This window comes from Triturus cristatus, chromosome 2_2, assembly GCF_964204655.1.
Source record: "Triturus cristatus chromosome 2_2, aTriCri1.1, whole genome shotgun sequence".
In the NCBI taxonomy this organism is placed as follows: Eukaryota; Metazoa; Chordata; class Amphibia; order Caudata; family Salamandridae; genus Triturus; species Triturus cristatus.
The window spans coordinates 567,086,265-567,230,443 of record NC_140582.1 but is presented as its reverse complement, the minus strand read 5'-3'; positions in this window follow the sequence as shown (position 1 = coordinate 567,230,443).

Genomic DNA, 144,179 nt, shown 5'->3' with positions numbered 1-144,179 from the left:
ATGATCAGCTTCTTTCAAACATTGACTTTGTCAATTACATGCTGGCCAACACCAAAGCAGTATTTCTCTTTCACCAGATGCTAGCTGTTGGATGTATCCTTCTACCACCAATCGAGTGCTTGCATTACCATGCCTGAGGGGCTATGTTAAATTAAATGCCTCCTGCCTCATCTCTTCCTCTCCATTGCTTCCACAGTTTGTCCACTCTTGCTTGCTTCCTCTCATGTGTAATGCTCCTTCACCATCTCTTCTGTGATGTATATTTACTTTTGCTTGCTCCCACACCCCTTCTCTGTCTATTGCTCCTCATTCTTCCTCCCACCTCCTCATTCCTGCTTGTCTTGTTCCTTGCTGCCCACTCCTTTCATGCATTGTTTCCCCTGCCATTGCATCTGCAATGTATCAATCCTTCTTGCCCCCACACTTTGTGTCATTTCACTTCCACTGATTCCACAATGTGTCTGCTTTCGCATGTACCGCCCACCCACCCTTTCCTGTTCTTCTTACTGTCTGTTCTGGCTTAACATGGACATTTGTGACTTGAAAGTGGACCCATTACAATCAATAAAAAAAATCAGTATTTCTATAGCGCGGCTTAACTCCACTGGGGGAATCCAGGCACTGGGTCCCAAGGTCAATTAGTCAAATAGCCAAGTCTAGAGCCCTTTCCTGAAGTTGGAGTGAGGTAGCAGTGCAGAAGTGTAGGGGAGGTCGTTCCAGGACTTGGCGGCAAGGTAGGAGAAGGTACAACCTCCGCTGCAGCAAATGCAGGGCACATGCGTGAGGGAAGTGGAGCGGAGATGTCTGTCTGGATGGTGGAAGGTCAGGCGGTGGTTGATGTAGGTGGGTCTGATGTTGTTTCATAGTGAATTGGCTGTCTAGGATGATGCCCAGATTGTGGGCATGGTCAGGAGAGATGGGCTCTGGTTTCCAGATCCACCTGTTGTTGGCTCCCTTGCCAGCCTTACTTAAGTCATTGCTGAAGCTGCTATGAATGCAAAATCCCCTATAGGGCAACCTCTCTACAACATGTGTATGTAATTAGTGCTGATCAGTGTTTACGTGGAGGAGCTCTACCATGATCAAAATATTGTGCTGCCTGAGGGCTTGTATATCGAGAAAAACAATATTTACAATCAAAAATGTTGCCATAAAACACCCAAAAAATGTAATATTATGACCCTATACTTAAACATCATAGAAACAAACAGTGATAACAAAAAAAAATTGAAAACAAATCTAAAATACAACAAAATCTTAATGAATAATAAAGAAATAACAAATATAATCTACATACTATAAAGGTAACAATTCGAAATAAAAAAAATGTCATTAAATATATATAAACATTTAAAAAGGTCAAAATAATTTAAATATCCATTCGATAGATACTGAAAGTACTAATTAGCATTTAGCACATAGGAAACAAAATAAAATTCAAACTTGTCTCTAACCAACCTATCGAACAACAAACAATACTTAGAAATATATTCCCAATTAAAAAAATATACAAGACAACATAAATGTAAAACAAAAAGCTTCCTGAAGAGCAACTACAGTAGGACAGTGGCACTCTGCCGGATTGCAAATCTACAAATAAGACTTCAATGGACCACTAAATGCTACAAGGGTGGTTTGACAAAAAATGAAAGCTGATAGTAATAAATAACTAGAACTATGTTAAATTAAACATAATTTAAGCTATAGTACACATTTATTTATCCAAAATATGGGTTGATTCTCCAGAAGAAGGAAAAACACTAAAAGTAATAGAAAATAAAGGCACGGACTCTGATTGCTCAAATACCAAAAAGGCCACCTCAAACATAGGTATTAATACTAAAGTATGAAAATAAAATGAAACTAAAAATAACTCTTTAGCAGATTACAGAAATAAATTAAAACAAACTACTAACTAAATTTTAACATGAAAAATGAAACCACACAGCTAATAAATCTCTTCATCTCAGCAGGTTACAATAGGAGAAAACTTTGCCGAAGCAGCACCAAACAGGCCTGTCGAGCAAAAATGAAAACTAAAACGAAGTGAAGACAACAACTAGAAGATAAGTTACAATGTTTGCCTGCAATTTAAATATGTTAAAATAAATATAATGTAAAGTTTTTTTTTTTTTTTAATAAATATTTTCTATACTCTTAAAAATGTTGGAAACAGCAAAATATGTCAGATCCTAAAAAGAGAAGGAATTATTACATTTTAGAGGATACTTATAGCAAGTAGAATAACACCTGTGAGAAAATACACTGAAAGTGCACCGAATATTATTCAAGCTCATTATATGGCAGGTCTGACACTAAAAATGAAATCATGACGGAACATACCCATTCCCCTAATAACTGAAAAAGAAGTTAGCTATATTTTACAGGACCAGAAAGAGGCCAGTAAGAACTCATGAGAGCTATCAGAAACAACTCTGAACAATATACCAGGAGCGAGGCAAATTCCCTTGCATACAAACCTTTCAAAGGTTAATTACCAGAACACACAGAACGGCCAGGCACACACCAGTGGCTCAAAAAATATATTATGATAGACAAACCTCACCAATCAATAATCACAAAAAGACATCTTCCTACTATATGAAAATCTCAATAATGATAAAAGAATGATCATTTATGCTACCAATAACAATGTCGTAACCATAGTGCAATGAAATACATGGGTGGCACTTACAAGTCATGCTCTTCACCATTCAGTAAAATATACACAATACATGGTCAATATCAAAATACAAACATCGCATTAATGTAGGCACTGTTAACTCACAAAGGTCAACCTACAATGTAATACTAACACATATAAAACTTCAAACTGGGCAACAAAACCCACAAAAAACCATTACAGGTTTTGAACAGACAGTGATCTCAACCATACTTAAAATCTACGCACACTGCAATTCAAAGGTATTACTACTGGGTGGCAGGCATAGTCTGTATGCTTTGCCGCTGAGCGCATTTGTGGATTCTGCCTGCCCCCTTCACTGAAGGCTTCCAGTTCCACTACAGGGGTCAGCTGTGTGCTTGCATTCATCCCGGCAGCCAGCGCTACACGCCACGTGCTGCATGTAAGAGTGGCGTCTTCATGTCGCAGCAGAAGGCGCAACCACTTGGAGATGCCACAAGCCTGAGTCTGCTCTGCCTGAGTCTGCCTAAGTCCATTTTGCCGTAGATGCCGCTCGGCGCGGTTGGCGCTGAAGAGGGGAAAACATGATTTAAGGAGAAGGCACACAGACTGCGAGGTTTGGAGTCCAGGTGACACCTCCCAGAAGTGGCTAAATGGATAAACTGCAGCATCAAGGGAAACTCGGCCCCCACATGCAGAGTTGTATGCAGCCAGATGCAAGGAGTCGGGCGGGTGGGCACTCACTGTAACTTTCAGAACTGGGACAGGGAGAGGAATGGGGAAAACATTTCAGAAACCCCCAGCTAAGCCCAGCGTAAGAGAGGACAGAGATAAACAAAAAGCTAAGAGTAAGGAAAGAAATAAAAACTAGTTCAACCCCTCCCACCCAGAGAGCTCAAAGGCGAGCCATACAGTACTGCTTGTGAAAAATTGAGCCAACAGTCTAGAATCGACTCTTAAATAGTGCCACAGTTGAATGTCAGCTGGGCAAGTAACCAGAGTTGGAGTGAAAGGGAGACTGTATCTGAAAGGCTCAATGTGTCTACAGAATTCGATGCAAAGGCTTTCAGGCAATCCTCCATAGGGATGGTATTGACACATACTAATAAGGATGAGCAAGTAGCGCCTACGATCGGAGCTGCAACAAATTTAATAATTGAAGAAAGGTCCAAAGAATATCCCTTGTTTGCGAAGCAGGCATAAACCTGTTTGGTGATGGTGATTGCACAGTCGGTGTCCAAAACTAAAGAATCAGCACAAATGTCAGAGTCAGGAGTACATCAAATATCCGCAGGAGTATTTCAGACTCCTATCTCTTCCCAACAGACTCTTGCACTGCCTGATGCCGATCAGTCTCAGGTCCAATCTCAAGGGCGTGTAACTACTTGCCCAATTTCACTAAATCAGGGGCTGAACAAGGGGGATGGCTTCATGAAGGACAGCTACTCAGACCCAGTCAAAATCATTCTCGATACTATCTTGCTCGAGCTCAGAGAGTTTAAGTTTTCACCGGCACAAGTGGTCGTAGCTCTTCATGATAGGTTAACTAAAATAGAGGAAGATTTGTCTCAACTGCCAGCCACATTGAGAGAGGCAGAATCCAGGATATCAGACCTTGAGGATAAGATGGAGTCTGTGCAGCAAGGGAAGCTTAATCTGGGAAAGAAAACGGGCTATTTAGAGAAAAAGAGCGAAGAACTGGAGAACAATACAAGATGCTCTAATTGACGTCTGGTCGGCATTCCAGAGAGAACTGAAAGCCAAAATGTGCCTTAGTGGATGAGAGTCTTTGATCTAAGCCCATGTGCTGCCAGGTTGTACGGAGATCTGTCTATCAAGAGGGCCCATGGTGTACCATCCCAAGCTTCACCTATCTTGAAGCACCAATGTACCATTCTGGTGACCTTTGCTGATTACTTCATCAAATAACAGATTTTGAACAAATCAATCAAGAGGAATGGGTCTCCACCTCAGAAAATATCCAGTTCCACATCTTTTAAGATATCTCAGCTTCTGCAGCCTGTCACCGCAAAGAGTTGCAAGACTTGCAGTCTTGATTAGAACTCAGGGTACCCAGGCGTCTACGATACAAGTCGAATCTGCAGGTGCTAGCCAAAGGACAGTTTCATCTCTTCACAAGTGTAAAAGAGGCTCAGTATTTTTTTAAATTTCTGTCTAAGTGTTGATAACATTTGTTTAGTATACCCCCTTTTTCCCTCCCTCCTCTTCCTTTATTTCCAGATGGTCAAGGAATTGTATAATTGAATGTAGTAGTGGTTTTGGGTTAGGGGCAGGGTCCCTTTTGAGAAGGCCACGAATGAAGCAGGGCGCGATAACATGCCACTCTAGGTACTGGTTCAGGGGGAAGGGGTAATATGGGCAATTCCCCTCCCATTAAGTTTTGGGACTCAGAGGGTCACTGGGACATTTGAAGGTGGGCTTCAGAGTGGAGAGGGAGCACATTCAGTAAAAATGAACAGGTTTAAAGTAGCTTGTAAAGTCATTTCCTGGAGTGGGAGTTCGAGGAGGGAAAGGAGTGCATGTGTAAATAATAGCAGCATTATTGAATGATGTATAGGTTAAGGTATGATTTTGCAATGCCAATGGTGTTTTAAATAGACATAAATATGGGTGAGATGGCTTTCCTCATTCAGTCCAGAAGTCATTTTTCTTCAAGAGACTAATCTCAAAAGTAATAATCCAAAGCTTTACATCCCTGAGAAGTATTCCCATGCACATTTTGCCTCTGCTAGGGTAGTGAATTATTTGGGTAGTGATATCAATTGTAAGGTGAAATAAATAATCAGGGATGTCAGAGGGAGATGGCTTTAGTTAAAAGATTAAGTTCAGGGTGCTCCCTTGAATTTGGTCAATTACTTTGGTCCTGTTTGCGATAAGATAGACCATTGACACCGTTACACAATCTCGCTATGGGGGCAGGAGGTCCCACGATTTTCAGGGGTGATTTCAATAATATCCAGGATTTGACTGTTGACATGTCTATTTGGGCCAAAAAACTGTTTAAGCCAAAAACTAAAAAAGTTCTCACCACTATAGTGCAAGATTTTCATTTAGTAGATACCTGGTGGGAAGGCAATTCTCAAATTGTCTTAAGATGGCGTCACGTTTAGATTTTTTTCTAATATCCCAGGCAATTAGATATTGGGGGCTCATATATCTGGGAAATTTCATTTTCTGACAATTTGGTTGTTTTCATTCAGGTAGATTTGGAAACTTCCATTAGAGAAAGGCTTAGATGGCAGTTTGAGAGGTCTTTTTTGACAAATCAGAAATGGCTAGCAAAGATGACTTTTTTCATAACAGAGTTTTTTTTGGTCAAATCGTAATACTTACTTACTTACTTACTTTACAGTCTGAGAGGCCTTTTATAGTGTATATGGTAAGCCAAAATAGGTAGCGGTTTCTCCAAAAAGAGGAACTACAAGTAGCAGTAATCTCTGCCCTAGTGGCCTATATCGAAACAGGAGATAGGGCAGGTTCTAAAAAACAGCTGAGATGACTAAGCAGAATCTCAGGGATATTTTTATTCTTGAGAAAATAAATAACTGTAGATCAATTCAGCAACAGATTAACGAAGAGAATCAATAGACAGGGACATTCTGGTCTACTAGAATCAAATAGGATAAATAAGTGGTTAGTCAAATTGAGAACCCCAATACCCTCTTGCAAGTACCTGAAAATTAGGAAGTTACTCAGGTTTTATTGGAATACAATAGAAGTCTATATGGGGACAACTATTCTGTCCTCCTTACCAGTATGGAACAGTATTACAGCTCAATACGATTATCCCAACTAGGATGCAATTTTGGAGAAAATAACAGTCTTAGCGGTGGCAGGAGTGCTCCAGAAGATACTGAATGACAAAGCATGCAGACATTATGAAATACCAATAAAATCTTATAGAGGTTCTGCAAAAGTATTGATTCCGTTTTTAGTAGACCTTTTTAATTTTATAAAGGAAGGGGAGAGATCCCTACAACTTTTAAAGATTCCACCATAGTTAGTTTAAAAAAAAAGATAAATCCCCAACAAATGTGCATTTATATCACCTGATAAATTTGCTTAACGCAGATTATAAACTTTGAACTAAAGTTTGAGCATCTAGCATCATCCCTGCAATGACACATTTTAATTCATAATGGTGAGAGCAGATTCGTATTTAATAGATTTATGGCAGCAAACACCAACTTTTTAATCCAGGCCAGAGATTATTTTACGAACAATCAAATTAGTGCAGCTATGGTAATGATAGACACTGAGAAGGCATTCGATTTGATCAATTGGGATGTCCTGTTTTATAGTTTGCAAAAATGTGAGTTTCCTGTTCAATTCATAACTATGCTCTGAAATATAAATCAGGGTGCACAGGCCAAAATCATGATTAATTCAAAGGTTGGGAGTTCTGTGAAAACTAATGGAGGCACTTGACAGGGGTGCCCCATGTTCAAAATTGTATTCACTTTCTTATTGAGCTTCTAACAGTGAAGATTTGCAGTACAGGGGTTTACTCACCAATAGACGGAATGGACAAAATAAAGTTATTTGCAGATGAAAATATTTTGTATTTTAAAGGTGAAGGGGGAAATTTACAGGGAGTACTCAACCTAATCCAAGAGCTTATCAAAATAGGTGGATACAAGGTCAATCATTTAAAACTGAGTTGCTTTTATTTAATGCATCTTCTGATTATCTTCCACTGGCTCTGCAGCAACAGGGTTGCTCTCAGAGTCCAATTCCGTACTTAGTGATCTATGTCACTAATAGATATTCCCAGTTATTTAAATTTAACTACATGACAATGTTGTGGAAAGTTCAATGTCAATTAAAAAGATGGTCCCTTCTTCCACTGACACTGATAGGGAGAGCTGCACTCATCAAAATGTTAATTTTACCACTATTTCTATTTGTTTTTACTAATCTACCCATAAAAACTCAACAGTTCATATTTTAAGAAATTGGATTCTCTCATTAGAAGTTTCATTGGGAACAGGAAATCCCCCAGGGTGAAATATTCAGTCCTCTAACTGCATAAGACTCATGGTGGTTTTGCGCTCCCCCAATTCCAAACATATTATCAGGCAGCATTACTTGACATTATGATTACACAAATTAATGGGCCTGAAGTGCTAGATGATTAGTTATTGAGGTACATAGTGCAAGAATCAACAATTGATCTGCTGGCTTTCATAAAATCTGCAAACCTACCGAAGTAGATTAGATATAAGGTATTGCAGGAGGTGTGAAATTGAATTGGTGCACTGTTTAAATTACATTAGATCCCAGCTTGTCAAGGTATATGAAGCTACAGGAATGAACATTTCGTTGTTTCTATTTACCTATGGCAACATTGGGATTTTGGAATTCCAGAGGTTATATGGAGATCGGGGATGCTTTTATAGGACATCATCTGATCAAATGGGAAGAGCATATTTTGCATCATGGGACACAATGTAATCAGTTATTTTTAAGCTATATACAGATAATCTGTTCAGGAAATGAGTGAGGAAGCCCAGTCAGTTGTCTGTTCCCTAGTAAAAAGTATGCTTAATTTTATTGGAACTAGTTTAGGATTATTCGGCTCAGGAGTTAATCACAGACTTTCTGGAACAAATCTATGAGAAAACACATTGATCTTGCTGCACTACAGTGCCCATAGTGCACAGGGCCCCAGGAGGCGGACTTGATGAGTGGGCTCACCTGTGTTTCATCTGCTGCAGTGCTACAAAGGGCATATCCCGGTCCCATAGCTCGGGTTGCCTAGACTCCTGATCTTGCCGCACTAGAGAGCCCGCTGTGCACACGATCCCAGAAGGTGGTCCTGCTGAGTGGGCTCACCTATATCTCATCTGCTGCAGCGTTGTAAAGTGCATCTTTTGGTACCGCAGCATGAGACGAAGACCAGGTCAAGAGCGTGCCCATCTGCGCCTGTTCGCAGCTGTTCGAGGCTGGGCGGGGCCTGCTCCCTTTCACCTTTGAGTCACCATTGATTGTCTTTTTTGGTAAGTGCTACTTGTTACCATTATGGATAAATGTAAAGCAATCTGGGCACGAGCAGGTGTGGCAGACATTCCTCATTCCACTTTAAACATTGATATTATGATGGAAACGGCCTTGGAGATATTTTAGAATGAGAACCCACTGACAGAGCGCAGACTATCATTAGATTGTGGATCTGATGGTAGGATGTGTTTCGGCAATCATTTTTCGTACAATGCTGCAACGAGTCTTGGTATCACAGGGACCCCAGACCACTTACAGACCTCTCCCGTTCATCATGACTTAGCTAATAATGGAACAGTAGGGCTACCAGTCTCCCAAAGTCCCTCCAGGATCCTATCAGAAACTGAGCCTGTTGTTGCAAAGAAAAAGATTGCAGCAAAGTAAATCATTAAGCCCAGAAGACCCAATGCCGCATGCCAGGGCTAACTTTCCTCATGGCGTCATAACCAGTCACATACCCATACCCAGTTGACACGGACCTCAAACGACACTAATATGGCTATGTTTAACTATGACACCCTGTATGAAAGGCTAAGTGCCCTTTTAAAGGATAAACTGAAACCAATTAAGGCCCAACTAAGCCATATTGAAAGTAGCATGACATTATCCACAAATTAACCATCCGCGAGAATAACCGGCCTACATTAACACCTTTGAAAAATCCTGTGGTGAATAACAAGGTGGTCTTCTCAACTTAATCCACTGCAAGCAGTGGTACCATAGTCACTGAAGGCACCAAGAAGAAATCAAAAGATACGAACCGACCGAGCCTACTCGGGCTACTGTCCAATTCTTTATGTGTGGGTCATGTGGACATGTGTAAATCTGACTCATAAGGGAATAGAACTACTGCTCATGCCCAGATTGGAACCCGTTCCATTTCTGACAAAGTTCAACTGGATTTGCCACCTCCATCCTGCCACTATGTTTTGGTATTGGCAGGAGTTCCTCCCTTTTGTTACAGGACTGGTACATTGAAATATATGTTATGCTTTCCTTTGGGTTTTAATAGCAACCTTGACTCCTTGCCATTCCCCTGTGATGGGAAGTATGGTTACAATTTTTTGCATTTTACATTTTACTGTGGTTATTTAGCTATGTATTCAAGGCTTTTTCTGTTTCCCCTTATGAAAAAGCGCCACAATAGTAATCTCAAAGAAGCCCTAAATGTGCTCTTTCAATTTATGGATGATTAAGTGATAATTCATCTAGGTGCATTTCTGAGAGCAAGCTCATTTTCTGTGAATACTGAAAAGATCTGCTATAATGCCTGTTGTATCGATTGTCTGTTATTTGAAGGGAGGATGAACTTCAGTCGATTGTTTTTCTGAACTGTTTTATCATGTATGTATTTTATTGTGTGTGGTTTATTCACCTTTATGGATGCATTTGGTATTTGACTACATTTTGAACTTTAAGAACTTTACACATTGTAGGTTATCAGAAGGAGACTGGCAGCTTATTTCAGATATAGGACATAAATCCTTGAGGGTACAAATTATAAAAGAATGTCTTTTCTGTCCCAAAGTATGTCCTATTACACTCCTCAAGCTCTTCATAAAAAATATTTCTGTTAGTGCCAGATCAATTTTTTTGTTGTCAACGGAGCCCGCGATTGGCCTCAGATATTTCATGCATGTCCAAAATCTCTCAATTTTGGGAGGAAAAAGGCCTTCAATCCAGGATTTCAGCACAGGCGGGCTTGGTTTCATTTGGTGTCTCCAATGGGATAAATAAGTATACTCAGTACTTTATTTGTATTGCCTTAACGGTAGCTTACTCACTTGTACTGCAATATTGGAGAACACAGCGGGTTCAACTTTACAGGGCTGGCACACAAAAATATCTTGTCAAATAAATAAAATAAATAAATAAATAAATATCAAGGACCAAAAGTGTCATGTAGGTTCCACTTTCCAGTAGAAACTGTACATTTGTTGGGCAACATAAATGTTGGGATGGTGCCAGACTGGTTCCGAGCACCCCCACAGGATATGTTGTCATATAGATCAGTTAGCATTATACAGGGAATACACAGTGGGGCGTCTTCAATATTTATTCACTATCATGATCCTTGTATGGAATATATGTGCTGCAATGATCAATAGACAGAAGCAGATAAAAGTGATAAGCAGTATAGGGACAGTGAAAAAAATAAATAGTTCCACCATCTTGCTAAAAAAATGTATAAATGCAAGCATATAAAACAGTATATAGCGTACTCCTGCTATCCATTTCCTAACCTAGATGCCTAGGGTGTGTGTATGTGTTCTGCCAAGAATCCCCTATTGGATGATCCAATTCCTATTACCTAAAGGTAAAGTATGTAGGTCACTGTCTTGGTCACAGGTTAGACATCCCTCCTTGCAGAGGTATCAGCAAGCAGCTCAGAAATGCTTCTTTATTTATAACCAGAAGCATCCTTGCCCCCGAGCAGAGACATTAGTCAGACTGTCATCGTTTGTGATCAATTGATAGCTGCGTTGCCTCGTGGAAGAATAACAATCAATCACATTAGCTCAATGTATGTTCAGACCTTGCAAGATGTTCAATATGTTGTTATAGTGTTCTTATGAAGTGGAATTTGTAAGCAAATGTCGTTTCATGGAAACTGATCCTACACTGTCATGCAAATCTGTGTCAAAAGTAATCATGTGAGAGAGAAGGCAAACTAGGAAAATGTGTGCATGTTGAAAAAGCAGTATTTCTCCTCCGGCCTAACTGAGCCACGCGACACCCACTTCTCGGGCATAAGTCAGCTAATAAGCTATCTAGTAATTAGAAAGCTATGTCAATGTATGTTACAGCATATGCATAAAACATATTTGAAATTATATCTCAAAACCAATTAAAAACGCAATCATACAATTATATAGCCAAAGCACAAAGAAAGCCACTATCAACAAGTGTGAAAGCTGATAATAACCAAATTTAAAAACAGTTTACGATGTTAAAAGTGAGCCACCAAATGGAATAGCCAAATGTTTATGTGTTCTAAGTGATGGACTAAACATTTCTGTTCCCAGCAACTGCAGATGATGATCCCAGAGGTACACTTTAAAGCTGGTTTATGGAACAAATGGGTTCCCATCCAGCCCCCCACAGCAGCTACTGAGGGAGTGACCACCGCCAGTGGTAGATCCGCCAAACAAGAGTTATGATCCAACTCACCAGGAGCAAAAGCATCACAGGAAGGCTTGTGAAATGCAATCAGAAGCAGTGCAATACCAGTGGACAGTGATACAGATAGGCCTTTAAGGGGTCAACCTTTACATTTATGTCTGAAGGCTCAACCAATTGAGTTCCTAGGCACAAGTCTAGAGCACACTCAAAAGTGCACAGCATGCAACAAAATACGGGCAGCAAGTAGTGAAGCAAAATAGGCCAAAATGATAAGAACCATGCTCATTCAGTTCCTGGAGCAACGGTGGGCCAAAGCAATATACCATGCGTTCACTGCATGGTATATTGGTACATGTGGTAGTGCCAGCTCCATTGGTTCTTGAAACGGGACCTCCATTACGGAGAAGAAAAATTCAAACCACAGTCCTGACAACCAGGAGCAGGGCCAGTGGAAGACCTCCAAAAACACTTCCAAGCACGGAGTGTATGAAGGATGGAATTACTCTAAAAACTGTCTGGAAGGTGCCAATCAACCAAGGGCCTATACATTTAAAAATGTGCTATTCCTGCCATATCAGACATGTTAAAAATGCAGTGCACCAGCTCTCTAAATTGTAGTGGGAAGCTAGTGCAGAACAGAGAATGTATCAATGAAGATGACCTTGCAACTTGAAGATCAAATGACTCCTTTGCAGATGTTAAGGTGACATCTTTCTGAAACAGCAAGGCTTTCAGTTTGCTCAAGGAATCAAAGAGCACATTTGAAAGATTTATTGAAGGCCAAAGCGCTGCCTTCCTAACTGTACAGGAAGGTGGAATTAATACTTGTATACAACAAGTTACAAAGGAAGAAACCATCACCAGATAGGCGACCCCTGGTTTCATTCCACACTCAGCAACCTTGATCGTTCAGCATTAAGAAATTCCCATTAGAGAATAATCTGAAAGTTGGACGCATCACAGGCCACTATGGAACCTTTCAAGTTCAAGATAAGTTTGCCACAGAAGCATTACAGGCCCCAGGAAATGAAACGTACTTGAACACTAAGCAGAGTTGTCACAGCCTGAACTGTTGAGAAACACTTCAGTTTCCTTATTTCAAAAGCGAGATTTGAGGGTGTTTCCAATAATCGTGTACGAACCCTCCCTCCAAACCTTTGTATCTGCCCACTTGGTGGTATTGCAGACAGTAATGAAAATGAAATGTCGACGTTGGTAGAGTGATGTACCCGTGGATTACCCAATCCACAGATGGTTTTTCAGCAATGGTGAAAGGTAATCTCTCTAATTTCTCTATTTGTAACATAGTTTATGTTGCATCTTTCATTGCTATGAGTATTTATTGTTTCCTAAGGTGGTATGGGAAAAACAAATTTGTGAGGAGAACAATGGGAGAGCTAGGGAGGCAAGGGTGCGTCCGTATCCCCTGTAGTATATATGAGATCAATCAAAAGTGGACAGACCCATTGGTGTTGGTACGAACACTGGCAAGCAGTGCTTGGGAACCCACTAGGTGAGTAAAAGGCCCCTCACACACCAACCTAGTTGGTGTCATGCTTCATCATAGGGGCCCCAACCGGGTGGCCGAGCGCCTCCCGGTTGTGCTGCAACGCCTGACTACAGCGGAGCTGGTGTGGTGTGATAGTGTGATATTGTGAAAAATTAAAAATATCTCTGAGAATCCTTGCCGGGGGAACTTTAATGGTGGCGGCTCAGGATATATTAAAATTACAAATTATGTGTAGTAACTAAGAAAAGGAATTAGATTTCGTAGTTAACTATGTGTGTGGTCTACATGTTTCAGCCCGCTTAAAAAGTGTGTGGGGCTTTCTTCAGGACCAGGAAGTGCAGTGAATGGCAAAATAGTGCCACGTGAGTAGTGAAAAGAGAAAAAGAGGGTAATTTACCTACACACTCGCTAAGGTGTGTGGAAGCGATATCAGCTCATTGGCAGACACCGCAGCGAAAAACCTGTGGGAAAGAAAACAATACACAGACATAGATGCAAAAGAGATGCTGTAATACGTAACAATTATAAAATGCAATCTTTGACTGACTGTGAAGAGCAATCTTACAGGGCAGGTGGTCGTACAGATGGTAACACACACGTGGTGACATGCGGCTATTGGCTAGTGCTTCATATGATCAGATGTTAGGGTGGGCGGAGTGCGCCCTTGGTGAGCTAATGGTGAGGCCAGCAAGGAGCGTGTGGGTCGCTCTCGTGAGGAGTGGCAGGCAACTGTAAGCCCGTGATGGCGTGTGGCCACAGGCTAGGGTAGTCGGGCTCGAATGAGCGAGGGCGAGACTAGAATATTCAGATAAACTGTGCGTGTGCCAAGTAAACTATAGGGCACACTGTATAGAAAAGGGGCGATTACCCTTGAGTGGCGCTCTGCAATTGTGTGCTCAAAGTCAAAGCAAGAAGACAAAGGGAAAATATATTACACTATGGCTGAGTATTGTTCGCCGATCAGGAAGGGGAGGAGTGCGCTCCTCCTGACACAGAATCTGTGAAGGAACGGTACAGGGTCAAAACAGGGTGGGTATAGTAGTTAGAAGTCCGGCAATGCCAGGATTTGTTAGCGCGCGTCACCTTACTTGGTCTGAGAGCAGCACCCGCTTGGCACCTACTGAGGTCTCCCGGCTCCTGGATGGTGTGGAGTCGAGGACTGTCGGGGATTTTAAGGAGGCGGGGGCCATGGCGTACGTGCTGTCTGTCTGGTGATCGCGCTAGGGGCCAGGCAGGCTGCGCAAGCGTGTGTGCGAGGCATTGATTCGCTAGAGAGAAAGCGAATACAGGTGATCGCGTGAGGGACAAGGCTAGCTGCGCATGCGTGCGTACCAGAAACTGAATCACTACGCTAATGCGTGTGTCAGGGATGCTGTTACCGTGCGTGTGCGCACAGGCAAACGAACTGAGTGTGCTGTACAGCGTGTTTGCCAGAAGTGTCAAATGATTAAGGCTTCCAAAATGAGTGGGGCGTCAGTGCCCCTACTGGAAATATTTTAGATATCTGCCCAGTGTGTACTAGGGAATGAATAAGACTGCCATGTAGTGTGTGGCGTCAGTGCCCCTACTGGGATAGTGTTTAGGTATGTGCCAAGTATATTCAGGGGCACAGGGGATTGATGTGAAAAGGCGGACTTATAGTGGCATAGTGGCTACGATGTTAATGGGTGCAACAGCTACGGTAGAAGCGGCGTCTGAGCCCCTGATGGGGATGATGGGAGTGACAGTCACACGGTTAAGGTCTCCTTAGGCTGTTCCAAGGGATATTGTCGTTCAGCCCATTGAGGTGGCTGGAAAGGCGATAGATCCATCTTTGCTCTTGTTCAAATAGGCGGTTCTGGATATTGGGTAAATTGTTGTCCAGGGCTTCCACAACGACCCATCTCATATCGTTGGTGGTATGGCCCTTCTCCATGAAATGATTTGTCATTTTGGTGATGTTCTTTTTACAACGTATCGTGCTGCGATGCTCGCAAATCCTGGTTTTTACCTTCCGAGTGGTCATGCCAATGTAGACAAGATTGCATGGGCACGTTATGCGGTACACCACATTTTCTGTATTGCAATTCGTGTGTTTACGAAGCTCCCATACTTTGCCAGGTTCTAGGTGTAGGCTTTTAGTTGTTTCTGTGATGTGGCAAACGCTACAGTTGCCACAGGGGAAATGTCCTTTGATGTTGGGCAGACCCCAGGCGTTCAAGACCGTGTTGGTAGGTCTCGGAAGGGGAAGAGGTCTTGTGGACACTACAGTGTCTTTGATGGTGCGTGCTCTCTTGTTCGATAGGAGTGGGGGTTCCCAGTTGAGTTTGCCTGTATTGAGTATTTTCCAATTCCTTTTGATGATCTGGGCGACTTTAGGTGTCACTGTATTGTAGGTGGTGACACATGTCAGTGGGGGATTGGTGGGTTCCTTAATGAGGTTATCCAAGAGGCCATCACGATTTTGATTCCTGGCCCTTTTGTTCGCAGTCTTGGTTATCTTTTTGGGGTAGCCACGTTGGTGTAGTTTCTCACAGAGGTCACTGGCTTGTATTTTATAGTCTTTGATCTCACTGCAATTCCTCCGAAGGCGGAGGAACTGGCCGTATGGGAGATTCTCACAGAGAACCCGTGGATGGAAACTGGTGAAGTGCAGTAGGGAGTTCCGGGCTGTAGGTTTAAAGTGTGTCTTGCTCGTGAGGCCTCCCGAGGTTGCCTGTATGTCCAAATCAAGAAAGGTGGTCTTGTGCCTGTCTGCGTTATGTGTGAATCTGAGATTAGGGTCACATGTGTTAATCCATTCGCAGAACAAGGCCAGGGACTCATGTGATCCCTCCCAAATTAGGAGGATGTCATCAATGTATCGCCTATAAAACTTGATTTGCGGAATGCGTGGTGTGCTGTTGTTGAGAAGGTGTTTGGTCTCAAAATTGAATACGTACAGGCCTGCTATGCTGGGGGCGAAAACGCTCCCCATAGAAGTGCCGTACTTCTGTAAGTACAATTTGCCCTGGTACTCAAAGTAGTTTTCCTTGAGTGCTAAGGTGGCGCATGTCAGTATGAACGAGCGTGGGGTTTTGTGTTGCCAATTGGAGTCTCTTAGAGCCTCTTCTAGTACTCTCAGTGTGTCGTCTTGGGGAAGGCTAGTGTAAAGGCTTTCCACGTCAAGTGATACAAGAAAGGAGGTGTTGGGGTCGTAGTTCACGTCTGCTAGTAGTCCTAGTAGGTCCTTGGTGTCTTTGAGATACGTACTGGTGGATTGGACCAGTGGTTGCAGGAAGTAGTCACAAAAGCGTGACAGGGGTTCAAGTAGTGACCCAATGCCTGAAACAATCGGGCGTCCAGGAGGGGGGTTTTTGTTTTTATGGATTTTAGGGACTATGTAGAAATACGGAATTTTGTCTTGTGTAGTGGTAAGGAATTTTGCCTCATTCTGAGATATGTGACCAGAGGTTTCTGCATCATCCACTGTGGTTTTGATGCGGGTTTTCAAGGTGGGCGTTGGGTCACGAGTGAGTAACTCGTAGTTTTTGGTGTCGTTTAGTAGGCGTTCACATTCCTGATGGTAATCTTCTTTGTTAAGTATAACCGTACCACCCCCTTTGTCTGCCGGTTTGATTATGATATCTGTATTGTTTTTCAAAGACATGAGAGCCATACGTTCTGCTTTGCTGGTGTTCTGGAACGTGTGAGGTTCTTTGAGTGCTTCTATTTCTTTATACACTGTCTGTTCGTATACCATGATCTCTGGTGGTATGGAGCAAGGTGGAGGCATGAATGTGGATTTAACCCTGAGGGTGGTGTCCCCCTGGTCTTCCGGATCGGTGGTAATCGGTGTGTTTTCAAAGAAGGCCTTAAGTTTGATTTTGCGGAAAAATTCGGCAAGCTCAGTAGTGTCCACAAGACCTCTTCCCCTTCCGAGACCTACCAACACGGTCTTGAACGCCTGGGGTCTGCCCAACATCAAAGGACATTTCCCCTGTGGCAACTGTAGCGTTTGCCACATCACAGAAACAACTAAAAGCCTACACCTAGAACCTGGCAAAGTATGGGAGCTTCGTAAACACACGAATTGCAATACAGAAAATGTGGTGTACCGCATAACGTGCCCATGCAATCTTGTCTACATTGGCATGACCACTCGGAAGGTAAAAACCAGGATTTGCGAGCATCGCAGCACGATACGTTGTAAAAAGAACATCACCAAAATGACAAATCATTTCATGGAGAAGGGCCATACCACCAACGATATGAGATGGGTCGTTGTGGAAGCCCTGGACAACAATTTACCCAATATCCAGAACCGCCTATTTGAACAAGAGCAAAGATGGATCTATCGCCTTTCCAGCCACCTCAATGGGCTGAACGACAATATCCCTTGGAACAGCCTAAGGAGACCTTAACCGTGTGACTGTCACTCCCATCATCCCCATCAGGGGCTCAGACGCCGCTTCTACCGTAGCTGTTGCACCCATTAACATCGTAGCCACTATGCCACTATAAGTCCGCCTTTTCACATCAATCCCCTGTGCCCCTGAATATACTTGGCACATACCTAAACACTATCCCAGTAGGGGCACTGACGCCACACACTACATGGCAGTCTTATTCATTCCCTAGTACACACTGGGCAGATATCTAAAATATTTCCAGTAGGGGCACTGACGCCCCACTCATTTTGGAAGCCTTAATCATTTGACACTTCTGGCAAACACGCTGTACAGCACACTCAGTTCGTTTGCCTGTGCGCACACGCACGGTAACAGCATCCCTGACACACGCATTAGCGTAGTGATTCAGTTTCTGGCACGCACGCATGCGCAGCTAGCCTTGTCCCTCACGCGATCACCTGTATTCGCTTTCTCTCTAGCGAATCAATGCCTCGCACACACGCTTGCGCAGCCTGCCTGGCCCCTAGCGCGATCACCGGACAGACAGCACGTACGCCATGGCCCCCGCCTCCTTAAAATCCCCGACAGTCCTCGACTCCACACCATCCAGGAGCCGGGAGACCTCAGTAGGTGCCAAGCGGGTGCTGCTCTCAGACCAAGTAAGGTGACGCGCGCTAACAAATCCTGGCATTGCCGGACTTCTAACTACTATACCCACCCTGTTTTGACCCTGTACCGTTCCTTCACAGATTCTGTGTCAGGAGGAGCGCACTCCTCCCCTTCCTGATCGGCGAACAATACTCAGCCATAGTGTAATATATTTTCCCTTTGTCTTCTTGCTTTGACTTTGAGCACACAATTGCAGAGCGCCACTCAAGGGTAATCGCCCCTTTTCTATACAGTGTGCCCTATAGTTTACTTGGCACTCGCACAGTTTATCTGAATATTCTAGTCTCGCCCTCGCTCATTCGAGCCCGACTACCCTAGCCTGTGGCCACACGCCATCACGGGCTTACAGTTGCCTGCCACTCCTCACGAGAGCGACCCACACGCTCCTTGCTGGCCTCACAATTAGCTCACCAAGGGCGCACTCCGCCCACCCTAACATCTGATCATATGAAGCACTAGCCAATAGCCGCATGTCACCACGTGTGTGTTACCATCTGTACGACCACCTGCCCTGTAAGATTGCTCTTCACAGTCAGTCAAAGATTGCATTTTATAATTGTTACGTATTACAGCATCTCTTTTGCATCTATGTCTGTGTATTGTTTTCTTTCCCACAGGTTTTTCGCTGCGGTGTCTGCCAATGAGCTGATATCGCTTCCACACACCTTAGCGAGTGTGTAGGTAAATTACCCTCTTTTTCTCTTTTCACTACTCACGTGGCACTATTTTGCCATTCACTGCACTTCCTGGTCCTGAAGAAAGCCCCACACACTTTTTTAAGCGGGCTGAAACATGTAGACCACACACATAGTTAACTACGAAATCTAATTCCTTTTCTTAGTTACTACACATAATTTGTAATTTTAATATATCCTGAGCTGCCACCATTAAAGTTCCCCCGGCAAGGATTCTCAGAGATATTTTTAATTTTTCACAATATCACACTATCACACCACACCAGCTCCGCTGTAGTCAGGCGTTGCAGCACAACCGGGAGGCGCTCGGCCACCCGGTTGGGGCCCCTATGATGAAGCATGACACCAACTAGGTTGGTGTGTGAGGGGCCTTTTACTCACCTAGTGGGTTCCCAAGCACTGCTTGCCAGTGTTCGTACCAACACCAATGGGTCTGTCCACTTTTGATTGATCTCACAAAAACAAATTTGTAACATTAATATATCACCATGGCACACAACCAGAACGTAGTGTTTGCAGTGGCAAGCTCAATAGCAGAACAGACCTAAGCTGTGATTGCCCATGTTGTAATGCGGACATATCTTGTTGAATAATGTCTATTGCTGATGATACTATATTTCACAAGGAATACATTCTAGAGGAAAAGGTGCTCATACCATTGTCAACCACTGCTGGAGCCTTTTCTAAATTGGCCCTATCAATTTTGCACAGTCTTTCAGCAGTCTCCTGGTGAGAAACTTTACATATTTCATTGTATATTGCATATAAGAAGCATTTTATATGTGGTTTTAGAGGGCCTTATAAAAAGTCCCTGTGTTCCAAGTCATCAGACAGAAGGGACAAGTATTGTTTCACCTGAGACAGTGTCGAGGTTATTAGTCAATCAAAGCACAACTTCCCAATCTGTAGGCTGTCACCGCCCTTGAGTGTTCTGACTGCAAATAACGCATGAATTGAAACGTTGCACAGACAGCTGGGAAACAAAAGAGGCAGAATATATCAGCTTGGTGCTGCTCAGCATATTTATCTTTGCAGGTAATGGTGCAATCCTATAACTATAAGTGGCAGGGTCAGATGCATCATAACCAGAAAAATAAGCCAAATTATGTGCAAACGTTTTTGAACTACCCTGTTGTGGTGTAGAGTAATGTTCCCATTGTGCATTTAGAGTACTTGCTTTATGCAGGAAATGACAACCATAATGTTGAAACCGAAACATTTCATCATAATTAGATGTACCTTCATACAATTCATTAGTCGAAAACACAGAAGAATGCTCTGGATCTTCAAGCGTTTCATGCACTGTATCAATGTCCCAATCGTCAGAAACAGTATTAGAGGTAATGACATCATTCAATGATACTTTAAACAGGTATGGAACTTGTATAAATTCAGGGAGGCCATACACATCATAACATACCCTATCCCAAGCACTCCCATCAGGAACCGGAACAGCTGAAATGCTATTCCAAAGGACCAGGAAAAGTAAAAAAATTGTAATCCAAAGCAATAAAATATGTCCTATTCAGCCAAAGATAGAAGACTCACACTTTCAGACTAAACAATATAGGTGGCAGTGGTGGGGGATCAGATTAATCTGAAGAGAAATCATCAAAGTTGATGAAGTAGCCAGAGGCCGTCTGATCTATTTTTGGCAACTTATTGGGTTTAGTAGAACTGGGAGATGACTCGATCTGTAGTAAGATGACATATACAGTATTCTTGTCAGGATTCCAAATTGAAATCTGTGTTTCTGTATTAGTTGACTTTACAGTGGTTGTTGTTATAGCAACAGGTAAAAGGCATACTTCATTGTTGTTTATTGTTGTCTCTCGTTGGAGAGTGGATGCTTCATTAATTATTAAAGCTTCCACCTGAACTTCCTGTATGGTAGCGGGAGGAGCCAGGGAGCTACTCAGGAGCCCAAGTGGCTAAGGTTTGAGAAATGGCCTGATATTATTGTTTGATCAGAACAATGGAGACTAATTTTGGGTCTTTGTGACCAGCAAGAGGTGGAAGAAGTATATTTCTGGTACCTTCAATAGCCAGGACAGGTATAGGCTCTCTGTAAGATGGCCCAAATTAGCTGCTGCTTTGTTCATTCCGGAAGCTGTTAAGTTCCTGTAAAACAGCCAAACGTTCATGGATGTCAAATTGTGTTTCCTTCGTCACTGTGCTGGGATTGTCGAGGTCTGGGACCCATATCTTTACCCCAAACAGAATTTCATAAGGAGTCTGACCACACAGGGATTTTCTAGGCAGGTTATTGAGTGCCTTCTGGACCCAATAGATGTGATGGACCCAGCTGCGACCTGAGATTAGTACCCTAGCCATTAAAGACTTCTTTAAGTCACAGTTTTTCCTCTCCACTACTGAATTTCCCTCAGGATTGTAGGGGGAAGAGAAATGCAGGGTCACACTCAAACTTCCCATGGCCTCATTGTTAGCCCTAGAGCTAAACGCCAGACCCTGGTCGGACTGGAATATGCCTACTCCATATGTCCAGATAAAAACTTGCAGATCCTTTATAACAGTTCAGCCCTAGACCGACCACTGTGGTCATACCCACAGGATTAGAGAGCAGGAATCCACTGCTACCAATATGTACTTGTAAGCCCCATCAGATGACAAAGGGCCGCAATGGTCCAAATAATCACAAGCCCGAGTCTTGTTCAGTAGAAGTGTTGGTGGTGGACGTACCGTGGTGGAACCCTTCATCTGCTGGCAGATGTTGCATTTAAAAATGAAGTCCTTGGTCTGTTTGTAAAGACCTGGCCACCAGTAGTGTTGCTGCAAGAATGAAATTAAAGCGTCCACCCCTGAATTTGCATGAGCAAGACCCTTGTGTGCAGCTAGAATTAGACCCATCAGTGTTTGGTATTACTCTATCTCCCACTCCAGGAATGTGAGCATATAGAATAAATAGTAATTGAGTACTTGAGGGGAAAGTCTTTCGGCAGGTGAGTGTCGTTACAAGCAGCGTTGGCAGCCACCATGATGTGTCTGTCTATCCTCGTATATGAACGAGTAATTGCAGCAACTGCAGCAGAATGAACTGTTTCTTTCGCCGCTTCATCAGGCATAAAATTCCCTGCAACATGTACTTGAGCACGCTGATGACTCAATGTGTATATTACATGAGTCAATGGCAAGAAATCTTTCAGGTTTGCCACCTGTTCCCAAAGCATTTTGTGCTTGATTGTGCAACCCTTTGAATCTCTGAATCCATTCTGGCTCCAAAAGTGTAGATATTCTTATAAGACTGGACACAATATTATGAATCACACACGATGTGTGGGGAATCCTAAGATCCATATTCTTCAGTGCCAGGGACAAGGGTAAGATTTAAATCGGACCCCAAAGGAGAGCAGGTTGGATGCAAATGCCCTGTTTGTGGTTTATCCCAGTCACAAAGCTATCAGACAGTGCCCCACTCCACCAAAATCCATGATGCCAGGAACTTTCTTCCCTTAGTCAGAGCCCCCGGGCACTTCCAGAGGTGTGGCTATGACAATGGGCAAACACACCCTTGTTATCACTCTCCCCCTTCCACTGGGTTTGGAGCCAAGCTGACTAGAGAGAGCCAAGCTGACTAGAGGGACAGTTTAAGTCTCTTTGAAGAGTAAACAGTCTTTGGGCACATCCCAGGCCATCATGTAAAGGGAATGTCAACATATCCTCTCAGTCAAGCCTTATGTCCTCTTGCTGGGAATAATCCACATCTCACCACAGGAGAGCCATCAACAATCAGCTAACAATTGAATAGTGCAGAAAGGCCACCTGATGTTTAGGCAGGGAAGGAAGCTTTTCTAAAAGTACTCTTTGCAACATAGTTAGTCAAAAAAGGGGAGCTCATTTGTATTGTTTTCAGTACCTGCCAGAGAGTCCGGGAGTGCCTGGAGATGTTTCATAGTCGCCCAATCCAGGATTTGCATTTCACCACTGGGGGCTGCAAGGACTACACCTCCTAGCAGCGTTAGTGGCGCGCTCGCCGCATCTGTCATCGATCGCACCAGGAGGTGCATTTAAGGAGGTCAGGGCTCCCGCAGCGCCGGAGCTAATTTGTATTGTTTCCAGTACCTGCCAGAGAGCCCGGGAGTGCTTGGAGATGTGTTTCATAGCTGCCCAAGCCGGGATTTGCATTTCACCACCGAGGGCCGCGAGGACTACACCTCCTGGCAGCATTAGCGGCCCGCTCGCCGCACCTGTCATCAATTGCACCAGGAGGTGCATTTAAGGAGGTCAGGGCTCCCGCAGCATGGGACACACGGGGGCAAAGCCCGGGTTAAGGGTGGACCTGTCTGCGCCCGTCAGAGGCCGAAGGAGGCCGGGCTGGGCCAGGTTATCAACATCCCTAAATTGCATCAGACTCAGACTCAATCAGTGTGGTCTTCAGAAGGTATTGTGACATTACCTTTGTTAGGATTGAATCTATACTAAGGAGGGGGGCTAAAATTAACAGGTTAAAATCGGGAAACAGCCAAGGGGTAGTGTGGACCCTGGACGCTTTCTTATTGTGGGCTGAATCTGCACTCAGCCACAAAATTGAACTCACCGAGCGCAGATTGTCCCTGGAGCTACAAAACCCTCATAATCAACCTGCTCTTAATGTCCCTCTGTATGTCCCTGCCCCACAAACGGGTTTGGAAGTTGCTCCATCACAAAGCAGTATGTCACAATCATCAGGTCTTGAAATTGAAATTATTAACGCTTCAAATATAAATGAAAATCTGATATCTCAGTAACGCCAAAAGTTGTCTTCTCGGGGTCAAAAAGCTAAGATCAACCATGGGAGTAGTCTTGCTCCACCGACAAAGAAAAGGAAGGGGCAGGCAGCAAATAAACAAAATAAGCAAAGTTACACTCTGCCTAAACCCTGCGGACCTAGGAGTAAACTTGTTGACACAGAGCATAATCAGGGGATAACTAAAGCACTAGCATCAGCTGCAGTGGAAGGGGTATCACTGGCAGTATCACCTAGTCGGGAGAGGAAAGCCTTCTTGGAAAAATTAGAATTTGTGATTTCAGCTCATCTGGATCCGATATTGCTAAAGCTCACTGAAATTGAGGCAAGGTTAGCGAATCTAGAAAAAACAGCATCCAGTGCCTCCTTAATTCCTGCAGCTCACGGGGAGAATCGGGCTGAGGATGCCACTGTGAAGGGGGCTGTGATGCACCCCGAACTACCAATAAGACCTGCTGGTCTGCCCCTACCAAAGGTAGCATGCTCTCCTTTGAATGGCACCGAGACTCTGCAACAGATGGAAGGCCCGTCCCATAGGAACACCCAGATAGCTCATGCCCCAATAAGCACTCAAGCCCATAAAGCCCATAAAGCAAGCAATGATCAAGCTGAGAGACCCGATACAGAAGTATTATAGAAGGCTGGCCTTCAGATCGAAGACCCCTTAGTGGCCCACATTCTAACCTGCATTTACCCCCAGAAGCTACCCCATATATTGTAGTGCTAGCCAACGTTCCTTCACTGCTGCCCAGGGATATTGAGCACTGGTCCACACTGAGGAACAAATCTGTACACTTATTGAATGCAAGGACAGGCATCAATAATAGATTGTTATTCTCTGAATTTAAGATGGCGAGCAGGACTTGGTGGGTGGGGAAATCTAATAAGACACTCCCTGGAGACTGTATTACATTAACTTTCAGCTCCCCAGGTTTGGTCAGAACAATACTAGAAAGGATGGATGATTATTCTGCTACTGTAATAGGAATCTCCATTCCACCTTTGGGGTTCTTCTATCAGCCACCCAGACCACAATGGCAAATAGTGGAAGATAATATATGTGCATGGGCGAAATCACATCCCCAGCGACCCCCCCCCTGGATCCACCAAAAATCGTTTTGAAGTTCTGAGCGGACTTGCAGACATAGACTGACTAACACCAAACTTGGGAAAACCAGGGGAAAATGTCATTTTAGACAATGCCTCAAAGATTGATCCCCATAAATCAGATAGTACAGGAGCCTCCCCTCTTATATTAGACCACGAGAACAGCCCATACTCACCGCTGCACCGGTATAATGATAGTGTAGGTTGTGGGCTCGGATACAGCTATTTTGCCAGAAGTTCTAGTCACTATGCATTCTGAAGGTAGTCTCAAAGGGTGGGAATCTTAATACCCCTCGACTCAGGCTTATCTCATGGAACATTGCGGGTATTTCAACAAAACTAGCAGATGAGGCTTGGGTTCAATATGTAACTTCAATAACTTCCTACACCTCTGAGGCGGAAGCCGGAGGGCAGAATCACTCGTGTTTTTAAAAATTGTATTTGTGCTTTTACATGATTTCAAACTTACCTAACTCCTTTACTGAGGCTGACAGCACCTAAAGCCTACCAGGGCACCCCACGAGCAGCGGAGCTAGCGCTGCATCGCGGGATAGACAGTGAAAGGGCCGCCATCGCTGCTTCACGAGGCCACGCCCATCTCTCTGGCCACACCCACTCCCCCGCCTATATCTAAGTGCTGACTGAAAGCGCTGGTGATTACTTCCTACACCTCTGAGGCGGAAGCCGGAGGGCAGAATCACTCGTGTTTTTAAAAATTGTATTTGTGCTTTTACATGATTTCAAACTTACCTAACTCCTTTACTAAAGCTGACAGCACCTAAAGCCTACCAGGGCACCCCACGAGCAGCGGAGCTAGCGCTGCATCGCGGGATAGACAGTGAAAGGGCCGCCATCGCTGCTTCGCGAGGCCACGCCCATCTCTCTGGCCACGCCCACTCCCCCGCCTATATCTAAGCGCTGACTGAAAGCGCTGGTGATTACTTCCTACACCTCTGAGGCGGAAGCCGGAGGGCAGAATCACTCGTGTTTTTAAAAATTGTATTTGTGCTTTTACATGATTTCAAACTTACCTAACTCCTTTACTGAGGCTGACAGCACCTAAAGCCTACCAGGGCACCCCACGAGCAGCGGAGCTAGCGCTGCATCGCGGGATAGACAGTGAAAGGGCCGCCATCGCTGCTTCGCGAGGCCACGCCCATCTCTCTGGCCACACCCACCCTCTCCCCAAATGTGCCATCCTCGCAAGCGCAGCGGACGAGCGCAGCGGGAGCGCCGTTTGCGCGCCGAAGGCGCGCATAGGGCAAGCTCGTCTGCGCTCGTCCGCGCCGAGGACGGGCCAACGGCCACCCCCCCTGCAACTTCAGCTCCACGGCCTTCTACGGACACGGTGAGACTAACCTATTCCACCGATGAATTACTACAACTGAGACATCTAGCGGACCAACCGCATATACCCCCGTATTTAAGCTACTCTAATCACATCTTAGGTCCACTCTTATGTCCGACTTGCATCAAACGTTCCGGGAAACCTCCAACAAATAACTTACCTTCAATTCAAGCAGCGTTAATAAACGCCAGATCCCTCCCCAAACACAAAACAGAAATCGCCGACTTGATCGACGCGCACAAACTGGACCGACTGTTTGTCACCGAGACATGGGGCGATGACGCCTCAGGACCCGATTTTGCAGAAGCCACTCCAATCAACTATAATGTTTGTAGACTAGACAGACCAATAAAAAGAGGTGGCGGCACTGCCATAATTTATAAAAGCCACTTCAAACTCTCGACTAAACCATATACATGCCCAGAATATGAGTCTCTCACATTTACTCTAGTCCTATCAGCAAAATCATCCTTCAAGGGAATGCTGATCTACCGCCCTCCAGGGTCAAGAGCTAAGTTCCTAGCTAACATAGGTAGTCTAATCGAAGCAGTCGCCGACGCCCCTCATTTTACGCTACTAGGTGACTTCAATTTTCACCTTGAGACTTCGAATAACCACGATACCACGCAACTTCTTGCAGACCTTGAAGCTGCAGGCCTAATACAACTTATTAACTCCCCGACTCATCAGGCAGGTCACACATTAGATGGTATATTTACCAACAGTCCTCTTGTAAATATCACCCAAATAATTCCACTAATCTGGACAGACCACTCAGCTATTTGTTTTACAGTGCAAATAAACTCCACCAAACCAAGCCGCACTGTACCAGCCCGTTCAACATACAGAGACTGGAAAAACATTAACATAACACAATTAGCAGAGATGATACAGGATAATTATATTCCCAATGAGCATGACCCTACCAAAGCATCCGCAAACTACCTGACAAACCTATACACGGCCTGTAATAAGCTAGCCCCACTTAACTCATCACACCGAAACAGGAAAATACCTTCAGCCCCATGGTTCACTGAGGCCCTACGCATGCAGAAACAATACTGCAGGAACCTCGAAAGACAATGGCGTCGCAACTACAGCCCTGCAGACAAATCCAACTATAAAAATGCCCTCGCCATCTACAAAAGAGCGATAATCACTGAAAAAAGCCATTACTTTATCACTCAAATCAATCAGGCAAAAAACTCGTCAGGAGAACTATTCAGGGTAGTTACCACTCTATCCAACCCCCCGACGCCGCCCTTAGAAGGCTCTCAATCACTGGCAGATGCCTTGGCCAGCTTCTTCGAGGAAAAAGTCAGTTCCATCTTCCAGACTTTCTCACGCTCTGCCCCCCTACCTTCTTCGAGTCCTCCCCTTACGAGCACTCAGCCAACTTTACTATCTTTCAACGCCGTGGATAAGGATCACATTCAACGTTTGGTAGCCAGCACTAAATCCGGCTCCCCCCTCGACCCATGTCCCCCTTCCATTCTCAACCGCATACCGGAAGCAATTTCCCCTTCGTTGTCTACCATATGCAATGCTATGTTCGCAACAGGTATATATCCCTCAGTCTGGAAAGAGGTGATTATAAAGCCATTGCTGAAAAAACCAACGCTAGACCCTCTTATCCCAGCAAGCTATAGACCCATCGCCTGTCTCCCATTTCCAGCAAAGATTTTTGAAAAGTCCATGAACATGCAGCTATCAAAATACATCAACGACAACAATCTGCTAGATGACACACAGTTCGGTTTTAGGCAGGGACACGGGACAGAGACGGCATTACTGAAAGCTGCAGACGAAATCAGAACAACCATGGACAAGGGAGGATCAGCAGTCTTGATACTCCTTGATCTCTCCGCTGCATTTGACACGGTCGATCATATCACCTTGATCGACCGTGTCGCAGCTCTGGGAATAGGAGGAACAGCTAAAAATCTGATTGCTTCGTTCCTCGCCAATCGTCCACAGACTGTCAAAATGGGTAACTTCACCTCCCAGACCTTCTCACTCCCCTGCGGCGTTCCACAGGGCTCCTCACTAAGTCCGACGCTTTTTAATATCTATGTATCGGACTTGGCGAGGGTGATAAAATCTTATGGTATTGCCCTTACCACGTACGCCGATGACACGCAACTAGTACTATCGGTGTACAATAATGGAGCTAGCGTGGCAGCCAACTTTCAGGAGGGAATGAAGGCAATAAGCTCCTGGATGTCATCAAACTGTCTTAAACTTAACTCTGATAAAACGGAGGTGATGACATTCGGGAGCTTGAAACCAGCATGGTCCCCACAATGGTGGCCACCGGAGTTGGGATCTCCCCCCCCAACCGGTGGTTAAGGTCCGCAACCTGGGAGTCACCTTTGACAACAAACTGACTTTCCACCATCACACCAATGCTGTTGTATCATCTGCATTCTACACCCTCAAAAAAATCAAGAAACTCCTTCCTTATCTACCACAGTCAGCCGGCAAAACACTTATCAGTACTTTAGTGTTTTCTAAAACGGATTACTGCAACTCTCTGCTTCTTAATGCTCAGGAAGGAGTCCTCAACAAACTCCAGACCGTGCAAAACGCGGCTGCCAGAACCTTACTCTCTATTTCCAAATTCACATCTGTCTCCCATCACATCAAAGAGCTCCACTGGCTCCCAATCAGGAGCCGAATAAAATTTAAGGCCCTTTGCATAGCCTATAAGACCCTTAACCACCCAGGGCCTAAGTTCCTAAAAGAAGCTCTACGCCCATTGGAGCATCGCAGAACCCTTCGATCCTCCACAGCTTTCATGCTGTCTGTCCCTCGGACAAAAAAGGCCACTTGGGGAGACAGGTGCTTCACTACAGCCACTGCTAAATTGTGGAACAGCCTCCCACTGCACATCAAAACCGCCCCCACGCTCCTTAAATTCCGAAAAAACCTCAAGACATGGCTTTTCTCCTCTGCCTAACCACCTCGTCAAAGTGTAGGAAGTTCTGTGATCACTAGCGCCGAGACACCTGTATGGGTATTTGCGCGCTTTAAAAATAGCAAAAAATAAAATAAAATAAATAAATAAAATAAAGACGTTTGATATTATCTGTGCCCAGGAAACTTGGTGCAGGGATGATGTTACCATGGACAAATACTGTTCATTTAATGTCCAGGCAACACCATCACCTGCCAGGAGGGCAAAAGGAGGCCTATTGACCCTGATTTTTGTTCAATATGAGTCACTAATGATAGAAAATATAACAAGCTCTCCCTGGTACCAGCTTATTTTGATTTCTAACCTAATTAACCTCACACTATTATTGATTCATTGGTACTACAATATTTTTGACCCACAAAACTGTGGGGTTATAAACACCCTTAAAGAGGAAATTGACAAAGTCGCGGGGAGATTTTTCCCATTATGCAAATTATGGGTTGGTGATTTTAATTGCACTCCATGTCAGCACAGTATGCATAAAATATGTGGGATTGTAGACATCGTAGATCAACCTTTGTCACACTTTAAGCATAGCCCACAGGGTGAAGCATTAAATGCTATCATTGTAGTAAATGAATTATGCATGATTGACACCCTGGTTAGTACTCCTTCTGCCCAGCTTCCAACTTATCAAGGTGGTGGAAGAGTAGGTACAATTGATTTTATGCTGATTTTTAATAAATATGCATGCCTTGTAGATAGTTTTGCGGTAGAACCAAACCCTGCTAGCGACCATAATCCCATTACTGCTTCCATACATGCTATCGCACATAAGAGTACGTGTGATGTTTACCAACTAAAACATAATCGCAACCAGGGGGTCAGGTTAAAATGGAGCACAATAAATCCTGCAAAATTTGAGGACACGATCATAAAAGCAAACTTAAGTAAAATCATGACATGCTTAGCAAATGACTCCCATCCAGACTCTATAATTCAATGTTTTGAATCTATTTGTGAAGATGTGGCAAAAAATCTAACTATAACAGTGAGGAGTCGGGACTTACCGGAAGTAAGATGGTTTAATGCTGAATGTTCAAAAGCGTGCAAAGACTTGAAGAAAGCTTTGCATGCAGTCCCGCGCGATAGGGCCCTGATCAAGACTGCTAGACAGACCAACAAAAGTATTATTAAGTGCAGGAAGGATGATCTAAGAAGAATGGCCTGGGAAGACCTTGAAAGAGCTAGCGCTCTCAAGGATTCCAAGAGTTTTTGGGAAGTTATAAATTGTCCCCTCTTCTCCAACGAAGGAGTATGTATTCAACTATGACTGGGGAAGCCTAGAAGTCTCCCTTTTTTAGCATATTTAACCCAAAAGGCGTCCCATTACAAGAGCAAAGGGATGAAATAGCTATTAACTTACAAACCGCATGTCAACTTAGTTCATCCCTGTCCTAAAATGAGGTTGAGGACGGCCTAGCAAAGGGCATTTCTGCAAAAGCCCCAGGTCCAGATGGGATGCCTATGGATTTATTTAAAAGTACCCTCAACTCTGGGACCCCCTGATGCTAAATGTTTTTAAAGCAGTCAGAGTGGGTCGTATCCCATTATCATGGAGAAACGCAGTGGTAGTCCCGATCTTGAAAAAAGGCAACAGGAATGACCCCTCACGCTATAGGCCAATCTCCCTAATAGACTCTACGTGCAACGTTATGGGGAGGGTAATCCTTGCTCGTTTGGAGTCATGGGCCAATGCCTCTGGATTAATATCAACTACTCAATACGGCTTCTGACGGGGGATGGGAACAAATGAACAGTGCTTCAACTTGTCCTTGATTATGGGCAAGTATATGAAGACCAGGAAGGGGTCGATCCACCTGGCCTTCATGAACTTCTCAAGTTATTTCGATACTGTGAACAGGGGGAAGTTGTGGACACTGATGGAAAATATGGGTTTTGAAGAACCCCTCATTACCCTGCTTCGTAGGCTACATGCGTCTACCACTGTACCTATTTGTTTTGGCCCTGTAGGTGAGGAGACTAAGCCCATTACTTCCACCGAGTGGGTACGTCAGGTTTGCATCCTGGCCCCTTTCCTATTCCTAATATATACAAATGGATTAGAATCATTCCTGTTAAAACAGCAATTATACTTCCCAACCATAGAAGGTAAACAGGTTCCATTGCTGTCTTATGCAGACGATACAGTCTTGATGACTTTAATGGCCAATAGCCTCCAAAAATGTTTGAACGCTTTTACCAAATTCATGATGGAATTGGACCTAAAGGTTAATTTTAGCAAATCATTTGTTATGGTATGCGGCCCTAAACAGACAAAAACAAAAACATTTATCGTTAAGGGAAAACTATTGATAAGGTGCCAAATTTTAGTTACCTTGGGAATGTTTTTAATAACAAATTAAATTGGGATAATCTAATTGTGGCTAGGAGCCAACATACCAGCAGATTAATTAAGGGGCTTTTTCATTTTGCTGGTAAGCTAGGACATAAGCCAGTAAAAGAAATGTTAACCCTATATAAATTGAACTGTCTGTCAGTAGCTACTTTTGGGGCAGGGGTATGGGGCTACCATAAAAGCTCACAGATTCAGATTTTAGAGAACACATTTTTACAAAGGTTACTGATGATTCCTAGTAGTTCTTCAACACTTTTTTGTCACTCAGAAGTGGGTCTGGACTATGTAAAAGATAAGATAAATGTTGCCCCATTGATTTTATGGGGGAAAATCTGGACCTCTGAGGGCTTATTATTCTCAAGGAGTATTCTTAGAGATTGTATGAAACTTGATAACGCCATGTTACTTCCTTGGCTTCGTTATATTAAAGATACCTTTTATAAAATAGGCTTAGAAAACTACTACGATAATCCCGAGGGTATCCAGCAAAATATGAAACAGGTTATAAAAAATGCATTTTGTACTGAATTATGTATGTCTAACCGGGATTATGGATTACAAGATTGTGTATCTCCAAGCCAACAGCAATTTTATTTGTCCTTTACCACGCATGGTCACTTACATTTCCTTATGACCAGATTCCGTCTTGGCACATTGCACTTTCTTGTGGCCTTCCCTAAACAGGCAGGTTGGTGTGAGAGACTAACCCCCTGTCCTTGTAATAATTTAGCCCACCAGAGCACAATGCATTTTATGCTGTTTTGCACGCTTTATAAAGACCCAAGGGCACGCTTTATCAAGCCCATTTTAAAGGAAATCTGTCCCTGTGCTTATCAGGAGGGTTTTAATTATTTGCGGTCATTATCTACTGTTCCCATCTGTTGTGCTGTGCTCAACTTCATTAGAACTGCACTTTTAATTAGGAAACATTATGAATCGTAGATTGAATAAAAAATCTTTTAATTGATTTTAGTTTTTTTTAAAATATTTCATATTCTGTATAAATAAGTTGTAGAACGGTAGGAGATTTTATTCAAATATCTAGAATCTGTGCTGGGATAATATGACCTAGGAAAAGAAAATATGTGTACTGTATATGTAATTTTTGCACAAAGTTTGTCTTATGTACATTTTGCCTTGATCTTTTTAAATGTATGTATGCAAACTTTTATGATTCGATTGAATCGAATAAAGTTATTTGAACTTGAACTTGAACTAGTCAAAATTCAATTTCACCATTACACTGGATTTTGATTAAATATTAAAATGAGACTTTGAGGAGTGTGTTCAAGATGGAGGCGGATTAGGAGTTCTTTCTCCCCGCTTTGCATCACGCTCCAGGAGGCCCATTCCCACGGCACTTTGGTAGTGAAGCTTCTTTTTCCAAGCCTCCACATAGAGAAATGACAGCAGAGTGATGAGGCAGTGGTCAGCTGGGGATCCCCCCCACTGAATGTTTACACCCTCTGCCCCGGAAGAGAGTCAGCCCCTGAATCGCGGACTCCTGGTGTGCTAGGGGAGGGAGTCTGGGCTTATCAGCGAGAGTTGCAACACAGTGCTGCTGGCAATTGCTATACTCCACAAACCAGCAGAGAGCTATCTGACTCGTGAGCATGGCCTGAACAAACGTGGGCCTGAGGTTGGAAGCTGGAGGCTGAGAGCAGGGACTTGATGGAGGTTAACACTCCTTTTGAGACACTTTCCCAGATCCAGCCCCTTATGTCCTGGTGCTCTGAGACTCTGCCGAGTTTCTTGAATTTCTCTTTGCAAGATGTTCTGCTTTTATTGCTATTTTGATTTATATAGCTGCCTTTTAATGCTAAAGCTTTATGCGTTCTCTCATTCTCTCAAACTAGAACACTGTATGGGTTCTGATTGACACCATTTTCTCCCCATTCACAGAACAGGGATTTTTTCCTTTATGGAGCGTGCTTTTATGCATAGATTTTATACTCTGATTAACCAATATTGATTTTCTATTTCTTTCATGTATTGATGATTGTGATTAATGCAAATTTAATTTGTGATTTCAATAAAGATGAACTTCTAAAAGATTTGATTAATAAAACCCTTTAATTCATACCAAACTCTCGTTATTGACTGAAAAGGGATTAATGAATGTGATTATAATTTATATGAAATGTACAGCTCTTGATGTACTCTTAAACAACAGCAACAATCCATTGGACCTGGAGAGACACAAATTAGGGATTAGCCTGGATGACAGGGAGTGGTGTGGTGCAGCTGCCAGAGCAACTGACTCCGGAGCGCAGGGCTCACGGTTCGATCGCCGGCGGCTGCTCAGCTCAGCATCATGTGACTCCGGGCAATAGCTCGCTTAATCTTCCCAAGGGCCCCCAGCACCTTGAAACCTTAAGGGGTGATATGTTTGCACTTTGCAAATAGGGATTATTATTATTATCATTATTGTAAACTGATATTTTAACTAAATCCCAGCTCCATCAGTTAGCATTTGCTTCTTAATAAATAGAATACTGTGGGCTGAAACGATCTATTCTCTTCTGCACCCACAACATCCCTAAAATGGGTAATCTCAAACCTAATGGCAAAAAATCATTTGTCGTGACATTAGGAAATTAAATGGGAGGGTCTGAATATCATGATTGCCACCCATCATCACACCTGAAATTATATCTGAATTTTAAAACAGACATCAGGTGAGGAATATTCAGTAGAGGCTGACCATTTGGCACAGTAATTTAATAAAACTCTATACTGTCAAGAGAATAATAACAATCACTGCATGCTAGGAGGCGAGTTTGAAATTAGAAACTCCTTAATATTTAAATGATAAACATATAACTTCATACAATTAGGAAAAAAGTATTAGGTTTATGTTGTAAATGGCCCTTTCTGCAGCGTCACCCCTTAAACGTTTTCCCTTCCTTCTCCCCCTTTGCTGAATTCGTTTTTTTCTGGCTTTAGGGATCTGGGCACTTTACCACTGCTAACCCGTGCTAAAGTGCATAAGCTCTATACTTAAAACATGGTAACATTGGCGGGTCCACAATTGCCATATTTAATTTGCCTATAAGCCCCTCATAAAGTGCACTACATATGACCAGGGCCTGTAAACTGAATGCTTATAGTGGACCTGCAGCACTGATTGTGCCACCCACTTGAGTAGCTATTAAAACAAGTCTCAGGCCTGCCACTGCAGGGACTGTGTGTACAGTTTTAAACTGCCATGTTGACCTGGCAGGTTAACCTAATTGCCAGGTGTTAGAAATGGGGGTCTCTGGTTGGCACAGGTATGCACTTGCGACAAGCAGGGACTCTCAATTCTAAGTCAGAGTAAGGGGATCACCCTTTCAAATAACCCCTGCTCACCCTTTAGGTAGTGTGGCGCAAGCAGTCAAGACTATTCTCAGGGCGTCATAGGTTAAGCATTTGTGAACACATACAGTAATGCAATGACACACCACAAATGGACACCAGTCAAGGTTATATCAAAAATAGTTCTCTTTATATAAGGCTTAGCACAAGACCAGAATAACGTTTAGAAATGACCACAGTATTATTTCAAAGTTCAATGTTCTTGCAAAAAGGCTTAAAATGCAAAAATAGGCTTCTTTTACTCAATTATGCTTCTTTCCAGGCTTTGTACGGTTCGTACCGAGGTGTACGACTCGTCCGCATTAAAAACAAAGAAAGTACGAGTCAAACAATCAGTACCAGACTGCATGCAGGTTCACATTTTACCCCGCTGCTTCTGTGGGTGGCACAACCAGTGCTGCAAGCCCACTAGCAGCATTTGGAAATACAAGCCCTTGGCACCCCTGGTGCACTCTACGAGGGACTGATAGTAAACCAAATAAGACAAACATGGAAGTCAATTCACATAATACATTTTACCATAGGGAGCACTTGCACTGTGGCACTGGATGGCAGTGGCACAGTGCCCTGAGCAGCTAACACCAGCACAAAAATACATTGAGGCACAAACAAAAATGGAAGGGGACCCACGCCAACGGTGCCAGGTCTAACACCAGGCCCAAACCTACCTTTTTAATACATATAGGTCACCCCTAAGGTAGGCCCTGGACAGCCCATGGGCAGGGCGCAGTGTATTTAAAAAGTAGCTCAATAACACAAGAGTATCCCCTCCGGAGCTGGAGCGGCTCCTTCAGAAACATCAGAGATGGGGAATTGAAAGTATGCCAGGTGGCAGCACACCCACTGTTGTGGGTGGGAAGGGAAAGAGACCCTTTTCTTTATACAACCTTCACCCACTCTAATGGTTGCATGCTTCATCATTGGGTTCATCCTAACTCCCAAAGATCAGGATGAGATCAACCATAATCCAGGGAACACTTTTGATAATTGGGTGTATGGGGGTTTAACTTTAAAGATAAAATTCCTCACCCACTCCAAATATATCCTTTATTAATGGGGTGGGAGGGAAGGTTAAAAGATATATAAATAGGGCTATAAGGATGCAATGGTCCTCTGACACTAAAGCACCAACCTGTTTCAGCCCTGTCATATCAGCCTGTGCAAGATCCTGGGCTGGGCTATAAGGACCATTACATCCTTCTAGCCCTATCTGTATATTTTGAACCCTTCCCTTTCCTGGAGCCAGCACAGAAAAGAAAGGGACATGCACTTCAAAGGCATCTGTTTGAAGTCTCCACCATTTCAAAGGGCCAACTGGGAATAAGTACTCGACTTCTGACACCACCAACTCCGAATGCTTCTGGAACTAAGGACATTCTACCAGGAAGAAGACAGCTGTGCTGCTGGAGCGGCTGCCACTCTGCCTGCCACTCTGCTGACTGTGTTGTGGTCCTGGCCTGCTGTCTACTGCCCACTTGCTTGGGAGTGAGAAGGACTGGACCTATATCTCTACTTCACAGAACCTAAGTATCCCCAAGGGCTTGTTGGCTTGACACCTGAACCTTGCTTGCTGCAAGTCCTGCTCTGCCAACTGTTGCCAACCCAGTCGTATGGCCCTCGGAAGTGGAAGTGCTACTTCAGCCAGAACCCACGCATCAATACTGTTGTGCCAATAGGAACTGATGTATCACCAACATTGTGGGAACCAGATCGATGCATCGTACTTGGAGCCACCAGCATCACCTCAGGAACTGGCGCATTGAAGATTGATGCATCGCCTCTACAGTGTGGACACACCTGGTGCATCGCAATCAGAACCGATGCAACTTGGAACCGGCACATTGCTCACAGAACTGATGCATCACCGCTGTTGAGTGGAGAAATCCGGCGCATCACCCTAACCCACATCACATTGTTTATGACCAGAATCAAGGTACTTTTGCTCAGGGGGTCCTGCATGGGTCCTGTGTCTGGCATTCACTCCATCACGATCAGCCTGAAATCTTGACTTTTGTCCTGGTCCAGAGTGACCAATTAACTGTCTAAATGCTGACTGTTTCTAAGTTCTATTTTTTGATTTAATCATTAAAAATTAATATCCCGACTTCTACTGTTTGGAGTTTTGTTGTTTTGGTCTTCCTCTATTTATAAAATTATTCTCTATTTTCCTAAACTGGTTTGGAGTCTTTTTGTGATGTTTTCACTGTCTTACTGTTTGATGTGTTGCACAAATGCTTTGCACATCACCTCTCAAGTTAAGCCTGACTTCTCTGTGCCAAGCTACCAGAGGGTGAACACAGGTTAATTAATGGTGTATATCTGACTTGGACAGGGTGCATACCTCTGGCAACCAGATACCCTGTTTCTAACATTCTATAAACAGATTGCAAAAATAGAGCACTGAAGCTGAATTTTGCAGGTTATTGACTGTATCGAATGCAGCATTCACATTACCCTTAGGTCCATTCCGTAAACAGCATTGACACTGCTATCCAGGGCAAGGTTGTGTATGCTCTTAAAACCTCTGTGGCATTTCAGACACATTTTCTACTCTAGTGTCCACGCTCTTTAGCATACAAATTATTACAAGTTCATGAATTAAGCTGTCAATGAATGGTGAATTTATTGGGCATTACAATGTAATTTACTGCCTAAAGACAATCTCTGAGAACTAGAAAAAATATTGTTTAGATGTAATTAAAACATTGTAATTTAAAAAAACAGTTGCATACTTTTTTCAAGAAAGCATTATTTAAAAAATGTTAGTGTTTATATGCATACAGAATATGTTTACTAATACCATACATGTGCAGGGCTATCTTAAACTAAGTCATGTAAAATAAAAGCAGTCAAATATGATAGAAAGACACATAATTTAAATATTTTTGTGTGGTTAGTCATATTTCTAGTTAAAGACAAAAGATTAACCTAAATTTACCTGTATTTTGTTGTTTTTTAATTTGAGGTGTTTCGTGTAGAGCAAATCTAAATCAAAACAGCAATAGGGCACTTTACAGAGCGCATTTAAATGACAGCATATCAAAAACAGAATGTACCTACATCAGTAATGTGCATTTGGAGATTTGGCTGCGAATACATCAGAAAAGCATAATGAGATGGAGAATAACAGTAAATGGGCCAGTAAAGCACAACATCAGGGTGGATGGAATTGATTTCCCCGCTGACCCCTAGGACTGTCTTAGGCTCCTGTGTAGCAGTAGGGATACACATCTTCCACCAACATGCTTGTATGATGAAGAACATACTTCCCATTCACCAACATCTGCTGCCAGAATTACTACAGAAGTACCCAGGACATTGGAATTATGCAGTTCACTGTCCCCTGTATGTGAGCCACTCACACAGGAAGGCAGACAGTGAACTGTGGCTGCTGTTATCTCATGAGTACTGGTCTTGTGACCCTGACACGGTTACACAGGAACCTGCTGTTAATGTCTTTTTTATTTTTTAAATATTGCAAGCTGTACAATTCTGCAAATCTGACAAAAGTAAAAAACAAATGGGAAGTTACGAAGCACATATTCAAGCAAGTAAAAAATGTGAATATTTATTAATGTGCAACAATTTTAAATTAACAAACATTATAAATGATTTATCAACTGGTGCCAGCCTCTAGGCCAAGATTTTCCAGGACGTTATCTGCCATCCAAGGATGAAGTGTTTGCACTCAAATGAAAAAGTGCTGCATCCTGTCCACAGGGGAAATAGTACACTGCTTGGGATTGCAGTGCCAGCATTCTGTTTAGCCTTCATCTGTCATGCAACAAAAACATTTTAAACAAATACGCAAAGCTACTAGAATAGAAAAGAAGTCGTCCTTCTAGAACAAGAAAGTGACTGCCTTGTGTGGCATGTCTATGTACATCATGCAATGATGTTTCAGTCTGGTATCCTAAGTGGTTTTTAAATGCAGGTGCTTGTATTGGTTTTTTTCCCCTCGCAAAAGTAAAATTTTCACGTTAATCGTATAATATGCATACTTTTTGGAAACATTATAAGCAGTTTGCAGGGAAAAAATAAGAATTTTCTTCTGGTCCCATGTAAGAATGCCACCTTACAATGTGCGAGTCCCAAAACGCTTCCAGCGGTTAACAGTTCAGAAGTGCATTTACCACTCACTGCATATTTCAGAGTCCAGTAGTCTTAAAACAAGATGCGTCACTGTGTGTATCCATCTCAAACCACTATCTATTGAAACCCCAATTGGTCCAAAGCAGTGCTGTGTTCCATAAATGACATACATTGTTTTCGGGAGAAATAGCTGCCTTTGGATAGTGAAGTGACAGTTAATCCAAAGATATCAATTTCATCAAGTTGTTGAACATGATGCCATAAGCTGTGCACATTTATGAAATGTTGGAGTTATTTAATGTCATGATGGAGGCCAAGCAAGGAGGATAGGAGTCTGCCATGTGTTTCCATTTATTGCCTGAATTCTGAGATTTCATCAGCGGAACCAATCACTGAGGTTCTCATATAAGCAATTGCACTTCAGGGGCATATATATATATTCACTGAAAAAACCATAGGTTTCAGGGGCGTTATAGTTAGCTGGACTTTTCACTCATACAAAACCATTGAAATTCCCCCGTTATAGTTAGTTCAGCTAACTATAACTCGCGCGCCCGCAATGCACTGCTGATGACGTCACATATTACATCACTCATGACATGGTCAGTGACATTACTCATGACATCACTGATGACATCTCAAATGACATCACTGATGACATCACTGATGACATCATCCAGTGAATGTGTATTTTTCTGAAAATTACATATGTTTTATATATGTATATCTCAAGGTCGATGGAAGAATAAATGGGTATATAAGTGTCTAAATGGATGATTTGTTTTTGAAAAATTGATTGTATAACTGACTGATTAAGTGTATCTTAGTGAATACATGGCTTAGTGAGTAATGTTTAAATATGTAAATATCTGTATCAGTCTCTCACTTTGTGTATAAGTGGCTGCATGAGTTGGTGTGTAGCTACATGAGTGTCTATATAGGTTATTAGTTTTTTTTTTAGTATCAGTATGAGGGTCTGAGTGTCTGTATGGTTCGGTGGGGGTATTACGTAGTGCATAGGTGCATGAATGAGTGACTCACTGTTTGTATGTGTTGAAGACAGAATGTGTGCAGGACTGTATGGGTGGATGAGTGTGTGCATGGGTGTGTTAGTGAGTGAATGACTGTCTCAATAGTGTCTTTATGAGTAACTACATATGTTTTAAACTAGTATATGTGACTATTGGTGTATATAAGTGAGTATATGTGAGAGTGAGAGATTGAAAGAGTTCCTGTATGAATAAGTATGTGTTTCTATAAGTGATTGTTTAAAAGACTAAGTATGTGTAAGTTTCTGTAGAAGTAAGTGTGGTGGTGTGTGTATAACTGTATATGCAAGTAAATGGATGTTTGATTCTTTATTAGCATGAGTGACTATGTGTGTGAGTAACTCTATGGATGAGTAGCATTGTGTAACAGGATGTATAGGTGTATGAGTACATATGATGAGTGAGTACATGTTTGAGTGACTGTATAGGACTGTTGGTGAATGAGTGGATGTGTATGTTGACCTTAGAATTACTGAATAGGTTGTTGTAACTGGTATTGATATGTCCATTGTTTTGAAAATTTTAGTTTCTATTTTTGAATGTGTGTATCAAAGGTTGTATTAGGGGGGAGGAGGTCTGCCACTCTAACACAAGGATGATGTCATCAGTAATGTCATCAATGATGTCATTTGAAATGTCATCAGTGATGTCATGAGTGATGTCACTGACCATGTCATGAGTGATGTAATATGTGACGTCATCAGCAGTGCATTGCGGGCGCACGAGTTATAGTTAGGTGAACTAACTATAACGGGGGAATTTCAATGGTTTTGTACGAGTGAAAAGTCCAGCTAACTATAACCCCCCTGAAACCTATGTTTTTTTCAGTGAATTTCTAAGGTTTTTTAACTGCTAATTCCTAACTATAACGTGCCTGAAACCTATGGTTTTTTCAGTGAATTTCAAAGGTTTTTTAAATGTTAATTTCTAACTATGCCTACAGAGATAGGACATGTGAAGAAAGAAGAAAAAACGCACAGAAAGAAAAAAAAGAAATGCAGAAAGAAGCAACAGAAGTCCTCAAAGACGAAGAATAGTGCAGGAAGAAGGATAACGTGCAGAAAGAACAAACAGAAGAGCAGAAAGAAGCCTTGTTGCAAAATCATCCTGTACCCTCAACTTTTTCAGACAGATACTGGTGGTAACTGAGTCTGACTAACCAGTCCTAGAGCCAGTGCTATGTTAAAAGACACTCAGAATACAGTGAAAACACCTGCATACACTAGGGAAAACTATGCGTTGGGGTCCCCCTGTGATTAGCATGACCTCCTCTGTAAGCCCCTAGTATATATTAGGGCAGGGGATTAAGACTACCTCTTAAAACGCGCCACAGGGCATGTTTGCACACGTCACCTCAGGCCCCGTCCCCTCCCCACTGTGTAAACACGCCCTGTGGCCGTTTTAAGTTGGGAGATTAAGTTCATTTGAATCCTGAGGGTCCCTAGGGTCCAACTAGACCACTAGGTACCTCCAGTAAGCGCCAAAGAGCTGCGTTGCAGAGAGATGTAAAAAGGGGCACGGCCTGCACCACCTCTCTGCAACGCAGAGCAGTGGCGCTTACTGGAAGCACCTGGTGGGCTAGTTGGCCCCCAGGGTCCCTCAGGATTGAAAGGGAATTATTTCCCCAACTTAAAACGTGCCACAAGGCGTGTTTGCACACGTCACCTCAGGTCCCGTCCCTTCCCTTCACCACTGTGGAAACGCGCCCTGTGGCTGTTCTAAGTTGAGAGATTAAGTCCCCTTGAATCCTAAGGGTCCCTAGGGTCAAACTAGCCCACTAGGTACCTCCAGTAAGCGCCACAAGCTGCGTTGCATAGGGGTGTAAAAAGGGGCGTTGCCTCAGAACACCTGTCTGCAACGCAGCTCAATACTGGAGATACCTGTTGGGCTAGTTGGCCCTCAGGGACCCTCAGTATTGAAGGGGAATTAATTCCCCAACTTACAACTGGCCAGGGGGCGCGTTTGCAGAGTGCTGCAAGGAGGGAGCGTGGCCTCCGGCGCGATGCCGGTCTTTTATGTATTTTATTTTTTTTAAGAAGGAGGGCTTTGTGGGCCCCCTTTTTCTAATTTATTGGCCCTGGGGACCCCATCCCCCAGGGCCTGCACCCTAATTTTTTTTGTCAAAAAAAATTAATTTGGCCCTCCCAATGCCTTAATCGGCCCCGGGGACCTAAACCCCCGGGTCATGGCCTTTTAAAAAAAAAATTCTTTAGGAGGGGGCTGCGTTGCCCCCCTCCTCAGGCCACTTATGGCCCCGGGAACCCCATCCCCCGGGGCCGGGTTTGTTTTTTATTATTTTAAAAATATATATATTTAGAGAAACATCTAGGACATGCTGGACAAACTGTATGTACCTATCGCCATGATGATTTGCGTGATATTCAGTAAAAGGCGACTATGCATAATATGAATCCACGTGGAATGTATTTACACCGCTAGTGAAACTCTAACGTGTCTGACGCCCTAACGTGCCTAATCCCGGCGCCCCTGCTGGTGGGTACTCTCCAAGTAGACACCCTTGTCGTTTATTTATACAAACATGGGTAGCTATTGACGGGTACATTTAGTACACACGCACACCAAGCCATTCAAAGGGGATTCGACAAAAATTTGACCAAACTATGCAAGAAACCCCCCTCACGGTTAATAAAACAGACATCTACCGCCGGATGTGTAATACTTTTTATTTTACTCTCTGGAAAGGAGACGAACCTCACTTGAGAGTCACAGCGTGCTCCTGGCTGAGCCCAATGCTGTGTTACACCCACCAGTGCCCGCCGAGTGCCACACAGCTCTGTGTTGTATTCCACCAGCTAGTGCGTATGCTATGACACTCTCTAGCCCATGTGCACTGTAACACCACCCCGTGAATATGTCATGCCACACTTGCCTTCGCACAGGTTATATTGCCCCATCTAACGTGCCTTCCTCGATGCCTATGTTATAACGCACAGTGCTATGCCATACATATTACAATCTGGGATCCATATCTTTGTCACAGTGCATATGTTACACTCCCCAGCATATATTTTATATTACAACTTTAGAGACTAGTTAGGTTACACAACACTGCCCTGTGCATATTACAATACAAGGCGCATATCGCATAGCACGCGCTAGTGCCTGTGCTATCTCGCGCTCTCCAATGAATCTGTCATTGCGCACAATGTATTGCATATTATATTTCACGGCCCGGTTCATCTTATATCACACTTTTTGGTGCATAGTTCATACCATATACAACATCTAGTTTTCATTTTCAGTTGTGCTCTCAGGACTACGTTCTATATAACACTGCGTCCACCTACCCTTTTCACGGGCAATACATTTTTCATATTTTAAATAGTTCGCACAGACACACATTTTAAAAACAATAAAGTTCCTAATACCCACCTTCTCTCAACAGTTAGCTTGCTGCCCCATCCACCTCTTCCCTATCCTCTGTTGTCTGAATCCATGGACTAGCCTCCTCCCTCCTGCCATGCATGGTCTGATGTGTTGCCACTGCCCTCCATTTAGCATGATGTACCAGGCCACTCTTCCTGCCCTCCATTGCCAATTCTATGGCCCATCATTGACCTCCTGCTTAGCCTCTGTGCTTAGCTTGCTGCCCCTATTCTACTTCCCCCTGCCCTCTGATGTCTTTGTGCATGCCCCTGCTCCATCCTTTTTGCCCACCATGTTCCATGGACCTGCCACTTCTATCTACTCTGAGTGTTCTGTTGAGCTGCCACTCCCCTCCCACCTGCCTAGCATTGTCAGATGACTGTAACCTGTCCCTGCCACCTCCACCCTGCCTGTCCACATGCCATGCCCCTTTCCCCTTCCTCCTGTCCTCCATGGTCCATTTTACTGCCACACCCTTCTGCCCTCCCTGGTCTGTTGTGCTGCAACTGCTCCTCCTGCCTGCCCCATGCGGTCTGTTGTGAGGCCACTTCCCCTGAACTCTCTTGTCTGTGCCCAGGTCCTGACTCTCCCTTCTATCCTCCATGGTCCGTTGTCCATGCCCCTGCACCCTCCTTCTGGCCCATCATAGCCATTGTGCTGCCACTAACCCTCCCGCTTGCCATGCATGGTCTTCTGTGGTGCCATGGCCCCTCCCACCTTCCCTGTGTGGTCAGCTAGCTGCCCCTGACCCCCTCCCACCTTCCCTCCATGGTCTGTGTGTATGCCATCATAGTCTCATTGTTGCTCTCCATGGTGTGTCTTGTTTCTAGTGCACATCCTGCCTGACCTCCATGGTCATCTTGCTGCTCCTGCTCTGCCCCCTTGCCCCCAGCCCTCTGTTTCCATGTGCAGACCCCTATTCCCTCCCTCCTGGCTTGTCTGTTCCATTGTAATGCCCCTGATCCGTCCCTCCTGCCCTTTATGGTCTGTTATGCTGCAGCTTTTTCTCCTGTCTGTCGATTATGGTCAGCTAGCTACCATTGCCTCTTTCCCCTCTGTTCTCTGTTGTCCATGTACATGGTCCTGTCCCCTCCCTATTGCTTTCTATGGATTGTTGTGCTGCACTCCCGTCCTGCATGCCCTGTGTGGTGTATTGTGCTGCTACAAACCCTGATGCCTGCCCTGTAGGGTCAGTTTGGTGCACCCCTCCATGTCCCTCCTGTCCTCTGTTATCCGAGTCCATGTCCCTACCTCAATTCCTCCTGCCTACCATGATCCAATGTACCATACTTGCGAACATTTTGAACTTGGTAAGAGGGAGATTTTGAAAACAACTGGGGTATTGATTTTCCCCTTTGAGTTACATTGAAAAAGAGGAGATTGTAGACAGGAGACAGATCAAATAAAGCCCATTTGAGCTTAAAAACATTGGACGTTTCCTGGCTGAAACGGGTCTGTTGGCATGTATGGTTGTACTACCACTGCCTCTTCCTTCTGCCCACAATGGTCTATTATATTGCCACAGCCGCTCTTGCCAGTCCTGTATTGTTGGTTTGTTGCCCCTGCCCCCCTTTCCACTGCCCTCCATAGACTGTTGTGCTGCCACTGCCCTTCCTGCCTGCCCAGTGTGGTCAAATTGTTGCCTCTGCACTCTCCTACCTGCCTTCAATTTTCAGAGTCCGTGCCCCTGGCCTCTGCCTCTCAACAGTATCCCAATGAACAACTAGATTGCTAACATTCTATATTTATTACAAAAGTGTGGAACGCCTGACGTCATCTTGATGTAATCAAAACTGTAATACCTAGAGCATTTCCTTTAGAAATTACATATATGAGAGGGTCTTATTTGCATTAAAATTATGGTTAGTGCTCTAAAAAACAAAAATGAGGACATATTTTCTTAGTTTTCAAATAGCGACAAAGAACTTTTAAATTATTTGTAATCTTTATGTTTTTTTATCCAGTTGACCACTTGATTAAATGTTGCACCTAGGGGAGAGGATGTGGTGTTACTTCCAGAGCTGTAGACTTTGCAACTGGGGAACCAGGTTGGAGTTTCTGCTTCAGCTCAACATTCTGTGATTCTGATCAATTCACTTAATCTCCCCATGTCTACAACCAAAATAAATTTGATCTTGTGTGATATAACAAATGCTCACGTAAATCACTCCAATACCTGACAAGTCTGCACTATATAAAACTGCAAATACACAAAAAAATAAGTGTTTTGCACACTTCTGTCATTGGGCTACAAATGGGCTACATCTGGGTGAAATTTGTACTGCATTTGGGCTCTTTTGTCTCTGGTGGCCATCTTGGGAGATTTATTTGTTATGAAGATTCCTAATTTCCTCATTTACTGCCGTCTCCTCAGTAGGAAATGCTTTCAGTTTTTTACTTTGATTCCATCAAGAAGGTATTCGGATATGTCACACATTTGCCATAAATTCTGAATGTTAGCACTCTAGTTGCTCATTAGATCACTGTAGTAAATCTATTGCTCACCGGGGAAGTCTGCTGCTGGTATTGAAAGTGCATGTTTCAGTCTGCATGTAAGAATTTTTTTATGAAATAGAAGAGGATTTGAGAAGTCAAAATGTGCCCTCATTTTTCTTTCTGCAGCACTAATCATAATTTCTATGGCAAAATGAACCCCCTCATTTTGTTCCTTTTTAAATTAAATGTTTTAAGTGTTACCACTTTATTCCAATCAAGATGGCTTCAGGTGTGCCATACTTTTGTCATAAGTAGGACTGTTAGCGCTCTAGTTGTTCTTTAGAACACTCTGGGAAGCTGCAGTAGAACACAAAGGAATGAACTGACAGTCTCTGCCCTTTCTGGATGTACATGTTTTACCGAGAATGTCAGACTTCATTCTCACATGACTGAGAAAGATAATGTGAATTTACAGAAAATATGCTCTCAGTTTAGCTTATAGATCACCTTCCAAACCTCTGTGGGAAAAGCATGAGAAAATAGTTTTCTCTCAAACATGGTTCATGATATCACAGCAGAAGGCTTTTTCACATGGTAAAATCACCTTAAAACACACCACAATTCCTAAAATGAGTATGGTACCATCAACAAATGATTTATAATGCAACTAAAGTCTTAAAACCTTCTTATAACTGCAATGCTTTTTAATGAGGTGCTATCATGTATATTGGTCCCAAGATGGCTGCCAACACTTCTTGGATGAAGTACTGACAGCCAATCAGATCTCACGATGAGATGTGTGGTTAGGATTCGCCTAGATATATCTATCTTTTTAACTCTAATTTTCTCAGGAACTATAGAACGGATTTACACCATTTAAGCAAAAGGCACGAGTCTGAACTACCTCTTTGCCAAATTTGGTGTAATTCCGTTCAGCAGTTCGGGCTGTAGCTGCGTCAACAGGTCCTATGGGAAAATGCATAGGGAAAATGCGTTTTGGGACCCCCCTTTTTTCTCGGCCCCTGCTTGACGAATCACCGTGAAATTTTCAGGATAGGAGTGGACCGGAGCTGGCCGAAAGTTTGGAAAATTTCGCGAAGATTCGTCAATCGGCCCCAACGTTATTCCAAATAGAATGTTACGGATTTCATATAGAAAATAGGTCCTAACTATAACTACCTACTGGCGACTGCCAGTAGGTAATATATATATATATATATATATATATATATATATATATATATCTTTACTGAAAAAACCATAGGTTGCAGGGGCGTTATAGTTAGCTGGATATTTCCCTCGTACAAAACCCTAGAAATTCCCCCGTTATAGTTAGTTCAGCTAACTATAACTCGCGCCCCCGCAATGCACTGTGATGACGTCACATATTACATCACTCATGACATGATCAGTAACATCACTGATGACATCACTGATGCCATCTCAAATAACATCACTGATGACATCACTGATGACATCAACCATGTGATAAATTAGTGCATCTTCTCACACCCTAATATAACCTTAGATACACCGACTCAAAATTTCAGACGGCCATTCTCAAAACCATAGATACTCCAATACCAATAACTACATACCCACTCATTGACTCTTAGGTCTACACACATCCACTCACTCACCTGTACAGTCACTCATACTTACAGTCACTCAGTACAGGACTCTCATATGCATTTATACACCTATATAGACACTCACACACCACCAATCATCCATAGAGGTACTCACACACCTAGTCAGTCATGCAAATAATTAATCACACTCCCATTTACTCACCTATACAGTTATACACACACAAGTTCACTTACTCATAAAAATACTACCACATTCTTACGCTCTTATACAATTACTGATACATGCACACACTCATCCATACAGCCACTCTCACAATCACACACTCTCACATATAGCCAGTTATATACTCTTACACACACATATACTGCCTTTCACATATGTAGTTACTCACACATGTACCACTGAGATATACATTTAATCACTAACACACCCATACATACACTCACCCAACCATACAGTCCATCACAGATGCACTCCTAAAACCATGCACCCATATAATCACCCACTAAAACATCTATGCACAGAGTCATACACACCCCACCCACACAAACACTCAGGCACCCATACAGATACTCAGACAACCAATCAATAACCCATATAGACACTCATATAGCTATTCACAAAACCATGCAGCCACTTATACACCAACAGACAGACAGATACAGGCATACACACAGTTTAGTCACTAGTCTGCAGTAAGATACGTTTAATGACTCATTTATAGAGTCAGTCACACACAGTAGTGGTCCGTGGAGGGAGTTCAGTGGGGCGGTGAGGCGGGGCGGGGGAGGGGCAGGGTGGGGAAATGTAAACACTGGGATATGGATGAATGGAGGTAAGTACACATTTAAATAAATAAAACGAATTCCTTTGCGCGCGCTGCATTGCAAAATCCGCTGCAGCAAAATTTGTTTTAGTGTTTACATTTCCCCACCCTGCCCCTCCCCCGCCCCACCTCACCGCCCCACGGAACTCCCTCCACGGACCGCTACTGGTCACGCACCTACAAAATCATCCATTCACACACTTATACACCCACTCATTCTTCCATAGGCCTTTCCCTATATATATTAAACATATTTAAACTTTACAGAAACACACACTCACTGGATGACGTCATCAGTGATGTCATCAGTGATGTCATTTGAGATGTCATCAGTGATGTCATCAGTGATGTCACTGACCATGTCATGAGTGATGTAATATGTGACGTCATCAGCAGTGCATTGCGGGGGCGCGAGTTATAGTTAGCTGAACTAACTATAACGGGGGAATTTCTAGGGTTTGGTACGATGGAAATATCCAGCGAACTATAACGCCCCTGAAACCTATGTTTTTTTCAGTGAATTTCTAAGGTATTTAAATGCCAATTCCTAACTATAACGTGCATGAAACGTATGGTTTTTTCAGTGAATTTCAAAGGTTTTTTAAATGCTATTTCCTATCTATAACTTATCTCTAAAGCGATGATGTTTAATGATTTTCATTGGATTTCAAATTTTTTTTATTTCAGTGCGTCAATTTCTTTAATTATGTTTTTTTAAATACTTTTTTATCACCATTTTTTAACTTATTTTTACAATGAATTATTTTAAAAATTAAAAAATATTATCTGTTTTTATTATTTTTTTTAATTGTAATTTTTTAAAAATTGTTTTTAATATTTGTAAAAATATTTTTTAAACTATATTTTCAATACTTTATTATTTATTTGTTTCCATTTTTTGGGGGATTCGCGCACCCTATGCGCACTGTTCTCGATCCCTGTGCGAAATCATCCGCGTACGGTATGCGTTGGGTACGTATTTGGTGCGCGATTGCAAAGCGACCGGTACGCGACTCCATGCCTATACGCGACACGTACGATGCACGTTACACAACGCTTGCGCGCTTCCACGATACGTCATGTGCATGTATGATGCGGTGGGTGCGCGAATCCCGCGAAATATTTTACATTTAAAAAATATATATATATGTATTTCATGTGAATATTAATTGAAGACAAACTCTAAACTACTCATAAAAGTAATATATTTTTACTTCTAATCCTACATTCCTTTTAAATTCAATTTCGCGGATGCGCGCTGGGTGCGTGCTGCCTATGCGCACGGTACGCGGATCCCATGTGACCTGAAAAAAAGAGATTTGATTGGTTCATTACACTTCCTGTTCTAACTATTGAAAGACCCCACCCATTTCAATCATTCTTCTTTGACCTTCTTTGGAGGAGCATCTCTTTGCAGAGAAGAAGCTTTTTTGGATTAAGTTTACACTTAACTCAAACTTTTTTTTTTTTTACAAACAATGGCTTCAGGGCAGCAGGCATCTCCAGGATCTCCTCATTCTTCTGAGGATGATTTTTTGGAAGAACCACCACGCCCACCACGATATTCATCTGTGGTGTGGACATTTTTCACCTTTCCTGAGGGGCAAACGAAAACCAATGCCATCTTAGTAACCTGCAAGATCTGCCAGAGAGTGCTGTCCTGTGGGGATCCGAACAAAAAATATTCCTGCGGAACTGCAAGTATGATGAAGCATCTGAGGACCCTTCATCCGGTGAACCTTGCTCGGGAGGAATGCCGCAGAATGAGAGTTGTTACTGCTCCTTCAGATCCATTGCAGCCAAGCACTTCAAGGGTGGATCCTTCTATACAAAATTTGGACATCCGTCCACAGTTTCAAACCCTGAAAGTGCTCTGCATAAAATGCAATGCTGGTTTATGCTATGGAGAGCAGTCAATCAATCTTATCTGCCGAAAGCAAGAGAGTCACCATTGCTAGGTTTTTTGTTGTTTTTTTTTCCCTGAAGTTCATTGTTTTGTTCCTCCTGTTCTGTTTTTTCCTTTTTTTTCCAAGAAAAACCCACAAATCTTAAAAATTGTTCAAAAAAACACACAAAAAATATAAAAGAAGAAAAAAATGTTCTTTCCTGGTTTAAAAAAAGAGCTATATCTGTTTGTTAGTGTGTGAAAGTTTAGATGAATGTATGTGTAGTATGTAATTGACTGAATGAATGCATTAGTAGCGTGTGGTGAATGCAGAACTATGAGGAAGAGCTGCAGCATCACATAGTAACCTCTTTAACTGCAGTGTGCTGTAGTACTTCCAAAGCACAGGGATGCAACATATGTACATAAATATGTTGCAAATCTATGCTTCTCTCTGCACGGTTGCTTAAATTGCAACCATGTGGTGGCACAGGCACCCTTGCACCACAGTGCAAGGATATTTGTGTCATGTGCTGTTTGTTTTTGTGCAGGAAGACACACCTTCTGAAAACGCATTTTTCTCCTTCAATGTATGCTGAACATTTTAGTATGCATTGAATATTTAAAAATGAGGAGAAATGAAAACAATTCTCCTTGTTGTGCTTTCCTACACCAATTAGAGAATGGTGCAGCATTCACACACATATCGAGATTTATGATTTCTGATGAATCTGGAGATGTGTCTTCTTCTATGAGTATTCAGTGCAATCACGCACAACAACACTTATAGAACACCCTTTCAACGCAAAGTGGTGTGTATGGTGAGGTTGTATTTACATGGAGTAGAAAACGTACACAGGGTGCCTTTTCCTCTCTTTGTAAATATGAAAGAGTGTCTTGCGCAATAACTATTTTACAAAAAGTGACATATTTCTATTTTTAAAATTGCTTTCGAATGATAAAAGGTAAGCACAGTGTTTTGTCTGCAAAGATGCTCAATGAAGAATGATTGAAAGGATTGCGGTCCTTCAATAGGTACAATGGGAAATATTATGAACCACTCAAATCTGTTTTTTTGGAGGTCACATGATATCCGATAACAGAGAGATTTCAAAACTACATAGGTATAAACAGATTGTTTTTAAAAACGTGTTCAAACTTTTTAGCTTCTTGCAGATCTTCCCATTCTGCATATTAATACTTACTGAAACTTACCTTCACAGTAATAGAAATTAAAAAGGGTGCACATTTTTTTCAGATGTTTTTTTGTAATGTAAATTGATGTAAATTGCTTATTTTAGAATTAGGATCTGTGAAAGAAAAGAAAAGTAGTTATAACATGTAATAATACATTTCTAACGACACAGCATAATTTAAACAAAGTAATTTGTTTCCCTTTTTTGCTGTTCTCAGAATATAGTGATTTCAATCGTACTCATCACTTAACAGCGGGCAAAAAAAAAACAATCAAAAAGATTGTTTAAAAAAAAACAACATGCTATTCTCAGTCAAATACCAGAAAATACAAATCACACATATATGAAATGCTTATGGCTAACAAAATTTTATAACTTTAACTTAGAAAAACTGTAAATGTTGTCGCTTTAAAATATTCACAGAGTCAATGAGCACGAAAAAGTCCATAATTCAAACATATTCCTTTCCTTGAGGTCAAATGGTATTTTTGCACTCCTTTTTATGTAAGTTGTCCAATGGTAATCCTATTAAATTATAATAATAAATTCATCAGAGAGTGAATTATCTTCCTAAAAATTTGACTTTAAAAATATTAGGTATGAATTTGGTAATTCCCTAGGCAAACGTTGTTTGAAAACCAACTGGGAATCATTACAAAGTGTCCAGCCTTTGTCACATTTTAGATAGGCAGTGTAATGTCCAGGTGATGTGGAAAGACCATCATGGAAAATTATTGCAATTGCTACAAAAGTCCTTCCTGATATTGATAGTTGTGTTGCTACAAATTGCTTTTATTAAAGTATCCCATTTTCTTTCATCAGCTGTACAACGTTGCATCATTAAAATGATGTATTGTCCATATTTTGTTAAAAATAATGTGGATAACATTTCTGATTTACATTGGCTACACTCCATGTTTTGATTTGCACCTTTAACTAATTTATTGAAAGACACTGATTTACAGTCTGGTAATGTTAAATTCAGAAATCTTTCAGTGTCTACATTAGTGGTACATGTATACATGCAATTTTCACAATGATGTTCCCATTTGTAAGAAAGGCCAAAAATATTTTCTATTTCTACATCTTCATTTTCAAAAATGGAAAGCATATACATAAAAAATTCCTGAGCATCTTGTTGGATATTTTGTGTAAATTGTGTAGAACCAGAACACACATCCAAAAGATTACGAAATTCTGAAACAGATTGTATTTTACTTGTATCTGTTGTCAATTCTTCATAAACACAATGCAACAGAGAACAATATCTTTTTTGAAGATTCTGCATAATTTGTTGCAAACCTTCAAGATAAAAAACAACATTGACCACTACATTAGCATAGCAGTTGACACCGGAACTATTTTCAAACTGATAACCAACAATCTCTTTAATAGTGTCCTTTTTCTTTTTACTTGCAATCACAACATTATCTTGTTCTTTTCCCTTCTCTACACCTTCAGAACAGATATTCTCAAACCTTCTTTTTCGACCAACCACACGCTTTTCAAATAAATTTGGAGCATACACCCTCTTAACCTATTATACTCTTTTACACAGTTTGCATCTGCAGTAACCTTTGTCTCATCAAAATCAATCAAAAACAGACCAGATAATGTTCTGACTCGCGACAAAGCAACATATGCCATACCCTCTTTAAATACGGTAGATCCAATGTTCACCAATGCACTGTCTACACTTAATCCTTGAGATTTATGAATAGTCACTGCATATGCTAGAGAAAATGGAAATTGTTTCCTACGGACATATAAATCTTTAACAAGCAAAAAACGAACTGAACAACGACCAATTTCTTTAGCTTCTTCAATCTGATCAAATTTAATTTTTAAAAATTCAATTCCTTCTTTTTTCTGATAATTAACAAAATCCACCACTTGAAAACTTCACAACAAGCTTCTCCAGATAGCTTGTGGTATTCCAATTTGTTCTCATGCTCTACTGGTAGTATTAGTAAACGATGTAAAGTAATTCCTTTAATGTGATGTGCTGCCAACCCAGTTGGAGCAGTGACAACACAAGACAAATGCGACTCAGTTGTTTTCTGCAGATAACTTGTAATTACTTTAATTAAGAAACTTTTTCCTGTTCCAGCTTGACCACTCACATACATTCGGATAGGTTGAAATGATGTACATGAGCACCCTTTCTTTTCATGAAGTAATCCATGGTCAATCTGCTCTTTCACTTGTTGATATATTTGTTTCTGTTCAACATTTAGTTGTTCTTCCAAGTTTCCTAACTGTATTACATCTTCTTGAGCTTGATACATTGCTGTTTCCACCTCATTCATGGCAGTCGCTGCTTCATTTTCAACAATTAGTTGTCCTAGTGGATCTTGACTCAGTGCAGCAGAACTTTGACTGTCTAGAGAACTGTCTCTAGCAATCTCAGCTGCAATTGTAGTTTCTTGATCAATTTCATCATTCAACATTTTCACATAATTTGCAAAAGCACTGCATTGTATGGTATCTTTACAAGCATTAAATGAATCTTCATAGCTCTGAAAATCTCCAAGAAATTCCAGTTCTGAATGCCACGGTTTGAACTTTTGCAAAAGGTCTAAATAGTAAAATTCCTTTTTGTCAGCAGTGTCGCAACTCAGTTTCCTGTGATTAATTAAATTTCCTTTCCTTTGTTTCATCAGACATCCTTCGGAACCAATCACTGCATATTTTCCATCATTGATGTTCTCTGTAGTATTCCGTTTAAAAGTGTAGTTTTGCAGCACTTCATAGAGACACATGTTCTCAAGATGATGACTTCTGTTTGGGTAATATGTGTCCAACATATTCGTTTTCAAAATATCTGTACTTTCTGGTTCTTTTTCTGCTAAATATTCAATTTCTTGAACAGAATTCAGTACCCGATTTCGCATTCCTGCAAGACTTAGATTCACCCAAATGATTCTTCTACTTTTGGAATATAGACTTGCAGATGATAACCGATCTGAACACTCATATGCTCTAATTTCACGATGCGATAATAACTGAAACTGTATAATTTCTTACTTATAGTCTTCTCGTGAGAAATCTCTTCCCACATTTCTTGCAATTCCGTCTTTTCTGATTTAGTAATGTAGGACGTTACATATCGAGCAACAGCAATGGAATTGTCCGCAACATACTGAATATCCATGTTAGCATTCCACATAGATAAAATAACTGGATTGTAGTCATTTATGTATTTTGATTCTTTTCTTCTTCTAAAGTTGTAGGTATTTTTTGGAGACTTTCTTGTGATGGTATGTCACATAGCTGACATAAAACTGTTCACTCTTCCTTTGGATAATACAGGACGTGGAAATCCAAAATGACATTTGGTATAGAACTTATCCTTTGACTTGTACTTTCGTCTACAGTATTTTCCACACCTATGGCTTTGGAATCGTAAGACTTGTTGTTTTACATTTTTATCTTCTCTGCTATTGGGTACAGCACATGTGGCATAATCTTCAATGAAAGACAAAACAGTTTCATATGAATCTGTTCCAAATTTGGGGGCGTCCTTGATCCATAACAACATATGTATATGAGGAGCACCTCTTGCTTGATACTCCTTTCTCCAAAAGAAATCCACAACTTCTCCAAGATGAGGATTCTTTTTATTGCAGATGAAAGACATCATAGCTTCAAATCTATGATTGAAATATCTGCATACATTAACAGGATCCAAAGAGCACAATTCTCCAGGTGTCTTGTATTCAATATTTTTTATATTGGAATTTGCCTGTCGAAGAAATTCAAGTAAATCATCCCAAGCATACTCAGCACAGCTTAGTGTAACAAACCATGTAGGAGTTCCCAAGTTCCGTAGCATAAATTTCAGTTCTCCATGACGACGGTACCAATATTCATTAGTCCCACGCTGGCATGCCCTCAGATTAATCAACTGAGATTCTAAATGATCATCTCTCTGATGCACTTTATCCATAAAATCGTCTGCAGTTACATTTTGCAGATGCATTCCAGTTTTTAAAATGTGATATACTGCATACGAAAGTCCAGACAAGCCACTTTCAAACAGAAGATGAAACATATAAGGGATACATTGTTGAAATCTTGGATCTTCTGCATATAATCTTGTTGTCCGATATTCAGATGCAGGAATCTGAACAGGACGTTCATCATATCGTCCACCTTTTCCTGTTGGAAACAACTGCGGTTAACAACGAGCTTCCAAGCTCTCTTCCCATACACTCATGGGACTTCCTCTTGCTTTTTTCATTTGGAACAACTCAATCGTATTCCCCATCACCTCTTTGGAATGAAGTGGATGTACACTGTAATGTTCATAGATTTCTTCAAATCTCGACACGTCCACTTTTTCAATTTGTCCACTTAATGTTTCAGTATCTTCTGCTAAATCTATTTCTTCTTCTCCTACAAACACATTTCTATAGTACTCATTATTTTTTATCAGATACAATGATGCCTTTTGCACTTTTCTAACATCCACTATCTCTTGCCAGATTTTCTTATTCTTAGTAGGTACACCAATAACTAGAATGACTAGTGGTTCATTTTCTGCATGGTCTACACCAATAGTTTCAATATTTTTCTTTAAATCTAACGGTAAATACACAACTCTTCCTTTCAATCCTCTTTGTAACTCTGATGGAGGTAATTTACCTGTTTTAGGCTCCATACGAACAATAGCCTGAAACGGGTGCACACATTGAATGAGAATATACTCATATGTATTTAAATCTATCAGCTCTGGAGGAATAGCAACCAACTCTAGATTAGTATGAACAGCTCTAGCAGGCATTTTATTCTCATCTAATTTGTTATAACAATATTTGCAAATACGCTGCTCAGATCCCAAATCAAAACAATCCTCTACCAACAAATAAGCTGCAAATTCCTTCCACTTATCATTATCTTCTATTTCACTTTTTAAATACAGATTGACACCCCTAGTCTGATTTTTATAGTGACTTCGCCGACAACAAATACAAGAAACATTTGGTCTTTCACCTGAAATTACCCTAAACTTTGTGATTTCATCCTCAAAATTTTTTGTAATCACGGGTTCTACATTGTCTTCAACATTTTGTTCTACTAATGTGTCAGTTTCTGCACTCTCTTGCTGAGGACCAAAGTAACAAAACTCAATATCATCACAAACCTTCTTCATATCTGCTACTGACCCACGCAAAAGAGCACTGTTCATCTCATTTAACTTTAGTGCTGGACTTTTTGCATAATATAATCTTCTCACTAACTTCCGCATTTGAGTATGATGTACTGCCAGCATCCTGAAATGGTGAAAAACACTTTGACAAACTTTCCTAGAAAGACAAGCCAGAGAAGGACCTTGCCAACCAGTATTTTTTCTCACTCTGCAAGGGCCTAGTCCTTGCAACACCTTAATCTTTTGTTTAACACTTTTTTTACTATTTGCTCGTAAAAAACTACATAATTTATAAATAGATGCTTGTCGTACACTACAAATACTACTGCAATCCCAAGTGTACACAGGGTGTTTAGGACGTCTCCCTAGAACTTCATCAGCTATCACTTCTTCTGCATTTCTTTCAACCATTTTCTCTTTCTCAATTGGACAACCATCTCTAACCTCATAACCTCGACCGCTGGTGTCAACTGCATACAATAATTTTTTGCTCTGTAAATAACTCTCTTCATTAAAGAAAGGCTCTGAACTGGATCTGTGTTTCCATTCTCTCAGAAAAACATCACAAGTTTATTTCTATTAATTACACTCTTTCTCCTACTATAATCGCCTTCATTAAATGGATTGGTTTATCTAGTGATCGAATTCTGTTTAATTCTAAAATGAATAGTTTCCTTTTTACTTCAAAAGCCTTTTCAACAATGGTTTCAATATGCTTCCTCTTTTTATAAAATAGAGCTCTCTTTTGATATTTCTTCACATCTTTCAGCAAATTATGTACTACTCTCTTGTAAAATATTTTTTTGCGTAATTCCTTATACTGATTTTGCCTTCTTTTACCATACTTTGGGCCTCATGTAGGTGGCATACACTTTACCGATTCTAAAATACCGAATCATACCGATTCGGTATTTAAGAATCGGTAAAGTGTATGTAGGTAAAAATTCGGTAAATGTTACCGAATCGGAGTGAGTCGGTAATTACCGAATCGGTATTTACCGATTCGGTAATGAGGCATACCTTCCCATTGATGGGAAGGTATGTCTCATTACCGAATCGGTAAATACCGATTCGGTAATGGGGGAGCACATGCAAGGGTGGCAGGGTGTCACATTGACACCCTGTTGCACCCCTGATTCGGCCATGTGTGCACATGTGGCACACATACGTGCCCTAAGGGCATGTATGTCTGCCACATTGCACACTTCTAAGCGCTATTAAATGCGTTTACACATCCATACTTTATTTACCACCAACTATTAGTTGGTGGTAAATACCGACTCCAAACAACACACACACACTCCCCCTACATCTCATTTCTGTATTCGGAATTTACCGAATCGGTAAAACTACATGTATAGTGCATACTACTTTGAAGCAGTTCATGCCCTAAAGCCTGCCTCACTAAAAGACTGCATGCTAACTGACTGAATGATTACAGCACTATAAGGAGAGACAATGGGTGAGTGACAGGGTGTTTGCTAGAAGTGTATGAATACTGACTTGGATATTGATGGTGTGAAAGACAAGTGTGTAGGTGATTAGAGACCTACAAGCATAGTGGATACGTGTTTGAATCCATCCATATGTTAGGCCTGTCTCAGTCCAATAGTACTTGGATACTGACTGAATGTTTTGAGTATTGCAAGGAGAGTGCCAGGATGAATTTATAAGTATTTGTATTTTGGTGCAGTAAATACATTAGTACATGGTGCTGAATAAGTCACTGGAGAAGTATAAGGGGAGTGACAGGGTGTTTGCGGAAACTGTATGAATACTGTCTGGGATATTAAAGGTGTGAAAGACAAGTGTGTAGCTGGCTACAGACCTACATGCATAGTGGATAGACATTTGAAACAGTCCATAGAGTAACACTTGGGTCATTGCAAAACTACCTGAGTACTGACTGAATCATTAGAGTACTACAATCAGAGTGACTGGGTGAATCTTTTTAAGTTTTTGGGTTCTAGTGCAGTGAATAGTTTAGTACTTAGTGCCAAATGAGTCAGTGGAGGTGTGCAATTGAAGTGACAGAGTGTTTATTGGAGTTTATAGATACTGACTGGGAAATTGAAGGTCTGAAAGACAATTGTGTTGGTACTTAGAGACCCCATGCATAGTGGAAACACGTTTGAATCTATCCATGTGCTAAGGCGTGCCTCACTCCATTAGTACTTAGGTACTGACTAAATGATTAGTACTATTGCAAGAAGCGTACCTGGGTGAATTTATAAGTGTTTCAGTTGTGGCACAGTGAATGCATTACTACATGGTACTGAATAAGTCACTGGAACAGTGCAAGGGCAGTGACAGGGTGTTTGCTGGAAGTACATGGATACTGACTGGGGAATTGAAGCTGTTAAAGACAAGTGTATAGTATGTTAGAAGACTGCATGCATACTGCATATACATTTGAAGCAGTCCATGTGGTAATGCATGGTTCACTACATGAGTACCTGGGAACTGACTGAATCATTAGACTACTGCTAGGAGAGTGCCTGGTTAAAACTTTTAAGTTTTTCAGTTTTGGCGCAGTAAATAGATTAGTACATGGTACTGGATCAGTCACTAGATGAGTGCAAGATGAGTGAAAGGGTGTTTATTGAAGTATATAGATACTGACTAGTTAATTAAAGAAGTGAAAGACAAGTGTGTAGGTGACTAGAGGCCTGCATGCATACTGGATAGACGTTTAAACAGTCCATGAGCTAAGACCTCAGACACTGCATGATTACTTCGGTACTGACTGAATCATTACACTACTGCAAGGAGAGTGCATGGGTTAATCTTTTTAAGATTTTGTGTTTTGATGCAGTGAATGGATTACTACATAGTGCCAGATGAGTCAGGTTAGGTGTGCAAGTGGACTGAAAGAGTGTTTACTGGACTGAGTAGTTAATTGGACAAGTGAAAGACAAATGTGTAGGTGACTAGAGGCCTGCATGCATACTGGTCAGACGTTTGAATCAATCCATGTGCTAAGGCCAGCCTCACTCCATTAGCACTTAGGTGCTGACTGAATGATTAGACTATTGCAAGAAGAGTGCCTGGGAGAATTTATAAGTGTTTCAGTTTTGGCACAGTGAATGCATTACTACATGGTGCTGAATAAGTCACTGGAAGAGTGCTAGAAGAGTGACAGGGTGTTTGCTGGAAGTACATGCATACTGACTGGAGAATTCAAGCTGTTAAAGACAAGTTTATAGTAGGTTAGAAGCCTGCATGCATACTGGATAGACCTTTGAAGCAGTTCATGTGGTAATGCACAGTTCACTGCATGAGTACCTGCGTACTGACTGAATCCTTAAACTACTGCTAGGAGACTGCCAGGATGAAACTTTTACGTTTTTCGGTTTTGGCGCAGTGAATAGATTAGTACATGGTACTGGATCAGTCACTGGAGGAGTGCAAAATGAGTGACAGGGTGTTTATTGAAGTATATAGATACTGACTAGTTAATTAAAGAAGTCAAAGACAAGTGTGTAGGTGACTAGAGGCCTGCATGCAAAGTGGATAGACGTTTAAACAGTCCATGAGCTAAGACCTCAGACACTGCATGATTACCTGGGTACTGACTGAATCATTACACTACTGAAAGGAGAGTGCCTGGGTTAATCTTTTTAAGCTTTTGTGTTTTGGTGCAATGAATAGATTACTACATAGTGCCAGATGAGTCAGTAGAGGTGTGGAAGTGGACTGAAATAGTGTTTACTAGAGTTTATAGATACTGACTAGTTAATTGAAAAAGTGAAAGACAAATGTGTTGGTGACTAGAGGCCTGCATGCATACTGGAAAGACGTTTGAAGCACTCCATGGGCTAAGGTGTAGGTCACTGCATGAGTACCTGGGTACTGACTGAATCATTAGAGTACTGCAAGGAGAGTGCCTGGATAAATCTTTTAAGTTTTTGGGTTTTGGCGCAGTGAATAGATTAGTACATGCTGCTGAATGAGTCACTGGAGGTGTGCAAGGGGAGTGACAGGGTGTTTATTGGAGTATATAGATATTGTCTGGGCAAATTAAGGTGTGAAAGACAATTGTGTAGGTGGTTAGAGGCCTGCATGCATAGTGGATAGTCATTTGAAGTAGTCCATGTGCTAAAACCGGTTTCACTACATAAGTACCTGGGTACTGACTGAATCATTAGAGAAGTACAAGGAGAGTGCCTCAGTGAATTTATAAGTGTTTGGCTTTTGGCGCAGTAAATGGATTAGTACATGGTGCTGAATGGGACACTGGAGAAGTGTAAGGGGAGTGACAGGGTGTTTGCGGAAACTGTATAAATACTGACTGGGATATTGAAGGTGTGAAAGACAAGTGTGTAGGTGGTTAGAGACCTGCATGCATACTAGACAGACATTTGAAGCAGTCCATTATCTAAGGCCTGGGTCACTGCATGAGTACCTGAGTACTTACTGAATCATTAGAGTACTGCAAGGAGAGTGCCTGCATGAATCTTTTAAGTTTCTGGGTTTTGGCATAGTGAATAGATTAGTACATGGTGCTGGATGAATCACTGGAGGTGTGCAAGGGGAGTGACAGGATGTTTATTAGAGTATATAGATACTGACTGGGCAATTGAAGGTGTGAAAGACAATTGTATAGGTGATTTGAGGCAAGCATGCATAGTGGATAGACGTTTGAAGTAGTCCATGTGCTAAGTCCTGGTTCACTACATAAGTACCTGGGTACTAACTGAATCATTAGAGTACTACAAGGAGAGTGCCTCGTGAATTTATAAATGGTTGGGTTTTGGTGCAGTCAATGGATTAGTACATGGTCCTGAATGAGTCACTAGAGGAGTGCAAGGAGAGTGACAGGATGTTTGCTGGAAGTATATGGATAATGACTGGTGAATCGCAGGTATGAAAGACAAGTGTGTAAATGGTTAGAGGACTACGTGCATAGTGGATAGGGGTTTGAAGCAGTCCATGTGCTAAGGCCTGGTCACTGAATGAGCACTTGGGTACTGAATGAATGATTAGAGTACTGCAAAGCCACTGCCTGGGTGAATTTATAAGTGTTTGGGTTTTGGCACACTGAAAGGATTAGTACATGGTGCTGAATGGATCAGTAGAGTAGTACAAATGTATGGATATTGACTGGGGGATTGAAGGTGTGAAAGACAAGTGTGTAGGTGGTTAGAGGACTACATGAATAGTGGATAGGCGTTTGAAGCAGTCCATATGCTAAGGCCTGGCTAACTGTATGAGCACTTGGGTACTGACTGAATGATTTGAGTACTGCAAGGAAAGTGCCTGGATGAATTTATAAGTGTTTGGCTTTTGGGGCAGTGAATGGATTAGTACATGGTGCTGAATTGGTTACTGGAGGAGTGCAAGGGGAGTGACAGGGTGTTTGCTGGAAGTGTATGGATACCGACTGTGGAATTAAAGGTGTGAAAGAGAACTGTGTAGATGGTTAGAGGAATGCATGCATAGTGGATAAGCATTTGAATCAATGCATGTGCTAAGGCCTGCGTTACTACTTGGATATTAACTGAATGTTTACAGTATTGCAAGGAGGTTCCTGGGTGAATACATAAGCAATAACTGCCTTCTAATTCAACCAAAACTTGAGAACAGGAAAGGTTTTTAAGCAGTTATGTGTATGCAAAGATATGAAGTACCCAAATGCTTCTCTCACAGTGGTTCCCAAATGCACACAGACTCACAGTGTGATTCTAGACAAGCAACACTATCCTTAGGAGTTTATCAAAACTCATTCACTACTGTGGAAGAGATAAATGGACTGCACACAATCTATATATTTCAGTACTGCACTTTAGTGTCAAAGCCTGACTCATTTTATCAATGCATAAGCAAAGACTGGCTTCTAATGCTACTAAAACTTGACAGCATGACAGGTTTTAAAACAGTTATCCGTCAGCAAATACATGATGTTACCAAATGCTTCTCTCACAATGGTTACCCAAATGCACACAAACTCACAGTGTGATTCTAGACAAGCAACACTATCCCTAGGAGTTTACCAAAACTCATTCACTACTCTGGAAGGGGTAAGGATACTGCACACAATCTGCATATTTCAGTACTGCACTTTAGTGTCAAAGCCTGACTCATTTTATCAATGCATAAGCAAAGACTGGCTTCTAATGCTACTAACACTTGACAACATGACAGGTTTTAAAACAGTTATCTGTCAGCAAATACATGATGTTACCAAATGCTTCTCTCACAATCCTTACCCAAATGCACACAGACTCACAGTGTGATTCTAGACAACCAACACTATCCCTAGGAGTTTACCAAAATTCATTCACTGCTGTGGAAGAGATGAGAGGACTGCACACAATCTATACATTTCAGTACTGCACTTTAGTGTCAAAGCCTGACTCATTTTATCAATGCATAAGCAAAGACTGGCTTCTAATGCTACTAAAACTTGATAACATGACAGGGTTTAAAACAGTTATCTGTCAGCAAATACATGATGTTACCAAATGCTTCTCTCACATTGGTTTGCCAAATGCACACAAACTCACAGTGTTTTAAAGGCATTCTTATCTACCTCCCTCCAGGAGGCAAGACCGATTTTCTCAACTCTCTTAACACACTACTAGAAGATGGTCTGACTCAACAATCCTTTGTCGTACTAGGTGATTTCAATTTCCATTTGGAAAAATTGGAGGACCCTGATACGGCTAGACTTAATAGCACTATGGCCTTAGGAGGCCTTGAACAATTGGTCTCTTTCCCCACCCACATAAAAGGACATACCCTAGATGGGATTTTTTCAAATAATTGTGACTTGGGTAACACTTCTGTTCTTCCCATTACTTGGTCGGATCATGTTATAATCACCTTTGAATTAAAACATGTTACGAGGGATCCTTCAAACTCTAAAGATAAGAAGGAAATCACAACTAGAGCTTGGGGAAAAGTAGATGTTATACATCTAGAATCTTCCCTCCTGGAAAATATGCCTCTAGATTCACCCGACTCTGAAGTAGCAAGCCGACGGTATAACAACTGGTTGGATGAGGCGTGTCTTCGTGTAGCCCCCCCCAGAAAATGGATACCGAGAAGGACCATACCCACGGCTCCTTGGTATTCAGAAGAACTCAGGAGAAAAAAACTTCTATGCAAGCGGGCAGAAAGATTGTGGCGAAAAAACTACGCAACGGCTGATAAAAGTGACCTTAAATCAACAATTGCAATTTATAAACAATCTCTCCTGGAAGCCAAGAGAGATTATTTCTCACGCCAAATCTCTAAAGCCAAATCTGACTCGAAGGAGCTTTTTAAAACTGTTATTAAACTCTCAAATCCCAGGACGCCCAACGGTCCTATCGCACCTAACTTCTGCAATACAGTCGCTGCATTCTTCAAATCTAAAGTGGAAACCATCTTTTCTTCTCTATCAGACATGGTCAACAAAAAGCATGAGGACTTCCCCTCTTCCTCGGCCAATACCCTGGATCACTTCACCCCGTTGAACTTAGAGGAAACAAAGAATTTCATGAATAATATTAAATCAGGCGCGCCCAGCGATCCTTGTCCCACCTGGATTATCAAACAGCTTGCAGATACCACTTGTAGGGTTTTAACAACCCTCTTCAACAACATATTTCAAACTGCCACTTTCCCCACTCCCTGGAAAAATGCCTCAGTACTTCCTCTTTTAAAGAAACAATCCCTGGACCCTAAAGATCCCGCTAACTATCGTCCCATCTCCAGACTTCCTCTACCAGCCAAAATGCTTGAAAGAGCTATGAACAAGCAACTCAGCGATTTTCTTCAGCTGAATAATTCATTGGATCACTCACAATTTGGTTTCAGATCTTATCATAGCACTGAGCTGGCGCTCATTAAATCGACGGAGGAGATCAGAGAAATTATGGACAAAGGAGGAAGTGCCATGCTAATCCTCTTAGATTTATCCACGGCCTTTGACACCGTACATCACGAAATTTTGCTTAATCGGTTGTCAAAGATCGGGATAACAGGACAAGCTTGGAGGCTCCTTGAGTCCTTTTTAAAGGATAGACTTCAAATAGTCGAATTAAATGACACTACATCAGAAGCTTTCACTCTGCCCTGTGGGGTTCCGCAGGGCTCTTCATTGAGCCCCACTCTTTTTAATATTTATGTGGCCCCCCTGGCTGACATTATCAGATCATTTGGTTTCCAGCTTACCTCCTATGCTGACGACACGCAAATTGTGCTGTCGGTCAGGGAGGGTGCTGAAAACGAAATAGGCAATCGCTTTTCGAAATGCATGCTATCCATTTCCAGGTGGATGTCAGCTAATTGCCTTAAGCTGAACTCTGCCAAAACAGAAGTGGTGAGGTTTGGAAATAACCCTCAGATGTGGACTCCTGATTGGTGGCCAGACTCATTAGGGCTTTGCCCTACTCCATGTAGGAAGGCAAAAAACCTGGGAGTGGTGGTTGACGAAAAACTTAGCATGGGGGACCAGGTGAGCAGGGTCACTTCAGGCTGTTCCCTGGTACTCAGGATGATTAGGAAAATCAGGTCCTATCTTACTGAGGGCTGTCTCCGCACTGTAGTGACTGCACTTATACTATCCCAACTTGATTATTGCAATAGTCTCTATATCAACATGCAGTCTCAACATCAAAACAGGCTGCAAGTCATCCAAAACGCTGCAGCCAGACTCCTGACTCGGACTCCTAGATGGGTATCAGTCAAAGAGGAGCTGAAGAGACTGCATTGGCTTCCTATCCACCTGAGAGCCAAGTTCAAGGCTTCGTGCATTGTGTTCAGAGCCTTGAACGGGACAGCTCCCGAATTTCTCAAAAATAAGTTTTCATGGTACACTCCATGTAGAATGCTCAGATCTTCTGGAGCCAAGCTAGTGAAAATTCCTTGCATAAAAAAGGTAAACTGGGGAGGAAGGAGTTTTACCTACGGGGCAGCTAAAATCTGGAATGAACTTCCGTTCATGCTGAGAAATGCAGCAGATCTCACCTCCTTCAGGAAGAACCTTAAAACTTGGTTTTTCTCTCAGTTCTAATCCCCCACTCCAGTGTAGGCTATCAGTGTTTAGCTCCAGGACACCGCAAGGTAATCGTGCGCTCTATAAACTCTAATAACATAACATAACATAACATTCTAGACAAGCAACACTATCCCTAGGAGTTTACGAAAACTCATTCACTACTCTGGAAGGGGTAAGGATACTGCACACAATCTGCATATTTCAGTACTGCACTTTAGTGTCAAAGCCTGACTCATTTTATCAATGCATAAGCAAAGACTGGCTTCTAATGCTACTAACACTAATCAACATGACAGGTTTTAAAACAATTATCTGCAAGCAAATACATGATATTACCAAATGCTTCTCTCACAATGCTTACCCAAATACACACAGACTCACAGTGTGATTGTGGACAGCCAACTATCCCTTGTACAAAATACATTTACTAGTCTACAAGATCTAAGGTGACTTCACACATTACAGAACATTTTCTACTACACATTAGTACCAAAATGTTTCTCTCAAAATGATTCCTAAATGCACACAGACTCACTGTGTGATTCTAGACAAACAACACTATCCCTTGCACTATACCAAAACACATTTCTTAATCTACGAATACTACATTTTAGTGTTGAAACATGAATCATTTTGCAAATTCATAAACAATGACTGTTTTTTAATTGTACCAAAATATAAAAACAGCACAGTTATCTGTCGGCAAACACATGAAAAACACAAATGCTTATCACAGAATGGTTTCTACATGCACACACACTGTCAATAAGATTGTAGACAAAAAAAAGTACTCCGTACACTTTAGCAGGAGAAACACATTAGTTTGATTAAAATCAAAATAGACCACATACATCCACTCACAATTAAATAACTCACCTTTCAAGTTGTTTTGTAGATTAAGAAGTATATCAGTCACACACCAGATTTTCTTATACAAAATCTCTGCACTGTGCACCTGTCAGCAAAACCAAAGAATGGCATTTTCCACACATATACATGTAAACATCAAATCACATTCCTTCCCACATAAATTCTAAAGCTAACACATATTTCTATTGGTTAAACATTTCAACCCTTGCCAAATGACATAAATTTGAACCCTACCCCCAATCTGCCTTCTGCCTGTTACCATAGAAACAGGTCATGGAACACTGAACTGAGCACACAGGTCACAAGTTCAGCACACAATGTTGCTAATCAAAACAGCAAGTGTGCTTGACTTTTCAACATGTCAGCTTATCATATATAATGTTCCTTTCAATCTGTTTTTGTTAACCAATAAGAATCATGTGTTTAAAAAACAGAAACATGCACCCTACCTTTCAGTGTAGAAGGTTGTCAAACAACCAATGATTTCTTGTCTTTTTTCAAAACTGCATCTTAGCCACCATTTTAGAAAAATCTTACTGTTCAAACTGCCATTTCATTTACAGGGACCATCCAGACCTCCCTTCAAGATGCTTACCGTGTGGATTGTGGGACACAGCTATATTGTCTGGATCCAAAGATATGCAGAAAACAAAGGTATTCACAAAGACCTTGGTTTGCCAAATGTAGTATTTAAATGGATTGGACAGAGAGGGTTAAAGTGGCACCAATTGATGCCATTGGTAAAATCCTTTATGCATATCCAACACCCTGACCTCATAATAGTGCACTGTGGTGGCAATGACCTAGGCACTTTGACTGGGGTAGGTCTGGAAATGCTAATGAAGGACACCTTTGCAGAATTGATTTCACTTTTTCCCAAAACTGCCTTTTTGTGTATTCTAAAATATGCCAAAGGCAGAAATGGAACTGGTCCAATCATTTTTGTCCACAGATTGAGAAAGCTAGGAAACATGTTAATAAATCTGTTTCTGCTTTTCTCTAAGACTATAGAATGGGATCCATTTACAATAACAATCTGCGCTTTAATATGCAAGAGATGTATAGGAGAGATGGAGTACACTTTACTGATGAAGGAAACAGAGTCTTCCTCAACAACTTTAGACTCTGTATAGGTACCTACTTATAAGTACCAAAATCTCTCAATGAACACAACGGCTCTTTTTAGAGCCACTCAAGAACAAAACACTTAAGCTTGATGTGTATCTCCCAAAAATTTCAGTTTTTTTCCCTTGGATCCGCGCACCCAACGCGTGAGAAACCGTGCACCCAACGCGTTAGGATGCGCGACTCCTAATTTTACCGTAAAAAAAAAAATAGCCCCTATCACTAATTTTTATTATCCCCGGGGACCCCATCCCCCGGGGTTTATTAAAAAACATTGGGGACCGTGGGGGGAGCCCCACCGCCCCCACGGTCCCAGCCGGCTCCCCGCGTCCTTCGGGAGCTGGCATTGCTTTTCCACATGGGGAGCTGCTAACATGCAGCTCCCCGTGTGGAAAAGCAATATCGTTTGGATTTTGAATTAGAGAGCAGGTTTTCCTGCTCTCTCTTTCAAAATCCAAATGAAGTTTGCTATGGGAGGGCGAGAGACTCCCGCCCTCTCATAGCAAACAACAGTGTCCTGGGGTGGGCACCCCAGGACACTGTAGGAGCCGGCCCTGGGGGGTGGCGGTCCCCAGGGCGCTCAAGGGCTCCAGGAGGGGGGCCACGCAGCCCCCCTCCCCTATTCATTTTTAAAGATGTTATTAATGAAGCACGGAAGCCCGCACTTTGGGGGGGGGGTTTCGGCCGGATCCGCTCACCCTGCGCGCATTTTTCAGTTTTTGCCCTGCCCCCTTTACATCTTTCACACACTTATTTCCCTTACTTAATCAGCCTCGCTTCTACCGAGGCACAAAATGGCTGCCAACAGTTCCTGGTTTCGAATGTAGACAGACACTTGACAGCCAATTAGCATTCAGCGCGTGATCAGGAGGGTGCGTGCTCGGTTCGCAGAGGGTGCGCTTAGGGTGCGCATAGGGTGCGCGGATCCTCCGAGGCCATAGATATATCTCTCTTTTTACTCTAATTTTCTCAGGAACTACTGAACGGATTTACACTATTTATGCAAAAGGCATGAGTCTGAACTGAGGACTACCTCTTTGCCAAATTTGGTGTAATTCCGTTCAGCAGTTCGGGCTGTAGCTGCGTCAACAGGTCCTATGGGAAATTGCATGGGGAAAACGTGTTTTGGGACCCCCCTTTTTTCTTGGTCCCCGCTTTATGAATCACCACAAAACTTTCAGGATAGGAGCAGACCTGAGCTAGCCAAAAGTCTGGAAAATTTTGCGAAGATTCGTCAACCGGCGCCAGACTTATTGGCAATAGAATGTTGCATATTTCCTTTGGAAAATAGGTCCTAACTATAACTACCTACTGGCGACCGCCAGTAGGTAATATATATATATATATATATTTTTTTTTCACTGAAAAAAGCATAGGTTTCAGAGGCGTTATAGTTAGCTGGACTTTTCACTCGTACAAAACCATTGAAATTCCCCCGTTATAGTTAGTTCAGCTAACTATAACTCGCGCGCCCGCAATGCGCTGCTGATGATGTCACATATTACATCACTCATGACATGGTCAGTAACATAACTCATGACATCACTGATGACATCTCAAATGACATCACTGATGACATCACTGACGACATCATCCAGTGAATGTGTGTTTTTCTGAAAATTACATATGTTTTATATATGTATATCTCAAGGTCGATGGAAGAATAAATGGGTATATAAGTGTCTAAATGGATGATTTGTTTTTTGATGTATAACTGACTGATTAAGTGTATCTTAGTGAATACATGGCTTAGTGAGTAACGTTTAAATATGTAAATATCTGTATCAGTCTCTCACATTGTGTATAAGTGGCTGCATGGGTTGGTGAGTAGCTACATGAGTGTCTATATAGGTTATTAGTTGGTTTTCTGAGTATCAGTATGAGTGTCTGAGTGTCTGTATGGTTCGGTGGGGAATTATGTAGTGCATAGATGCATGAATGAGTGACTCACTGTTTGTGTGTGTTGAAGACAGCATGTGTGCAGGACTGTATGGGTGGATGAGTGTTTGTATGGGTATGTTAGTGAGCGAATGACTGTCTCAATAGTGTCTTTATGAGTAACTATATATGTTTTAAACTAGTATATGTGAATATTGGTGTATATAAGTGAGTATATGTGAGAGTGAGAGATTGAAAGAGTTCCTGTATGAATAGGTATGTGTTTCTATAAGTGATTGTTTAAAAGACTAAGTATGTGTAAGTTTCTGTAGAAGTAAGTGTGGTGGTGTGTGTATAACTGTATATGCAAGTAAATGGATGTTTGATTCTTTATTAGCATGAGTGACTATGTGTGTGAGTAACTCTATGGATGAGTGGTGTTGTGTAACAGGATGTATAGGTGTATGAATACATATGATGAGTGAGTACATGTATGAGTGACTGTATTGGACTGTTGGTGAATGAGTGGATGTGTATGTGGATCTTAGCATTACTGAATAGGTTGTTGTAACTGGTATTGGTATATCCATTGTTTTGAAAATTTTAGTTTCTAGTTTTCAATGTGTGTATCAAAGGTTATATTAGGGTGAGAGGAGGTCTGCCACTCTATCACAAGGATGATGTCATTGGTGATGTCATCAGTGATGTCATTTGAGATGTCAGATGTCATGAGTGATGTCACTGACCATGTCATGAGTGATGTAATACGTGACATCATCAGCAGTGCATTGCGGGCGCGCAAGTTATAGTTAGCTGAACTAACTATAACGGGGGAATTTCAATGGTTTTGTACGAGTGAAAAGTCCAGTTAACTATATTGCCCCTGAAACCTATGGTTTTTTCAGTGAATTTCTAAGGTTTTTTAAATGCTAATTCCTAACTATAACGTGCCTGAAACCTATGGTTTTTTCAGTGAATTTCAAAGGTTTTTTAAATGCTAATTTCTAACTATGCCTACAGGGATAGGACATGTGAAGAAAGAAGAAAAAACACACAGAAAGAAAAAAAAATGCAGAAAGAAGCAACAGAAGTCCTCAAAGACGAAGAAAAGTGCAGAAAGAAGCCTTGTTGCAAAATCATCCTTTGCCCTCAACTTTTTCAGACGGATACTAGTGGTAACTGAGTCTGACTAACCAGTCCTAGAGCCAGTGCTATGATAAAAGACACTTAGAATACAGTGAAAACACCTACATACACTAGGGAACACTATGCGTTGGGGTCCCCCTGTGATATGCATGACCTCCTCTGGAAGCCCCTAGTATATAATAGGGCAGGGGGATTAAAACTACCTCTTAAAACGTGCCACAGTGTGTGTTTGCACATGTCACCTCAGGCCCCGTCCCCTCCCTTCCCCACTGTGTAAACACACCCTGTGGCCGTTTTAAGTTGGGAGATTAAGTCACCTTGAATCCTGAGGGTCCCTAGGGTCCAACTGGCCCACTAGGTACCTCCAGTAAGTGCCACAGAGCTGCGTTGCAGAGAGGTGTAAAAAGTGGCATGACCTGGTCCACCTCTCTGCAACGCAGCACAGTGGTGCTTACTGGAAGCACCTGGTGGGCTAGTTAGCCCCCAGGGGCCCGCAGGATTGAAGGAGAATTATTCCCCCACCTTAAAATGCCCCATAGGGCGTGTTTGCACACGTCACCTCAGGCCCCGACTCCTCCCTTCCCCACTGTGTAAACACGCCCTGTGGCCGTTTTAAGTTGGGAGATTAAGTCCCCTTGAATCCTGAGGGTCCCTAGGGGCAAAATAGCCCACTAGGTACCTCCAGTAAGCGCCACAGAGCTGCGTTTGCAGAGTGCTGCAATGAGGGGGCGTGGTCTCCGGCGCGTTGCCGTTTTTTTTTTTAAGGAGGGGGTCTGTGTGGCTCCCCTTCTTTTTCTAATTTATTGGCCCTGTGGACCCCATCCCCCAGGGCCTGCCCCCTAATTTTTTTTTTAGAAAAAAAATAATTTTGAAGGGTCCACCTGGCCCCCCTCCCGAGGCCTTAATCGGCCCCGGGGCATGGCCTTTTTTAAAAATATTCTTTAGGATGGGGGCTGTGTTGCCCCCTTTCTCAGGCCACTTATGGCCCTGGGGACCCCGGGGCCGGCATTTGTTTTTTATTATTTTTTTTTTATATATATTTATAGAAACACCTAGGACATGCTGGACAAACGGTACGTACCTATCACCATGACGATTTGCGTGATATTCATTAAAAGGCGACTATGCATACAAAGAATCCACGTGGAATGTATTCACACCGCTAGTGAAGCTCTGACATGTCTGACACCCTACCGTGCCTAATCCCGGCGCCCCCGCTGGTGGGTACTCTCCAAGTAGACACCCTTGTCGTTTATTTATACAAACATGGGTAGCTATTGACGGGCACATTTAATACACACGCACACCAAGCCTATCAAAGGGGATTCGACAAAAATTCGACCAAAACTATGCAAGAAACCCCCCACACAGTGAATAAAACACACATCCACAGCCGGATGTGTAATACTTTTTATTTTACTCTCTGGAAAGGAGACGAAACTCACTTGAGAGTCACAGTGTGCTCCTGGCTGAGCCCAATGCTGTGTTACACCCACCAGTGCCCGCTGAGTGCCACACACCTCTGTGTTGTATTCCACCAGCTAGTGCGTATGCTATGACACTCTCTAGCCCATGTGCACTGTATTACCACCCCGTGAATATGTCATGCCACACTTGCCTTCGCACGGGTTATATTGCCCCATCTAACGTGCCTTCCTCGATGCCTATGTAATAACGCACAGCGCTATGCCATACATATTACAATCTGGGATCCTTATCTTTGTCACAGTGCATACGCAACGTTACACTCCCCAGCACATATTTTATATTACAACTTTAGAGACTAGTTAGGTTACACTACACTGCCCTGTGCATATTACACTCCAAGGTGCATATCGCATAGCATGCGCTAGTGCCTGTGCTACCTCACGCTCTCCAATGAATCTGTCATTGCGCACAATGTATTGCATATTATATTTCACGCCCGGTTCATCTTATATCACACTTTTTGGTGCATAGTTTATTCCATACACTATATCTAGTTTTCATTTTCAATCGTGCTCTCAGGACTATATTCTAAATAACACTGCGTTCATAGTTATAGTTAGCACCTATTTTCCATAGGAAATCCGCAACATTCTATTGGGAATATCTTTGGCGCCGATTCACGAATCTTCGCGAAATTCTTGTAACTTTTGGCCAGCTCCGCTCCGCTCCTACCCCGAAAGTTTTGCGGTGATCCGTCAAGCAGGGGCCGAGAAAAAAGGGGGGTCCCAAAACGTGTTTTCCCCATGCAATTTCCCATTGGATCTGTTGTCGCAGCTACAGCCCGAACCGCTGAACGGAATGACACCAAATTTGGCAAAGAGGTAGTCCTCAGTTCGGACTCATGCCTTTTGCATATTTGGTGTGAATCTGTTCAGTAGTTCCTGAGAAAATTAGGGTAAAAAAGTTAGTGATATCTATGGCCACGGAGGATCCGCGGACCGTACCCGCACTGTAAGCGCACCCTCCCCGAACGGAGCGCACACCCTCCCGATCGTGCGCTGAATGCTAATTGGCTTTCGAGTGTCTCTCTACATTCGAAACCTGGAACTGTTGGAGGCCATTTTCTGCCTCGGTAGAAGCGAGGCTGAAGATGGAAGGGGAATAAGTGTGTAAAAGATATAAAGGGTGCAGAGTGGAAATACTCTGACCCTCTAGATCTGCTTAGGGGGTCCCAGAAGGACCTCCTGTGGCCCCCCTTTTAAAAAAAAAAAAGTGGCGAAATGCGCGCACGTTGGGTGCGCGGATCCACAGCAACGTTTTTTGAAAAACAACAAGAAATCATTGGTTGTATAACAACTTTCTACACTGAAAGGTAGGTGTATATATTTTTTTTAAAGGTATGATTGTTATTGGTTAACAAAAACAGATTGTAAGGAACATTATATATGATAAGCTGATATGTTGAAAAGTCAAGCACACTTGCTGTCTTGTTTAGTAACATTGTGTGCTGAACTAGTGACCTGTGAGCTCAGTGCAGTGTTCCATGACCTGTTTCTATGGTAACAGGCAGAAGGCAGATTGGGGGAAGGGTTGAAATGTATTTCAGTTGGAAAGGGTTGAAATGTTTAACCAATAGAAATGTGTGTTCGCTTTTGAGTTTATGTGCAAAGGATTGTGATTTGATGTTTACATGTATATGTGTGGAAAATGAAAGGGAAACATTTTCATTCTTTGCTTTTGCTGAGAGGTGCACAGTGCAGAGATTCTGTAAAAGAAAATATGGTGAGTGATTGATATACTCCTTAATCGACAAAAGAACTTGAAAGATGAGTTATTTAATTGTGAGGGGATGTATGTAGACTATTTTGATTTTAATCAGACTAATGTATTTTTCCTGCTAAAGTGTAGGGAGTACTTTTTTTCTCTACAATGTGTGTGCATGTAGAAACCATTCTGTGATTGGCATTTGTGTTCTTCATGTGTTTGTAGACAGATAACTGTGCAGTTTTTATATTTTGGTAGAATTAGAAACCAGTCATTGTTTATGAATTTGTGAAATGAGTTATGTTATGTTTCTATACTAAAATGTAGTACTACTTCTAGCTGAAGAAATGTGTTTTGATATAGTGCAAGGGATAGTGTTGTTTGTCTAGAATCACACAGTGAGTCTGTGTGCATTTGGGAACCACTGTGAGAGAAACATTTGGTAACATTGTGTATTTGCTGACAGATAACTGTTTTAAAACCAGTCAGGTTGTCAAGTTTTAGTAGCATTAGAAGACAGTTATGGCTTATGCTTTCATTAAATGAGTCAGGCATTGACAGTAAATTGCAGTCGTGAAATATGTAGATTGTGTGCAGTTCCCTTACCACTTGCACTGTAGTGAATGAGTTTTGGTAAACTCATAGGGATAGTGGTGCTTGTCTAGAATCTCACTGTGAGTCTGTGTGCATTTGGGATCACTGTGAGAGAAGCATTTGGTAACATCATGTATTTGCTGATAGATAACTGTTTTAAAACGTGTCATGTTTTGAAGTTTTAGTAGCATTAGAATCCAGTCTTTGCTTGTATGTTGATTAAATGAGTCATGCTTTGACACTGATGTGCTGTACTTAAATATGTAGATTGTGTGCAGTCCCCTTACCCCTTCCACAGTAGTGAATGAGTTTTGGTAAAGTCCTAGGATAGTGTTGATTGTCTAAAATCACACTGTGAGTCTGTGTGCATTTGGGTAAGGATTGTGAGAGAAGCATTTGGTAACATCGTGTATTTACTGACAGATAACTGTTTTAAAACCTGTCATGTTGTCAAGTTTTAGTAGCATTAGAAGACAGTTATGGCTTATGCTTTCATTATATGAGTCAGGCATTGACAGTAAATTGCAGTTCTGAAATATGTAGATTGTGTGCAGTTCCCTTACCACTTGCACTGTAGTGAATGAGTTTTGGTAAACTCATAGGGATAGTGGTGCTTGTCTAGAATCACGCTGTGAGTTAGTGTGTATTTGGGATCACTGTGAGAGAAGCATTTGGTAACATCGTGTATTTGCTGACAGATAACTGTTTTAAAACCTGTCATGTTGTGAAGTTTTAGTAGGATTAGAATCCAGTCTTTGCTTATGCGTTGATTAAATGAGTCATGCTTTGACACTGATGTGGTGTACTTAAATATGTAGATTGTGTGCAGTACCATTAACTCTTCCAGAGTAGTGAATGAGTTTTGGTAAACTCATAGGGATAGTGGTGCTTGTCTAGAATCACACTGTGAGTTAGTGTGTATTTTGGGATCAGTGTGAGAGAATCATTTGGTAACATCATGTATTTGTTGACAGATAACTGTTTTAAAATCTGTCTTGTTGTGAAGTTTTAGTAGCATTAGAATCCAGTCTTTGCTTATATGTTGTCAGGCATTGACATTAAAGTGTAGTTGTGAAATATGTAGATTGTATGCAGTTCCTTTACCACTTCCACTGTAGTGAATGTGTTTTGGTAAACTCCTAGGGATAGTGTTGTTTGTCTAGAGTCACACTGTGAGTCTGTGTGCATTTGGGAACCACTGTGAGAGAAGTGTTTGGTAAAATCGTGTATTTGCTGACAGATAAGTGTTGTAAAACATGTCATGTTGTCAAGTTTTAGTAGCATTAGAAGACAGGTATGGCTTATGCTTTCATTATATGAGTCAGGCATTGACAGTAAATTGCAATTGTGAAATCTGTAGATTGTGTGCAGTTCCCTTACCACTTGCACTGTAGTTAAAGAGTTTTGGTAAACTCATAGGGATAGTGGTGCTTGTCTAGAATCACACTGTGAGTTAGTGTGTATTTGGGATCACTGTGAGAGAAGCATTTGGTAACATCATGTATTTGCTGATAGATAACTGTTTTAAAACCTGTCATGTTGTGAAGTTTTAGTAGGATTAGAATCCAGTCTTTGCTTATGCGTTGATTAAATGAGTCATGCTTTGACACTGATGTGGTGTACTTAAATATGTAGATTGTGTGCAGTACCATTAACTCTTCCAGAGTAGTGAATGAGTTTTGGTAAACTCCTAGGATAGTGTTGCTTGTATAAATCACACTGTGAGTCTGTGTGCATTTGGGTAAGGATTGTGAGAGAAGCATTTGGTAACATCGTGTATTTGCTGACATATACCTGTTTTAAAACCAGCCATGTTGTGAAGTTTTAGTAGCATTAGAAGCCAGTCTTTGCTTATGCTTTGATTATATGAGTCAGGCTTTGACATAAAAGTGCAGTCCTGAAATATGAAAATTGTGTGCAGTTCGCTTACCACTTCCACTGTAGTGAATGAGTTTTAGTAAACTCCTAGGGATAGTGTTGTTTGTCTAGAATCACACCGTGAGTCTGTGTGCATTTGAGAACCACTGTGAGAGAGACATTTGGTAACATCGTGTATTTTCTGACAGATAACTAATTTAAAACCTCTCATGTTGTCAAGTTTTAGTAGCATTAGAAGCTAGTCTTTTCTTATGCATTGATAAAATGAGTCAGGGTTTGACACTAAGGTGCAGTACCATGTACTATTCTGTTTACTGTGGCAGAACTGAAAATTTTAAAGTTTTATCTAAGCACTGTCCTAGAATTAGTTTGATTATTTAGTCAGTTTCTAAGTACCAAATAGACTGCTTCAAATGTCTATGCAGTATGCATGTAGTGTTCTAACATACTATACACTTGTCTTTTACACCTTCAATTCCCTAGTCAGTATCCATACACTTCCAGGAAATATCCTGTCACTTCCTTTACAGTCCTCTAGAGACCCATTCAACAGCATGTACTAATCCATTCACTGTGCCAAAACCCAAACACTTATAAATTCACCAAGACACTCTCTTTCCAGTACTCTAATGATTCAGTCACTGCCTAAGTATTCATGCACAGAGCCAGGTCTTAGCATATGGACTTCTTCAAACCCCTATACACTATGCATGCAGTCCTCTAAGCACCTACACACTTGTCTTTCACACCTTCAATTCCCCAGTCAGTATCCGTTCACTTCCAGCAAACACCCTGTCACTCCATTTGCACTCCTCTAGTGACCCATTCAGCATCATGTACTAATCCATTCACTGCGCCAAACCCTAATAAATTCACCCAGGCACTCTCCTTGCAGTACTCTAATCATTCAGTCAGTACCCAAGTACTCATCCAGTGACCCAGGCCTTACTATATGGACTGCTTCAAACCCTTATCCACTATGCATGCAGTCCTCTAACCACCTACACAATTGTCTTTCTCACCTTCAATTCCCTAGTCAGTATCCATACACTCCCAGGAAATACCCTGTCACTCCCTTTGCAGTCCTCTAGTGACCCATTCAGCACCATGTACTAATCCATTCACTGTGCTAAAACCCAAACACTTATAAATTCACCAAGATACTATCTTTGCAGTACTCTAATCATTCAGTCAGTGCCTAAGTATTCATACACTGAGCAAGGCCTTAGCACATGGACTGCTTCAAACCCCTATGCACTATGCATGCAGTCTTCTAACCACCTAGACACTTGTCTTTCACACTTTCAATTTCCTAGTCAGTATCCATACAGTCCAGCACTTGTGACTGCCTTTGCACTCCTCTAGTGACTCATTCAGTACCAAGTACTAATCCATTCCCTGTGCGAAAATCCTAGCACTTATAAATTCGCCTAGGCACTCTCCTTGCTGTACTCTAATCATTCAGTCAGTACCCAAGTAGTCATGCAGTGAGCCAGGCCTTAGCACATGGACCGCTTTAAATGCCTATGCAGTATTGATGCAGGCCTCTAATCACCTACACAGTTGTCTTTCACACCTTCAATTCTCTAGTTAGTATTCATACTCTTCTAGCAAACACCCTGTCACTCACCCAGTGTGTCTCCTTATAGTACTGTAATCATTTAGTCAGTTAGCATGTAGTCTTTTAGTGAGGTAGGCTTTAGGGCATGAACTGCTTCAAAGTAGTATGCACTATGCATGTAGTGTTTTAACGATCGTCACACTTGTGGCTCAAAGCTATAGTTTCTTAGTCAGTTTTTATATAAAATGTGTTTGTACAGTAATGGAATAGTATAAATTTGAAAGTTATTAATATACATTTATTTGTGATTCTTTTTTACAGATACAGAACAGGAGTGTTTCTCATCTGTTTGCACTCTTCTCGTGCAAGATTGTTTGGATGAAGGGTCCTTAGGTGTTTCATCATACTTGCTGTGCCGCATGAGTATTTTTTGTTAGGATCCCCTCATAACAGAACTCTTTGGCAAATCTTGCGAATGAAGAAGGTGGCATTGGTCTTTGTTTGCCCCTTGGAAAAAATAAAAAAATTCTTCACCACTGATGAAAAACGTTGTGGGCGTGGTGCCTTCTGCAAAAAAAATTCCTCAGATTCGGTAAATATTTTAAAGCGGCAGCATTTACAGTTTTTGTAAGTTAAACTTATAAAATTTTGTTAGCTGTATACATTTTATATATCTGTGATTTGTTTCTTGTGGAATTTTGTTAAGAATACCATGTTGTTTTTTTTTTAACAATCTTTTTGATTTTACAGGTCTGTCGTCGACATCCGTGGTTCCCACAGGAGTGTGCTTTGTTGTTTTGTATTATTGTTGTTACATTTTGTTTATTAGTTTATTGTTTATATTTATGTTAATAAAAATATAAAGTTTGAAAATAGTTTATCGTTTATATATTTATTATTATAAAAAATAAAGTTTGGAAAAAAAATTAATAATTTTTTTGGTTGTTCTCTTAACTGCTGTGTGACTCTTTCTCTTAACAGCTGTGTGACTCTTTCTTGTTCTTATTACTGTTATTTGATGGAGTCCACCATGGTGTTAAATTTTGGGGCACTTATTGCTGGAATACTAGTGATATCTGTAGTTTGCACCAACTTCTGAATAGTGTGTTAGATTTATCTCAACTTTACTTCCGTTAAAGTGTTGATAATGAAATGGAGAGTAGCCATTCCCGTGCAAAAAGACATGAGGTGCACCTTTGCGATTTATTCTAAATACTAAAATCCTGTATTGTATTGCACTGAGGTATTGGCTGCACTTACAGTGTACACACGAAATCTATTAAGAAATCTCATTGTATTTATATTGATTGGGAATAGTGCGTTAGGTGCTGGATCTTGACGAGATACACTGCTCAGTTCGTATGTTCTGCATACGAAAAAAAATCACATCACAACTTTCACACTAATTGCAATGCGAAACAAATTCCGGCGATAAGACACGTTAGCACCAGGGATTTTACACCTGCTTTCTGCTGGTGTTAAGCAGGACAACTACCTGCACCATGAAAGGGAACACAGCCAAGAGCCACACCAGAACACCCACAGGTGCCATAAAGTCAATGAGCATGATACAGGGATACCCATGAGGGCCAGAAGACTCATTTCAACAACTCCAGGACCGCCAATGCCCCCCAAACCCATATCTTAGTAAGTGTGTCCCTGTGGTCATTGTCTTAGCATGATAGGCACGAGCCCTGCAACATCACAGTGTGTTGTCACCTGAGCGTTGGCAGTGAGCCAGGATGTGTAGCTACGTATGCATCCTCCTGCATGTACAACTGGCGTGTGCTGGTCCGGGGTTCACAGGTCAGTGGAGGGGTGTGCCTATCCGGCAAGGGGAACGGGGTGTCACGGACATGTCCGTGTACAGGAAGTGCGGTAAGTGTGTCTCTGTGTTCTGATGTGGCCTGTTACAAGAGCCGCAGCAGCCGATGTTGTAAAGTGGCATGTACCACCTCCAAACTGCACTGTGATGTTGTTGTTGGAATGTAGCAGGACATGCGCAAATAGGCATTACAATGGCGTGCCATACGAGTGCACGAGATACAACAGCTCACCGTACAAAAGTGTGGGGCTCGTGGGAGCGAGGAGCAGCCGTTTGGCAACATAACACACAGTGAACTCGACCATGTGCCACATGCTGGGCATCTCATCCATGATGACCACAGTCGCAGACATCCCACAACACCAACGACTGGCCTTTGTACACATCCTGTATGAATGCAGCGTGGTTTTCACTTCTATGCTCGTTCAGTGGTGTGATGTTGGCGGGTTGTGTGACTTCTGCTCCTTGTTGGTGTGTTTCATTTTGGCCATTGATTGTCTATACTTGTGCTGTACTTAATTGTGCACGTGTGCCATTCTGCCCATCTCCCCTCATCCCCCACTCCCTGCTTCTTCCTCTTCCTGGTGCTGTTGTGTCTATAATTTTGTTGCTGCACACATAAATACATGTAAAGAATAAATTAGAATAGTTCCTTGATTCTTTTAGGTTTCAAAACTTCTCTATTGGTTTCTTTTTAATTTTCCATATGAACCGTTTTTTTAATATTCAACAACACATAGAAGTCAGAAGTGCAACGTATTCTATCAACACACTTTCTAGAACATTCTACAACACGTGCAGGTTAAAAGTTCATCAATTTTTTAAAACTTTACGATATTTTTTTGTAACATTTTCTTGAACATTTAATGACACGTGCAGGTTAAAATTTGACGATTGTTTTAAGTTCGAACAGTGCCTTCCAAATGCAAGTAGCAGGTGTGGTTGAGCTGAGCAAATTTTATCCTATGATATGTACTCCACGTTGAAACTGCTTTTTCTTAACCAATCACAAAGATGCTTTTCCACAAAACTAATGTGCACCCTACTTTTAAAAAAGAAGGCTTTTCATGCTATCTTCAGAGATAAGTTATTGATAGGAATTAGCATTTAAAAAACCTTTGAAATTCTCTGAAAAAACCATAGGTTTCAGGGGCGTTATAGTTAGGAATTGGCATTTAAAAAAACCTTAGAAATTCACTGAAAAAACCATAGGTTTCAGCGGTGTTATAGTTAGCTGGACATTTCCCTCGTACAAAACCATTGAAATTCCCCTGTTATAGTTAATTCAGCTAACTATAACTTGCGCCCCCGCAATGCACTGCTAATGACGTCACATATTACATCACTCATGACATGGTCAGTGACATCACTTTTTAATTTTTTTTTATTTCTTTATTGAATAGAGACCACGGTACAAACAAGAAGAAACATGACCCAACATTCAATTAATTATGCAATGCAGGATCGATTCGCAAAGTTTGAATTACAATAGTATTCGGCAGATTTCAAACTGTGAGACAGTTTATACAACTAATACAAAAAATAATTCTATTATATCGTTCATTACGAAAAAGAAGAAAACAGATAAATAGTAGGTACACTAGATAGCTTAAGATCATCTTACATGTCCATATATGCGCTGACAGCGCCCCATATTAGCTGCCCCAATGCCTTTTTCCGCCTCCCCTTAACAGTATACAGATTATATTCCATATTGTACGTGAAAAAAAAATGAGTTCTCCACATATCAATTGAGGGGGCATCAGTTTGTAACCACACTGAGGCAATGCACATCCTAAGCACTGCTGCTGCCATAAATATCAGATACCTAACTTCATTACTAGGGTCTGTGCGCACTCCACCTGCATCTATACCCAGCAGAATCTCACTAATTGACAATTGTATAGAAGCACCGAGAATCTCAGATAAGAACCTGTTTATATGTCTGAGCAATTCTGATAATTTAACACAAGTGGCAAAAATATGTACTACATCAGCATGTAAAGTATTACATCTGAAACACTTTCCATCTGGATCTCCTACCCACTTTGCAATCTTATCAGGCGTGCGATAAAGATAAAACAGAGTCTTATAATGTTGTGCCTTAAGATTGGCAGACATAAATAAACGGCAAGCCAATTCAATCGAGAGCTCCAACGGTATTTCAGGGCACCCCAGTCTTTCTTCCCATCTCGTACGATGAGTTTCCAAGTCGTTGGACATTGTCTCGATGATTATATTATATAATACTCCTATACGAGAACACTTTTTATTTGCCTCTATGAGAGGATTAGACACATTCACAATATTCAATTTAGCAAAATACTCACGCATCTGCAAATACTTAAAAAAGTGCGAAGTGGGTAGCAGATATTGTTTCTTCAGTTGAGAGAAAGATTTTAACCCGTCTGATGTATATAAATCTCCCACTGTTATTAAACCTCTTAAACGCCAGTTAACAACTATGTGATCCCAGCATATATTGGGGTGCAATACCGGTGCAATTAGAGGGGTATAAATAGACACGTTTCGAATATTATATTGCTTCCTTATTACCTTCCAAACCTTATACGCAGCGGCTATCACCTTGAACCTAGTGCGCTTATAGTAGTTCCAATCTATATCAATAAAAAGGCGGTTCCTAGCTTCGGTCCCTAAAAGCAGAGAATATATAGAAGGTTGTAGTGCTGGCTCCACGGGTCCCTGGCCGGTTAATAAAACATTGATTCGCTGCAACATACATACATAGTAGTACAAAAGAAAATCGGGGACTGCCCAACCACCCACTGCCCTAAGCAGCATCATATACTTCTTAGCCCGCCGCTCTTTCCCCTGGGACCACATGAACCTCATACATATTGCTTGCAATTGTGAGATACGTGTACAAGTAATCTCTAATGGTAGACAACAATAAAGATACAGCACCTTAGGTAATACCATCATTTTCAAGATGTTGCATCTGCCGACCAGTGTCAAATGTAAACATTCTAGCTGATCCAGCTGTTTACGGACCCCGTGTATCAACTTCTGCCAATTAACCTCTACCGTAGTCGAAGCTCCAGCACAAATCTGCACTCCCAGATAAGTAACCTCGTCTAAGACTCGTGAATCAACATAAGACTTAATATTCATACAGAGTATTTGAGTCTTAGCAGTATTTAATTTGTATCCCGATACCGATCCAAATATCCTTGCAAGATTTTCGATTTCGGGCATAGCCATAGACGGTCTTGGTGAGAGCACAACGACATCATCAGCGTATGCCAATACACGGTACTGCTGTGATTGTATCCTGACTGAAGGTTACCCTACTGCTCCTCTCAATCATTTTTAAAAAGGGATCTATATACAAAGCGAACAGCAGTGGAGAGCATGGACATCCCTGCCTAGTCCCTCGTTGTATTGGTACCACTGCAGATTGAAGACCCATTACATTAATCCGTGCACTAGGTTGTTGATAGAGCACCTGTATTGATTTGATAAAATTTGGCCCAAATCCCTGTAATTTCAACAGATCCCATAAGAAGGCCCACGATACTTGATCGAAGGCCTTCTCTGCATCCAGTAATATAAGGCTCAGTGGGTTCCCCGACACATTTGCGTGATCAATTAAAGTAATCACCCGGTTAACATGATCGGTTGTGCCGCGCTTTGGGATAAACCCGTGCTGATAGATAGAAACCAGAGGGGTTATCACTTCTGATAATCTGGTAGCTAAGATCTTAGAATATACTTTCCCGTCTGTGTTTAATAATGAGATAGGCCGATATGAGCCTGGTAAATCCGCCGGTTTTTCCTTTTTTCTAAACACTACTATACTCGCTTCGCCCCATGTTATAGGATACTCCCCTTGCTGAGCCATTCGGAATGTAGCTAGCATATCCCGTTTTAGAGCTTGAATTTTTTTTTTATATATTTCAAGCGGGAGCTTATCAGGACCCGAAGCCTTTCCTGCTGGCAATGCTTTAAGAGCCGCTTCCAATTCAAACATCTCTATAGGGGCCTCCAATATATCTGCCAGTCCTTGATCTAGTTTTGGCCCAACATTTTGCCCGAGAAAGGTCAGAGCTCTAATACTATCATATTCTTCTGCTGCATATAGACAGGCATAAAAACTTCTAAAGACTTCTAGCATTCCACTCTCGGTTTCTTCATATTGCCCAGCCTCATTTTTCATACTTTCGATTCGTTGAGCAGTTTCCCTGTTCCTCATTCTCTGGGCTAGACACCTCCCACTTGCCTCCCCATATTCGTACAACACCTGTCTCTTGGTCTCAAAAGTCTTTGCTGCTTCCTTACTCCAGTAGTTATTGGCCTTGGCCTTAGATCGCGTCACCTCAGCTGATGTATTATAGGTATCGCTATTATGAGCAATGTCTTGAGTCAGCAGCTCCTCGACCTTATCTAGATCCTGATAAAGCTCCTGTAACTTTTTTCGCAACTGTTTTTGAGCATACAATCCATAGCTGAACACCTCACCCCTAAAAGCTGCTTTGAACGTATCCCAGACTATCCCAACTCTTGCGCTTCCCCTATTTGAATTAAAAAACTCACGAATCCACTCACTCATATATTCTAGAAATTTAACTTCCAGCAGTAACTTGCGATCGAAAGAGAATTCACGGGGTTTGCAGGGTGGATATAGAGCCCGAATGGACAACACTACTGGCCCGTGATCAGACGTCACTCGGGGATAAACCTGTATTTGTGCGTCATGAAGCAATTTATGTGTAACTAAGAAGTAATCTAGGCGAAATAATTTTTGGTGAGGAATCGAGAAAAAAGTATATCCGGGATCAGTCTTCCTGAGATAGGCCCAAGCACCAGTTAGCCCATGTGCTTTCACCAAGGAACTTAACGCCCTGTATACCTTTGGTTTCCTACCTACATACCTATATTGATCACTGCCTAATGTTCCAGAATGGAGATTAATATTCAAATCACCACAGAGAATTACGGGAGCGGCCCAGAATGCCAATTCAACATTCAGGTATTCCAAGACTGCTGTCTCATCAAAATTAGATCCATAGATGGAGCAGATAGTACATTTAAAAGTTCCTACATTACATTTCGTAATTGCCCACCTTCCAGCACTATCCTCTAAGACTCATCCGCCATCAATCAGATTTCTCTTTGCTAGTATGGTGACCCCCCGTGTTGTAATAGACTGCTTGGTACACACCAGCACACTATACCCAAGATCGCTTAAGTACTTTCGATTAGACCATGCTAGATGCGTCTCTTGAAGTGCAATATTATCGCAGTTAAGCTACTGCAATTCCCGAGCGACGCGTTGCCTTTTATTTAAAGCATTCAAGCCTCTCATATTTAGAGTACCTATTCTTAACATTCTAGCTGCCATCTGCTCTGGCTCTAAAAAAAATAGAAATACTCTGCCCCCTGTCCTGCATTATTTTCATATAATCAATAAAAATGATACCCGTGATCCCTGTTTTTCCCTTTTTAGCCATCCCCCTCTGACCCACCCTCTGGCCCCGTACCGAGGTCACCCTCCCTTCCCCCCTCCCCCTCCCCACTTCGGCCACCCCTTGTGAGCAAAAGGACATAGTCCTTAGTGATGCGAGTGTGCGAGATCCACCTCGACAGAGGATCTGCCAGGCTGTTACCCTCTCCTTACATTTATCTGTAGTCTGTTTTTACTAAAGCAACATATTTCTAAACATATTATCTGACCTTCAATATGAACATCCCACAGAGCGACACCTTATCCATTGCTCCTTAAATACTATTAATTACATAGTCAACCTCGAGTATCACTTTTTTAGACAGTCCAGCTTTTCTGCCTCGGTGAAGAGAAAAAAAAAAATATCCAATACAAAAAGACAGGAAAAGAAAAGGACCACAGATATTCAAGCAGCATTGAGAAGCCATAGATGTCCTATTGGTGCAAACTGGTGCTACCACTCCTCCCTCCATTATTTAATTCACCTCTAAGAAACAATACACCCAATACACCCCAAAGTGAAGTAATATTATAACTACTAACTTTTTTTTTTTTTTTTCCTTCCACACTTCCACACAGTTTACTTCCCACCATGTTTTTTTTCTCTTTTTTTTCCCTTCCTCCCCTTCTCTTTCCTTCCACCTTCAGGGTGGACCACCTTTAGTGTCGATAGACTTCAAATATGCTTGCGCTTGAGATTCCGAGGTAAAATATTTAGCCTGACTCTTATAAATCACCTTGAGTTTAGCAGGATTCAGGAGGAACACCTGCGCGCCCTTAGCTTGAAATGGCTGAAATAATTGTCGAAATTGCCATCTTAAGGTCACAGTTGCTGAACAATAATCCGGCCTAACAAAAAAAGTCACATCCGGAACCCTTGCGTTGTTTATCAGGGCGAGCCAGATCGTATAATGCTTCCCTCAGAACAAAATTATTTACGCAAATTAGTATCGCTCGTGGAAAAGCTTTCGGGCCTGCCGAGGCATTTGATTCCCCGTGAATCTTGCGCAATACAAATGGATATCTCTGCGCCCTGGTGATCTCCTTCTCCCACTGCCATTCGGCTAGCTCTGGCAATGCTTCTGTGAAAGTCTCGATTATGAACTTTCGGACATCTTTCCCTTCTTTCATCTCTGGAATTCCAAGGACACGCAGATTATTGCGCCGTGCGCGGTTTTCCAGATCCGTCATCTTCCACTCGATATCCTCTCGAGTGGCCTGTAAAGTCTCTATCACGGTTTGCTACTTAGTAAGTATATCTTCAGTACTCGATATTCGTTCCTCTGTGTCTGTCACCCGCTTGGTAAGTTCGTTAACAGACTTAACCATCCGCTGCATAGTATTCTGTAGTTTCCGAACTGCACCCTGAGTTCGATTGCTTTCAGCCTTAGTCTCAGCCCAATGGGCCATAATGCTCCTATATATTAAATCCAAAGTTACTCCATTAACGCCTTGATCAGGATCCTGCAGTTGGGGCTCCTCTCCCCCCATGTCCCAGTTGGGTTGTGAAAGAGGAGTCTTTTCCTGTAAGGCCCCTTCAGCCGGACCGTGTCTTGTTGATCCTCCAGTCCCCTCGTCAGTGTGGGTGAATGTGTCATATCACCGTATTCCTCCATCAGGTCTTCATCGTCTGTGAGTGCCACCTCATCACCCCACTCACTTTGGAGGCTGTTACCATCATCCTCCGATACCGCGGATAAATCTGACATTGAATAAAATTTGCCATCGGACACTGCAGAATCTGTGTCTACCTGGTCCACTGTGGCTGTAGATTGCCCATTCATGCTACCTTCTCCTTCTCCTTTCCTAATACTGCGCTCAGGAGGGGCCGAGCCATTGAAATCAACCCCATCACCACATGTCGCTCCTACAATGGGTCTTGAGCTTATAGCAGCACCTTTTTTTTCATAAAAATTGCATGTAGCATAGGTGCTTTTGCAGCATCCAAATTCCCAGGCATTGTAGAAGTAATATGCATGGTGTTACTAACCATTATCGCTATTGCCGCTGGTCAAGCCGGCCCCAGCTCCAGTCGATGCTGTGATCTTCATATCAGTTAATTTGGAGGAAAGAGCCGCGCTCCCTGATGCATTTACATTGCTACTAGTACTGTTGCTGATAGTAACATTATTGCTGGCGCTGGTTGTATTATTTATATTGGTGCTGCCTGCATTGTTAGCACTAGTGTTATTCACATTCACAGCAGCAGTTTTTCGTGAGCCTCTGCCTTTCGGCGCCATACCTGCTTTCTTGGCGTTTTTGAAGGTTATTCGCTTTTACTGTAAAAAAATCCTTCTCACGTTTTTCTGGAGGCACCGGACACTTCTTAGCCTCTCATCCTCTCAGCCTCTCAGCCCCGACTTAAAGTTTGCTGACGGGAATCTCGCTGCAACTTGTAACACTGTGGCTAAAGAAAAGATCTCCACAGTCCGGTGAAACAGAGTCGCAGTTGCAACAGTTGCAATGTAATCCTTCCTCAGATCATTCACGCTCGTTTTCAGCGTCTCAAGAGCAGAGCAGACGTCTCCTCCACTTAGCTCTCGCTGCGGCTCCGGCTATCTGCCGTCCGGTACTAGATTGAGGCTTTGCTCGTCTCGCCCTCCACCTCCACCTCCAGGGGCCGAATCCGCTGCCTGCCGGCTGCCGCTTCACCCGGATTTACCGGAGCCTTGATCACGGCGGGAAATATAACACAGCGAGAGCCCTCAGAAATGGGCTAGAAAGCAGGCGACACTATTCCCCCATCAGCGGCCAGCCACACCTCCCTCGAACACGGTAATCCTGGCGTTTCTCCTTCGCCGAGATGCGGAGTTGCTCACTCGAACGGCCGTGCGGCCGCCATCTTGCTCCACACCTGCCTTCTCAAATGACATCACTGATGACATCACTGATGACATTATCCAGTGACTGTGTGTTTCTGTACATTTTAAATATGTTTTATATATTTATAGTGAAAGGCCTGTGGAAGAATGAGTGGCTGTACAAGTGTGTGAATGGATGATTTTCTAGGTGCGTAACTGACTCTATAAGTGAGTCATTAAATGTATCTTACTGCAGACTAGTGACTAAACTGTGTGAATGTCTGTATGTTTCTGTGTGTTGGTGTATAAGTGGCTGCATGGTTTTGTGAATAGCTATATGAGTGTCTATATGGGTTATCGATTGGTTGTCTGAGTATCTGTATGGGTGCCTGAGTGTTTGTGTGGGTAGGCTGTGTGTGACTCTGTGCATAGATGTGTGAGTGGGTGATTCTATGGGTGCATGGTTTTAAGAGTGCATCTGTGATTAACTGTATGGTTGAGTGAGTGTATTTATGGGTGTGTTAGGGATTGAATGTATATCTCAGTGGTACATTTTTGACTAACTACATATGTGAAAGGCAGTATATATGCGTGTAAGAGTATATAAGGGGGTATATGTGAAAGTGTGTGATTGTGAGAGTGGCTGTATGGATGAGTGTGTGCTTGTATCAATGATTGTATAAGAGCGTAAGAATGGGGTACTATTTTTATGAGTAAGTGAACTTGAGTGTGTATAACTGCATAGGTGAGTAAATGGGAGTATGATTAATTATTTGCATGACTGACTAGGTGTGACAGTACCTCTATGGATGATTGGTGGTGTGTGAGTGTCTATGTAGGTGTATAAATGCATATGAAAGTCTTGTACGGAGTGACTGTAAGTGTGAGTGACTGTACATGTGAATGAGTGGAGGTGTATGTAGACCTAAGAGTTAATAAGTGGGTATGTAGTTATTGGTATTGGAGCATCTATGGTTTTGAGAATAGATGTCTGAAATTTTGAGTTTGTGTATCAACGGTTAAATTAGGGTGTGAGAAGATGCAGTAATTTATCACATGGATGATGTCATCAGTGATGTCATCGGTGATGTCATTTGAGATGTCATCAGTGATGTCATGAGTGATGTCACTGACCATGTCATGAGTGATGTAATATGTGACGTCATCAGCAGTGCATTGCGGGGGCACGAGTTATAGTTAGCTGAACTAACTATAACAGGGGAATTTCAATGGTTTTGTACGAGGGAAATGTCCAGCTAACTATAACACCCCTGAAACCTATGGTTTTTTCAGTGAATATATATATACATACATATATAAACATATATATAATCTGCATATCTATATAAATACAAATATAAATGCATGCATACATATAAATATACATATATGCATACATATGCATGTTATGTACATGAAAGTTTGAAAAACACTAATAAAAGCAAAGCTAAAAAACCACCTAATTACAAACAGAATTGCTTGTACTTAAACGAGGGCGAGACCTATTGCATTTTCAATGCTTGTTTGCTTTAGTTCCATCAAGAAGGCATTCAGATGTGTCACACATTTGCCATAAATTCTGAATGTTAGCACTCTAGTTGCTTATTAGATCACTGTAGTAAAGCTACTGCTCACCAGGGAAGTCTGCTGCTGGTATTCAAAGTGCATGTTTCAGTCTGCACGTCAGAATTTTTTAATGAAATAGAAGAGGATTTGAGAAGTCAAAATGTGCCATAATTTGTCTTTCTGCAGCACTAATCATAATTTCTATGGCAAAATGAACCCCCTCATTTTGTTCCTGTGCAAATTTAATGTTTTAAGTGTTACCACTTTATTCCAATCAAGATGGCTTCAGGTGTGCCATACTTTTGTAATAAGTAAAACTGTTAGCTCTCTAGTTGTTCTTCAGAAAACTTTGGGACATTCTGTTATTGGGCTATACTTGGGCTACATCTGGGTGACATTTGTGCTTTTGTCTCTGGTGGCCATGTTGGGAGACTTATTTGTTATGAAGTTTCCTAATTTCCTCATTTACTACAGTCTCCTCAGTAGGAATTCTTTCAGTTTTTTACTTTGATTCCATCAAGAAGGCATTCAGATGTGTCACACATTTGCCATAAATCAGAATGTTAGCACTCTAGTTGCTCATTAGATCACTGTAGTAAAGCTACTGCTCACCAGGGAAGTCTGCTGCTGGTATTGAAAGTGCATGTTTCTGTCTGCATGTCAGAATTTTTTAATGAAATAGAAGATGATTTGAGAAGTCACTCAAAATGTGCCCTAATTTTTCTTTCTGAAGCACTAATCATAATTTCTATAGCAAAATGAACCCCCTCATTTTGTTCTTTTTTATATTAAATGTTTTAAGAGTTACCACTTTTTTCCAATCAAGATGGCTTCAGGTGTGCCATACATTTGTCATAAGTAGGACTGTTAGCGCTCTTGTTGTTCTTTAGAACACTCTGGGAAGCTGCAGTAGAACACAGCCCTTGTTGGATGTACATGTTTTACTGAGAATGTCAGACTTCATTCTCACATGACTGAGAAAGATAATGTGAATTTACAGAAAATATGCTCTCAGTTTAGCTTATAGATCAACCTTCCAAACCTCTGTGGGAAAAGCATGAGAAAATATTTTTCTCTCAAACATGATTCATGATATCCCAGCAGAAGGCTTTTTCACATGGTAAAATCACCTTAGAAAACACCACAATTCCTAAAATGAGTATGGTACCATCAACAAATGATTTATAATGTAACTAAAGTCTTAAAACCTTCTATTAACTGCAATGCTTTTTAATGAGGTGCTATCATGTATATTAGTCCCAAGATGGCTGCCAACACTTCTTGGATGAAGTGCTGACAGCCAATCAGATCTCACGATGAGATGTGTAGTTAGGCTCCGCCCAGATATACATGTAAGTTTGATTTTGATTTTCTCAGGGACTACTGAACAGATTTACACCATTTAACCAAAAGGCACGAGTGTGAACCAAGGGCTACCTCTTTGCCAATTTTGGTGTAATTCCGTTCAGCAGTTCAGGCTTTAGCTGTGATTAAAGGTTCATATGGAAAATTGCATGGGGAAAACATGTTTTGGGACCCCCTTTTTTTTCGGCCCCCGCATGACGAATCACCCTGAGACTTTCAGGATAGGAGTGGACAGGAGCAGGCCACGAGTTTTGAAAATTTCGGGAAGATTCGTCAACCGGCACCAAAGTTATTCCAAATAGAATGTTACGGATTTCCTATGGATAATAGGTCCTAACTATAACTACCTACTGGCAACTGCCAGTAGGTAATATATATGTTACAGTCAAAGTGTGAAATCCCGCATTCTATAGAATGCCTAGGTAATGTATAGAATGCCTGAAAAAGCCTGAAAATCGAACGTCAAAGTATGAAATGATTGATATTTTATACATTGCCTAGGCATTGTATACTTTGCCGGATTGTCTGCCGGCAAAGTATATAATACGCCTAATCCCGCCATTTTATTCCCACCCGGCAATGTGTGAAATCCGGCATTCTATAGAATGGCTAGGTAATGTATAGAATGCCTGATGATCAAACGTCAAAGTATGAAATGATTGATTTTTTATACATTGCCTAGGCATTGTATACTTTGCCGGATTGTCTGCCGGCAAAGTATATAATAGACCTAATCCCAGAGACAGCACAAGTTATCAGCAAGCGAGGGGCAGAGACAGCATAAGTTATCAGCAAGTGAGGGGCAGAGACAGCACAAGTTGCCAGCAAGCGAGGGGCAGAGACAGCACAAGTAACCAGGCAAAGAGCAGGTGGCAGCCGTGCGGTGGTGTGGGGAGCGACCTGCCTGCAAGCAGGGTCAGAGGTCATGTATAGCATCCGGCTGAGGTTCCACAGACGCTCTGCCGTCATCCTTTCCCGTGGTTCTTGTATCACCATGTCAGAAGGGAGTGTAGTGCCAAGACAGGAATCATGCCATGCTGACATGCAACGACGGTTCTGCGATTAATTATCTCAAGTAAGAGCCAATGCTACTAAAAACTGTGTTTTCCTAACCGAAACCAGTTACCAAAAGTTAGTGGACGATGTGAAAAAGGCTAAGACGACCATTAAGAAGGAACCACAGGACTATTGGCTGGTAAAACACTATGACGTAATGATGGTTGAGAATACGACTAAGTTGATCAATCTTGTTAAAGAAGGTACGAGTGCTATTCAGTTTTACGTCGTGGACTCCGAGTTATTTGACGTACTCCATAAGGCCCATTTGGCTATTGGTCATGGAGGACGGGACAGGATGTTGAAAGAACTTTCACCCAAGTATGAGAACATTACCCGTCATGATATTGAGCTGTACATTCACCTTTGTGAGCCTTGCCAGAAGAAGCAAAAAGGTGTTAAAAAAGGTGTTGTGGTCAAGCCAATGGTTGTTTCTGAATTCAACTCCCATTGTCAGGTCGATCTCATCGATTTTCAATCCCATCCTGACAGAGAGTACAAATGTATAATGGTGTACCAAGATCATCTCACTAAGTTTGTAGTTCTCAGGGTTCTGAAATCAAAGAGAGCGGATGAAGTAGCCTACAAGCTCATCGACATATTTATGTTGCTTGGTGCTCCAACGATTCTACAGTCCGATAACGGCAGGGAATTTGCAAACAATGTGGTAAGCAGCCTAAAGGAGTATTGGCCATAGTAAGACGCGCCACTCACAAAGTCAGGGGAGCGTCTAAAGAGCTAATCAGGACATTGAAAATATGCTGTGTGCTTGGATGCAAGATGAAAAAACTAGCTGCTGGAGTGAGGGATTGCGGTTCGTCCAATTTATGAAGAACAGAGCTTTTCATTCTGGGATTAAGAGGTCACCATACGAAGCTCTGTTCGGCTGCAAAGCTAGAGTAGGTCTCTCGACATCGTCCCTGCCTGACGACGTTTTACAAGACGTAGAGACTGAGGTAGAGCTCGAAAAAATAATAGAGAGCGTACAAACAACACAACAGCAGGAAGAAAGACGAGATGAATCAATGTAAGAGGCACAGCTCCCTGCAGAAGACATAGCTGAGAATGCAATCCATGATGGAGGAAACCAAAACAGTGATGAAGCCATGGTTATCGAAGAGCCTTCCATTTTCGTGGTTACCGAAAATCCTTCTTCTTCCGCTATCTGTTGCGTCTGCTTTAAAGAAACCAGCGGTGCTCATACATGTCGAAAGTGTGGCCGAAACGTTCATGCCATCTGTGGACATTCTTCTAAAGACGATGACGGCGACGAAGTAGAAGGTCATGGGGTTAGCATTTTGTGCAATGTTTGCTTCAATATTGAGAAAGCTATCCAAAGTCAAATGGAATCGAAATCGAACCTTAAGATTCAGGCCAAAAAAATGAAAAGGGATTCTGCAAAAAAATTCCTCCTGTGTCTTTGGTTGCCACTGTGCGAGTTCCGATTCCCGACGTCGACAAAGGGCGGGGTGACTCACGCAATCTCTTGGCAGTTGTTATGAACGTGACGGAAGATGGCTTTTACCGACTTGGAACTGCACAAGGAATCTTGAAGCAACTCTACGCCAGATCACAATTCACCGTATGTCCAAAGAACTCAATGAGAATTGGAAACGTTCCTGACCACCAAATACCTCTCTGATCTGCAGCTACTTCTCAGTCCACAGGAAGCGGCCAAGGATTTGTCAGGTGTATGTGCAAGACGAAATGCCAAAATATGAGGTGCCTTTGTGTGAAAAAGAAAATTAATTGCAATTCAAAATGTCAATTTAGCCTTCCCTGCTGCAACAAGTAGGTCATGCCAGTTCTGCTTTGTGTTTCACCGGTAACAATATTCTGTTTGCATTCTTCTTTAAGTCGTGAAATGTATGTACAAGATCAAAGTGCCAAAATAGAAGGTGTTTTTGTGGTGCAACAAGTAGGTCATGCCAGTTCTGCTTTGTGTTTTACCGGTAAGAATATTCTGTTCGCATTCTGTAGGTCATGCCAGTTCTGCTTTGTGTTTTACCGGTAACAATATTCTGTTCGCATTCTTCTTTGAGTCGTGAAATGTATGTACAAGATCAAAGTGCCAAAATATAAGGTGTTTTTGTGTGAAGAATAAAAGTGAGTACAATTCCACGTGTTACCCCGGCCTTTCTTAGTGTAACAAGTACTTCAATCTCAGTTCTGCTTTCATTGTTTTCCGGTAAGAATATCCTGTGCTTTATTTCGTAGTTTTGTTCTTTCAGCTTCAAATGCGTATTAATTAATAAAGGCTTCTCATCTTGTGCCCTTTTAACACTTTGCGTAAATGGTACTGGTCATTCTGTATAATGCCTAGGAATCTCATCTTGTGCCCTTTTAACACTTTGCGTAAATGGTACTGGTCATTCTGTATAATGTCTAGGAATTGTATAGAATGCCTAGGAAAAGTATGTAACATTTTCACAAAAAACTTATATTTCATAGTTTGTCGAAAACCATCAGGCATTCTATACATTACCTAGGCATTCTATACAATACCGGGATTTCACACTTTGACTGTAACACATGTATATGTATATATATACATATATATATATATATATATATTCACTTAAAAAAACATAGGTTTCACACATGTTATAGTTAGGTGGATAGTTCACTCGTAAAAAACCAATGAAATTCCACCGTTATAGTTAGTTCAGATAACTATAACTCGCGCGCCCGCAATCCTCTGCTCAGGACGTCACATATTACATCACTCATGACATGGTCAGTGGCATCACTCTTGACATCACTGATGACATCATCCTTGTCAATAGAGTGGCGGTCGCGCGAGTTATAGTTATCTGAACTAACTATAACGGTGGAATCGTAGATCTAAGCTCAGCTGTGGAGAGCGAATCAGAAGCTGAAGGAAGACCAAACCGAACACATTCAAATGCCATCAAACCTACCTTGGGGGAGGAACTAGACTACATGAGAAGAAGTAGACGGGAAACATTGAGGCCGCGTAATCAACCGGCAAAAAACGACGAACAACGTCTAGAAGACAAAGGAGAAAAGCAAGGAAACGCAACTTACAACAAGCATTCGAACAGGGGGAGAGGACGACGAGGAGGATGGAGAAACAGACAGTAAATAATCCTCCTTCAACGACATCGATGGCCAAAACAATAATCAACTTGGCTACTATCAATCTGACCCAAGCCGAAAAACAGTTACTGTCATTGGGATTATCATACTGTCCTCAGTCTGACTTTGATTATCCAACAACTCGTGTAGATGTCTACAAATTTATCCGTAAGCTAAAACTTAAAAAGTTCCATGAATTAAAATCACGGTCTAGAGTTGAAAGTACGGATATGATGACTAACACAAGTGACACCTGTGAACTACTAGTGGCAGACTTAGAGGCCCTGAGAAACCTACAAGAATTGGCGAATGAATCTGACTCATCTACAAACAGATCAAGTCAAAGCCTGCTTTTCGAACCAGGTACCAAAGATCAATTGTTGGAAATCAATGTGAACACGAAACCGATTACTCCTTTTAAGGCGAAGTCTAAATTTATGCCCATCATGCCGCGTGATTCCATCGATGTCTTCAATGAACAGGTCGTGGCACAAATTAAGAAACTTAACATCAAAATCAACAAACAAAAAAGGAAAGTAACTAATCATGAAAGACAATATAACCAATTGATGACAAAATTAAACAAAGAAAACAAAATAGTCATCAGAAACTCCGACAAAGGGGGAAACATTGTACTATGGCCAATGAATGATTATATGGAAGAAGCCTACTTGCAACTGAATGATGTGCAATGTTACCGTAGAAGTACTGTACTAAGGTATAAAGCCATGATAAATCAATTCCATTCTAAGTTATTGGCCTGGAAGAGTGTGGGGCTTTTGAGTATGGAAGAGTTCAAATATTTAAAAACAGAACACCCAAAAACTCCATCTATGTACTTTATTCCTAAAGTTCATAAAAACATTCACAAGCCCCCCGGGAGACCAATAATCGCTGCCATCAATGGACCATTAGAGCACATGTCACGCTATATTGATTTTTTCCTCCAAGAACATGTGAAAGAATTGAAATCATTTGTGCAGGACACTGGGGATTTCATCAGGAAAATTGACAAGATCAAATGGCAAGAAGGATATTTTCTCCTGGCTTTGGATGTATCCTCACTATACACGTGCATCAAGAACCAGGATGGTCTAAGGGCAGTTGACTATTTTTTGGCAAATAGACCATTATACTATGCACAGCATAACAAGTTGATAATGGACATGTTGTGTTTCTGTTTAGAGAACAATTACTTTATGTTCAAACATCAAATGTTCCAGCAAATTCAAGGCGTTGCTATGGGGGCCAGTTTTTCCCCCAGCTACGCTTGTCTTTTCATGGGCTGGTGGGAGGAGCTGGTCCTCATGAAAACGTATGAAGAGACATACAAAGACAATATCGTATGCTGGTTACGCTATATAGATGACCTATTCATTATATGGCAGGGAACCCAGGATAAAGCCATTGAATTTGTCAAATCGTTAAATATCAATGATGTAAATTTACAGTTCACTTCCAATATAAGCAACACTAGTATAACCTTCCTAGATGTTCAGGTCAACATAGCGAACAATTGCATGAACACTTCACTGCATCGTAAGGAAACGGCAGGCAACACTCTGTTACATGCTTCGAGTGCACATCCTCCACACTTGATATATAGCATTCCGTATGGGGAAATGCTTCGAATTCGCAGAATATGTAGTGAGGATGGGGACTGTAACAATAAACAGCAAGAATGCAGACAGCGATTCCTTGACAGGGGTTATACAAATGCATCCATCCAGAGTGCGATTGACAAATCAAAAAGGCTTGCTAGACATGAGCTTATAAATAATGTGACAAAGAGAAAGGACAAGGGAGAAACTCTAGTTGAGCCCACTAGACTTATCCTTACATATTCCAAGCAGGAACAACAGATAAGAACTATAATAAGAAGGAATTGGCCAATAGTTCATGATGACCCTATAATTGGTACATTTTTGCCTAAACAACCTGCCATTACATACAGAAGAGCGGCCACAATGGCAAAAGCTCTAGTAAGGAAAAACCCTGAGGAAAGTAAGAAAGTGGGTTGGCTGGTGGCTAGGAAAGGTTTTTTCAAATGCTCTGTCTGTAAAGCTTGTAACTATGCTTCAAATAGAACCACTTACCAGACAGCGTTCAATGGTACGACCCGAGAAATCAAACATCATTTGACCTGTCGCACTGACTTTGCTATATATGTGTTACAGTGCTCGTGTAACTTATTGTATATAGGTAGCACCAAGTTACAAGTACACAAGCGCATATTACAGCACATTAGAGCTATTACCAACAGCGACCCAACCTACCCTGTAGCAAGGCATTTCAAGACACAACATGACAACAATTTAAAACATCTTCAGTATTATGTCATTGATACGATACCTCCACTAGACAGAGGGGGAGATCGGGAACAAAAACTTAGGCGCCTTGAAACACGCTACATTTTAGAGCTAGACACCAAGAATCCAGGAGGTCTTAATACTAGCGAGGATCTGTATACATACCTTGACTAGACATACTTTTATCAGCTGTATAAATGGCATCAGGTTCCTTTCCTTTATTTCCTAATTACTGCCAGGGATGAATAGAATTCAGTGGGATGATGGTGTGATATGCTAGGATTGTATATTTATGTGGAAGAATATTTTAAGATTGTATATACCAACATCCAAGTACAAAAATTCTTCTTTTAACATATTTTATATTGTATGCTTGTCACACCTTACTATCACTTTATGAATCATAACTCTTCTTTCATCATAAATTGTTCAATTGTCTTATGATTTGAGATCTTTTAATTAATTTATCTTTGCACAGACAATAATGATATGTTACAATGTTGGTATTTTACCTATTTTGTTAGGGGAGGTTTTTTACAGATATTATATGTGGATGTTTTAAGAATTTATTTATATTTATATTTATATATTTATGTATTTAAAAACATTTTATACAATTATTTATAAAGGTCTATTAGAGCTAGGAATGTCCAGTAATTATCTGAGCCCCCACAACATATATTTGTCAGTCCATGAGGTAAAAGTTGACATTCTAATTGAGCATATGGCATATAGGTGATTTCAGTCGGCGATATATATTTCTTAAGAACTTATAGCTCAGACATTTTAGTCTGTGACACTAGATAGCATCCATGTAGTTATTACATTTGCACATACTGGGAGGTTATATATTAATAACCAATCCACCGCGCACACTATTTTATTACCTTTCAAGCACTTGCACTTTACGAAAATTTCAACACCGGTTCTCTTGCTAATTTCTTAAAATTTTCTTTTTTAATATTTATTGGATACACGGGTTTAATCATTTTTTATCACATAGGTCCTATGCAAAACAATCAGTCAACAAACGGAAAACACAAAGGTTTTTGGCATTTAGGCCATTATTTTAACCTTTGAAGTGACATGTTGGGTATATAAATATTGAAACATTACATCAACAACAGTCATGACAATCAGGTCCTGTTATAATGAGTGGCATTTAGCGATTAAATAAGCAATTCCTGATGTCTTTCTTTTAAATTACACACTTGTAATTTTACAGTATGTTTTCTATGTTGATTGTATTGAGTGTACCATGTGACCTTGCACTAGCACTTTAAAAATGAATGTCTCCCGTGTTAGCGCTGTCATGTGATCAAGGCAGAGAAGCTGCCGAAACGCGTCATGGTGGAGAGTGGCTTGTGAATAAAATCTATCAAGCACCTATTTGGGTCCTATCTCGCTTTGTTCCAGCGGAGTGGTATGGAGTTATAGAGCGAGCAATCTATGGTATATATATACATATATATATATATATATTCACTTAAAAAAACATAGGTTTCACACATGTTATAGTTAGGTGGATAGTTCACTCGTAAAAAACCAATGAAATTCCACCGTTATAGTTAGTTCAGATAACTATAACTCGCGCGCCCGCAATCCTCTGCTCAGGACGTCACATATTACATCACTCATGACATGGTCAGTGGCATCACTCTTGACATCACTGATGACATCATCCTTGTCAATAGAGTGGCGGTCGCGCGAGTTATAGTTATCTGAACTAACTATAACGGTGGAATTTCATTGGTTTTTAACGAGTGAAATATCCACCTAACTATAACATGTGTGAAACCTATGGTTTGTTAAGTGAATTTGCAAGGTTTTTTAAAAGCTAATTCCTAACTATAACGTGTGTGAAACCTATGGTTTTTTCAGTGAATTTGTACGTTTTTTTAAATGCTAAGTTATGTATGTATTATTTTTTTTATATATTTCTTTTTCAATAAACTACGTATTAAAATTATAATTATTTTTTTTATGGTTTTTCACCATGCACGCACGGTGTGCGCACCCCTCGATTTAAAAAAAAAATTTCTTATTTTTTTTCTGCCTTCGGGGTGCTTCAGGGACCCCGTGACAAAGGCTGGGGGGTCAGGAACTCTCTACCCTGCCCCCTTTTCACGTTCGCCACCTTCCTTTTCCACTCTCACACTAAAAACAAACAAAATGGCGGCCGACACTTCCTGATTTCGACCGATTCGAATGTTGACTGACATGTAACAACCAATCATAATTACGCTCGCGCACGTTAGGGTGCGCGGAAGGTGCGTGCACGGTGCACGGCTATAGATATGTATGTGCTTTTAACTGCAATTTTCTCAGGAACTACTGAACAGATTGACTCCATATATGCAAAAGGCACATCCCTGACCTGAGGACTACCTCTCTGCCAAATTTCAAGTAATTCTGTTTAGCCGTTCAGGCTGTACTTTCGACTAAAGGTCCTATGGGAAAATGCATGGGGAAAATGCGTTTTGGGACCCCCCTTTTTTCTCGGCCCCCGCTTGACGAATCCCCCCGAAACTTTCAGGGTAGGAGCTGAGCGGAGCGCCCCATTAGTTTTGAACATTTTGCGAAGATTCGTCAACCGGCGCCAAAGTTATTGAAAATAGAATTTTGAGATTTCCTATGGAAACACGGTCCTAACTATAACTATCTAACGATAACGATAACGATCGCCAGTAGATAATATATATATATATATATATATATATATATATATATATATATATATATATATATATTCCCAAACTAGTTTGGCTGTTCCCGAGCCTCCTGAACGGCGGGCACACGGCAGGGGTAGCCACCCCCAAATATACCAAAACAATCCACTGCGTCTCACTTTCCCAGTCACAGGACGAAAGATCAAACACTGGAGCCGTGGCCTCAATCAAAAAGTGAGACGCAGTGGATTGTTTTGGTATATATATATATATATATATATATATATATATATATATATATACGAACAAATCCAAAATTGCTCCTTCCGACTGCTGGGACCCAAAGGGGGAGGTGGCGCACACTCCGGCGGAGCGTGCCGGTAAATTCAATCCCAAAAGTTGCAAAGCAATCCACGTGCGCTCTCAGGAGAAAAACCACAAACGAGAGTAATACAGGAAAGGGGTGTTTAATCCACAACGCGTTTCAGCTCGAAAGCCTTGTGAACAAGGCTTTCGAGCTGAAACGCGTTGTGGATTAAACACTCCATCAGGCTTTCGAGCTGAAACGCGTTGTGGATTAAACACCCCTTTCCTGTATTACTCTCGTTTGTGGTTTTTCTCCTGAGAGCGCACGTGGATTGCTTTGCAGCTTTTGGGATATATATATATATATGTATATATATATATATATGTATGTGTGTATATATATATATATATATATATATATTCACTGAAAAAACCATAGGTTTCAGGCACGTTATAGTTAGGAATTAGCATTTAAAAAACCATAGAAATTCACTGAAAAAACCATAGGTTTCAGGGGCGTTATAGTTAGCTGGACTTTTCACTCGTACAAAACCATTGAAATTCCCCCGTTATAGTTAGTTCAGCTAACTATAACTTGCGCGTCCGCAATGCACTGCTGATGACGTCACATATTACTCATGACATGGTCAGTGACATCACTCATGACTTCACTGATGACATCTCTCCTACCTGCCTTCAATTTTCAGAGTCCGTGCCCCTGGCCTCTGACTCTCAACAGTATCCCAATGAACAACTAGATTGCTAACATTCTATATTTATTACAAAAGTGTGGAACGCCTGACGTCATCTTGATGTAATCAAAACTGCAATACCTAGAGTATTTCCTTTAGAAATTACATATATTAGAGGGTCTTATTTGCATCAAAATTATGGTTAGTGCTCCAAAAAACTAAAATGAGGACATATTTTCTGAGTTTTCAAATAGCGACAAAGAACTTTTAAATTATTTGTAATCTTTATGTTTTTTTATCCAGTTGACCACTTGATTAAATGTTGCACCTAGGGGAGAGGATGTGGTGTTACTTCCAGAGCTGCAGACTTTGCAACTGGGGAACCAGGTTGGAGTTTCTGCTTCAGCTCAACATTCTGTGATTCTGGTCAAATCACTTAATCTCCCCATGTCTACAACCAAAATGAATTTGATCTTGTGTGATGTAACCAATGCTCATGTAAAGCACTCCAATACCTGACAAGTCTGCACTATATAAAACTGCAAATACACAAAAAATAAGTGTTTTGCACACTTCTGTCATTGGGCTACATGTGGGCTACATCTGGGTGATATTTGTGCTGCATTTGGGCTCTTTTGACTCTGGTGGCCATCTTGGGAGATTTATTTGTTATGAAGTTTCCTAATTTCCTCATTTACTGCAGTCTCCTCAGAAGGAAATGCTTTCAGTTTTTTACTATAATTCCATCAAGAAGGTATTCAGATATGTCACACATTTGCCATAAATTCTGAATGTTAGCACTCTAGTTGCTCATTAGATAACTGTAGTAAAGCTACTGCTCACCACGGAAGTCTGCTGCTGGTATTTAAAGTGAATGTTTCAGTCTGCATATCACAATTTTTTAATGAAATAGAAGAGGATTTGAGAAGTCACTCAAAATGTGCCCTAATTTTTCTTTCTTCAGTACTACTCATAATTTCTATGGCAAAATGAACCCCCTCATTGTGTTCCTTTTTAAATTAAATGTTTTAAGTATTACCAGTTTATTCCAATCAAGTTGGCTTCAGGTGTGCCATACTTTTGTCATAAGTAAGACAGTAAGCGCTCTAGTTGTTCTTAAGAACACTCTGGGACATTCTGTCATTGGGCTATACTTGGGCTACATCTGGATGATATTTGAGCTACATTTGGGCTCTTTTGTCTCTGGTGGCCATCTTGGGAGATTTATTTGTTATGAAGTTTCCTAATTTCCTCATTTACTGCAGCCTCCTCAGTGGGAATACTTTCAGTTTTTTATTCCATCAAGAAGGCATTTAGAGGTGTCACACATTTGCCATAAATTCAGAATGTTAGCACTCTAGTTGCTTATTAGATCACTGTAGTAAAGCTACTGCTCACCATGGAAGTCTGCTGCTGGTATTAAAAGTGCAAGTTTCAGTCTGCATGTCAGAATTTTTTAATGAAATAGAAGAGGATTTGAGAAGTCACTCAAAACGTGCCCTAATTTTTCTTTCTGCAGCACTAATCATACTTTCTATGGCAAAATGAACGCCCTCATGTTGTTCCTTTTTAAATTAAATGTTTTAAGAGTTACCATTTTATTCCAACGAAGATGGCTTCAGGTGTGCCATACGTTTGTCATAAGTAGGACTGTTAACGCTCTAGTTGTTCTTTAGAAAACTCTGGGAAGATGCAGTAGAACACAAAGGAATCAACTGACAGTCTCTGCCCTTGTTGGATGTACATGTTTTACTGAGAATGTCAGACTTCATTCTCACATGACTGAGAAAGATAATGTGAATTTACAGAAAATATGCTCTCAGTTTAGCTTCTAGATCACCTTCCAAACCTCTGTGGGAAAAACATGAGAAAATAGTTTTCTCTCAAACATGATTCATGATATCACAGCAGAAGGCTTTTTCACATGGTAAAATCACCTTAGAACACACCACAATTCCTAAAATGAGTATGGTACCATCAACAAATGATTTATAATGTAACTAAAGTCTTAAAAGCTTCTATTAACTGCAATGCTTTTTAATGAGGTGCTATCATGTATATTGGTCCCAAGATGGCTGCCAACACTTCTTGGATGAAGTGCTGACAGCCAATCAGATCTCACGATGAGATGTGTGGTTAGGCTCCGCCCAGATATATATGTGATTTTACTTTTGATTTTCTCAGGAACTGCTGAACGGATTTACACCATTTAAGCAAAAGGCACGAGTCTGAACTGAGGACTACCTCTTTGCCAAATTTGGTGTAATTCCGTTCAGCACTTCGGGCTGTAGCTGCGTCAACCGGTCCTATGGGAAAATGCATGGGGAAAGCGTGTTTTGGGACCCCCCTTTTTTCTCAGCCCCCGCTTGACGAACCACCGTGAAATTTTCAGGATTGGAGCGGACCGGAGCTGGCCAAAAGTTTGGAAACTTTCGCGAAGATTCATCAATCGACGCTAACGTTATTCCAAATAGAATGTTGCGGATTTCCAATGGAAAATAGGTCCTAACTATAAGTACCTACTGGCGGCTGCCAGTAGGTAATATATATATATATTGTTCTGTGATATATATATATATATATATATATATATATATATATATATATATATATATATAAATATATATATATTATCTACTGGCGGTCGCCAGTAGATAGTTATAGTTAGGATCGTGTTTCCATAGGAAATCTCAAAGTTCTATTTTGAATAACTTTGGCGCCGGTTGACAAATCCTCGCGAAATTTTCAAAACTAATGGGGCGCTCCGTTCAGCTTCTACCCTGAAAGTCTCGGGGTGATTCGTCAAGTAGGGGCCGAGAAAAAAGGGGGGTCCCAAAACACGTTTTCCCCATGCATTTTTCCATAGGACCTTTAGACACAGCTACAGCCCGAACGGCTCAACAGAATTACTTGAAATTTGGCAGAGAGGTAGCCATAAGGTCAAGGAAGTGCCTTTCGCAGGTCTGGTGTAAATCTGTTCAGTATTTCCTGAGAAAATAGCATTTAAAAGCATATCAATATCTATACTTGCGCAGGGTGCGCGCACTGTGCAAGCCCTGTGCGCGCACCCTGCCGTGTGCGAGCGTAATTCTGATTGGTTGTTAGATGTCAGTAAACATTCGAATCGGTTGAAATCAGGAAGTGTCGGCCGCCATTTTGTCTGTCGCACTGAAAAGGAAAGGTGGAGAACGTGAATAGGGGGCAGGGTAGGGAGTTCTTGACCCCCTAGCCATTGTCAGGGGGTCACAGTAGGAGCACGAAGGGGAAAAAAAAAGATTTTAATTTTTTTTTAAAACATCGCGAGGTGCGCGCACTCTGCGCGCACCCAAAAAAAAACATTTAAAAAAATAGAAATAAAAATCAAGTTTAAGTGTTTAGATATTTGGTGGCTCTAAAAAGAGCACTTGTGTTTATTGAGTGTTTTTCGGTACCTACAAGTAAGTACCGATGCAGAGTCTAAAGTTCAAGAGGAAGACTCTGTTCCCTTCATCATTGAAATGTACACCGTCTCCTCTATAAATGTCTTGCATGTTGTAACACAAGTTGTTGTGGTATATAGAACCCATACCATAGTCTCTGAGGAAAGCAGAAACAGACTTATTGACGTGCTTTCTTGCTTTGTCAATTTGCGGACAAAATTGGTTGGACCAGTTCCACTTTTGCCTTTGGCATATATTAGAATATACAAAGGCAGTTTGTGGAAAAAGTGACATCAATTGCAGAAAGGTGTCCTTAATAAGCATTTCCAGACCTACCCCAGTTAAAGTGCCTAGGTCATTACCACCACAGTGCACAATAATAAGGTTAGGCTGTGGGAGATGTAGAAAGGTTTTCACCAAAGGCATTCATTTGTGCCACTTTAACCCTCTCTGACCAATCCATTTAATGTCTACATTTGGCAAATCAAGGTCTTTGAAAATACCTCTTTTTTCTGCATACTTTTCACTCCAGAAGACATAGCTATGACCTACAATCCACACTGTGAACATCTTCCAAGGAGAACAGGATGCACTCAGGAGGTGTCTTTCAGTAGAATGGCAATATGAAAAGAAAGACAGTTGAAAAATGGAGGCATACATACTTTTTTTTAATAAAAAGAACTCATTGGCTGATTCAAACCATTTTACAGTTAAAACTAGGCTGTATGTTTACATTTTTAAAAGCATGTTTTGGATTGGTACAGAAAAATGTGTTCCCACTGAACATTACTTTGGATTTGCTGTTAGGTTTGAAAAGTCAAGCAGTCTTGCTCTTTGGATTTGAAACATTGTGTGCTGAACTTCTGACCTCTCTGCTCACACCAGTGTTCCATGACCTGTTGCTATGGTAGCAGGCAGAAGTCATGTTGGGGGAAGGGATGATTTGGAAAGGGGTTGAAAGTTGCAACCAATAGAAATGTGTGATTCCATTTGAAAAAATGTGGGAAGGACTGCGATTTTACATTAATATGTATATGTGTGAAAAAAAGAGAGGGAAAAATTGCCATTTACTGGTTGTGGAGAGAGGAGAGAGGTGTACAGCTCTGAGATTCTGGCTCTGATAATCTGTTGTTTGAGTGCCACATTTCGTTCTCAACTAATTAATTTTAAAGGTGAGTTATGAGTTTGAGAGGGGAAGTATGTGCTGTATTTTGATATAAATAATAGAATTGTCATTCTTGTTTTAAAGTTGTGTTTTACATTTTGTGATTTAGGAGAAATTTAACTGTCTTGAACTTGTAAGATATTATGGAGTATGTCGTCACTGTAAGTTAAGGTGTACTGGTATCACTGAGGAATACTGTTTTGTGCCTAGAATCACATCATGAGTCTGTGTGCACACAGGATTTGTTGTCAGAGATTTAATTTGTGTTGCTCTTGTTCTGTTAGCCTTGCACTCGCAGAAAAGGGGCAGTTTGTCTGCTTAAAGTGTGATGGTTATCATTCAGCAGAAATTAGTTACTCACAAAAAAGAGGCAAATGCAAACACATTTGAAAATAGCATGGTACATTTTCCTACCACTTTAAAAGTGGTGTTTTACATTTTATGTTAAGGAAGATATTTAAGTGCCTTGAACATGTTAGATATTATGGAGTATGTCTTCACTATAAGTTAAGGTGTACTGGTATCACCCAGGAATACTGTTGTCTGCCTAGAATCACACCATGACACAGTGTGCACACAGGAATTGTTATCAGAGATTTAATTCGTGTTGGTCTTGCTCTATTACCCTTGCACTCGCAGGAAAGGGGCAGCTTGTTTTTTGTAATACATGGTCATGGTGTCAAGGAGCTGTTAGGACATGTGCTCTTTTCTGCTTGTCTAAAATATAAGAAAAAAGTGGCAGGCTGTCACAGTAATTATCACTTACTCCACCACAGTACTAAATGTGCTTTCAAATTGCCAAACAAAATATTGCTTTGTGGTTAGAATCACACCATGAGTCTGTGTGCACACAGGAATTGTTGTCAGAGATTTAATTTGTGTTGCTGTTGTTTTGTAAAACTTGCACTTTTAAGAAAGGGCAGTTTCTTTTTTTCAACTGTGTTGCTTAGCACTCAGCAGAAATCACTATCTGAAAAATGAGAGGCAAATACAAACACATTTGAAAATAGCATGGTACATTTTCCTACCAATTTAAAAGTTGTGTTTTACATTTTATGTTAAGGAAGATATTTAAGTGCCTTGAACTTGAAAGATATTATGGAGTATGTCTTCACCATAAGTTAAGGTGTACTGGTATGACCCAGGAATACTGTTTTCTGTCTAGAATCACACCATGAGACAACATGCACACAGGAATTGTTGTCAGAGATTTAATTTGTGTTCCTGTTGTTCTGTAAAACTTGCACTTTCAGGAAAGGGCCTGGTATCACCCAGGAATACTGTTTTGTGCCTAGAATCACACCATGAGACAGTGTGCACACAGGAATTGTTGTCAGAGATTTAATTTGTGTTGCTGTTGTTCTGTAAAACTTGCACTCGCAGGAAAAGGGCAGCTTGTTTTCTTCAACTGTGATGGTTAGCACTCAGCAGAAATCACTATCTCACAAATGAGAGGCAAATGCTAACACATTTGAAAACCACAGGGTAGATTTTCCTTCCACTCCTGCAATGGGTGAGGTAGTTCCTACATGTTCAAAACTCCAATTAACCTTTACCAAACATGTACTCTTACACACATATCTGCAGTCTTCATGCACTTGTAAAAGTCTCCATGCAGATCTCTCTTGCAACTGACAATACACAGTCTCCAGAAACACACTCTTTGCACACATGCAGCAGCTTCTCCTACACTCCCATGCATAATACTCAGCTCTGTGTTATGTTTCAGATAGCAGTGTGTAACGCAAACAGATTGAATGTCACTAAGGCTCTTTTCCTTTGCTCTAGTCTAATCACTCACCCTGTAACACATGGTCATGGTCTCAAATAGGTGTAAGGACATGTGCTCTTTTCTGCTTCTCTAAAATATAAGAAAAATGTGTCAGGCTGTCACAGTAATTATCATTTGCTCCTCAACAGAAGTAAATGTGCTTTCAAATTGCCAATCAAATATCGTTTTCTGCCTAGAATCACACCATGAGTCTGTGTGCACACAGGAATTGTTGTCAGAGATTTAATTCATGTTTCTCTTGTTTTGTAAGACTTGGACTCGTAGGAAAGGATCAGCTCATGTGATAGGATTTGAAAAGTTGAAAAAAAAAATTGTAATGAATTAAAATTACATAAAGGTATTTTTTTTTGTTTTTTGTAGGTATTGCTGAGCAACAGTGAAAAAATATAAAGATGCCTATAAAGTCAAGAAAGAGAAAAGAAAAGAAACAACAACTATATTTGAAGACAACTGGTAAAAAAAAAAATAGGAGGAGAAGCGTGTGTTGGAAAACAGAAAAAGTCTTCTGGTAAGCAAACTAAAGAATTTTAAAAAAATATCTTCAAAAAAAAAAAAATGATCGAAAGATAAATTCAAACAGTGTTTCAAGTACAAAACAACAACAGAGTCGACAGCAAAAACAAAATGCTAATGTAGACTCAGAAGTAAGAAAGAGTGACTTAACACGGAAAATAGATTTTAAAAACATTTGTCGGAAAATGTTTCAGAGAAGAGTGATGTTAAATTTGCTAAAGGATGTGAAAAAATATAAGAAGAAAAACAAATTTTATAAGAAAAAGAAATTAATTGAAAGTATTGTTACCAAGGCATTAGAAATAAAAAAAAACTATTCATTTTAATTTTGAACAGGATGCGTAGATTAGATAAATTAGTCAATGCAATGAAGTCACAAAGCAAAAGGAAAAGAGAAGTAAAAAAAAATAACTTTTGTAAAGTGTTCTTAGGAGAATGGAAGCATAGTTCAAGTACTGAACCATTTTTTAATGAAGAGAGTTATCTTCAAAGTAATAGTTTGTTGCATGCAGTTGACACCAATGGTAGAGCATATGAAGTTAAGGATGGTTGTGTAATGGAAAAGGAGAAAATGGTTCCAAGAAATGAGGAAGAAGTGATGGCTGATGAGGTTATGGGGAGACGTCCTAAAGCCCCAGTGTACACTTGGAATTGTAGTAGTATTTGTACTGTGCGTCAGGAATCTATTGATAAATTACGTGACTTTCTAAGAGAATATAGTAAAAAGAGTGTTAAACAGAAAATTAAGGTGCTTTAAAGACTAGATCCATGCAGAGTGAGAGAGAATACTGGTTTGAAAGGACATTCTCTGGCTTGTCTATCTAGGAAAGTGTGTCAAAGTGTTTTTCACCATTTTAGGATGCTGGCTGTTCATCATACTGAAATGAGAATGTTTGTAAGAACATTGTATTTTGCTAAAAGTCCATCACTAAAGTTGAATGAGTTGAATAATGCTCTGCTCCGTGGATCTGTATCAGATGTAGTGAAGATTACTGATGAGATTCAGTTTTGTTACTTTGGTCCAGAACAAGAAAGTACAGAAAATGACACAGTTATTGATGAAAATGTGAAAGAGAATGTAGAACTTACTGTTAGTAAAAATTTTGAAGATGAAATGACAAAATTTGCTATCATCTCTAATGAAACACCAAATATTACTTGTATTTGTTGCCGGAGAAGCCATTACAAAATTCAAACAAGGAATGTTGATCTGTATAAAAAAAGTGAAAATGAAGATAATTATAAGTGGAAGGATTTTGCAACATATATATTTCTGGAAAATAGTTTTGATTTGGGTGAAGATCCGCGTATTAGTAAATACTGTTATAACAAGTTAGAAGAAAATAGAATGCCAGCAAGAGCTGTACATAATAAATTAGAATTGGTTGATATTCCCCCAGAACTCTCTGATTTAAATACGTATGAGTCTATACTCATTCAATGTGTCCATCCGTTTCAGACCATAGTGCGTATGGAGCCAAAAACAGGTAAATTTCCTCCTTCGGATTTACAAAGAGGTTTAAAAGGAAGAGTTGTCTATTTGCCATTGGATTTGAAAAAAATATGGAAACAATTGATGCAGATAGATTGGAAACTGAACCATTAGTTATTCTGGTTAATGGAGTACCAACAAAGAATAAGAAAATTTGGCAGGAGCTGGTGGATGTACGAAAAGTACAACGAGCAAATTTGTATTTGAAAAAAAATAATAAATGGTATGAAGCCATTTATATGGATGAAGATGAAGAAGAAATACTAGAAGACACAGGAATACCAACTGGGCAAATTGAAAAAGTGGATAAGTCAAAAGAAGAAGAAATTTATGAACATTTCAGCATACATCCTCTTCATTCTAAAGAAGTTATTGGAAACGCTATTGATCTGTTTCAGATGAAGAAAGCAAAAGGAACTCCTGTGAGTGTATGGGAGGAGAGCTTGGAAGCTCGTTGTTTTCCCCAACTGTTTCCTACAGGAGAAGGTGGACGATATGATGAACGTCCAGTACAGATTCCTGCTTCGGAGTATCGGACTACAAGATTATATGCAGAAGATCCCAGATTTCGTCAAAGTATTCCTTATTTGTTCCATCTTTTATTTGAAAGTGACTTGTCTGCACTATCTTATGCAGTAAATCACATTTTGAAAACTGGAGTACATCTACATAATGTGTCAGCAAAGGACTTTCTCAACAAAGTGCAACAGCGAGATGATCATTTGGAATCTCAATTGATCAATTTGATGGCTTGTCAGCGTGGAACTAATGAATATTGGTACCGACGCCATGGAGAATTGAAGTGTATGTTACGGAATTTAGGAACTCCTACATGGTTCCTTACCCTGAGCTGTGCTGAGTACGCTTGGGATGATTTACTGGATTTTCTGCGAGAGGCAAATTCAAACATTGAAAACATCCAATACAAGACAGCAGGAGACTTGTGCTCATTAGATCCGGTTAATGTTTGCAGATATTTCAATCATAGATTTGAGGCTATGATGTCCTTCATCTGCAATAAAAAAAATCCACCTCTTGGAGAAGTTGTGGATTTCTTTTGGAGAAAAGAGTACCAAGCAAGAGGTGCTCCTCATAGTCATATGCTGTTGTGGATCAAGGATGCCCCAAAATTTGGAACAGATGCTGATGAAGCAGTTTTATCTTTCATTGAAGGATATGCAACATGTGCTATACCTAAAAGCACAGAAGAGAAAAACTTAAAAGAGAAAGTTTTACGTTTCCAAAGTCATCGGTGTGGAAAATACTGTCGACGAAAGTTCAAGAGTAAAGATAAATTCTACACAAAATGTTGATTTGGATTTCCACGACCTGTTCTTTCAAAAGGAAGAGTAAACAGTTTTATGTCAGCTGTGCGACATACTATTACAAGAAAATCGCCTAAGAATACCTACAACCTAAGAAGAAAAGAAGAGTCAAAATATATAAATGACTACAACCCAGTCATTTTATCCATGTGGAATGCTAACATGGATATACAGTATGTGGCTGACAATTCTATTGCTGTTGCTCGGTATGTCACCTCTTACATCACTAAATCTGAGAAAACGGAATTGAAGGAAATGTGGGAAGAGATTTCTCACGAGAAGACTGTCAGTAAGAAGCTATACAGTTTCAGTTTAAAGATGTTATCGCATCGAGAAATTGGATCCTACGAATGCTCAGATAGGTTATCATCTGCAAGCCTGTACTCGAAATCCAGAAGAATAATTTGGGTAAGTTTAGGCCTTGCAGGAATGCGAAATCGGGTACTGGAATCTATTCGAGAAATTGAATATTTAGCAGAGTTCGAACTAGAAAGTACAGACATTTTAAGAACAAACATGTTGGACACATATTACACACAAAGAAGTCATCACCTTGAGGACATGTGTCTTTATGAAGTGCTGCAGAACTTCATTTTTAAACGGAATGCCACAGAAGATATCAACAATGGAAAATATAAAGTCAGTGGTGAGGAGGGATGTTTGGTGAAGCAAACAAAAGGAAGTTTGATAAATCACCGGAAGCTGAGTTGCGACACTCCTGACAAAAAGGAATTTTACTACTTGGCCCTTTTGCAGCTGTTTAAACCATGGCGTTCAGAGGACGAACTACTTGGAGAATTCCAGAGTTATGAAGATTCCTTCAATGCTAGCAAAGACAGCATAGAATGCAGTACTTTCACAACTTATGTTCAAATGTTAAATGAAGAAATTGAACAAGAAGCAACATTTGCAACTGAAGTAGCTAGAGACAGTTCTCAAGACAGTCAAAGTTCTGGGACATTCAGTCAAGATCCTCTAGGACAACCAATCGTAGAAAATGAAGCAGCGGATCACTGACATAATATCGACTACAAAAATATAGACTTACAAAAATATCGATGCAAAAATATAGAATACCAAAATATCGAAGTCCTATCTCCAAACAGGAAATTACAAAAATATCGAATCCAAAATATCGTTGTAAATAATATAGTTAGTCAAAATATCGAATTTTTTAAATGTTTTAAAAGTAATGTTAAATTAATGAAATAATACATATAATTAACTGACACATACTTAAAAATACTTAAATAACAGTAAACTTAATGAATAATTAAAGTAAGTAAAAAAAAAAATAATACATATATCCTAACGTGATATTAATTAAAAATATTAAATATTTTCTGTGTAGGATAGCGGGCGCGTAAAATTTACTATTACCACTCCAGTAAGTGCAATAGTAGGGAAAGCGTTGGATAGCGGGAGGGTAAAAATTACTATTCCCACTCCAGACAGTGCAATAATAGGGAAAACATTGGATAGCGTAGGGGTAATAATTACTATTCCCACTCAAGTAAGTGCAATAGTAGAGAAAATAATAAATGTTTTTTTTTTAAAATTAATTAATTATTAATACAAAAACAAGTATTACAATTAATTACCAATCACACAAGAATTGATTATTTATAAATACCAATAAATTTTTGTTTAATTAATTAACTATTAATAATTAATTAACAAACAATTGTTTTTCAATAACAAACATTAATAAATGCAAATAATACCAATTAATAATTAATTTATAATATATTAATTAAGGATATACACAAATTATTTAAATAATTTTTTTTTTCTAATTATATTACTTCCCACCATATTCCCCTATAAACACAATACCCGCTACAAATATTAATTGAATACAATTAACATAATTATCAATTAAACTATTAATACTAATTAATTACCAATTAATACTAATTATTTACCAATTAATAATTAATCAACAACCAATTAATTTGCAATACCAATTAATAATTAACTAATAACAATTAAATTACTTCCCACCCTATTCCCCTATAAACCCACAACCCGCTACAGAAGTAAAACGCAAAATTAAATTAAAGATATATTAATTAACAATATACACAAATAAATTAAATAATTATTTATTTACAATTATATTACTTGCCACCATATTCCCCTATAAACACACTGCCCGCTACAAATATTAAATGAATACAATTAACATAATTATCAATTAAACAATTAGTACAAATTAATGACCAATTAATACTAAATATTTACCAATTAATAATTCATCAACAACCAATTAATTTTCAATACCAATTAATAATTAACTAATAACAATTAAATTACTTCCCACCCTATTCCCCTATAAACCCACAACCCGCTACAGAAGTAAAACGCAAAATTAAATTAAAAATAATTAATAATTCCTATAAATTATTATTTAATAATCTATAAATAAATTACTTCCCACCCTATTCCCCTATAAACCCACAACCCGCTACAGAAGTAAAACGCAAAATTAAATTAAAAATAATTAGTAATTCCTATAAATTATTATTTAATGTACTATAATTAAATTACTTCCCACCCTACTCCCCTATAAACCCACAACCCGCTACGGAATTAAATTACAAAAAAATAAAAAAACATTAAATTCATTAATTTAAAAATATTCTAACATACATTCCAATATTAATACATACTTTTAACACATATACTAACACTTAAAACACTATAAAAAATTTGATATTTTTAACAACTATATTATGACTGTCGATATTACTTACTTCTATATTATTGCAATCGATATTTCTTACCTGTTTTTCGATATTCTTCACCACTATATTTTTGCAAGTCAATATTCTGTCCATTCGATATTAAAAACTCGATATTCTGGCTACCCGATATTTTTTTTCGATATTATGTCTAGTTACCGAAGCAGCAATAGCCATGAATGAAGTGGAAACAGCTATGAATCAAGCTCATGAAGATTTAGTAGACTTAACATATTTGGAGCAGCAACTGAATGAAGAACAAAAACAAATTTATGAAGAAGTCAGGAAAAAAATTGATCACGGATTACTACATGAAAATAAAGAGTGCTCATGCACATCTTTTGAACCAATGAGAATGTATGTAAGTGGACAAGCAGGAACTGGAAAAAGTTTCTTAATTAATGTAATTAGAAGCTACCTACAGAAGAAAATGGATTCCATTTTGTCTTGTGTTGTTACTGCTCCAACTGGGTTAGCAGCGTATAACATAAAAGGAGTTACCTTACATCGTTTGCTAATGTTACCAGTAGAGCATGAGAACCAAATACAGTACCACAAACTAGCAGGAGAAGCATGCTTGGAAGTTTCAAGAGTATTGAAGAAATTGAAAGTACTCATTATTGATGAGGTAAGCATGGTATCAAACTTAATGCTTGCCTTTGTGCATTTAAGAATGCAGCAAATTCTGAAGACCGAGTATGACGTGTTATTTGGAGGAAAACACGTCATAGTTTTTGGGGATCTTTTGCAACTTACTCCAGTTAAAGGACAACCGCTATTCCATACTCTTACACATGAAGACACGAAAAAGTCGTTAGGAAGTATAGGTAATGTAAATATTTGGACATATTTTAAGTATAAGGAACTCATTACCAATATGAGGCAAGCCAATGATGAGGACTATGCAAGTATTCTGAAAGATATAAGAATTGGACTACTCACAGAACATGGCAGAAAAGTATTACAGAGTCGATTGCTGACTAATTTGTTTACAACAGAAGAAATAGTTCCAGAGAAAATATACAAGAAAATTGCTGAAAAAAATACTGTAATCTGCTTAATGCCAACACTACATGAATGCTCTGTATTCAATCAAGAACTTTTGAAATTGGAAAATGAAGAGATCATAAAACTGGAAGCTGTAGATAAAATTCAACATGAACGAATAACTATTATATTGACAGGCAAATTGGCTATTAAATTGGATTCTCTGGAGAAAAACATTTCAAAAACAGCTGGTTTGGAAAATAATCTTTATGTGTGTATGAACTGTAGAGTAATTTTAAGACGCAATTTGGATGTAGAAAACGGTTTAGTGAATGGAGCTATGGGTAAAGTTGTGGGTTTTGTAAAGTACCAGAAAAAAGATGGAATTGAATTCTTAAAAATAAAATTTGATCAGATTGAAGAGGTTAAAGTCATTAGTCGTTGTTCAGTTCGTTTTTTGCTAGTGAAAGACTTATATGTACGTAGGAAGCAGTTTCCGATTTCTCTAGCATATGCTGTAACTATTCACAAGTCTCAAGGATTAACTGTTGATAATGCTTTTGTAAACATTGGGTCTACTGTGTTCAAAGAAGGTATGGCATATGTTGCTTTGTCACGCGTGAAAAAATTATCTGGTTTATTCATGATAGACTTTGATGACTCAAAAGTAAGTGCTGATGCAAACTGTGTAAAGGAGTATAATAGATTAAGAAGAAGCTATGCTCCTCATTTAGGTCAGTATCCTGTGTTTGAAAAACATGTTGTTTGTCGGAAAAGGAGATTTGAGAATATCTGTAATGAGGATGTACAGAAGAGAAAACAAAAAGATAGTGCTGTGACTGCAAGCAAAAAGAAAAAGGACAGTGTGGAAGAGGTTGTTGGTTGTCATTTTGAAAATAGCTCTGGTGTCAACTGCTACGCAAATGTAATGCTGAATTTATTTATTTATGGCGATTTTTAGAGCGCGCAAATACCCGAGGGTGTCTCGGCGCTGTTGTCACAGAACTCTCTGTCGGAGAAGGAGGTTTAGGCTTGAAACAGCCATGTTTTAAGTTTTTTTCTAAAATTGAGCAGAGTCGGTGCACATTTGATGTGAAGAGGGAGAGTGTTCCACAGTCTGGCTGTGACAACGGTGAAGCGTTTGTCTCCCCAGTTAGCCCTTCTTGTGCGGGGGACTGTTAGCAGATGGGCTGAGGATGAACGCAGTGTTCTTCGCTGTTCGGGCGGGTGAAAGGCTTGTTTTAGGAATAGAGGGCCCTGATTGTGGATCGCTTTATAAGCTATGCATAAGGCTTTAAATTTGATGCGGCTCCTCACCGGCAGCCAATGTAGCTGTTGGATGTAAGGTGAGACAGATGCAAATTTGGGAATGGGTAGCAGGGTCCTGGCTGCTGCATTCTGTACAGTCTGCAGTTTGTTGAGGACCTTTTGTTGGGCATTTTGAAGCAAGGCATTACAATAGTCCGTTTTAGAAAAGACCAACGTGCTGACTAAAGTTTTGCCTGCAGAAGATGGTAAGTACGGAATGAGTTTTTTGATCTTTTTTAAGGTGTGGAAGGAGGATGAAACCACTGAATTTGCATGCTGCTGGAAGGACAATTTGTTGTCAAAGACAACCCCCAGATTTCGTACCTTGATTACTGGTTCTGGAGGTTGTCTCATTCGTTGGGGCCACCATAGTGGAGACCAGATAGGTTGTAGTCTCCCGAATGTCATCACTTCTGTTTTATCAGAATTTAGCTTAAGGCAGTTTGATGACATCCAGGAGCTTATTGCTTTCATGCCAGATTGGAAGTTTGAAGCTACTGTTTGGCCATCATCGAATACGGACAACACCAATTATGTGTCGTCTGCGTATGTGGTGAGAGAAATTCCGTGGGCTTTGATGACCCTCGCTAAGTCAGACACATATATATTAAATAGTGTCGGGTTTAGCGAGGATCCTTGTGGTACACCGCAAGGCAGGGAGAAAGTCTGGGAGGTGAATTGTCCCAACTTCACCGTTTGTGGGCGGTTTGACAAGAATGAGGCGAGAAGTTCCTTAGCCTTGTCCCTTATTCCTATAGCCGCGACACGGTCGATCAGTATGGTATGATCGACCGTGTCGAAGGCTGCGGACAGATCTAAAAGTATGAGGATTGCAGCTCCTCCATTGTCCATAGCGGAACGTATCTCGTCCGCAGCTTTCAGGAGAGCTGTCTCCGTGCCGTGTCCCTGACGGAACCCGAACTGGGTGTCATCCAGTAAGTTGTTGTTATGGATGTATGTTGACAATTGCTGGTTCATGATCTTTTCAAAGATTTTGGCCGGAAAAGGGAGGCATGCAATAGGCCTGTAGCTGGCTGGAAGAGAAGGATCTAAACTGGGTTTTTTGAGTAGTGGTTTAATAATGGCTTCTTTCCATACCGAGGGGTAGGTGCCGGATGTGAACATTGCGTTGCAGATGGTAGTGAGTGACGGGGCAACGACTTCTGCGACGAGATTAAGAACGGCAGGAGGGCATGGATCGAGTGGTGATCCAGATTTGGTTCGGGCGATCAGGGATTGAACAATTTCTTTCGTGGTGTTTTCGAAGGCTGAAAATTGTGAAGTATTATTGGCAGTGGAGTGCTCAGTATGTGATACGGAAAGGTCAGGCGAAAAAGTGGAGAAGATGGCTCTGACCTTATCTTCGAAAAATGTGGCCAGTGTATCTGAAAGGGCCTGGGATCCCTCTGAGGAGGGTGTCAGAGGATTGGACAGATATGTTACCACCTGGAACAGTTTTCCTGAAGAGTTTTTGGCCTGATTTATTTGGTTAGTGTAGTAGGTGGTTTTCTCGGATGTAATCAGTTTTTTGTAATTAGAGAGGGCGTATTTATAGCTAATCTTGTCCGAGTTATTATAGTGTCGGCGCCACTGCCTTTCTAAGTTTCTGCAGTGTTGGCGCTGTAATCTAAGGGATTCCGAGAACCAGGGGGCGGATAGACGCTTTCTGTTCCTATGAGAGGTTTTTGTAGGGGCTAGTTTGTTACAGGCTGCGTTCAGATTCTCCAGGTAGGTAGCTGAAGCAGCTATAGGGTCCTGATTGTTTAGCGGAGGGCTTTCCTGTATGATCTGGGTGAGCTGGTTGAGATTAATGTTCTTCCAGTCTCTGAATTTCGTTGATCCAGAAATAGTCTGGGAAGGTAGACCATGATTAATGGGAACTGAAAAGCATACTGCAGAATGGTCTGTCCATATTAGAGGGATGACCTTAGTGATTGTGATGTCTCTATAGTTGGTAAATAAGCCGTCTAGGATGTGCCCTGCTAAGTGGGTGGGTGATTTGACAATTTGCATGAGGCCTACTGTCTCCAAGTCACCGAGTAATGTTCCTGTATCAGGGTCTTCATAGGATTCAAGATGAAAATTAAAGTCACCTAAAACGGTGAAGTGATGGGATCCAATAGACATCTCGATGATTTTGTCTAAGTTTGAGAGAAATTTTGATCTAGATCCTGGGGGGCGGTAGATTAGCAAACCTCTAAAAGTAGTTTTACTGGAGATGCATATGGCGAAAAGGAGAGCCTCGCATTCAGGAAGAGTTGTTTCTGATGTTGTTAGTTTTAGATGTTCTTTGTGTATAATTGCTATTCCTCCGCCTTTTCTTAAAGGTCTATCTAGCTTGCTTACACAATAGTTGTTAGGCGTGGCGTCTCTGAAGTCAGGTCCGGAGGATTCGTCTCCCCATGTCTCGGTAATAAATAATATATCCAGATCATGGGAGTCAATGAACTCAGCGATTTCAATCTTGTGTTTAGGTAAGGAACGGACGTTTATTAGGGCTGCAGACACTGTGGGTGGGGAGATAGTGGTGTCTGTGGACGGCGTCTCCGTGCATGTGGGACATTTAAACGGGCCGATGCAAGAGTTGTAGTTAAGGATGGGTATGGGGTGGGCTTTTGAATGTTGTATTTTATCTTGAAACTTTGCAAGAGCAGATAATACTAAATCATGAAAAAAGATTCTGTTCTTTGCTGAGTCTCCTTTATGAGAAGCTGAGTAATGATAAAAATAAAATAGAAAGTGCTTCTGATGTTAGAAATCTTTTAGATGTATGTTCTGGATGTACACAGTTTACACAAAATGTCCAGCAAGATGCACAGGAATTCTTGATGTATATCCTGATGGTACTGGAAGATGAAGGAGTAGAAGTAGAAAATGTATTTGGTGTCTCTTATACATGGGAACATTGTTGTGATAACTGTATGAACACAATCAGTAGTAATGTAGATTCTGAAAGGTTCATATATTTACCATTACCAGAAAGTAAAACAGTGACTTTTAGTAAATTAGTTAAAGATGCTAATCACAACATGGAATGTTCTAAATGTAAATCTGAAATGTTGTCAACGTTATTTTTAAAGAAATATGGACAGTATGTAATTTTAATGGTACAACGTTGTAGAGCTGATGGAACAAAATTGGAAACTTCACTAAAGAAGTTTGTTGGCAACCAATTATCTATATCTGGAAAAACTTTTGTAGCAGTTGCAATAATTTTTCATGATGGTCCTTCTATAACTTCTGGTCATTACACAGTTTATCTTAAATGTGAAAAAGGTTGGACACTGTGTAATGATTCTCAATTGATTTTCAAGCAACGTTTGCCTTATGATTTACCCAATTGTTACTTAATTTTTCTGAAACCCAAATTTTAAATACTAAAATCACCATCGGAAGAAAGCATTATTAAAATTTAAAAGGATTAAATTTGGATATTTCACTCAAAAGGGATTTTAAACTTACCATTTGGCCTCAAGGAAAGGTAAAACAAACAATTGTGGACTTCTTTGACAGATATTATTTTGGAAAATGTTCTTTTGCAACAAGGTTTACAGACGTTATTTCTTGTAAATTGTTATTGTTCTTAAAAGGTATTTTTGACATTTCTATTAAGGTATATTTTAGTGAGGATACATTTGGGGCTTTTTTAAACAATCTTTCAGATTGTTTTTTTTTTGCCCGCTGTTAAATGATGAATACAATTGATTTCACTATTTTCAGTGAAAATCAAAACATTCTGAAAACAGCAAAAAAAGGGCAAAAAATTGCTTTGCTAAATATGAAAAAACATGTCCTCTTTAATAAAGTGTATTGTTAAATATTAATACTTTTTTTCTTTTTTTCAGAACTAGAAAGAAAATTTAGAAGATGTAATTCAGTTTCCTGGCAATTAAATAAAAACATTTCTTTCTAAATAAGTTACTTTGATGGTCAGGTAAGTTTAAAATATCTGTATGTGTCACTGCTTTCGTTTTATGCTTCCTTTTCTTCACCTCTCCTTACTCTGCTTTTCTCATTTCTCTTCTCACTCACTCTTCCTGCTTTACTACTCTTTTGTAACTCCCTCACTCCTTCTCTACTACTCCCCTACCTTTACTACCTCCATCACTAATTTTTCATCCATGTTTCTTTCTCTGTATCCATATGTCTTAGTCTTTTTAACTGCCTTACTCCTTCTCAGTTGTTTGCTCTCTGTCTCTGTATCTGTCACTCTCGGTTTGTCTGTTTTACCCTTAATTTCCTTAACATCTCTGGGGCACATTTACAAGCCACCTGCACCACCACTATGTCACTTTTCTTGACGTACTAGTGGCGCAGGGTGCTTTTCCATATTTACTAGGAGAGGATAAGCCACTCTGTGTGTCTTTTCCTCTCCTTGTAAATACAGCCAATTCAAATGCAGCACTAAAATGAGCTATTATCTTATTGTGATAGGTTTAGGGTACCTATAGGTAAGTACTGATGCAGAGTTTAAAGTTTAATAGGAAGACTCTCTTCCCTTCATGTGTGAAATGTACACCATCTCTTTTTTAATTACTTTGCTACTCCCCTCTCTTTGTCAGGGAGTCCCTGAAGGTTTACTAAAGGTGAGAAAAATGTTTTTTTTTTTTTTTTAAATGTCATTGGGTGCGCGCAGGGTGCGCGCACCCGAAAAAAAAAAGGCAAATAGATTCAAAAAACAATTTTTTGTGTTTTGATTTTAGGTGGCTCTAAAAAGAGCCCTTGAGTTAATGTAGGGACAGAGGAAGAGAAAAACGAAAAAAAAAATAACAAAACTATGGCCTAGTGCAAGGGTGCTCCTCAAATTTCCTCTGAATGAGATCAATACTGCTCTCACCCATAGTAATAAGAGTACCACAATCCATGCACCGTGTACTCATCCTCCCAAAACAAGGACGAATATCCAGAGGTGTGTTAGAAGGTGAAGGCACCATTGCAGAAGAAGTGCTCGCCTGAGCTGCCGAAGATGTGCTCGGCTGAGCTGCTGCAGATGTCGTCGTCTGAGCAGGTGGAGGGTTTGCTCCAGAAGCTTGACGAAAAGTCACAGGATGCATTGCCTCAACGTGCCTCATCATAGTGTGAATACTAAAAGAGTACTTCTTATTAGCATTCCCACGTGACAAGGTGCGCTGACACAGTGTGCAGGTGACCTTTGGTGCATTCACCTTCTTTTGTCCCTCAGGAAAAGTGAAAAACTGCCATATAAAGGAGTCTTTCTGCTTCCTCTGCCTCTGTCCCTCAAGAGTGTCCTGCTCACTCTCAGAAGGTGGCTGGTGCTCTGCCATTGTCTCACAAAAACAGAGTAGCTCCTTCTCCAAGGGAATCAGAACTAATAATGAGGGGAGTGGGTGTGGTTTTGGAAGAATGTGGAACTGAAAGTACTTTGAACCAATGAAAAGTGATGTTTCTTGATCACATGACTTGCCATGAGGGGATTGGGTGTGGTGTTGGAACAATCTGAAACTGAAAGTAATGAAAACCAATTAAAAGTGTTGTTATATTATTCACATAACCCGAGGTGCGCACACGGAGCAAGCTCAGAGCGCGCACCATGCAATTACGCATGCGCGAACGCGTACGCGCGCATGCGCATAAGTATTATGCGCATACGTAACGCGCATACACAGGACGCGCGCATGCGCGAACGTCAGCGCCCGTACTCTACGCGTATACGCGAGTGTGGCACGTGGAGCACGTACGACGCACACATGCGTACGTACGCATGCGTACTGGGTGAGCGCTGTGAGCGCGTACTAAAATGTACGTATGCGTACGTATATAGCGTACGCATGCATACACAAAAAACGTACGCATGCGTACTAGGTGCGCGCTGCGAGCGCGCACTAAAACGTATGTATGCATACGTAGATAACGTACACCTGCATACATGAAAAACGTACGCAAACGTACTAGGTTCGCGCTCAGTGCGCGCACCCTAAAAATTTATAGAAAAAAAAGAAAGAAAGTGGACATAAGTTAATAGAAGATATTAACTATGCTGTTCAACTTTATCCAAATTCAAAGTAAAAAAAAAATGACCCACACAAAATTAAAGGATACAGATAATTTATAAATGTATACATAGGGAAATTTTTGTAAAAGAAATATATAAAAAATATATTAAAAAAATTAAAAATGAGCATTTAAAAAACCTTTGAAATTCACTGAAAAAACCATAGGTTTCACACATGTTATAGTTAGGAATTAGCATTTAAAAAACCTTGCAAATTCACTGAAAAAACCATAGGTTTCACACACGTTATAGTTAGGAAATAGCATTTAAAAAACCTTACAAATTCACTGAAAAAACCATAGGTTTCACACATGTTATAGTTAGCTGGACATTTCACTCGTAAAAAACCAATGAAATTCCTCCGTTATAGTTAGTTCAGCTAACTATAACTCGCGCGCCCGCAATGCACTGCTGATGACGTCACATAGTACATCACTCATGACATGGTCAGTGACATCACTCATGACATCACTGATGACATCTCAAATGACATCACTGATGACATCACTGATGATGTCATCCATGTGAAAAATTAGCACATCTTCTCACACCCTAATATAACCTTTGATACACCTACTCAAAATTTAAGAGTTCCATTCTCAAAACCATACATACTGCAATACCAATAGCTACATACCCACGTATTAACTCTTAGGTCTACATACACCTCCACTCATTTATTTATTTATTTATTTATTAGATTTGTAAAGCGCAAATTCACCTGTACAGTCACTCATACTTACAGTCACTCCATACAAGACTATCATATGCATTTATACACCTATATAGACACTCACACACTACCAATCATGCATAGAGGTACTCTCACACTTACTCAATCATGCAAATAATCACACTCCCATTTACTCACCTATGTGGTTATACACACTCAAGTTCACTTAGTCATGAAAAAAGTACCACATTCTTACCCTCTTATAGAATCATTCATACAAGCACACACTCATCCATACAGTCACTTTCACAATCACACACTCTCATATCTACTCATTTATATACTGTTACACGCACATATACTGCCATTTACATATGTAGTTAGTCACAAATGTACTACTGAGATATACATTCAATCCCCAACACACCCATACATACACTCACTCAACCATACAGTCCATCACAGATGCACTCTTAAAACCATGCACCCATAGAATCACCCACTCACACATTTATGCATAGAGTCACATACACCCTACCCACACAAACACTTAGGCACCCATACAGATACTCAGACAACCAATCAATAACCCATATAGTCACTCATATAGCTATTCACAAAGCCATGCAGCCACTTATACACCAACAACAGACACATACAGACATTCACACAGTTTAGTCACTAGTCTGCAATAAGATACATTTAATGACTCACTTACAGAGTCAGTTACGCACCTAGAAAATCACCCATTCACACACTTATACACCCACTCATTCTTCAACAGGCCTTTCCCTATATATATTAAACATATTAAAATTGTTCAGAAACACACATTCACTGGATGACATCATCAGTGATGTCATCAGTGATGTCATTTGAGATGTCATCAGTGATGTCATGAGTGATGTCACTGACCATGTCATGAGTGATGTAATATGTGACGTCATCAGCAGTGGATTGTGGGCGCGCGAGTTATAGTTAGCTGAACTAACTATAACGGGGGAATTTCATTGGTTTTTTACGAGTGAAATGTCCAGCTAACTATAACATGTGTGAAACCTATGGTTTTTTCAGTGAATTTGTAGGGTTTTTTAAATGCTATTTCCTAACTATAACGTGTGTGAAACCTATGGTTTTTTCAGTGAATTTGCAAGGTTTTTTAAATGCTAATTCCTAACTATAACGTGTGTGAAACCTATGGTTTATTCAGTGAATATATATATATATATACATATATATATATATATATATATATATATATATATATATATATATATATATATATATATATGCCAAGGTGTATTAAAGTCTGAGTGGGTGTATGAGTGAATAGATGATTTAGTCGGTGTGTGACTCACTGTATTAGTGAGTGATTAAATGTGCCCCACTGAATGCATGGGTTAGTGAGTAAACTGTGTAAATCTCTGTATCAGTCTGTCAGTTGGTGTGTAAGCGGCTGCATGGGTTGGGGAGTAGCTAAATGAGTATCAATATGGGTTATTGATTGGTTGTCTGAGTATCTGTATGGGTGCCTGAGTGTCTCTGTGAGTGGGTGGGAGATGTGTGACTCTGTGCATTGATATGTGAGTGGGTGATTCACTGGGTGTATGGGTTCAAGGGTGCATCTGAGAAGGGCTGTATGGGTGGGTGAGTCTGTGTATATGTGTGTTGTTGAGTGAATGGATATCTCAGTGTACATGTGTGAGTATACATAGATGAAAGGCAGTCATTGTGAATATTAGAGAATATAAATGACTAAATGTGAGAGTGAGTGATTGTGAGAGTGACTGTATAGATAAGTGTGTGCTTGTATCAGTGATTGTATAAGAGAGTAAGTATGTGTTAGTATCTGTATGAATAAGTGAGGTGGTGTGTGTATAACTGTATAGGTGAGTAAATGGGAGTGTGATTGATTCTTTGCATGACTGACTAGGTGTGTGAGTAACTATGGATGAGTGGTGATGTGTCAGTGTCTGTATAGGTATATGTGTGCATATAATAGTGCTGTATTAATGAGTGACTGTATGTATGAGTGACTATATGGGTGAATAAGTGGATGTGAGTGTAGTCTTAGGAATAAGTGAGTGGGTATGTAATAACTGGTACTGGTGTGTCTATGGTTTCGAAAATGGTAGTCTGTATTTTAAAAATGGGTGTCTCAGAGGTTATATCAGGGTGTGAGGAGGTGCATCAGATTATCACGTGGATGATGTCATCAGTGATGTCATTTTAGATGTCATCAGTGATGTCATCAGTGATGTCACTGACCAGTTCATGAATGATGTAATTAATATGTGACGTCATCAGCAGTGCATTGCGGGGGCGTGAGTATAGTTAGCTGAACTAACTATAACGATCAAATTTCTCTGGTTTTGTATGAGTGAAATGTCTAACTAACTATAACGTCCCTGAAACCAATGTTTTTTTCAGTGAATATATATATATATATATTTATATATATATATATATATATATATATATATATATATATATATATATATATATTTTCTACTGGCGGTCGCCAGTAGATAGTTATAGTTAGGACCGAGTTTCCATAGGAAATCTCAAAATTCTATTTTGAATAACTTTGGCGCCGATTGATGAATCCTCGCGAAATTTTCAAAACTAATGGGGTGCTCCGCCCCGCTCCTACCCTGAAAGTCTCAGGGTGATTCGTCAAGCGGGGGCCGAGAAAAAGGGGGGGTCCCAAAACGCGTTTTCCCCATGGATTTTTCCATAGGGACTTTAGTCGCAGCTACAGCCCGAATGGCTGAACAGAATTACGTGAAATTTGGCAGAGAGGTAGCCATAAGGTCCATGAAGTGCCTTTTGCAGGTTTGGTGTAAATCTGTTCAGTATTTCCAGAGAAAATAGCATTTAAATCAATATATATATCTGTACGCGCGCAGCGTGCGCGCTGGGTGCGCGCACCTTGCCATGCGCGAGCGCAATTCTGATTTGTTGTTAGATCTTAGTAAACATTCGAATCGGTCGAAACCAGGAAGTGTCAGCCGCCATTTTGTCTCTCGCACTCTGAGGGGGTAAAAAACAAATAACGAGAACGTGAAAAGGGGGCAGGGTAGACAGTTCCTGACCCCCTAGCCGTGGTAAGGGGGTCCCAGAAGGACCCCCAAGGGCCAAAAAACATTTTTTTTTTCAAAAAATCGCCGACTGCGCGCACCTTGCGCGCACCACCCAAATGGAAAAAATTCTGCGAAGTTCGCGCAGCGTGCGCGCACTCCGCGATTTATCGAAAAACAAAAAATGAATTAGGCCCTTGGGGGCGAAGTGCTCCGTGCGTGCACGGCAAGAACTTTGTAAAGTTGCCTGGCGGTGTGCAAAGCGCACCGTGTGCTCATCGTGCGCGCACGGTGCGTGAAGCGCTCCGTGCGTGCACGGCACGAACTGCGTAATGTGGGCACGCGGGGCGCGAAGCCGTGAAAAAGTTTTGTTTAAAAAAATATATTAATAAATACATAACTTAGCATTTAAAAAACCGTACAAACTCACTGAAAAAACCATAGGTTTCACACACGTTATAGTTAGGAATTAGCATTTAAAAAAACCTTGCAAATTCACTTAAAAAACCATAGGTTTCACACATGTTATAGTTAGCTGGGCATTTCCCTCGTAAAAAACCAATGAAATTCCCCTGTTATAGTTAGTGCAGGCAACTATAACTCACGCGACCGCAATCCTCTGCTGATGACGTCAGATATTACATCACTGATGACATATGTGTCTTTCTTAAAAAAAAAAAAATGCAATATATGTATAGCTAAAGATGAAAGGAAGAAGACATGGGTAAATAAGTGTCTAAATACAGTGATGTAATATCTGACGTCATCAGCAGAGGATTGCGGTCGCGTGAGTTATAGTTGCCTGCACTAACTATAACAGGGGAATTTCATTGTTTTTTTACGAGGGAAATGCCCAGCTAACTATAACATGTGTGAAACCTATGGTTTTTTCAGTGAATATATATATATATATATATATATATATATATATGTATATATATATATATATATATATATATATATATATATATATATATATATATATATATATATATATATATATATATTTATCATCCAAAAGTTGTCCAAAATTAGAGTCACCCTCAATCACAGGTAATCCGACTTTTTAGAAGAATTTATTTGTTACACCAACCAGCAGATTCACTGGAATTTCCTGTTTTGCCCGAGGCATTTCAGAGCCTCAGTGCTCCCTGTTAACAGGCATGAGGAGTTAGCAGATGCAAGTGATTACAAGCCTTAAATGCGTCATTTTATCATACTCCAATGGGCTGTCATTATACTTTGTTTTATGGGACTTGTAGTCACGAGCTCAAATATTACCATGATTGGTTCTTCCTTCTTGCATAGTTTTTTTCAGACTCTCGATAGAGCCTCCAGGTAAGCGGCCAGTTGAATTTTGTGTGTGCCTGTGATTCCACTTTTTGACTTGAGATAAAGCCAGCAGTCCATGGCTTTATTTGGCGGTGCGCACTCCCCAAACCGAACCGGCTGGTATACATCATCCAAAAGTTGCCCAAAATTAGAGTCGCACTCAATAACAGGTAATCCCACTTTTCAGAAGAATTTATTTGTTACAACAATCGGCAGATTCGCTGGAATTTCCTGTTTCGCCCGACGCGTTTCGGAGCCTCAGTTCTCCTTGTTCACGGGCATGAGTAGTCAGCAGATGCAAGTGATCACAAACCTCAAATGCGTCATTTTATCATCCTCCAATGGGCTTTCATTATACTTTGCTTTATGGGACTTGTAGTCACGAGCTCAAATATTACCATGATTGGTTCTGCCTTCTTGCATAGTTTTTTGCAGACTCTCGATAGAGCCTCCAGGTAAGCAGCCAGTTGAATTTTGTGTGTGCCTGTGATTACGCTTTTTGACTTGTGATAAAGTCAGCAATCCATGGGTTTCTTTGGCGGTGCGCACTCCCTGACCCGGACCGGCCAGTGTACATCATCCAAATGTTGTCCAAATTAGATTCACCCTCAATCACAGGTAATCCCACTTTTCAGAAGAATTTATTTGTAACACCAACCGGCAGATTCCCTCGAATTTCCTGTTTCGCCCAATGCGGTTTGGAGCCTCAGTGCTCCTTGTTCACGGGCATGAGCAGTAAGCAGATGCAAGTGATCACAAGCCTCAAATGCGTCATTTTATCATCCTCCAATGGGCTTTCATTATACTTTCCTTTATTGGACTTGTAGTCATGAGCTCAAATATTACCATGATTGGTTCTGCCTTCTTGCATAGTTTTTTTCAGACTCACGATCGAGCGAAACAGGAAATTCCAGCGAATCTACCAGTTGGTGTAACAAATAAACTGCTGAAAAGTGGGTTTACCTGTGATTGAGTGCGACTCTAATTCTGGACAACTTTTGGATGATATATATATACATACATATATATATATATGTATATATATATGTATATATATATATATATATATATATATATATATATGTATATATATATACATATATATACATATATATATATATATATATATATATACTGTACTGAAAAACAAACATTGGTTTCTGGGACATTATAGTTACAAATTAGAATTTAAAACACCTTTGAAATTCACAAAAAAAAACATAGGTTACAGGGACATTATAGTTAGAAATTAGCATTTAAAATACCTTAGAAATTCACTGAAAAAACCATAGGTTTAAGGAACGTTATAGTTAGTTGGGCGTTTCACTCGTACAAGGCCAGAGAAATTCAGCTGTTATAGTTAGTTGAGCTAACTATAACTCGCCCCCCTGCAATGCACTGCTGATGACATCACATATTACATAATTCATGACATGGTCAGTGACACAATTGATGACATCACTGAATCACTGATGACATCTCAATTGACATCACTGATTACATCTCAGATGACATCCCTTATGACATCACTGATAACATCATTCAGTGACTGTATGTTTCTGTAAAGTTTAAATATGTTATATATATATGTGTGTATATATATATATATATATATATATATATATATATATGTCAAGGTGTATTGAAGAATGAGTGGGTGTATAAGTGTCTGAATGGATGATTTAGTAGGTGCGTGACTGACTGTATAAGTGAGTGATTAAACGTGTCTTACTGAATGCATGGGTTAGTGACTAATCTGTGTGAATGTCTATATCAGTCAGTCAGTTGGTGTGTAGGCGGCTGCATGGGTTGGTGAGTAGCTACATGAGTATTTATATGGGTTATTGATTGGTTGTCTGAGTATCAGTATGGGTACCTGAGTGCCTGTGTGGGTGGGTGGGGGGTGTGACTGTGCATAGATGTGTGAGTGGGTGATTCACTGGGTATATGGGTTCAAGAGTACATCTGTGAAGGGCTGTATGGGTGGGTGAGTTTGTGTATGGGTGTGTTGGTTAGTGAATGGATGTCTCAGTGGTACATGTGTGAGTAACTACATATGTAAAAGGCAGTATATGTGAGTGTTGGAGTATATAAATGATTATATGTGAGAGTGAGTGATTGTGAGAGTGGCCGCATGGATGAGTGTGTGCTTCTACCAGTTTGCATTAAAGAGTAAGTATGTGATAGTATATGTATGATTAAGTGAGGTGGTGTGTGTATGACTGTATATGTGAGTAAATGGGAGTGTGATTTATTCTTTGCATGACTGACTAGGTGTGTAGGTAACTCTATGAGTACATATGATAGTGCTGTATTGATGAGTGACTGCATGTATGAGTGACTGTATGGGTGAATGAGTGGATGTGTGTGTAGACCTAGGAATCAGTGAGTGGGTATGTAGTAACTGGTATTGGTATGTCTATGATTTCGAAAATGGTAGTCTGTATTTTAGAGTGGGTGTATCAAAGGTTATATTAGGGTGTGAGGAGGTGCATCATATTATCACGTGGAAGATGTCATCAGTGATGTCATCAGTGATGTCACTGACCATGTCATGAATGATGTAATATGTGATGTCATCAGCAGTCAATTGTAGGGGCTCGAGTTTTAGTTAGCTCAACTAACTATAACAGCTGAATTTCTCTCGATTTGTTTGAGTGAAATATCCAACTAACTATAACGTCCCTGAAACGTAGGTTTTTTCAGTGAATTTCTAAGGTTTTTCACATGATAATTTCTAACTATAACGTCCTTGAAACCTATGGTTTTTCAGGGAATATATATCTATATATAGCACCTAAGACGCTGCACTCTGGAATATTGCACTGTGATCTTTTATTGCTGATACAGAGCCAGTCTGTGTCACCGACGCGTTTTGGTGAGAAAGGCCTGTTGGCCGAAACGCGTCGGTGAGACCAACTGGCTCTGTATCAGCAAAAAAGATCACAGTGCAATATTCCAGGGTGCGGCGTCTATTGTGCTTAAAATTGAAAATTGGCCATTGGCCATTGGTTTGGCCCAACGCCTGCACCCGCTGCTGCGCACTCCAACTGGAACCACATTTTGGAAAAAAATAAAATATATTCAGGGCGTGCCGTAACGCATGTTAAATGGAGGACATGCTGCACTTGCACTGAACCCATCTCCCCAGAAGAAGGAATAATATCCGAAACGCGTCAGGCAGAGGGGCGATCTGCATGGACACTGCCCATATCAATAAAAAGAGAGTGTTATCTCTAACAGTGGTCCGAGTGCTTCCTACGAGTGGGCAACTCTGAACTTGATGTAAAAGGCGGCAGCCCAGCCGTGAGGAGAGCACCACCCCGTGAATTCCAGAGGGCCACAGCCGGTGCGATATTGATTGTGCCGACAATATGTGGGGCCACATGTTTTGAATTGAGGACAGTTTTCCGTGCTGAGACTCATTGGAGTTTTTTTTTTATTCATTCACAGAGTGCAATCATCGAAATGCTAATGAAGCAACTACGGTTCCCAGCATGCTCGGCACAGTGACATTCGGACTGCCCATTCAGGGCATGCCATTATGCATGTTAAATGGAGGACCTGCGGCACTTGCACTGAACCCATCGCCTCAGAAGAAGGAATAATATCCGAAACGCGTCAGGCAGAGGGTCGATTTGCATGGCCACTGCCCAAATAAATAAAAAGAGTGTTATCTCTAACAGCAGTCCGAGTGCTTCCTACGAGTGGGCAACTCTGAGCTTGAAATATATATATGTATATATATTACCTACTGGCGGTCGCCAGTAGGTAGTTATAGTTAGGACTTAGCTTCCATAGGAAAAGCGTTTTTTGTTTTCCCAATAACTTTGGCGCCGGTTTACGAATCTTCGTGAAATTTTCAAAACTTGTGGCCCGCTCCGGTCAGCTCCTATCCTGAAAGTTTCGGGGTAATTTGCCAAGCGGGGGCTGAGAAAAAAGGGGGCCCCCAAAACATGTTTTCTCCATGTTATTTTCCATAGGAAACTTTAGCCATGGCTACAGCCCGAACTACTGAACGGAATTACACCAAATTTGGCAAAAAGGTAGCCCTTGTTTCAGAAAGAACTCTTTTTCTAAAATGGTGTGAATCCATTAAGTAGTTCTTGAGAAATTTAAAAAAAAGAGGTCGGAAAACCAATTTCCCATAGGAAAATTTAGACACGGCTACAGCTCGAACTGCTGAACGGAATTACACCAAATTTGGCATAAAGGTAGCCCTTGTTTCAGAAAGAACTCTTTTTCTTAAATGGTGTAAATCCATTCAGTAGTTGCTGAGAAAATTAAAAAATAAAAGTTTCGATATATAGAGGTGCGGTGGAACCGCGGACCCTCACGACCACGTGCTTTATTCTAATTGGCTGTCAACACTCCAAACCAGGAAGTGTTGGCAGCCATTTTGTGACTCGGTAGGGAAACAAAGGTGAAAAATAAGAAAAGGGGACAGGGTAGAAACACCCTGACCCCCTAGGCCTGCTCAGGGGGTCCCACCAGGGCCATAAATTGCCTTTTTGTTTTTAAATAGCGGATGCAGGTGAAATATTTTGATAAAAACAAAGCGAGGGCTTCCTCGCTTCATTAATTTTAAGCCCCCGGGAGGGCCAGGTCCAGGGGGGATTTTGGAAATGTATAGCGAGGCCCCCGCAGCCTCGGGTCCCGCCACCTCCCCAGGGCTCTCTTTTTAAAATTAAAAATACCGGTGTGGGGGGGCTCGAGCCTCCCCACATGCCTGGGGACCACCACCTCCCTGGGACACTAACTGTTTAAATGCAGGGGGTCCATTATGGACCCCTGACCCCCGGGGACCACCACCTCCCCGGGGCTTTGGAAAAGTTGGGAGGGGGCTGTACAGCCCCCCCTTCTGGAGCCTTCGATGGCCCTGGGGAATGCCACCCACCAGGGCCGGCTCCAGCAGTGTCCCGGGGTGCCCACCGCCGAGATACTGCTGATTGCTATGGTAGGGTGGGAGCACGTGTCCCGCCCTAGCGTAGCAAACTCTGGTTTGGATTTTGGAAGAGAGAGCAGGAAACCTACTATGGTCCATACTATGGTCTCTGAGATAAGCAGAAACAGCTTTATTGACATTTTTTCTAGCTTTCTCAATCTGTGGGCAAAATTGATTGGACCACTTCCATTTCTGTCTTTGGCATATGTTAGAGTAGACAAAGGCAGTTTTGTGGGGAAAAGTAACATCAATTCTGCAAAGGTGTCCTTCATTAGCATTTCCAGACCTACCCCAGTCAATGTGCCTAGGTCATTCCCACCGCAGAGCACAATCATGAGGTCAGGGGGTTAGAGATGTAAAAAGGTTTTAACTAAAGGCATCCATTGGTGTCACTTTAATCCTCTTTGTGCAATCCATTTGAAGTCCACAATTTGCAAAGCTAGATCTTTGTCAATACCTCTGTGTTCAGCATACCTTTTGCACCAGAAAACATAGCTGTGTCCCACAATCCACACTCTAAACATCTTGAAGGGAAGTCTGGATGCACTGAAAAGATGTCTGTAGCTGAAGTAGGCAGTTAAGGTATCTAAAATAGTGGATAAGATGCAGTTTTTAAAAAGAAGAGAAATGATTGGTTGTTTAAGAACATTATAGAGTGAAAAATAGAGTGCATGTTTCTGTGTTTAAAAAGCATGTTTCTTATTGGTTATTTAAAAATGTTTGAAAGGTACATTAGTAAGGATAAGCTGATGTTTTGCAAAGTCAAGCACACTTGCTGTTTGTATTTGCAACATAGTGTGCTGAACTTGTAACCTGTGAGTTCAGTTGAGTGTCCCATGATCTGTTACTATGGAAACAGGCATTAAGCAGAATGGGGGTAGGGTTGGCAGTTATGTGTGGTATTAAAATGTGTACTTATTATAAATATTAAAGGAATATGTTATTGTAGTGAGATTTCCCAAGTCAGTGCTATGGTTAAAAGTGGTGTGTTACTAAAAAAAAAGAGGTAAAATTATTTTTAATATATTTTTGAACTCTCGTATGGATCCACGGTTCCATCGCTTACGGTGCACGGTCCGGGCGCGGCTCCAGAAAATTACAGAAGCAATTTTGGTTCAGTTAGAGGTCAGTTGGCAAGGGTTGATATGTGTAACCAATAGAAATGTGTTTTACAATTTGAATTAACCTGGGAAGCAATGTGATTTGATATTTACATGTATATGTGTGGAGAATGAGAGGGAAACTTTGCCATTTTTTGGTTTTGCTATGAGCAGTGCACTATATTCATTGTGTGCATAAGAAAATCTGGTGTGTGATTCTGATACTTCATAATCTACAAATCAATTTGAAAGGTGAGTTATCAATTTGTGAGGTGTACTATGTTGTGCCTTTGTTTTTAAACATAAAAAAGAAATCATAAAATATGAAGTTTGAGATATATTTTGTTATGAAGTAATATTTATTGCAGTTTTTTGTAATGTATTTAAATGTTGTTTAATATACATTTTGTATAGTATTATGTGTGTTTTGGAATAGGGATTGCTAATAATGACAGATTGTTTTAATGTGTGGATATGTACATTAGTAGTACACTGCATAATTTTCGGTGTTGATTTCAAATTGGAAATGTGTATGTAGAGTTAAGGTATTAGTGATGAGACTAGTTTTTATAAGTCTCTAAAGAGGTACAGTTAAAATATGCAATATGATTTTTGTTGTTTGGTTTCAATTCGGAGTTTGTTCTGTGAATTTATGTGGTGTAGATAGTGTTGTGGTAGCGAGACACCCATTCATGTTTTTCAGTGATATGGTGAGACTTATAGCAGAGAAATGGGGATGGTTTCTACTTTGTATTGGCTAGGTGTAATATTAAAAGTAGTTGTAGAAAGGTAAATTAGCAGTAGAGATTTATGCAGTACTTTAATCCTATAAGGAGTATCCTTGCAGAGCAGATATTGCCTTCTTAGTACTGAGACACCCCTCCAATCACCCATCAAGCACAATACACTAATACCTAAGTACTTATACATTCTGCATGCGCTCTGTTTGCAGCACTGTAATTATTCCAGTTACTAGTCATGTACTTATAGAATGCCCTAGCCAGTAATACTAGTACATGTACAATATTCTGTGCACTATGAATACAGACCTCTAACCAGCTCCATACTATTGATACACTCTTGTAAATACCCAGTTAGTACCCATGCAGTCTAGGAATCCTCCTGGCGGTCCCAAGCACTTCTTCAATTACCCATTCAGCCCTATCTACTTATGCTATCAGTCCGCCAATACCTAAGCACTTATAGACTCACCCTGCTCTGAACTTGCAGGACTGGAAGTATCAAGTCACTATCCATATACTTGTAAAGTGACTCCAGCATTAACACATGCAGTGCTACAGTCAAATGTGCTCAATCTATGCAGGCCCCTAAGCCCCTGTAGACTACTGAATTACTCTTGCAATAACCCAGATAGTACTCATGCGGTGCCCCAATCAAACTGTCACTCTCTGTCCACTCTTGCAATCATCCTTACAGAACCATGTCCTTATCTAATCACTGTGCCGAAACACAAGCACTGATAAACTCACCCTGCTGTGAACTACCAGTACTCTAACTATCCAGTCACTGTCCATGTACTTGTAGAATGCCTCAGGCATTAAGACATGCAGTGCTACAGTCAAATGTGCACAATCTATGCAGTCCCCTAACCCCGTGCAGACTACTGATTCACTCCTGCAAAAATCCAGGTAGTAGCCATGCAGTTCAGCAATCACAGTGTCACTCTCTGTCCACTCCTGCTATCATCCTGACAGAAGCATGTCCTTATCTAATCACTGTGCAGAAACACAAGCACTTTTAAACTCACCCTCCTGTCAATTACCAGCACTCTAACTATCCAGTCACTGTCCATGTACTTGTAGAATGACTCAAAATAGTGGTACAGAGAAGTTTGAAGAAGAAATTTCAAAGTTTAAGGTAATTTCGTGTGAAAGGCCAAATTATGCTCTGTTGTCAACAAACTCACTATAAAATTCAGACTAGGACAGTTGATCTGTATTTAAAAGGTGTAAAAGAAAATAATGATAAGTGGAAGGAATTTGCAACTTATTTGTTGGTAGAGGATTGCTTTGATTTGGGTACTGATCAGCATATTTGTAAATATTGTTATGACAAATTAGAGGATAATAAAATGCCTGCTAGAGCTGTCCATAATAATCTAGAGTTGGTAGCTATTCCTCCAGAACTGATAGATTTAAACACGTATGAGTCTATTCTGATTCAATCTGTGCACCTGTTACAGGCTATTGTTCGTATGGAGCCTAAAACGGGTAACTTGCCTCCCACAGATTTACAGAGAGGATTAAAATGAAGAGTTGTATATTTACCTAGATTTAAAGAAAAATATTGAAATTATTGGTGTAGAGAAAGAAGAAAGTGAACCACTAATTATTCTAGTTAATGGTGTTCCTACTAAGAGTAAGAAAATCTGTCAGGAATTAATAGATGTCAGGAAAGTGCAAAAGGTTACATTGTATCTTATAAAAACAATGATTACTACAAAAATGTGTATGTGGAAGAAAAAGAAATACTTTTAGGAGATGATAGTGAAATATCAAGTAGTCAAATTGAGAAATTGGACATGTCCAAAAGTGAGGAAATTTATGAACATTATAGTGTACATCCTTTACATTCGAAAGAAGTGATGGGGAATACTATTGAATTATTCCAAATGAAGAAAGCAAAGGGGAATCCCATGAGTGTTTGGGAAAAAAGTTTGGAAGCTCGTTGTTTTCCCCAGCTGTTCCCAACTGGAAAAGGTGGACAATATGACGAACGATCAGTACAGATTCCTGCATCAGAATATCGGACAACAAGATTGTATGCAGAAGATCCAAGATTTCGACAATGTATCCCATATATATTTCATCTTTTGTTTGAGAGTGACTTGTCTGGACTTTCATATGCAGTCAACCTCATATTAAAAACAGGAGTACATCTTCAAAATGTTTCTGCAAAGGAATTTATGGATAAAGTACATCACAGAGACGATCATTTAGAATCTCAACTAAGAGAACTTAAATGCATGCTAAGAAACTTAGGAACTCCTACATGGTTTGTTACCCTAAGCTGTACTGAATACGCTTGGGATGATTTAGTTGAATTTCTTCGAGAAGCAAATTCAAATATTAAAAACATTGAATTCAAGACTCCTAGAGCCTGGAGGCGATCTCCGCTGTGAAGCCAGTGACCGGGCGGATAACAGGCCCCATCTTGGAGCGGAGGGCCGCTGGGACTGGTGTGCGTGCTGGGAGCCCTGGACAGAGTGAGAGCGCAGAGGTGAGGCGGCGGGGCCTTGGGTCATTGAGGGTCCGTGAGCGGCGCACTGCAAGACCGCCGACTGGGAGCGGGGGCCTGCCTGCCGGGAGCACGGTGCTCGGCCCACACGGTGGAGCCGAAGGAACTGACTGCACCCCTAAGAGGCCCGAGAGGTCACCCCTTAACCCTGAGACTGAGCAGCAGGCTGGGCCGTCATGGCTGTGATCGCAGCCCCCACCGTCCAGGCGAATCGGCGGACCGGGAGCAGGGGGGCTGCTGCTCACGGAGCTTTGGGGAGAGGAGATGGTGGGAGGTCTAGAGAACAGAAGAGAGGTGAGGAAGGCCGGAACTCCGCGACTTCGAACTTGGAGCGGCGGGGCTCTCTGGCAGCGACGAAAGATTGAGCTGGTGCCCACGCTGCTGCGGGCTGGGCACGGAGAGTAGGCCAGAGAGAGATAAGAGTCGAACTGTTTGTTGTGCAAGGAGCAAGGAGGAGAGAGCATGCACTTTGGGGCCCGCAGGCAGACACCGCCTCCACGCGCGCTGGTAATCCCGCAGCCGCGTTCTGCCATTCACGACACCGCACCATCGGACTACATTCCCCAGGCTCCTGAGCGCCACTGGGGCACTTCCACCCGCCATCGCGCCAGGAGGCGCTAAAAAGCGAGAGGCTCCCTCCGCGTCGCGGGACGCGCGCGGGCGGCGCTGGGAGAAGCCCGGGACCTCAGAGGCCTGAGGAGACTGGACTGGGCCAGGAACTTCATATTGCCTTTTTCGGACCTCTAACGTGCTATGAGCATGTAAGACATTTTACACATTATTATTATGTTATTTTCGTTTTTTTTTTTTTTGTGAGTGCTCATAATGTCTAAATCCAAAACTGACAAAGTGATGGTGGGCCCTGCTACCCTAGACAATTTCCTGGTTAGGAAAGTAAATCAGATTAATAATGATAGACGTGCATCTCTGGGGAAAGGCACTGTGATAGGGAAATTTTCAGATATTATTTCCCCTATTAGTCTGACCCAAGACTGTGAAATTAACACGAGTGATGTCATCTCTACTGACCCTCCAGCGCCAATTTTAGTGAATGTGGAGGTTCATCCTGACTCACGGGCGCTGTCAAGTCCAGACATTGGTGTGCTGAATGAGATCCAACCTGAAATCAGGCATTTGAGATCTTGTAGAACACTGTCTCAAAGGGAGAATGGGAAACATAACAATTCTAAGTCTAAAAAAAAGGATGGTAAGGCAATTATCAGTCCTGCTATAACAACTCCTTTTGTATTTACGGGCACTAATGGTAATGGTAATGGTAATGGAGTAAATTTAAATCCTGATTTGCTTGCTTCACTTATGAAAAACTTAGAAGTCACTTTAACAGCAAAAATGGAGGAGCTTATTAAACCATTAACCACTAAGATAGATAACCTAGTCAAGGAAGTGACAAGGCTGGGTGGTCTGTTATTGACACAGAAGACTGTAACATCTAGTGGAAATGTCCACTCTGGGGGGAAAGGGAGAGAAATTGCTGAAGTTAATGATACACGAAATAAGGGGAGGGGGGATATTGTTGTTGCAGTGGCCTCAGGATCTGTAACACCAATTCGACCGGATATCCCTGTGGCAACTGCAACTGCCTCGCAGCAACAACCATCTACAAACCCCCAAAGCAGCAGAGCTCCCAGACCCCCGAGGTACAACCTCTATCTTAATTTACCACCAGACTGTGCTCCGTTTGTGGCAGTACTGACTAATGTGCCCCCCTGTGGCACCCATCCCGCATCTCCTTTTAATGAATCTCAAACCTCTTTGAAAAATAAGACCCTGTCATGGCTCAACAAAAACTGTGGTTTTCCCATCTCATATTTTGACCAGATAATGACAGTAAGGCGTGTAAACTGGGTGGGCCGTCTAAAAAGTTTGGGTCTGGGGACTGTATAGTTGTAAATTTCAAACACCCCCAGCATGTGGCAACTGTTCTTTTGAGAGCTTCTGCACTGGTATATAATATGAACAGTATCTGTGTACGCCCCCTGGGTTACTTTTATGCGCATTTGTGCAAACCGCCACCACAACAGAGTCTAACCAGGCGGGGGCTTGAACCTTATACTCCTGTGCAAGAGACTCAATTCCCTTACAACATCACTAATCCTTGTGGGTCAGGTGGACCCATTGGATCTTATAATAGGAGCCCCAGTGCTGGACACTATCAATATGGGTCGAACTTAAACACACAGAACAGGTATGAAGTGTTATCCGGTCTTGAGCTGTGTGATTGACAGGGGGCACCTGCGGCTCAGGATACTAGGGCTACAGGTGAATCTATAAACTCAGATAACCCGGTGGACAAAATGCCAGGATGTCTTGCTGTCTCTTGGAATATTGCTGGTCTTGCGGCCAAAATGTCTGATGCAAATTGGGTGACTTACATTAAGCAATTTTCGATTGTCTGTTTACAAGAGACCTGGGAGTTGGGCTGTAACCTCTTCTTAGAAGGGTATAAGGCCTTCTTTGTGCCAGCCTTGCCATCTTTGCGGGGTAGGCCCAAGGGGGGTCTTGTAATTTTTGTTTCCATACTAATACCCTGTGAAGTACGAAGAATTGAAGCACATCATACAGGTGTAATGGGCTTAATTCTAACTGGAGGTAATGTCCTTGTGGGCCTGGTGAATTTTTACAATGCTGCTTATGATAGTGCAGGCAGGAATCACATTCATATATTACATTCTTTTGTCTCTAATTTTATGAAAAATGTGGGCCATAACCTCATGATTATGGGGGATTTTAATTTGCATCCTTGTATAGACCCATTGCACAAGTGCTTACCAGAAATGACTTGTGAACGTGCGGACTGTCTCCATATGGAGCACACTAAGGAGGGGGAAATGTGCAATGACCTACTGAACGACTATGACCTCTCTCTGGCTATGTCATTAAAGGACCCGCTATATTGCTTTGATACCCCTACCTTTAAGGGGCATGGAAGGGGTACCTTTATAGACCACATACTTGTTTCGCGGACGATGCAAACTTTTTTAGATTCTTTTTGCATTGTTCCTAGCGAATTCAGCGACCATCACCCTCTAACAATCTGTTTAAAATGTCCCTGGTTGAAAAAAGGTAATAAGATCATCAATCAAGGTAGATTGGGCACAACAGATGGGAGGAGGCGGTTAAAATGGTCTATGGTCTCTGCGGATATCCTCTATAAGAACATCTCTGTAGGGTGTGCAGAGGATATTAAAGTCTGTACCAATGGGGGGGGTGAACCTAGGCTGGTTCTAGAGGCTTATCAAAATATTTCGGAGAAGGTGTCAGCGTTTCTATCGGTCCCAAATAAAACTAAGGTTAATATAGGCCCGAGATGGTTTAGCCACGACTGCACTATAGCTGCTCGCAAACTGAGGCTTGCACTGTCAGCCTACCCGAGGAATCGGGAGGTCGTAAAACTCTGTAGAAAGGAATATAAGGCTATTACTGTTGCCCGCAAGGAGTTTCTGAGGAAAGAGGCCTGGGAGGAATTGCTTGATCCCTCCACCCTGAATAGCAGCACCAACTTCTGGGCCCTGGTTAAAAAAATCTTTTTTGACCGAGGACCCTGGAGACGGACTTGTCTGTTGCATAACCAAAGAGGAATGGGAAAGTCATTTTAAAAGTCTGTATTATTCTGAGGGTTCTGGAACCGTGGCTGCTGCCCCCCATGATAGGGACAGCACCATTATTTTTGACAAAAGTGAGGTCTTGGCTGCCATAATGGGTCTCACTGCAAATAAAGCGCCAGGTCCTGACGGAATACCACCGGATCTTTACAAATCTGATCCAGTTCTCTGGGCTCCCATTCTGGTTGCTGTATTTAATGCTGCGGCCATAGTAGGTTGTCCGGGAACATGGGGTCTGTCAACTATAGTTCCTGTCTTCAAGAAGGGAGATAGGGGAAGTGCTCTTTGTTACCGACCAATATCCCTAATAGATTCAATGGTTAAGATCATGGGGAGAGTTATACTTCAACGCCTAACAAGCTGGTCGAATGAAAATAACACCATGTCGATTTCCCAATATGGCTTTTGTGAAGGGCGCTCTACCATAACTCAGTGTCTCAACCTGTTTCTTATTCTGAATAAATATACTGTTGTACAGAAAGGAGTAATTCACCTTGCCTTCATGGATCTGTCCTCAGCCTTCGACTGTGTTAACAGAGGGAGGCTGTGGCAGACCATGAAGGATAAAGGTATTGATAGGGGGATCGTGGAGTTCCTAGCGGATCTGCACAATGACACAAGAGCCAACGTGAGGTTCTCATCGACCGGGGAAACCACAGGAAGTTTTAGTACTAATAAAGGAGTACGTCAGGGGTGTATCCTGGCCCCTTTTCTTTTTAATTTTTATATAAATGATTTAGAGGCTGAACTACAAGAGGTAAAATCAGATTGTCCTAGAGCTGGTGCGAGGGGTATTCCTTTACTTTTATATGCCGACGATGCGGTTTTAATTTCACGAACAGAATTAGGTCTCCAGGCACTTTTGAATGCTTTTAATAATTTTATTTCTGACAGGGACCTTTTGGTCAACAATTCTAAATCTTACATAATGCATGTTGGCCGTCAACCTAAAAAGAAGTTCAATTTTAAACTGAATGATGTTCTGATCCCCATCACCCAGACGTTCTCATATTTGGGTGTTTTATTTGATACGAAGCTTAGTTGGGCCCCACATTTGGCCAAGAAGAAGGGGGAAATGACTAGAGTAAATGCCTCCATCTTCAACTTTGCCTCTAAATTGGGGAAAAAGCCAAATGTGGCTATGATGAAATTATACAACACTAAATCCATAGCCACCGCAGTATACGGAAGCGAGATATGGGGCTACATAAATGGCGAACAACTACAAATAGTTGAAAATAATTTCTTAAAGCGTCTGTTATGTGTCCCAGGTAGCACACCGAACTTAGCTGTACATGAAGAACTTGGTTGCCTGCATTTATCCGACATTGTTGGACTGAAACCACTGTTATGCTGGGTAAAATTATGGTTAAGTGATGTAATTCCTTTAACACACCAGATAGTGGAAGATCTTGTATCACTCGATCATGCAATGTGTGTACCTTGGCTTAAATATTTGAAGTCCCAATTTTTGAAGCTTGGCCGCCTGAACTTGTTTGACAACCCGAGGGATATAGTTATGGGTGATGTTGCAGCAATTAAGAGAGCTTTTTTCTTGGATTGTAATGCCCTAAGAGATGAAGTTGAGCTTTCGAAACCCAATGTTAGAAAGCATATCATGTTGAGAACTTGTGTTTCTATGGAAATGTACCTAACATGCTCCTTTACCTCCCATGAGAAATTTCTGCTGACCCGATTTAGGTTTAACATCTTTCATCAACTTTTAATTAGACCCAAGTCGGACATTTTTAAGAAACCTGCAGCTCCCTGTGGCTGCGACGGGAAGTCGCCACAGGATATGCTGCATTTTATATTTTTATGTACATTTTATGATTATCCCCGTAGGCGGTATCTTGTTACTCTTTTAAAGAAATTAAATTTTAAACAAATTAGACCCGCCCTTATGTACTTACAGCTGCTGCACTCTGATAGTGTCCTCCAGGTGCTAGAATTTTTAAAACTAACCATAAGACTAAGAAAATGTTTAGATGTGTAACTGTGAATCATCTGCAGCCCAATGCACTAATGCACTTTTTCTGTATGTGGGCACTATTTGCACTTTTCTTGTACTGATTTCGTCTATGCACTCTTTTAAGAAATATATGTGTTGTATGTAACTTAGATTGACTTTGTAATTATTGTGATGTTTTTTTAATATGAATTGTTTAATGTTGTGTACTTTTATGGATTGCGATATATCCGAAATAAAGTCAATTTTGAATTTGAATTTGACTCCTAGAGAATTGTGTTCTTTGGATCCTGTAAATGTATGCAGATATTTCAATCAAAGGTTTGAATCTATGATGTCTTTTATCTGCAATAAAAAGAATCCTCCTCTTGGAGAAGTTATTGATTTCTTTTGGAGAAAGGAGTATCAAACTAGAGGTGTTCCTCATATACATATGCTTTTATGGATCAAGGATGCACCCAAATTTGAAACTGATTCGGATGAGACTGTTTTATCTTCTATTGAAGATTATGTTACATGTGCTAAACCAAACAAAGAGAAGAAAACACCTTAAGGCAACAAGTGTTACGATTTCAAACTCATCGATGTGGCAAAATACTGACGACGGAAATACAAGTCGAAGGAAAGTTTTCTACGTCCAGTAATACCCAAAGGAAGCGTAAACTGTTTCATGTCAGCAGTGAGACATACCATCACTAGAAAATTTCCCAAAAATACTTACAATTTGAAAAGAAGTGAAGAATCAAAGTATATCAACGATTATAATCCAGTTATTCTCTCGAAGTGGAATGCTAATATGGATATCCAGTATGTTGCATATAATTCCATTGCTGTTGCTCGGTATGTAACATCATACATAACAAAATCAGAAAAGACAGAGTTGAAAGAAATGTGGGAAGAAATTTTCCACGAGAAGAGTCTTAGTAAGAAATTGTACAGCTTTAGTTTGAAGATGCTGTCCCATCGAGAGATTGGAGCGTACACATTCTCTGATCGGTTGTCCTCTGCAAGTTTATATTCAAAATCAAGAGGAATCATTTGGGTTAGTCTAGGTCTTGCTGCAACACAAAATCAAGTACGTAAATCTATACAGGAAATCGAATATTTAGCATTAAATGAACCGGAAAGCACAGATATTGTTAAAACAAACATGTTGGATACGTACTTTCCAAATAGAAGTCCCCATCTTGAAAACATATGTCTCTATGAAGTGCTGCAATATTACAGTTTTAAGAGAAATACTACGGAGAACATAAATGAAGAAAAATATGCAGTGATTGGTTCAGAAGGATGTTTGGTGAAACATAGTAAAGGAAATATGATTAATCATAGGAAACTGAGTTGTGATACTCCTGATAAAAGAGAATTTTACTATTTAGCACTTTTGCAACTCTTCAAGCCTTGGCGTATGGAACTGAAATTACTTGGAGATTTTCAGTGCTACAAAGATTCTTTCAATGCATGTAAAGATAGCATTGAATGCACAGTTTTTGCAAATTATCTGAAAATGTTGAATGAAGAAATTCATCAAGAAGCTACTATTGCAGCTGAGATTGCTAGAGACAGTTCTCAAGACAGTCAAAGTTCTGCTCCACTAAGTCAAGATCCACTAGGACAATCAATTCTTGAAAATGAAGCATCAATCACTATGAGTGAAGTGGAAACAGCAATTCATCAAGCTCAAGAAGATATTATGGACTTAGGAAACTTGGAAGAACAACTAAATAATGAACAGAAAGGAATATATCCGCAAGTGAAACAAAAGATTGACCATGGTTTTCTTCATGAAAAGAAAGAATGCACATGCACATCATTTCAACCTATCCGAATGTATGTCAGTGGTCAAGCTGATACAGGAAAAAGTTTCTTAATTAAAATTTTGACCAGTTTCTACACAAAACAACTGACTCATATTTGTCTTGTGTTGTAACTGCTCCGACTGGGTTGGCAGCTCACAACATTAAAGGAATTAAATTACATTGTTTACCAATGCTACCTTTAGAGCATGAAAATAAATTGGAATATCACAAGCTATCTGGAGAAGCTTGTTATGAAGTTTCAAGAGTGCTAAAGAAAATGAAACTTCTGATTATTGATGAGGTGAGCATGGTCTCAAACTTAATGCTTGCCTTTGTGCATTTAAGAATGAAGCAAATTCTAAAAACAGAAGGAGGAAAACATGTGATAGTTTTTGGTGATCTACTGCAACTTACTCCTCTAAAAGGGCACCGAGTATTTAAAATACTTGTGCATGAAAACACCAGAAAGTCTTTGGGAAGTGTTGGAAACATTAACATTTGGTCATATTTTGAATACAAAGAACTTATTAAAAATATGCGACAGGCAAATGATGTAGATTATGGAACCATTCTTCAAGATATAAGAATTGGAGTATTGACAGAACATGGCAAAGAAGCTTTGCAAAGTCGACTACTTACAAACTTGTTTCCAAATGAAAATATACTTCCAGAAAAAATATACAAAAGAATTGCAGAAAATAAATCTATAATCTGGCTAAT